General features: G+C 40.2%; 1 protein-coding gene and 1 long non-coding RNA gene across 6 annotated transcripts; one reads left to right on the top strand and one right to left on the bottom strand.

Annotated features, from left to right (window-relative positions):
• Positions 1-6,818: 6,818 nt before the first annotated feature.
• Positions 6,819-37,823, bottom strand: LOC121466651. 2 transcript variants are annotated; one of them, XR_005976786.1, is made up of 4 exons: positions 37,378-37,823; positions 34,364-34,425; positions 10,184-10,291; positions 6,819-7,109 (listed from the first exon to the last, which is right to left on the bottom strand). It is a non-coding gene; the product is annotated as an uncharacterized LOC121466651 (long non-coding RNA). The 2 variants fall into 2 exon arrangements; XR_005976787.1 differs by lacking the exons at positions 6,819-7,109; positions 10,184-10,291 and adding an exon at positions 31,365-31,439.
• Positions 37,824-38,046: 223 nt separating this feature from the next.
• Positions 38,047-108,708, top strand: Chd1 (chromodomain helicase DNA binding protein 1). Of its 4 annotated transcripts, none has more exons than XM_041680025.1 (36): positions 38,047-38,432; positions 40,099-40,300; positions 56,198-56,399; positions 57,309-57,416; positions 59,420-59,484; positions 61,812-61,961; positions 62,084-62,352; positions 63,196-63,421; positions 63,896-63,996; positions 64,341-64,519; positions 65,651-65,778; positions 66,828-67,044; positions 68,450-68,539; positions 70,085-70,275; positions 71,338-71,526; positions 73,816-73,978; positions 74,725-74,877; positions 78,339-78,410; positions 78,845-78,994; positions 80,525-80,673; positions 80,998-81,094; positions 81,184-81,279; positions 82,778-82,954; positions 85,647-85,807; positions 87,215-87,256; positions 87,981-88,111; positions 88,596-88,734; positions 88,902-89,052; positions 90,141-90,263; positions 91,202-91,330; positions 91,936-92,076; positions 96,347-96,525; positions 102,885-102,981; positions 104,026-104,077; positions 105,792-106,002; positions 107,210-108,708. In XM_041680025.1, the coding sequence occupies exons 2-36, from the start codon at positions 40,248-40,250 to the stop codon at positions 107,535-107,537; spliced, it is 5,109 nt and encodes a 1,702-aa protein (XP_041535959.1). In that variant the 5' UTR covers positions 38,047-38,432; positions 40,099-40,247; the 3' UTR covers positions 107,538-108,708. The 4 variants fall into 4 exon arrangements, with proteins under 4 accessions (XP_041535959.1, XP_041535962.1, XP_041535960.1 ...); XM_041680028.1 differs by having other exon boundaries at positions 57,345-57,416; XM_041680026.1 differs by having other exon boundaries at positions 38,047-38,215.
• The last annotated feature ends 21,708 nt before the right edge of the window (positions 108,709-130,416 follow it).

Raw genomic sequence — 130,416 nt, forward strand, 5'->3', positions numbered from 1 at the left:
AAGGTTGGACTTCTCATTCCTGTTCCGTGAGTTTGCTCCTTATAGTAAAGAAATATAATTGGAATCTGTTGGAGTTAGCTTGGGATTCTTTGACCCATGTCCTCACCCCAACACAAGTATTAGATATAAAACAATGCATCAGCCATGCTTGACGTAACAAAGAAAAGAGCAGCAGAGATGAACCGTGATAATATAGAAAGACTGCTCAACGTGTGGTTTGTTCAATGAAATACCCTTGAGAACTTTATGGAACAGGCTTCACATTTCTCCCAAGCCAGACACAAACTATAAAATGTGGAAAGCCATTTGCCTCCCATGTAGTTCATAAGCTATTGTGTTTGACTAGACTTTCTGTATATTGTATATTGCTCCTAACATACTAAAGGAAGTGTTACTCAGGGGTTACTCCTGTTATAAGAATTCTATTGAGACAAAGCGTTGTTAAAAAAAAATAGCAAGAATTGCCTCTACTAGGTGCTTGACTCCTGTCTTGCCATAAAATCTCTTCCTCTCCCCGGATCCTCTTTACTGTGCTACTATCTGCCAAGAGGGAGGTTTCACCAAAACCAATCAGAAGCAGGTACCATGCTTGCAGAACTCCAGAACAGCAAGATAAATCAATGTGTCATTACAAACTAACCATCATAAAGAATTTTTGCTATGGTAATTGTAAGCACTAATACACCCCTGCAAACTGTGTTCCAGGGAATTGTGGATTGAGTTTATAGTACATAAAGAGTGGAGATAATCTAGAACACCTTCTACCCAGGAACTGTTCTGGGATGCTGGATTCAGATGCGTTAACATCAAAATGGAAAACATGAGTGCAAGGGACTTAGTTGTACTTCACTAACGCCCTCCTAGGTGTTGGGTCCAAAGTGACCTCCAAAAAGGGCAGTGCTGGTGACATTTTACCAACAGAAGGACTTTGGCCTGGTAAACAGAGTTGTTATTGGGTAAACAGTGTCTGAAGTTGGTTTTCTGTTTACCGGGAGCCTCTCTTAATCTGGCCCAAGATCAACTACTTTGGACAAGGGCATCTAACTCGTGGTCAATCTAATCTGCACAGCCTGAGTTAGCTCAAAGACCCCTCTTCAATGACTATCACAGAAAATTCACTTCCTTTTCTACCATTTTTCTCTTCTCTGTGTTCTACATCCCCCCAGACATAGCCTCGGCAGTTTGTCCCCTATAAACCTTTCTTCTTATCCACTGCGCCATCACTCACACTAGGTGCCCCTTCTAACTGAACCTAACTTATCCACCGCGCCATCACTCACACTAGGTGCCCCTTCTAACTGAACCTAACTGCCGATTTTGACTCTCCTAATTACGGATCACTTTCTTCTGTGGGCTCCTGTCACCCAGAGTCCATGTCTCCTGCTATTTTCTCCTGCACTTACACACACTTGTCTCTCTTTGCTTACCTGGTGTCAACCCAGAGCTATCTGCTTTGTCTCCATCTTTCTCATTGGCTCCCTGAAGCCTGTTTCTCTGTCTCTCTAGGCTGCTGGAGCCACTTAACAAAAGTTGTGTTGTGTGTGTCAGGCAGCTTCTCTCCTGCTCCTGAGCACCCCATCAAATGGAAAGGGATGCATCTCCACTGTGATTCAGGGCATCTCTCTGACAAATCTCTTTCCCTTTGGGGACACCCTCAGGAACAGAAAAGGACGGAAGGGGTTCCCATGACAGTCAGAGATACCATCTTCTGGCAGCTGCCTTGAGACCATCAACAAAGAAAAGGGGTCACCAACAGACTCCACCACCTGGAGCTTGCTTCAGGGGTGATGCTGTCAACTTGAAGACTGTATCTGGAATAAACTACAGTCCAGAAATGGAGGGCACACTGGATCCTAAAGCAGGAAGACAACATGCTGCTGATCCTGATCTTGAGGAGGAAAGACACACGCCTTTAACCTGGGTTGCACACACCTTCCGCTGGTAGCCAATATGAGGACATGGAAGGAGGAAGGTTTTGTTCTTCACCTGCCTGCCCTCACGTTGTCAGCACACCCATTCCTTGACTGTCACTGGAATACTTCTTAGGGACTCCAGCGTAACAGAAGACCAGCTGAGACACCCAGCCTTGTGGGACTCTTGATTCTTGGACTTTTTGTTCACAGCCAGCCATTGTAGGATTAGTTGGGCTGCAGCCTGTAAGCCATTCCAACAAATTCCCTTCATAAGTTCTGTGTCCCTAGAGGACCCTGACTAGTGCAGGTGGCAACTCTGCTCACTGGACAAACTGTCCACAGTTATGGACAGGACTGAGAATTACTTCCTTTGCTAAAGCTTATCATTGGGTATTGAGGGCTGGCCCCACCATCCTAGGGCTACAGGCCCTGTCTTGCCTCTAAGGTCACCTGATTGCTCATTCCTTCATCAAATGTTTACTTGCCAGGGATACCATCATGGCAATATAACATTTTGTTCTTCTCTCTGTTCTCCCCAACTCTAGCTTCACTCCCCTGCCCTGAGACATAACCTTGGCAGTTTGATCCCCAGTGAATCTTTCTTTCTACCCATACAACAGTCTAGTTCCGTGGTTTACTGAGTTCTCTTTCATACCAGGCAGGCTGGGGCTGGATGTTTAATTTTTGTTGTGCTTTAAAAGAGTTCTTGTTGTTGCTTTTTGATTTTTTGGGTTTTTTGTTTGTTTGTTTCTTGGTTCTCTGAGACAGGGTTTCTCTGTGTCAGAGTTGCCCTGCTGCTCTGAAACTCAACAGAGATCCTCCTGATGGCCTTCTGAGTGCTGGGATTAAAGGCATACACTACCATACTATTTTTAAACAGTCTCACCGTATAACTCAGATTGGCCTTTAACTCATGTCAGTCTCCCTGTTTCGGCTTCTTAAGTATTAGAATTACAATTGTGAGACACCATGCCTAGCTAGGTTTTGTAATTTTGTTTTGTTTTGTTTTACTTCATTGTGATAACAGGACTAGGCAAAGGCCAACACATGGCACAGTACCATTGGCTGCAAACGCAATGTTGAATAGCGGTTATAACAAAAATAATCCCCTCTCTCTCTCTCTCTCTCTCTCTCTCTCTCCATATATATATATATATATATATATATATATATATATTTATATATATATGTATCTGCTGATAAGTAACCCTCCACTCCTGCCTCCCGCACCCCTTCAAAACCATTTTAGTCTTTGATTCTGTGCGTTTTACAGTTTAAATTATTTGCCATTTTATGATTTGCCTCCCTTGGCATAATGTCTTAATGACTCATTCATGTTGTTATAGTTTTGTAGAATTTCCTGATGTTTTGAAAGCTGAATAGTATTCACTGTTATGTGCATAGCACATCTGCTTTATACTGAAGACAGAGACTGCCTTTTTGTTTCCACCCAGACCCAAATAATCACACAGAAACTATATTAATTACAACACTGTTTGGCTGATGGCTCAGGTATATTCCTAACTAGCTCTTACATCTTGAATTAACCCATTTCTATTAATCTGTGTATTGCCACAAGGTTGTGGGTTACTAGTAAGGTTCTGGCTCATGTGCTGGGATTAAAGGCATGTGCTACCACACCTGACTATATTTCAAATTTTAAGGACTTTCTTTATTCTTTTTCTTTTCTCTCCCAGCATACTGTAAACTGATTGGGTTTTTCTTTCTTTTTTTCTTTACCTCTGAATCTGTCTTCACTGTATATCTCTACCTTTTTCTGACCATATGAGTCTTTAGTCTGCCAGATACTCTGGGTCTGTAGGCTGAATATGGATGCCCCAAAGTTATAGAAGAAGTTTGGGTGACTGTTCAGGTAGTGAGATGTCTCTGTAAATTCTAGAGTTTTGGAAGTTGCTTACAATGCACTTCCTATTTGCTTAGGTAGTATTATATCCTTCTGGGGTCTTTGAGGGAGTTGAAGACAGATAGCTATAGTTATAGTTTCCCTTAGTTATGCAACACATATACAGAAGGACATCCCAGGTCATTTCCCCTTTTCTGTCTAAATAAAAAGGAAGGTTTTAACTTTAACATAGTAAAATTACATATAACAAAACAGTTATCAAGCAAGAATTACAGTTACAACATTTAGTCCATTTGTTGTTGTTGTCATTGTTGCTGTTGGTTTTGTTATGTTTTGTTTTTTCGAAACAAGGTTTCTCTGTAGCTTTGGGGCATGTCTTGGGACTAGTTCTTGGAACCAGGATGGCCTAGAACTCACAGAGATCCGCCTGCCTCTGACTCCCGAGTGCTGGGATTAAAGGAATGTACCACCCCATTTAGTCTATTTGTATTAGGCAAAATTAAAGAAAACACTCTATCATCTATCCTATCTTTGTGAGTCTAAAGTGTGTTGCTTTTATTGGTTGATAAATAAAGCTGTTTTGGCCAGTGATTTAGCAGAGTAAAGCCAGGCAGGAAGTCCAAATGAAGATGCACAGAGAGAGAGAGTTGGCAGAGTCAAGGAGACGCCATGTAGCAACCAAAGAAAAAAGAGGTCTGAACATTATCAGCAAGCCATGAGCCTCTTGGTAAAATATAAATTATTAGAAATGGGTTAATTTATATTTAAAGCTAGCCATTAAGAGGCCTAAGCCATTGGTCAAACAATTATATTTAATATATTAGCCTCTGAGTGATTATTTCATAAGAGGCTGTAGGAACTAGCAAGTGGAGGTGGAACTGGTCCAGGAGGCTAGTGCGACAGAGAAAACTTCTAGCTACAACATGTCACCACTTGGATTCTATGTTTATTTGCTCAATATATTTATCAAGCATATATTATGTGCCAGGACCCTTTAAAAGACCTATTTATTTTTATTTTATACGTTTGAGTGTTTGCCTGCCTGTCATCAGTGTGCCTAAGAGAATATTGGATTCCCTGGAACAAGAGTTCCTGATATGATTGTGAGCTGTTCTGTGTGTGTGTGGGGGGGGGGGGGTAGAATGGAACTTCCTCTGAAAGACCAGGAAGTGCCCTTAACTGCTAAGTCAGCGCTCCAGCTAGATCCATGCCAGGACCTTTTAAAGATGCTGCTGCTGTCATTAGAGATCGCAAAAATCCTGCTTTTGTTGAGCTCAAGTTCTAGAAAGGAAAGGTAGACATTAAGTAAATGAATAAGCAGAGGAAACCCCTAGCCTGAGAGATGGCGCCCTACCACCTGGGATTTACTTTAAAACTACCCCAGAACAAAACCATGCCAGAGGTAGTAAGATAGGTCAGATGAGAGTGGGGGAATCTTACTGTTAGTGAACATGTGATACATCATTGTACCACTTTCCCCATAAGCTGGTTGGTGGGACGTCAGAGCAGAAGTGAGTAAGGGCATGTGTAGTGTGGCTGGGGAAGGCCTGCTAAGAGAAACACAGAACACAGACAGGGCCTACGGTTACTGACGTAATCAAATGTACCGTAACAGCAAGGTGCTTCCAATTGCTCTCCTATCTGTTTTGTGAGTGCCTCCCATTTAGAGAGGCATAGAAGAAAAATTGTTAATTTAATTTAGAAAAATCTAGAGTCTTGGCCTAATCTATTTGCTGTCTTCGAGGTGGCAGGTGAGACATTGTGTGGACACAAACCTTCTATCATCTGCGAGCAGTTGGTTTCGATGTAACTAGGGTATTGGACTGCTTTCTTGTAGCACATTTAATAAAACCTCAGAGACAGATATTGGGGTTCAACCTGAAGACCAGAAAAGCAAAGCAGCTAGCCACTGGCTCTTACCTCGACCTCAGTCTGAAAATGTTGATCCTGCCTCCAGGAATATCAGAATGAGGTTGAGAGCTGTCTCCTCTCATTTTATAATCCTCTCTAGTTCTGGGATTAAGGGCGTGCACCACTACTGCCTGGTTTCTATGACAAGCTAGTGTGGCTACTGGGATTAAAGGTGTTTGTTGTCACTGCCTGGTCTGTAAGGCTGGCCAGTGTGGCTGTTGTACTTTTCTGATCTTCAGGCAAGCTTTATTTATTAAATTACAAATGAAATGCCACTATGCTTTCTGGGATTCAGTACATTTTTATACCAAGCCTGCATTTGCTGTTTTTTGATTTATGTATTCATCTTCCTTGATATCTCCTCCTCCCATCACGTCCACACCCACAATTCATTGCTCCAGTCTTTTTTCTCTTGAGATACAGACTGTTCCAGGGCTGGTTACCAGTGACTTTTCTTGCATTTCCTTTTCTTCTTCCGTCATTATCAGGAGGAAAGATTCCATTGCCCCGGCCATCTTGCTGTCAGCTGGCGCATCTTGGGTCCCACGTCATTTGCTGTAGCTCACTTTGTGCTGAAGATTCATCGCGATGTAAACCTGTGAACACCCCATTTCGATCTGCTCCTCACAGTGTTTGGTGACTTTAGACTTTCCTCCCGGTTATGTCACTTCAGTTTTCAGCTTTTTATAATATCAATATACAGCTCCATTCTTCAGTGTGAGATGTTCCACTCTGACCAGTTCTACCCCGTACCAAGAATTTGAGCACTCCAATTCTTTGACAGTTTCTCTAAGCCCCACCCCCATCCTCCCATTTGCCTTAAACAGCAGAATTAGTTTCTTTTCTTTTTGCCTCATGAATTAATTCTCTTTTGAAAAGCTCAAGGGTTTTTTGTTTTGTTTTAATCACAGCTCAGTATATCGTGAATAGCACATTTAAAACAAATGATAAAAATATGTCAAAATAGGGTGGGAGGAGGGGAAGGGAAATGGGAGGCTGGGAGGAGGTGGAAACTTGTTTTTTGTTTATGTTTTTTTTTCTTCTTTTCGCAATAAAAAAAATATGTCAAAATACCTTTCAAACAGTGAAAGTCTTCTTGTGTGTGAAATTTCAGTTTCAGCTGTAACTTACCTATAGTGACTATTATGAATTTGTCTGAACAGGGTTTTTTGTGACTGACGTTGTAGTTTGAAAGCTCAGCGGCTAGCAGGCATAGCTTTTGATATGTTAAATGCAAGCAAAAAAAGAGCTTGGAGAAGCCTTTTCACTCTCTAGGTTTGCAAGACAATTATCTTCCTACAGAGGTCAAGAAAGTCAGCTTCCAGTCTCAGATAATCAGTGTCCTTTTGGTATAGCTTCTTTTGTGCAATAATCCTCTGCTGGCTTTTGTGCAATAAAGCTCAAACCTGAGGGTAGAAAGGCTGCAAACAGGAATTAAAGCTCTCAGTATAAATTGCAAAATATCCTATTAGCCATACCAATTCTGAGTCCCTGGTTCCATAGAGATTTGCAGTTGTTTAAGTAAAGAAAGAAGCCTTTCTTTTTTGGCCCCAGACTTTGCTAGGGAGAGTTAAGCAACCGATGGACAAGTCTGGGAAGAGACGCTGACAAGGACAGGAAGGCAGTATCTCTGTTAAAGTTTTTCTTTAGCAAACTAGGTCAGCCAGGTGGTTATGGGTAAACAATGTGGTTAGCACCCCCTTCCTTACATCTAGAGTTAAACAGACGTATCTCCACCAGCAGGACAGGAGTTTCCACAGACTCTTGAGTCCTTACTACCCAGAATTTCTTTAAAAATAAAACTAGCTAACCAAACAAACAAGCAAAGCTGTTATTTTTAAATATATAAGCAAATTTCTTTAAGAACTATCTATTTCCAGAATCAACAGCAACAAAATATCCTTTTGTTCCCTCGGTTATGTATTGGTATTAGGAAGAAGAAGCAGAAGAAAGAAAAGAATGTAGGAAACCTGAATAAAATAGAGGGTGGCAACTTTTAGATACATTCTGATAAGATGTTAAAAGAGTCATAGCTTGCTGTGTTGATGCAGGCTAGTCCCAGTGCTTTGGAGGCAGAGGCAGGAGGATAGTTGTGAATTTGATACCAGCCTGGTCACATATATTGAGTTCCTGAACAACCAGGACTACATAAAGAGATCCTGTCTCAAAGAGTAATAACAAACAATTGCCATGATAAAAAGGGGAAAAGAACAGTGATTCCCTTTGCGTGATTTTGACACACAATTGTTTTTAAAGGAGACGGAGATTATCTGGAGAGTGGTTTTGAGAGAATGTAATGAGTTTATCTTTAAACACAATAAATCTGATGTGCAGAAAATTCAAGTGGAAAGGTTAAAATAGTCTTCAAAAAATCTCATCCATACCTCAGAAAAAAAGGGTGGAGTCAAGGATTCAGAATCGATTTGTATAATGTGACAAAAGTGACTAAAAGATTCCTATAAAATTATGAATATGAGTTATGAATATGGGTGGGTGAAGGAAGGAGGCAGGAATCTGAGATTTAGGAGAAATACAAAGATCATAGTCTAAAATAGGGAGCTCATTTGTCGTCTTAATCTCTCATTTGTTCTTTCTTCCATAGTTGGACGGGCAGCATTGACCAACTCCTTTAGATTTCCTTCTCTGTCTCCACTGTTTCCATTTGCACATATGCATTCCATATGTAGATATGTTATAGGCTAACACCAAGGAAACACTGACATTCTGAGATCTGTGTCCAGGAGGCTGGTGCAAAAAAAGAGAACCTAGGCTCAGGAAACAACAAAAATATCTCTTTCCAAGCTTCTAGCTTTCACATTCCTTAAATTACAACTTTAGAGTGGGAAATACATTATATTATTTAATATGTTTAAATAATGCCAAGCGTAATTTTTGGGGGGCACAGGAAATTTCCAAGTTCATCAAAGTTTTTGCTAAAATAATTTTAACTGCAGATAGATGTTACTAAACTCTTCTGTAGGTAATGATCTTTAGAAATCTGTAAGCTTGTGACTATAGCACAAAGTAAGCCAGAATTTTATACTTTTTAGAAAATACTTTGCTAGGTTGTCTCAAACAGGCCTTGGAAAGACTTAAAGAGTAAAATATCAACATCGAGAAAAGAAGACAGCTCAGGTCAGAAGGTGTTAGAGAGCGGATAAAATGTAGTTTAATACTTTATATTATTTTTAAATTATGAGTAACTATTGAGGGGTAAATGATTATTTAAGGCCAAGTTCCTTCAGACATTTTTGATCCCACTATAAACTTTAAGATACTTTCTATTTCAAGGACACAGATTGAGAAGATGAGAATGCTAAGAGCCAAATATTTCAGAAAAGCAGCCTATGATTGCCTTCTCTGGTAAGTATATTGACAAAGATATTTAAAAAACCTAATTTATAATATTACCATAACACATATTTGTTTACTCCGAATAAAAGTATATTTAAACCAGGCAGTAGTGGCACATGCCTTTAATCCCAGCACTTGGGAGGCAGACACAGGAGGATCTCAATGAGTTCAAGGCCAGCCTGGTCTACAGAGTGAGTTCCAGAACAGCCAGGGCTGTTACACAGAGAAACCCTGTCTTGAAAAAACAAAAACAAAAAACAAAAATATATTCAAATACTGTACTCACTTAAGTTTGACCAAGCATTTAAGAATGTTTCGGTTAATGAGAAAACCTGGGGCTCTTATTGCATTAAGAAACTAACCAACAGAAAAAATAATATTAAGTATCGTGAATTCATGGTACTAAATATAAATATTTTACAAAACGTAGAAATACTTTAAAATGCTGAAAACACTTGGAAAAGCATTTATCTAGATTTTCAGTTTGCCTCTGAAAATCAGAGAGGAATTTTATTGTCTATTACATTAGTCAGAATTTTAAACTTTAAGAGCATATGGTATGAGGCCTAATAGCATAAATCCATAATCCCTGTTACTCAGAGGCTGAGGCAGGAGGATCACAAACTGAAGGTCAGTCCCAGCAATGAAGTAAAATTTTGTTTCAAAAAAGTTTGGGGAAGCAGTTCATTGGCTGTGTGTTTGCCTACTGTGTGTAAATTCTAGGGCGCACACACAGATATTCACACATACATACACACACACATACACTCACACACACTCATACACACACACACACACACACACACACACAACCCAAGAAACAAAACCAAAACACCAATGTATGCTATATAACCTTAATGTCTCCTGGTAAGGAGTAGTATTAACAGGTATCTGAGAAAATTTTTTTCTTTTTTAAAAATGCTTTTTGTTACTGTTACTGTGGTTGTTTTAGTCTATCAGAAATCAGAATTTTAAAATTGCAACATAAATTCTTTTCCATCCCAATATTCAACTGCTTGATTCATTCATTTATTTAATAACTTTTAAAAATTAAATCGCAATGTACATACAATAAATTCATTATTTTGAAGGGTGGTTTTAGCACATCCAGAAGGGGCAACTGCTAATGCCTACTACCTACCAGACTTTTGCTTGATATAATTCAGATTGTCAGCGTTTTCAAATGAAATCATGGATTGCTCGTTATTTACTCCAGACAGGCAAGACAAGATTGAGGTCATCCGTGTTCCTGGCCAGAGAAGAAACAATGTAACAATGGGAACAAAGGAAATATGTCTCCCAAGCTAAAGACAACGAGGAACAATGAATCAGGGGTTACTCCCTCCTCGGCACAGCCTTGCCTACTTGTGAATTTAGGCATCTATCTCTGGCATGGTTGGACAGGTAAGAGAATGCCTTTCTGTCAGCAGATAGAATCTGAGATCATCAGATTTTAGGGACTCAATCACCTGTGTCTTCCATCTTCACATTGCAGACCAGGGGGCCCAGAGAGACTCAATGATCAGCTCAAGATCAAATTCAGAGTAAAGCCTTCACATTCTTGCCTAATGTTTCTGCCTTACACTGGTGATTAAATTCAGAGTAAAGCCTTCACATTCTTACCTAATGTTTCTGCCTTACACTGGTGATTAAATTCTTCTTAGGACTCAGGATTCTTGTTTGTTTGTTTTAGTTTTTCCAGACAGGGTTTTTCTGTGTAGCCCTGGCTGTCCTGTAACTCTTTCTGTAGGCCAGGCTGGCCTCAAACTCAGAAATTCACCTAAGTCTACCACCTAAATTCTGGGATTAAAGATGTGCACCACCCTGCCTAGTAGGATTTAGGATTCTTGAATGAATTTACAAAGCTTCTATGATAATGGCTGAGTAGCTCATGGAAAAAATGCCTGCATTCCAATGTCTTGCAGTGTTCTCACCAGGAATCACAGGGAAGAGCTTTGTAAGATGTTGGGGAGCAAACCCTCTTTTAATGGCCTTACTCCCTTCCATAAGAATTCTTCTCTTTTGTTGTATGATAGAAGAGAAGAATTCTTATGGAAGGGAGTAAGGCCATTAAATGAGGGAGGGGGACTTGATCGGGGGAGGGGGAGGGAAATGGGAAGCGGTTGCGGGGACGAGGCAGAAATCCTTAATAAATAAATAAATTTAAATAAAAAAATAAAAATAAAAAAAAAGAATTCTTCTCTTATGATGTAATCACCTTTGTGTATGATCTGCATGTGTGGCTGTGTCTCAGCAAATGAATCTGGAACATCTTCATACCACAACAACATGGAGAGTCACGGGTTATATTCTATGGAATTATTCCATGCTTATATGTGTTCTGGTGGAGGCTTCACCCCTGCCCTTGGCATCCACATACCCAAAGAGTCTGGAATGTTCTGGTGGAAGTTCCACTCCAAGCCCCCTCCTCCATCTCTCTCCAAGCCCTACTGCATCTCAGAAAGCCCACCAAATGACGACCCCTCCTCCACAGATGCTCAAGATCACTCCCACAGGGTATTTTAACTGCCCCCCCCCCAAAAAAAAAACAGAGATGTGGTTTTCTGGTCTTCCTTTCTTGTCTCCTCTGGGGTGGTGGGAGGTGACGGGGGCGGGGCTAGAAAATTGGAAAATCATCCGGCAGCATTTTATTCATTAAACCTGGGCTTTTTCTAATTCTGTTTGATTTGGTCTGATTTGCATTGTTACGTCTGCAGAGAGGCTTATTGGGGTGCAGAAACTTTTCAGCAAAGTCTAAATCGTTTTCTGTCTTTTCCTTGTTAAAAAAAAATACCCTACATCAAACCACAGGGAACTCTAAAAAACAAAGACCATACTAGGCAAGAAGTAGTAGATCACAGTGCTTGCTCCTTCTTCTCAAGGGCTATCTCCAGGAGGAAACTCCCGTGTCACCTCCCTGACTTACTAAGGAATTCAGAGACAGCTGTCATCACTATACCTTCAACTTGTTGTCCCCCTGTTTCACTGTAGCTGTGGAGTCAAGTCAGGTGCAGAAAAGAAGAGGAAGAAAAGTTGTGCTGCTTGGTACAAGCCTCTATCCTACAATTTGGCTTATTATTTCCTAGGGAAACTGATGTTTAAAGAGTTCCCTAGTCTTGTTTGGCACTCAGAGTACCCAATAGTAAGTTAACAGCATATATAATTAGGTTGCAGGGGGTGGTGGGGGAAGACACTCACTAGATCAAATGCATTTCTTTGATAACTTCTGGAGCAATTTCGACCTTCTTGGGTCACTAACTAATCATCTTCTAGTGCTGCCCTAATACGGACTGGATGACTTAGAAAACTGAAATGTATCCCTCCTACTTCTAGAGGTTCTAAGTCCAATATCAAGGTGTCATTGCTGGGGACTCCCTTTGGGCTTTGCCCTTTGCACTAAATGGCTGCTGTCTTGAGTCATCCTGGGGCCTGCCCTCTGCGTCTGTGTCCAGATCTCAATTCTCAAAAGGCCAACTCTTCATATTGTATTAGGAGCTACCCTAATGACCTCATTTAAACTTAATTGCCCTTTCAAGGACTCTTATTCCACAGACAGTCACATTCTGAGGTACTGGGGATTAGGACTTCAGTACACACATCTGTGTAAGGGATCTAATACATATGCACTGTGAGGTGAAACAGGCCACTGTGTAAATGTTTACCAACCAGCTCTCCAAAGAGAAACAGGCCCAACTGTCAGCATTTGCTAATCTCTAGTAAATTTCTCCTACATGGCCAGTTTCAAACCACAGACATGATTCTGACCAACGCCAAGTGGGGAGTGGCAAGGAACCCAAACCCACCGCAGTAACTCCATCCTGGAGCTACAGTGGGTATAAACCGTGTCAACACAGACATGAAAGTCCTTAAAACAAATATCAATTGTTGGTAGACTTTTCTGTAAAGGACCAGGTAGTGTATGTTAACATATCTTCTTGATTCTGTGCTGGAGATTTAAAAAGCAAAGATAGCCGGGGTGGTGGTGCACGCCTTTTATCCCAGCACTCGGGAGGCAGAGACAGGTGGATCTATGTGAGTTTGAGGCCAGCCTGGTCTTGAGAGTGAGTTCCTTGATAGGCTCCAAAGCTACACAGGGAAACCCTGTCTCGAAAAACCAAAATAAATAAATAAATAAATAAATAAATAAATAAATGTAGCACAAATAATAAAAACTCAGAGACAGATAATGGGCTTCAATCCAAAAACCAAAAAGGCAAAGCAGCCAAGCCATTAGAGAAGTCTTACCTCTACCCAGGCTGGGCGCCTGCAGACTAAGCAGACTAAGCCCCCCCCCCCCCCATTTTATATTCCTAGTGCTGGGATTAAAGGTTCATGACTTCCTAGTACTGGGATTAAAAGTGTGAAGCACCGCCACCTGGATTTGTTTCTTCATTGATCTTGTGTAGTTTAGGGTGGCCTTGAACTCACAGAGATCCATCTGCCTCTGTTTCCTGAATCCTGGAATTAAAAGTGTGTACCACCACTGCCTGACCTCTAGTGGCTTAGCTTTGCCCTTCTGGTCTTTAGGCAAGCTTTATTTATTAAAACATAAATAAAATATCAGTATAAATAAATAAATAAGATTTTAAAAAAAGCCCAGAGGAAAGCAATCCATTTCTGAGACGTCTCCCTGCTGTAAGAAACATTAGTGTAAAATCTTGCTTGTTTGCCTTTCAAAGAAAAGGCCATAAATGAAAGTTCATACACTCCAAAAATTTCAGTTTACAAGTCTCTTTTTTAGTGACAAGCAGTTGGGGAGATCTAGCTTCCTAGTTGCGGCTTTAGCCACTTCCACGCGGCATGCGTCATTTCAAGTGCTTCTTCCTAGGTGCAGGGACCCTGTGGACCTTCTCACTCTGGAGGACAGTCGTGGATACGCGCAACTTCTATCTCCTTTTAAACTGAACTTGCCATTCAGGGACCGGCCAGACAACTCAATGGTAGAAGCTCTGGCCTTGCCTCCCTGAACACTGAGCCCAGTCCATGGAACCCACAGGAGAAGGAGACAAGTTCATAAAGTGTACACACATGCATACTCACACACACCCCACGTGCATATATGTAGACACACCTATAATAAATAATACACTTTAAGTTTTAAAAGAGCTTGCCATCCAGTTCCACTGAGTGCCATTAAGTTCCATGCCTCCACACGAAGCCAAAGCATACCATTCCGGTAGAACCCATCGTTTCCTTGGCAGCTGCCAATCAATGACAGCATGGCAGGCAGGGCCTATCATTCCCCACCCACCCACCCACACTGTAAGACAGTATTTTCTTCTGAAGTTTCACATTTGGTTGTTTGGGGTTTTGTCAGATCTGTACCACTGTGTGTGTGTGTGTGTGTGTGTGTGTGTGTGTGTGTGTGTTGTTTGTCTTTCCTTTCTAACAGTGTTTTGTTTCCTTACTTTTCCAACAGACTTCTTATGCTCCTACTTAATGTCATCATTCCCCACTGGAGTACAGCAAGCGGCCCTGTCAGGACAAAGAATAGGCCGAGAGGGTAGATTGTAAGAGCTGTGGTCTAAAAACTTGGTTCTTCTTAAAACTGAAAGCCAAATGCTAACTTCCAAGGTCACTGCTTTTGGAGGCAGGAGTCTTGTGAGTTAATTACCCCCATGATGAGGCTAGAAGAGTTAACTTCTTCCCCGTGTCCCAGGAGGACACGGCAGGAAGATACCAGTTACAAAGACAGAGTATCTTCATCAGACCCTGATTTACCACTGTCTTAGACTTTCCAGCCCAGAGCTACCCATTTTAGAAAGACAGATTGTCCCCTCCCCATCCTCCGCCCTCTTACACTTAACATAGACCACTTCTATAACCAGATGTGTGGAGAATTTTCCCCACACCAAGCAATTCTCTCGTGTATGCTACAGAGTAACCTATAATTAAATTCAATTCTGAGAGTACCTGCCTGAGTACTTACTGTGAGATTCTTTAAGGGGGAAGGGCTTAATTTCACAGGAACTTCTCTACTTCATGGTCAGTCATAAGCAGTACAAAGTCATTGACTTTTCTGACCCAGAGGACACTAGGCGTGATGGTCAGTTTTAAATAGGGATTTTTGAGTGGATTCAGAGATGCCCAGAGATCTGGAAAAGCATACTTGTGGTTTACGTGTGAAGGTGTTTCCAGGAGTTAGCATGCAGGTCTGAGAAGACAGAGTGAGGAAGACCATACTTGATGTGGGCGGATATTGCCCAACTGGTTGGGGGCCTAGTGAGATTAAATGGAAGGCTAGCTGTCCCCCATCAGCCAAGTTGTGAATATACTGACTTCCGGGCTCAGACACCAGAAGTCTATATTTTCTAGCCTAGAATTCCTGGGTTTACACCAGCGATCTTTACTTTTTCGGCTTTATACTACCAGCTTCACTATTTCTGGGTGTTTAGTCTCGGACTGGGCAACGTTACCAGTGTAAGACTTTAAGACAATCCTGAAGCCATTTTTGAGAATTCTGAAACCTCTCAGCCTCTGTGCCATAGTGCTTCCCCTCCTCCCCTGGGAACCAAGGACCTAACAGCTACACTCACACGTACTCAGTTCCTGAACAATTACCCATATACGTATGCTTTGGTTCGGTCCCCTGGGAAACTGGGTCAAAATGACCTCTTACCTCATCTGATCTGGCAACAGCTCTCCAGTCAATTATTGGTAATAGCCCTTTCAAATAAGCCAATCAGAATAGTCAAAGAACAACCCCCCTTGCTTCTGTGGCCCCTTTAAAAGTAGACTGTACCCGCTATTCGAGGTCCCTCGGCTTCCCGAATGCTGGGGGACCCTGTCATGACAGAATTAATAAAATCCTCATGCTTTTGCATTGGCTATGTTGTGTGAGATGGTCTCTGAGGGCGACTCCTTCTCGGTGTTTGGACGCTAGAGTCCAACATTTGGTTCCCTGACCGGGAATCGAGTCGCTCCCAGACACACTCTGGGCCCAGTTGGAGGTATAAAGAAACGAGCTCATTTTTATGTCTGTCTGTTTGTGTATTGTGTTTCTGTTTCTGTGTAATTGTGAATCAGTAACTTGAGAATTGTACTTGCGCAGGGTCTGTATTGAAATGGGGCTAAGGGAGGAGGCAGACGTGTCCTGAGATCCCTTGCCCTAGCCCTGAAAGACGTTTCATGGGCATTTATGGGAGGGAGGGGCAACCAGGTCGCCCTAATCTCCAGGGGAGATGTGACCCTCCATCTGTATTTTTGGATCTGTTGCCGCGCGGCTTCTGATTTTGAGTCTATGTCTGTCTTTTTGTCCTTGTGTATTTTCAGTTCTAGACCAGAGTGGTGGTGAGAGCACCAGCTTCTGGTTTTGAGTTTGTTGTTTGTCTCTTTGTATTTTTGTTTTTGTAAGTCGGTTTGTTTTTGTTAAAATCCACCTGCAGGAATTCAGAACCTGGCATCTGCCCCCTGGCCATCATCAGTTTCCCTGATTCCGAAAGCAGTCCCACTGCTGGAGGAGGTAATGGCTGCCCCTCCCCAAGCCCTTTGTCTTCTCTCTTTCTTGTACAGGAGCAAAAGAAACCCAGAATCCAGGCATTTCTGGTTCTTCCTGATATCCAGCCGAGCTTGACAGACTCCCCCCCCCCCCCCCGGAGGAAGCACTTCGTTCCTGAGGAGCCCCCTGATCGGGCCCTAGCCCTGAAAACTTCAGTACTCAGCATCTACGCTGGGACAGGGGAAGGATGAGAATGACTTCCCAAGCATTTCCCCTTCGCTCAGTAGCAGGCCAATTACAATACTGTCTTTTTCTGCTTCTAGTCTTTACTTACAACCCTTCCTTTTCTCGGGACCCTCAGGCCATGACCGGGCTTATAGAATCTGTTCTGGTTATTCATCATACCACTTAGGATGATTGCCAGCAGCTCTTACAGGTGCTCCTAACCACAGAGGAAAAAAGAATGTCCCAGGAGCTGACAGCAGGCCAACCCAATCACCGGACAAGATAGAGGATGGGCTTCAATACTCCAGCTGGGAGGGAGCAGCTCCGTCTTTATTGCCAGAGTCCAATTGGCGGGTCTAAAAAAAGGAGGGGGGGGTTGCAAAGCACCCCACCAATTTGCTAATTTGGCTAAGGTAAGAGCAATGTACAAAGGTCTGATAGTACTCCTACAGGATTTTTAGAAAGACTATTGGAGGGGTATGGGATATACACCCATTTTGATCCCATGGCAGCAGATCACCAAGCCAATGTAGTGATGTCTTTTATAGGCCAGTCAGCATCAGATATTCGTAGCAAGTTGCAGAGAATGGAGGGACTGCAGAGATGCTCCCTCCAGGACTTAGTAAAGAAAAAAAAAATTAGACAGATAGGGATGCAACAGAAGATGACAGCTGCAGAGACTGCGCACCTCAGACAGAGCAGCCCCTGAGTGGCCGAATGCGGACTTCAGTGAGGAGTGGCCCTACAGGGCTTTGGGCTCAAGACACTTCCCAAAGCAGCTGCTGAGCAGAAGCGGGTCGGCTACTGAAGCGATGCTCTGCCCACCTGAGAGGCCTACGCAGCAGCCACAGTGACAGTACTGAAATCCCCCGCTTGTTTACACTGTACACCCAGGTGCCCGATTCTGGGGTGTACAGGGGGAAAAAGGGGGAGGACTTCCCCCTCGCTATGTCTAAAGCATTTGACTGTGGACACAAGGACTGCTGATTATTCCTGAGTGTCCCACGCTTTTATTACAAAAAGACCTGTTGGAGACTTTGACTTCCCCTCCTGTTCTCCAGGGCTGTAAAGAATAGCAGGCTGCTCTCTGCCTTTGCCGTGCCCACCTCGCTGAGGAAGGCTTTGCAGCCACTGCCGGCTGAATCCTCCTCCCAGCTGCCTTGGTCACAGCCCAAGCCTGGGAACTCTGCTTACAGCCGGCCTGCCCTGGGCAGGCAGCGACTGACTGAAGCGAGGAGGGGCTGGGAGATGCCGGAGCCCAATTCCAAACAGCCTTCCTGAGCTGCTTGCAAGTTTCACAGAGAACAACTGCCCCCAGCTCCCAGACCACAACTGTGGAAAGCTTGGGGTTCAGCAATGCCCAAGCAGAGCAGGTTTTGGTGGCGCGTGCTGGTAAGATTTGCTAAAGAAGGCAGGGCAACAATGGTAAATGAGCTGAGCAGCTTACTTAAAGGGACATCGGCCGGATGGCAGAGAAGCTTTTTCTTACCAGGACTAAGAAGATCAAAAAAGAAATCTTAAGGTTTGGCCTGCCTAAGGTAATCGAGGTTGATGGTAAAACTGCCTTGTTGCCCTCCCCCCAAAAAAGTCAGGGCATAGGTAAGACTGGGGAAAATTACATTGTACATACAGACCCCAGAGTTCAGGACAGGTAAAAAGGATAAATAAAACCTGATTAGCCTTTGGAATCTGGCACTAGAGACTGGGTACAGCTCCTTCCCCTAGCCCTGTTCTGTGTACGAAACACCCCGTCTCAGCTTGGACTAACCCCCTATGAGATCCAATATAGGGGACCCCCCTCTTAGTTTCATAAGGCCCCTCATGATTCATTTGCTCACAAACCCCATCTGCAGGCGCGGTTGAAGGCTCTCCAGATCTCCGAACCCAGGCATATAGACCCCTGGCCACCCTGACACCTGGAAATCTCACATTCGTTCCAGAATTGACACCTGGGGTATATCCGGAGGGACATGAGAAAAGCTGCAGCACCCCACAGCCAGAACAGCAGCTGCCCGCTCATACCTACAATCCACGCCTCCTCAAGCCCTTGCTTTGATACCCCTGCCCTCACCCCTGATTTCTGCCAACTAGTGGCAGAGCTAGCCTCCTGGGATATCCGAGATACATATCCCCCACAGCTGCCCCTGGAGGAAATATTTGGACACAGGGGTTCAGACATCCCCCCTACTTGTCTCCCAGGGGCGAGAAGCGGGACTGTCTCCATGGGTGTCGGGAAGGACTTGGGACATAAAATGGTATTTATCTAACCAGAGCCTGCTGCTGTAGGCCAGACTAGACCCTCCCTAAAGGGGCCTTAGCTATCCCTGCTGCTGCCCGCTGGACTAAGCTACTCTCCCTGCTTCTCTGCTGGCACCTCCCAACACCAGCCCGGGGAACCCGGAAATCTCACACCCGTTCCAGGTTGGCGATTCTGTGTAAGTGCGGAGACACCAGTCCCAGAACCTTGAACCTCGCTGGAAGGGACCCTACACCTACTGCCCTCAAAGTGGACGGTATTGCAGCCTGGATCCATGCGTCTCATGTCAAGCCTGCACCTCCACAGGACCTTCCAAATGAAAACTTCAGTGTACCCAAAATCCTCTCAAGGAGGCCTGATTCTGCCAGGCTTGCTGATCTTTGCCCTGATGTTTATACCTCAGGACTTAACCTGGACCCTGACTAACTTTGAGACTGGGCAAGCCTTAAAGATAGCCACTGGAGTTCATCCCCTGAATACCTGGTTCCCCCAGCTAACTTTTGACCTGTGTTTAGCAAATTACTCTTGGGAGGATACTGAGCAAACCCCCAGAAACTTTTATCCTGTATGCAAATATTCTGAATGATATATTTGTCCGGGAGAAAAAGCAATATGGGGGGGCTTAAAGTATTTTATTGTGCTGCCTAAAAATGTAAAACCAATATCAATGTCTCCTGGTTGAGGGTTAACAAAAAGGACTTAGTCTCTTTCACCCGTACCACACCAGAAAAAAAAAAGAAATCTAAAATCACAATCACTTTCACTAAAAAAAAAAGAGCTAACCAGTTAACAGGCAATACTTGGGGTTTATAGTTATATGATCCAGAAAAAAAAAAGACATAGGGATTCTGTTCACCCTATGAGTTGTTGTAACACCTCCAATAACCATAGTACTAGGGTCCAACTTAGTATTGCCTGACCAGGGCCAGCTAGCCCCTGCTGAGGTAGCCTCCCCTTCCAGGGCCCTGGGCTCCACTCCTAGTCCTAAAAACCCTTCTACAACTCCTGCTTCACTGCTGGCAAGCTCTAATACAGGCCAGTGACTGTTTAATCTGATAGTGGGAGCCTTTTCTTTGCTAAATAGTACTGACCACAGCTTGACACAATCTTGTTGTCAGCAGGACCTCCCTATTATGAAAAAACAACACTGGTTTGTTAATCTCTGTGTACAGATCCAGGTGGTCCTCCAAATTTACTAATATCTCAAGATTGAGATATTTGACCAAATAAGAGGAGGGAATGTAAGACTTTAAGACAATCCTAAAGCCATTTTTGACAATTCTGAATCCTCTCAGCCTCTGTGCCATAGTGCTTCCCCTCCTCCCCTGGGAACCAAGGACCTAACAGTTACACTCGCTCGTACTCAGTTCCTGAACAATTACCCATATACGTATGCTTTGGTTCGGTCCCCTGGGAAACTGGGTCAAAATGACCTCTTACCTCATCTGATCTGGCAACAGCTCTCCAGTCAATTATTGGTAATAGCCCTTTCAAATAAGCCAATCAGAATAGTCAAAGAACAACCCCCCCTTGCTTCTGTGGCCCCTTTAAAAGTAGACTGTACCCGCTATTCGAGGTCCCTCGGCTTCCCGAATGCTGGGGGACCCTGTCATGACAGAATTAATAAAATCCTCATGCTTTTGCATTGGCTGTGTTGTGTGAGATGGTCTCTGAGGGCGACTCCTTCTCGGTGTTTGGACGCTAGAGTCCAACACCAGCAAGGCATTCCCAGTTCCCCACCTGCTGATAGCCTTCTGGGACTGCTTAACCTTCAATGAGTCTGAGTCTGAGTCCCTAATAGCTTCCATCTCCTAAATCGGAAACGTATCTTACTGATTTTGTCTCTTTGGAGAACCATGAGTACACCATTTGCTAGACTGGCCCACCAAACACAGGGAAACCTTATTTTTTTTTATTTATTATGAAGAATATATATATATATATATATATATATATATATATTTCAAAACAGGGTTTCTCTGTAGCTTTGGAGCCTGTTCTGGAACTAGCTCTTGTAGACCAGGCTGCCGTTGAACTCACAGAGATCCACCTCTACCTCCCGAGTACTAGGATTAAAGGCATGCACCACCACTGCCCAGCTAATTTTAAAAATATTTTAAAAATTGGCTATCTGGTGGTTTGAATGAGATATCCCCCACAATCTCCCGTATTTGAACACTTGGTCCCCAATGGTGGCACTATTTGGGTAGGTTAGGAAATGTGGCCCTGCCGGAGGAAGTGAGTCACTAGGGGCCAGCTCTGAGATTTCAAAAGACACAGGCCATTCTCAGTGTGCTTTCTGCTTCCTGCTTGTGGTTTAAGATGGGAGCTCTCAGTTCGCTGCTTCAAAAGCCATGCCTGCTTGCTGCCACACTTCCCTTTGTAATGCTGATGAACTCCTTTTTTTTAAAATTTATTTATTTCTTTATTTTTGGTTTTTCAAGACAGGATTTCTCTGTAGCTTTGGAACTTGTCCTGGAACTAGCTCTTGTAGACCAGGCTGGCCTCAAACTCACAGAGATCCACCTGCCTCTGCCTCCTGAGTGCTAGGATTAAAGGCGTGCGCCACCATCACCTGGCTTATTTTTTTTTAAAAAAACAAACTATCTTTTCATTTTACATACCCCATCCCAGTTCCTACTTCCTCCCCTCCTCCCATTCCTTCCATATACTCCACCCCCACCACACCTCCCATCTACTTTTCAGGGCGGATAAGGCACATTAATGGTGATGAACTCTTATGCCTCTGGAATGGTAAGCCCCAAACTCTTCCTTCGTCTCTAAGTGGCCTTGATTGTGGCTTCATCAGAACATTAGGAAAGTTACCGACACAGTAAGCAGGCAGACGGGGTTTTGTTATGACATTTCATACACACCATACCTATCCTGATACTTTGTTCTAGTTTCCTCCTCCTCCTCTGCCCTCCTTCATCCCTTCTGTTCTGGATTAGTGGTACCCTACATTCCCTTCCTTAGATAGCTCTCATTTCGCCTTTCCTGCCACATGCATCCTGTGAGCACAGATGAACGGTACAGGAAGAGAACTAAGATGAAGATGGAGGAGGGAGCAAGGAATTTCATCTCTGGGTGTCTGGGTGTGCTGCTGTCCCAGTTCTTCCAAATGCTCAGCAACGCTGAAGCTCTCCCAACTTTGTTGTCTGAGAGGTTTTCCGTTTTTCGAGACAGGGTTTCTCTGTGTAGCTTTGAAACCTGTCCTGGAACCAGCTCTTGTAGACCACGCTGGTGTTGAACTCACAGAGATCTGCCTGCCTCTGCCTCCCAAGTGCTGGGATTAAAGGGTGTGCCACCATTCCCCGGCAGTCCAAGAGTTTTTTAACCGAGCTAGACATCTAGTGCCCCTCCCTGTCCTTTAATCCTGTGGATCCTTGGTCTTTCTGAGGATATTTAAGGACCTACCCCAGGCCACTTCCCCAGCGTGAACTCAGAAATGAACTAAAGGGGGCTGTATGAGCTTATGTTTGCGCCTGTCCTCCAAGGGTTTATATGGAAGTTTCTCCTCCACTGTGAGGTCATCAGAGGGGACAAACAATTCAACTATGAGGCTTATAGGTGGGACCTTTGGGAAGTCATTAGAATTAGGTAAGGTCATAAGGTCATTTGAACAGAACCTCCATGACTAGAGTTTGGTGGCTTCATAAGAAAGACAAGCCTACCTTAGGGGACACAGGCACATTCCTTTTCTTTCATTCTCTGCTGCTTCAGGAAGAAGGCCATGATCAGATGTGGGTCCTGGGACCTCTATCACTGTGGGCTAAATTAACCTCCTTTCTTTGTAAGTTGTCTTGCTCCCAACGTTTTTTCTACATGAAGCTCAGACTAATGGAGGGGCTCCTTATGAATAGTCAGACCCCTTGGGCAGTCATACGAGTTCAAGGTTTCTGTGAAAGAAACCAGAGAGGAAGAATGCACACTTATTTCATATTATAGCACAAATCCCAAAGATTAAGATAGATGGAGTTTGGCAATTAGTTCAGAGCTGTCCCATTGCCAAGGACAACTCCAAGATAACTCCAATACATATGACATTGGAATCCCTGGCAGAATGTGGTCACACAATTACTAAAACTTTGATAGGAGAGGACATTGAATACCCTGAGACTGCAGTTACAGGTATATCTGATGTGAGTGCTGGGTCCTCTGTGAGAATTACCAGAGCTCTTTCCCACCGAGCTGCCTCTCGAACCCCTGCCCACCTACCTTTCAAACCAAAACATCATGCTTCTTCAACGATCAGACCTTTTTACTTAATCTACAATGAGTGGTCCCTTCTTCCTAGGCAGACCCTAGAACTTACTGCGCATTCTTTAAACTGGGACAAGATAGGTGAGCAGAAAAGCAGGGGCAAACGGACATCCCTGTGCAGACAGACTAGCTAGCAGTAGCTGTGCTTGCTATGAGCCCATGGGGGCCTCATCTCTGCGATTTCAGTGACCACTCTCAGTGGATACTTGGTCTTCTTTGGCGTTTTCTCTCTCCTTGTTCTCCATTATACTACAGAAACTTTGAGTGAACTATGAAATGTATCCACTGCTACCTCCCTTCTAAATATGTTTGTCTTGGCTTCGAGATAACTCTGTCTTTCTCTTATTAAAATTATCCCAGTTTCTAATCATATTTCCTTAGTTACCTTTTTACTCTTTCTCCTCTTCCCTCAAAAGAGAATGTCATTTCCAAGTAAGAAAAAACACTGTATCTGAACATTGTTTTCCTAATTTCTAGTCTGAATGCCAACACAAAGTGTAGGGAATCTCTGCCTCATCTCACTCCTCTATTCCAAACCCTTTCCTTCTTAGAAAGCTCACCAAGGGGTGGCTCCTCCCCTAGAACTGCTCAAGACTCTGCCTATGGAGTACTTAAGTTCCTGTCCCTGGAGGTGCCATGTGATTTCTCCCCTTCTGATTCCTCGAGATCATCTGGGAGTGTTTTTCTCATTAAACCTGTACTTTTAATTTGGCCTGATCTGACTTTTTGCATTGGTGGGGAAACCAATTACCAAGATTCAAAAATACTTATCAAAAATACCTGTCTCAAAAAGCCAAAAGACTATGTGTGTGTGTTATTTTAATTAATCAATTTCTTATTTGACAATCAGCACAGAACTTCTGTTTGCCTCTCAGAAGGTTCATTTTCTGTAATTGTTGTTTTTTAAATCTAGCCCAACAAGAACATAAACTGTGTCCACCTGGAATGGGGTAGTGTGCAAACAAGCTGCTGGAATCTTCTAAGGGCAGGAGCTCACTGAACTGCTTCTAACCAGTTATTAGACAATCTGGTCATGCTTGTGTGCTGGTTTGAATAAGAGTAGCCCAAATAGGCTCATATGTGTAAATCTTTGGTCTCCAGTTGATTGAACTTTCTGGGAAGGATTGGGAGGTGTGGCCTTAGAGGAGGAGTAGTATCATTGGGGGTGGGCATCGAGCTTTTAAAAGTCCATCCATTTCCAGTTAACTCTCTTTCTGCCTTGTTCTTCTGGATGAGAATGTAAGCTCTCATTTCCTGCTCCAGCATCATGCCTGTCTGGCTGCTGCCATGTTCCCTGTCACAATTGGAGTCCCAGTAAGTTTTTTCTTCTGTAAATTACCTTGGTCATGGTGTCTTACTACAGCAATAGAACAGCAACTAATATAGTTTGATTTGGATTCCCCCTGAGAACAGATATTACAGATCCTCATCTGGAAAAAAGTATCCACTTTTGTCTGGCAAAGAAACTTCTATATTGGAGGATGGATGGGATCCGCATGCGAAGATAACTGTGTTCTGCAGACTTTGGGCTCTTACGGCACACAAGCATCCTATTGTGGGGACTGCTGCCAGTTTTCTTTTAGGAAGATTTCTTTTGTGTTTAACTAATGCTCAAGACCATAGTGGATCGGGTTTCACCGTGAGTTTTTAGTTCTTCAGGACTTTTGTTTCTTAGCAACAGCTGGGCCTCTATCCCTCCACATTGTTCTCTGTTTCTCTGTTGCAGCCTCTAGTCAAATAAGAGAATAAGTGGGCATGTGTTGCAATAGGAGCGGCAGGGCTGTGTCCCCAGCACCCCGGCCACCTGGCTAGCTTATGCCCCGAAATAATTACACGGAAACTGTATTCTTTTAAACACTGCTTGGCCCATTAACTCTAGCCCTTACAGGCTAATTCTCATATCCCGATCAACTCATCTCTAATAATCTGTGTAGCATCAGTCTTACCGGGAAAGATTCAGCATGTCTGACCTGGCGGCTTGGTTCATCGTGTCTGCCCGGGAGAAGGGAGCATGGCCTCTCTCCAGAGAGCAGAGCTGTCGAGTCTGAGCTCACTTCCTCTTCCTCCCAGCATTCTGTTCTGTTTACTCCACCCACCTATGTTCTAACCAATAAAATGGGCCAAGGCAGTTTCTTTATTAGCCAATGACCTTCCTCCATCAGGCATGGCAGATTGACTGTTAGTGATATCTTTATACACAATGGTGCATTCTGGGCCTGGTGGCTATGGTGGTGAAGGAATCACCATATTTCTGTGAGGGGCAGTATAAGATGCTCAGGAGGGACCTGAGTAACTGGGGTGCCTTACATCGGCTGCACCTTTGAGACTCCTTTGCTACCTTAAGCACTCATCTGTAAAGGGCAATATTGAAAACACTGTGGCAAAAATTACTGTTACAATTTAGCATGCCCATTCTTATTTCTTGTCTGGCCTTACATGCTCAGACCACAGGTGATGGGCACAAAAGAGAGCTGATAACTGTCAAATGGGCCAAATTTGGCAACTTGCTCTATGTGATGGCTATTTTTGGCTGTCAACTTGACTACATGCGAAATCAAGTAATGCCCAAACATACACATACACAAGCATACATGTAAGGGATTTAAAAGAAAATCATTTGAGGTGGAAAGAACTACCTTAAATCTTTGGCCATACCTTCTGGTGGCAGCCTATATACAGGACAGGGAAGAGGGAAACTTCTGCTTTTTTTGCCTGCTTGCCCTCACTGTCTCTGGCAAGTTCATTCCTTCACTTGTATTAAAGCCTACTTCATTAGGACTTTGATATATACTGAAGAATAGCAGAGACATTCAGTCTTTTGACTGAGTAACTGTTGGATTCTTGAACAGACACAGGTCAGAACCTTGGTAGTAAGTCACAGCCACATGGCAATACACAGATTAATGGAGATGGGTTAGTTTAGGGTATAAGAGCAAGCTGGATATATGCTTAAGCTATTGGACAAACAGTATTGCAAATAATATGGTTTCTGTGTGATTATTTCATCGTCTGGGCAGCCAGAAACAAACAAGCAGGCTCCTACAACAAATCCTGATTAATACATCCTACTTCCACCTGGAAACCTTGTTTAGAATGTATCCCTTTTTTAGGTGCATTTTGAAACTTAGTATGTAGTAACTCAAACATTTGAAAGTTTTAAAAATATTTGGCTACTATATAATCTGAGCTCTAAGCCACTTGGGTTAAAAAATTGTTACTGCATAACACACTAAATTCTCACCTTATAATGAGACGTCTGTATATCCCTCCCCTTCTCTTGATTTGGCAAGTTACTTTCTCTGTGGTTTGTATCCCCATTTCCACTCACAGCCACTTAAGCTCAGGGCTTTGCTGTTGCAATCAGCAGAAAAGCACTTTTACTGAAGCCAAGATGTGAAATTCTATTATAAGGATGAGTTATGACAAACAGTTCAAAGATGAGAGCTGACTAACTTCTCAAAGGACGGAGATCAGGAACTGGGGCAACTATTAGATTGTGTTTGATATGTGTTGAATGAAAGCACAGACTTCAGTAAAAGTGCCTGGGTTTACTCAGCTACCACATGTCCTTTAAGCAAGTGCCTTATCTTCCTGACCTGCAAGGGAGAGGTGATTGCATCATCTCCATAGGCTGTCTGACTATGACATGGCCTGTGATGCTCTCCTCTTCCACACAGACTGTTGATGGAGTTTCTGTTCTTCCTGGTCCTGCAGCAGTTCAATCCCAAAGAAACACACAGAAACTATATTAATTACGAACTGTTTAGCCTATTATCAGGCTTATTATTAACTAGATCTTACAACTTAAATTAACCCATAATTCTTGTCTATGTTAGCCATGTGGCGTGGTACCTTTTATCAGTGAGGCATTCTCATCTTGCTTCTTCTGTGTCTGGGTGGTGACTGTAGACTGAGCCTTTCCTCTTCTAAGAATTCTCCTAGTCTGTTACCCTGCCTATACTTCCTGCCTGGTTACTGGCCAATCAGCATTTTATTAAACCAATAGAGCATACAAAAGCATTGTCCCTCAGCAACAGACCATGATTCTCCACATTCTACATGCTCTCACACAAGGAGGCCCTGGCCTAAGTTTATGTGTTTCTGGTTCAAACAATCAGCTGCCTGACAAACATTTCTCAGGCCAGATTTTATGTTTTCAAGACAACCCGTTTGATCCAGATAGGGCCAATAGTTCATCTAACAAGTTAGAGGTATTTGGTCTTCTAGTTCCTATGCTGTTGCTGAGGCTGAACTTCAAATGTGTGTAGATATTTCTTAGTGAGAAGGTATTAGTCAGGCTAAAATCCCCAAAGAAAAGTTTTCTATTAGTCCCAAGTCACTTATACCTCTTTTTATAATCACAAATAACTCCCCAAGTAATTGACTTGTTGGATGCCATTTAACGACAGAAGAAGGTGGTAGGCAAAGCTTGCCTCTAAATCCAATATTTCTTTTCTCTAAACAATGCTTTAGCTACATCTATTTCCTGCATGTATCCAAGCATGTAAGATGGAAGACTTGAAGTAGTTTAAAATTGGTATTATGTTTACTTTTAGTTTTTAAAATAAAGGAAATAGTCAGCTACACTTCAGAGAAGGCTTTTGACCAAAGCAACTTATAAAAGAAAAGCATTTAGTTGGGGGTTTGCTTACAGTTTCAGAGAGTTAATCCATGATCATCATGGTGGGAAGCATTGTGGCAGGCAGGCATGGAGATGAAACATTTGTGGAGGGAAAAAAGCAGCTGACTGACACATTGTAGGATCTCCAGAAATGCCCTTGTCTTCAAACTACTGTATATCAGTACATTAACTCCACGAGACTCATCCACTGTGACAACCACAGATGTTTCCAGATTTTTGCTACTCATCTCTCATGGGGACAAAAACTCGGTTTCAAACTGCTTTTTAGAACCCCTGTTAGGCTGAGCGGTGGTGGTGCATGCCTTCAATCCCAGCACTTTGGAGGCAGAAGTAGGCGGATCTCTGTGAATTCCTTGTCTACAAGAGCTAGTTTCAGGACAGGCTCCAAAGAGAAACCCTGTCTCGAAAGATCAGCAAAAACAAAAACAAAAACAAAACCCCCACTGTTTGTAAGTAATATCCTGGCCTCTCCCTACTGCATGTAAGCACTAAGTTTACTGGGGTCAGTGTAGTCATTATGAGGGTGACATCAGTGTTTCTCAAGACTACAGGCGCTTACACTCACCTTGGGGAGTTTTAAAAGCACGTACTTGTGAGACTCTACCTCAGAGAAATGGAAAGGTCTCTTTTGAGTAGGACTTGAGCAATTTATTGCAAAGATTTTCAGGTAGTTCTAATTTTTGCACAATTAACAAATATGCATGACATACTAGTCTTTCTGGAAGTATATGCATTAGTCGGGGACTAGAGAACTCACAGAAACACCCAGTAGTCAAGTGAGTACCTGTATTGGCTACTTGTTGGAGGAGAGAGCCTCTAGCTTGTTCCTGGCCACTTAGCCCTGAAATAACCACACAGAAACTGTATTAATTAAGTCACTGCTTGGCCCATTAGCTCTAACTTCTTATTGGCTAAGTTTTACATATTATTTTAATCCATTTTTATTAATCTGTGTATTGCCATGTGGCAGTGGCCTACTGACAAAGTTTTGGCATGCCTGACTCTGGTTACAGTTGTGGCTCCATGGCTTCTCTCTGACTCCACCGTTCTTTCTCCCAGCATTCAGCCTAGCTTTCCCTGTCTACCTAAGTTCTGCCTTGCTATAGGTCCAAAGCAATTTCTTTATTCATTAATGGTAATCACAGCATACAGAGGGGACTCTCATATCAGTTACTTGTCTATTACTTCAACCAAACACCAAAGCAACTTATAAAATAAAGTGTTTATCTCAGAGTCTATGATGGCACAGCAAAAAGCATGGCAGCAGTTGGCTGCAGCAGCCGTTGATAGTCAGGAAGCAGAAAGAAATGACTGGGAAAGGCATGGGCTTTAAAACTTAGGGGTCTACCCCCAGGGACACACCTCCTCCTAATGCTTCCCGAGCAGCCATCAACTGGGGACCAGGGATTCAAATGCCTGAGACTTATGGTGGGTATCTTCTTCAGATCCCCATGACACCCATTTCCTGTAGCCATAAACAATGTTAGTTGTTGTTCAGTTCCTTATTCTGAAAATACAGGAAACATATTTGCCTAAACCCACCTTAGAATTCATATATTTACTTTCTCTAGTGATTACTATGGTTTTGTCTTGGCAGCTAATTCTTATGTCCAGCTCTTCTCTCACATATTCAATCTTATCTCAAAAGATTATTCCCTGCCAGAATTAGGAATGGTTGTGCATACATGCGTGTGTTACCCCAGTACTCAGTAGGCTAAGGCAGGAGATCATGAGCTCGAGGCCAGCCTGGGTTATAGGGTGAAAGACAAAGTTAGTAAAGGAAGAAAGGAGGGCTGGAGAGAGGAGCTACCTGCATGGCAGCTCACAACTGTCCGTATAATTCAAGTTCCAGGGGATCTGACACTGTCATAAGATATACATGCAAGCAAAACACAAATACGCACACACACACACACACACACACACACACACACACACAGAGAGAGCGAAAGAGAGAGGGGGGAGAGAGGAGAGAGAGAGATGAGCAAGAGAGATGAGAGAGAGAGAGAGAGAGAGAGAGAGAGGAGAATTGGAGAGAGAACTCACTGATTAATACTTGCTACTCTTTAAAGGACCTGAGTTTGTTCCTTAGCATTCATGTCTGGTGCCTCACAACTTCCTGTAACTCAAGCTACAGGTCTGAAGTCCTGGGCTTTCAGGTCTTCAAGAGCATCTATATTCCCGTGCATATCCCCATACACATACAAACACATTAGACATAATTAAAAACTAAAACTAAAAATTTCTAAAAGAAAGCAAGGGAGACAGGGAGTATCCTCCTTTGATTTCTGTTGCTGTGGTAACATCCTGACAAGCAACTTAGGGGAGAAAGCTTTGATTTTACCTTACAATCCCAAATTACAACCCATTACTGCTGGCAAGCTGGAGCGGCAGGAATTTGAGTCATGACGTCACATGACTAGCCAGTGCAGAGAGAGAATGAATGCATGCTTCCATGCTCATTGGCTTTTGTGCTTGTTCTCAGCTGGGTCTCCACTCTTACATGGTTCAGGACCTGCTGATTTGGAAATGGTGCCACCCACAGTGGGCTGAGTCATCCCGAACATCAATTAACTTAAGACAGCCTTGTCTCCTATCCCATGACCATAGGCCAACCCAATGTAGACAGTCTCCCACTGAGGCTCTTTTCTAGGTTATCTCAAGTTGGAATTAACCATCACAGGGAGGGGGAGAAGGAGGGAATGGGAGAGTTATGTGCCAGGTATACCAGTTGTCTCAGACTCAGGATGTAGTAGCAGTCAGATGGCCTGTTTGATGCTATCAAGCTAAGGCTTCCTTGTAAGGCCATGTCTTATCTCCATCCTCCCACGCTCATGCGTATGTACACAAGTGGTTTTCTGTCTTTGGAACACCTTTAGTGTTTTATCAAAGCCAAAAGGTCAACATCCTCAAAGACACAAAAGATACATTCCGGGTTGAAGGAGTGGTTCAGTAGTTAAGACCACTCATTTACTGCTCTCACAGACACAGGTTCAGTTCCCAGCACCCATGTCAGGTAACTGCAGTTCCCAGGCTCACAACTGCAGCTCCTGAACGCCTACCACTTATGTGAGCACATGCAGACACGTACACATATTTAAAAATAACAAAAAAGACGTATTCCCTCCCAATTAAAAGTCAAATCCTGTGAGAAGTTTGGATTCATTTCATTTATTTATCATCCACCACACTCCGTTTCAATCTATTTTATGGCCATGTGGCGCAACAAAACAGCTTTTGTTATGGTAACTGATGACGATCACGTCACTCAATCCCAGGGACACTTTCAAGGTCTTGCTTCACAGACTTCACATTGGCATTTGACATTGCTTATTTACTGTTCCTTCCTTGAAGCACTTAGTCATTTGTTTTGTCTAGCATAACACCCAGGAGCTCCAGCATTTCTGCCTCCTCTTCCTCTACCTAGGACCTGAGCTATTCCAAAGTCAGTTTCGTGTATACTCAAGAGTTTAATCTTTCCCTGTACACTTACTGGTTTTCTGTTTTGGAAATGATGTAACCAGCTCTCTCAGACTCAGGCTGCTGTGGCCTCCCAGTAGTAATAGACTATCCTGTGAAATAGAGCTAAAATAAGTCCTTTCTGCCTGAAGGAGCTTGTTCCCAGGTTCGTGCTTCCATTTAGAAACTGCTTGGATGATTCAAGTGCAGCAGAAACTCAGTAAGTGCTAAACCAAATGATCCCCCAACCTCCCAATGTTCTTCAAATACATTAACACTCAAGTGGATGGATACCACTATCATTGAGCTGTAAATACAGAAGTAACCTCTTCCTCCTAATGCTCAGTCCAACCCCAGGAAGAGTATTCTACTGTTCCCCCAACTCACTCTCCACCTCTATTACACTATCCTGGTTCATTATGCCATTCTTTTGTTTCTTTTATCTGCAAAACTTCTAATTTGGGAGCATTTTATCTACTTTGGTACACCCTAATCTTTGTTTGGGATTTATATCTAGAGTACAATTTTCAATTTACCAATCCTGTTAAGTCACCATCAAGCTAAAATTCCTTTGATGATTTCCTATTTTCCTAGACAATCTGCTTAGTCTCTGGATAACCTTGCCTTTGTAGAGCCTCTCTCTCAGTTACTGTGTGGTCTCTCAGTACTATGTATTCTAGTCCTTGATAGTGAAGGCTAATCTTCACTGTCAGTTTGACTATGTTTAGAGTTATCAGGTAAACACACTTTTGCTTGTGTCTATAATACAGTTAGAAGGAAGACTTAACTCTGAATGTGGGCAGCATTAGTCCAGGACTAAGTAAAAACAAGAAAGCAAGCTAAGCATCAGTGTTTATCTCTCTCCTTTCTGACTGTAGAAACAATGTAACCAATTGCCTTATATGTCTGCCTCTATGTCTTCCCCACTGTGATGAACAGCAAATTGTAAACCAGAATAAACCTTTGCTTCTTGAAACTGTACTTGTTAGGTAATTTGTCATAGCAACTGTTTTAGTCACTGTTCTATTGCTGTGAAGAGACAGTAGGACCAAGGCAACTCGTATAAAAGAGCATTTAATTAGGGGCTTGTTTACAGTTTCAGAGGTTTAGTCCATTATTGTCACGGGGGGGGGGGGGGGGGGGGCGGGTATGATTGGTGCATTGTGGCATTCATGGTGCTGGAGCAGTAGCTGAGTAGATGAGAGTTATCTTGATCTACAAGGTGGGAGAGGAGCAGGAGTGGGAGGGGAGGGGAGAGGGAAGAAAGGAGGGAGGGAAGAATGGAGGGAGGGAAGTGAGGGAGGGACGGAGAGAGGGGGAGGGAGGGAGAAAGAGAGAGAGAGAGAGAGAGAGAGAGAGAGAGAGAGAGAGAGAGAGACTGAGCTTTTGAGCCTGGCATGGGCTTTTTGAAAGCACAGTTTCACCCCAGTGACACACTTCTTCCAGCAAGGCAACACCTCCTAATCCTTGTAATCCTTTTTAAACAGTTCCACTCCTTAGTGAGCAAGCATTCAAATATATGAGCCTAGGGAGGTCATTATTTAAATCACCACAGCAACAGAAAAGGAATTAATACATTTGAAGATGTGGTGCTGATTTAATCATCACTGAAACACTTCTTAAACATCCCTGAAGGATACTTTTTAAGTAATTAGTTCTTGTATTAAACCCTAAAAGTAGCAGGGCGGTGGTGGCACACGCCTTTAATCCCAGCACTCGGGATGCAGAGGCAGGTGGATCTCTGTGAGTTCGAGGCCAGCCTGGGCTACAAAGTGAACTCCAGGGCAGTCAGGACTGTCCCAGAGAGAAACCCTGTCTCGAACAAACAAACAAAAAACACCCTAAGTGTGTCTGGTTTTGCTCTATGACAATTCCCTATCCCTTAGTGGAATGTCTAAGATGAAGTAAGTATACAGAATGACTTAATATAATGCAGTATGGACATTCTTCATACTCACGGGTCTCACAATGTAGCACAGAAGCAGGGTGTGTTGGTTTGAATAAAAATGCTCATACAGGCTCACAGAGAGTGGCACTGTTGGGAGGTATGGCCTTGTTGGAGGAAGTTTGTTACTGGGAGGTGGGCTTTGAGTTTTCAGAAGCCGAAACCAGGCCCAGTGTCATTCTTTCTCCTGCTTGCTGGTCTGATGGTAGAACCATCTCTCTAGCACCATGTCTGCTTGCACGGCACCATGCTTTTCTCCATGACAATAATGTAATAAACCTCCACATTGTAAGCCAGCCCCATCAAATGTTTTCCTTTATAAGAGCTGCCGTGGTTGCCAGGGCGGTGGTAGCACGTCTTCAATCGCAGCATTTGGGAGGCCACGGCAGACAAATCTTTGTGAGTTCAAGGCCAACCTGGGCTTCACAAGATTAAACCCAAAACAGAAAACAGAGCTCATACTAAGATGATCCCAGCACTTGGGATCACACGGCTTTAATCCCAGCACTAGGTAGATGGAGACAGGAGTGATATGGCTGGCTGGAGAGTGAACTATAAACCAGGAAGACCCAGGAGCTCAGTGCCATCTAAGGATTCATTGAGATGGATGGAGTTTTGTAGAGACAGCAACAGTCTGAGGATTCTTAGGGACAGGATCAGCCCTTTGGTCTGAGCATTGCTAGTGGCTGGCTGCTCTGCTTCTCTGCTCTTTCAGCGTTAACACCTATATCTGTCTCTGGGTTTTTATTATTAAGAATAATTAGAATTCGTGTTACAGGAGGCTGTCTCCTACAGCCACCCATATCTAAAAAAGAAAAGGATTTATCAGCTAACAAAATGGCTCAACTAGTTAGGGCAGTTGTTGCCAAGTCTGATGACCCAAATTTGATCTCCAGGCCCCAAATGATGAAAGGAAGGAGTCGAATCTTTCAAGTTGTCCTCTGACCTATACATACATGTGTATATTGTATCATGTACATACACATACATGCACATACACAAAATAAATGTAAGAAAAACCTTTAAAAAAGAAAAGTTATTAGTCATAATCCCCAAGTATAATAACCATCATGTCTGAATGAAATCACTCACAGTGGACGAGGTAGAATACAGTGCCAGGCAACCGTTCTGCCCAATTCTGGAGACAGTAGCTCCTACAAAATTATGATTAGAAAAGTAGAAAAAAGACAATTACTATGCCTTAAAATTTCATAAGCCTATCAAAGAACTTTACAAATTTACACATGATATTTGGGAAATTCTTCTATTTGGCAAGGCACTCAAGTTGATATCATATGCTAAAACTGAAAACACCCTTTATCTAACCCATGTGATCTACACAATACAATAATTTAGTAACACAGATACTTGAGTATGTGTTGTTTACCTATGATCACCAAGTCTAATAATACCTTAGTAGGCACTGTGACTTATAGGGGATGCCTTTAGCCCAGAAAAAAAAAAATCAAGATTCAAAAAGTTGTTCCCACAGAATATGTATCAATTCCACATGACCATAAAATAAAAAAAAACTGGAATAATCTTAAGCTACTTTAATATTAAGTAGGGAAAAGAATATATTTATTCCTATAGTGACAACCACAAAATTAGAAGAGGAAAGAGCTACTGCTTTCGATCTGAGACATATTTTATCATCATGGAACTGTTTCTCTATTTAAGAATACTGTGTGGCTGGGTGATGGTGGCACACGCCTTTAATCCCAGAACTCGGGAGGCAGAGGCAGGCAGATCTCTGTGAGTTCGAGACCAGCCTGGTCTACAGAGCTAGTTCCAGGACAGGCTCCAAAGCCACAGAGAAACCCTGTCTCGAAAAATAAAAATAAAAATAATAAAAAAAAAGAATACTGTGTGTGTGTGTGTGGAGGGGGGTAGGATCATTTTCATGTCACTGTGTTTTTCAGATTCCTGACAAAGCAACTTATAGGAAGAAAGGTGTACTTTGGTTCATTGTTTTGAGGCCAGAGCCAAGATATAGTTTAAGCCACACCCCCAATGATTCACTTCTTCCACTGAGGCCCTACCACCACAGTTCCACAACATCCCAATAGTCCAGCAAAGTTTGAATCCATGCAAGGATGATGTAGGTGCTTCAATCCTTTAATTTCCTCTGGAAATGACCTCATAGACACACCCAGTTCTATATTTTACTATCTCTTAGATATTTCTCAATCTAATTGCATTGACAATAACAAATCACAGACATCTATTGGCAATCTTCATTAGCATCAGAAATAAAGATTCACAAAATAATGTGTTAGAATCTGTAAATGTCATACTCTCCCATGGTGTGGGAGGTCCTTCTGTCTATGTGTTACTTTTATTGGTTAATGAATAAAGAAACTGGCTTGGCCTATAGCAAGGTAGAAGGAAGGCAAAGTCAGAGAGAAGCCATGTAGCCACTGGAGACAGATGCTGGGAACTTTTGCAGGTAAGCCACAGCCATGTGGCGATACACAGATTAATAGAAATGGGTTAAATTAATATGTAAAAGTTACCCAATAAGAAATTAGAGCTAATGGGCCAAGCAGTGATTTAATTAATACAGTTTCTGTGTGATTATTTCAGGGCTGGGCAGTTGGGAAGGAACAAGTAGCCTCCTTACTATACTCCCAAAGGACTACAAAGTGTTTCGAATGGAACCTGAATAGTAGCAAAACAACCAAACCCAAACCCCTAATGGCTGATGCTAATTTTTTGGAATTTCTGCTATTTATATGTTTAGATAATCACTCTGAGGCTGTTGTTTGATAATAAGAGACGCAGTTGGGTTCAGTGCTTGAAGAGACCCCCCATCAAGCTTTAAGAATCTGAGTCACGTCCCTTGGAAAGTGAGAACCAACCCCTGCAAGCTGTCTCTGACCTCCACATGTGTGCAGTGGCATACAAGCAAACACTAATAAAAAAAAAACAACAACAAAATGTAAAGAGATTGTTTATTAAAAAAAAACCTGGGAATTTAATCATGCAGCTAACAGATACTGAAAACACATTGTTGCATTACACCTGGACCTTTAAGACCCAAACAGGCTAGATTCCTTTTTTTAAATATTTATTTATTTATTTATTTATTATGTATACAATATTCTATCTGCGTGTATGCCTGAAGGTCAGAGGAGGGCACCAGACCTCATTGCAGATGGTTGTGAATCACCATGTGGCTGCTGGGAATTGAACTCAGGACCTTTGGAAGAGTAGGCAATGCTCTTAACCTCTGAGCCATCTCTCCAGCCCCCCAGGCTAGATTCTTGCAATTTTTTATACATTATATTTCTCTATATTCTTAAATCATTCTAAGATATTACAGATCAATGAAGTATATTGGTTTTTCAAAACATAAAGCTTCAAAGTTAAAATTTTTATTAGAAATTTCCCAAATAAGCTTAAGAATTATTTGGAGAATATTATTGCAGTCCAACATTAAACCTCAAGCATTCCTGTGAAGCAAATCTAACTTCAAATAACAAAATAGGGCTGATCTTGGTAGCACACACCTTTAATCCAGCACTTGGGAGGCAGAGGCAGGCGAATCTCTGTGAGTTCGAGGTCAGTCTGGTCTACAAAGCAAGTACCAGAACAGCCAAAGACACACAGAGAAACCCTGTCTTGAAAAACAAAGCAGAACAAAATAACAAACTAGGAAGTTTTAAAAATTAGCCCCACATGGTGGGTACAACGGTAATCCCACCCAAACTAAGAACAGCCTGGATCGTGGCTGTAGATTTAGGCTGGTCTTGAACTCAGAGATGTGCTTATGTCTGCCTCCTAAGTGTTGGGATTAAAGGCATGTGCCTGTACCCCCCGCTAATTGTATAATGTCTTTTAAAAAAAGTTTTAAAATTTGCAGACCAGAAAAATGAAGTCAGAAAGAATTTTTCTTTAAAAACAAGTTAGCAAACAAACAAAAAATCCAAACACTTGAAAAAAAAAAAAACGGTCAGAGTGGTGGCACATGCCTGAAACCACAACACTTTGAAGGCGATAGGATTATCCCGAGGCCACCCTGGGCTACATAATAAGACGCTCTTTCAAAACCAAAAAGCGTAATAAAAACAAAATTAAAAACCATACACAGATTGCTACATCACCATGCTTGAAGAGATCCTGTTTCCAACACTCTGAGGCCCGCGGATACAGTAAATGACAGAAACTGTCAACTAAGGTGCAGCACCTTCGACCCAGACAGTTACCAACGCCCCTCCGGTGGCCTTTCTTGTTCCAGTTCGGCGCGACACCCTTCCACTCGCCCTCCAGGGAGGGCCCTGGCCAGGCAGTGTTGTAAAAGTTCTTTTTATGAACCAGGCATGGGCCGCCCACACACGAATCAAGTAGCGTCACGGGATGTCAACAGCCAGCAACTCTTATTTTTCTCTTTCACTAGCGCCCCGCCCGGGAAGAGATTTAGACGCAGGGCGCCCGGGCGAGCCACACAGCGGGAGGTGACAAGGTTGCCCAAGAGGGTTCCCAGGCTGCCCGGGTGACGCAGCAGCTCAGGCCGGACCCGGGGCGCACGGCTTGCGGTGACGGGAGCGCCCACCTCCGGGAGCCCCGCGCGACCGCGGAGGGCAGCGTGGGTCCCAGACCCGCATGCTGCGCCCCCGCCCGAGCGCAGCGGCTTCCCCGGAGGGGCGCGCGCCGCCGCCAGGCCCCGCCCCTTCCCGCCAGGCCCCGCCCCTCCAGGCCCCGCCCCGCGCTCGCGCGTCGGCGGAAAGGCCGGGCGTGCGCGCTGCCGCCGCCGCCGCAGCCGCGCGCCGGGAAGGGGGAGTGAGCCCAGGCGGTGACGTCGCTCGGGAGGCGGAGGCGACGGCGACCTCGGCGGCGCCGCGCGGCGGAGACGGTTGCGCTTGCTCGCGGTCTCGGCGTCATGGCGGCTGCCGGCGGCCGATAAGCGGCGGGGCGGGAGCACGGACGGAGGAGGCGCCCTCGGTACTTCCCGCTCGGCCTCGGCGCCCGGAGATGAACTGATCGTGGGACCCGCTCCGCCGCCACCTCCCGCGCGTCTCCGCCCGCGGCCTTCCCTCCCCCCCCCTTCGCCGTCGGCGGCGCGGGTCCCGCGGCCTGGGCGTCCAGGATCGCGGGCCCCGCGCGGGGCATCCTCCACCCGAGGCGCCGGCCCGCGCCACCCTCCTCCCCAAGCCGGCCGGTAAGAATGGGTCGGGGAGGCCGGGGAGGCCGTGAACCGGCGAGGCCCCCCGTGAGGCCCGGCGCGGCTCCGGGGGCGTGGGAGAGCGGCCCGGCGCATCCTCGGCGGGCCTTGGCGGCGCTGCCCGGCGCGCGGCGGGGACCAGCACGTGGGAGCGCGAGGGGGAGGGGGCGGCGGCCGGGCGAGCCCGGGAGGGCGCGCGGAGGGCTCCGGGGAGGCGGGAAGGAGGCCGCGGCGCCCGGCTGCGGGGAGAGAAGGTGCTGCGGCCCCGCGCGGCGCCGCCCGGCAAACTTAGCCGGATCCCGGCAATTGCCGGGAGGGAGGGAGGCTGCAGAGCCTAAGCGACTTTGGGGGGACTCTCATTGTTGAGCGTCCGGAGGGAGTCCGGGCACCCGGAGCAGAACTTAAGGCTGTCGCTGCTGAGGCGGAGAAAGGAGGTGAGGCTGGAAAGGAAGTCCAGCGGACGGGGAAAGCCATCTTGAGGGGCGAGAGGAAGGTGAAAGGGAAAGAGCCCAGGCGAGTGAACTTTTGAGCGCAGACTTTCCGGAGAGAAAGGAGGTGGAGGACTTGGACACGGTTTCGTAGTAAAGCTCTCTCACCGGGGCTGGTATTAATAGCTAACGTTAAGAACTGCTGCTGTCGAGTACTGTGGTTTTTAGATAACCTGTCCTCACGGAGGTGTGAGGAACTGCGCTCTGCAGGTTCGAAATCCTGATCCACCGGGTGCGGTGGCGGCCCCGACTGAGGTGGCAGCAGCTAGTTTGACCCCTCTGTCCTGTGGAGTGGAAATAATCAGAGTTAAGTCTCTGCCGGAGTCGGAGGACAACTCTGCCTTTCCGTGTGTGTCTTGGTACTTTCTGGCTTGGGGAAGGATCTGACGTCTCCTTCCCCCGCTTCTTCCTCTCCCTCCCCTGCCAGAGATCTCCTTTGTTTATTCGTGGTTCGCTTGTAGGTGACTCTAGTGCTGTGGTGAGATCCTGAGAGGTGGAAATAGTGTATCTTGGTGTCCCCCTGCCCCCAGTCGCGTGCCTCGAAAAGAAGATACAGTGTATATTCTTTGTATTACCCTTTTATGATTTTGAAGGCGTCTTAAGTATCACATTGGATAATTTTTTTTCTCATTTTACTCTGATTAAAAACCTCAATTTTGACGTTTGCATTTTTGCTAAGATCATGATAACTTTTACGACACTCTTTTCCATATGGGGATTTAAAAACTTTTCTTAGCTGGAATATGAAGTTCTTGATAATAGGAATTAGAGCTTCATTAACGTAACCTTTATCTTCACCTCGTTTATTTGGCGAAGTTACCAAATAAAACACCATGTTCCACTCTTTGCTTGTCTGTATATCTTACATGGAACCACTTTGTTTTAGTATCTGTATAAGTAGTGCTACACAGTAGCAATTAGCCTTGGGAAGTTTGTTGCCCAACAAATCTTTAAATTCCTTCTGTCAAAACAGCACTAGCAGTGGCAGGCAAAGTTCTAGCAAGCAATTAAGAATGTATTTAATAGATGGTCAGTTATTGCGAGTAAGAGGCTTCCTTACACACCTTCATTGCCACCTCTAGTTGAACGGCCTAGGCACATTTCTGTGAATTCTAAATCGGGTATATTTCTTTTCCTACAGCATATATTCTTAATTGCTGATATATTTTCCCCAGGTTACTCAGAGAGGAGTCCCAGGAAGCCTGTGAATGTTGAAGAAAATTCATCTTTGAAATTTTGATATTCGAGGAAGTTGACGTTTGTATTCATCTTTTATTAAAGTGGGAAGATTTGTGTTGAATTTTAAAACTACCTGATATTTACAATGAATGGACACAGTGATGAAGAAAGTGTTAGAAATGGCAGTGGAGAATCAAGGTAAGCAAGTACTTTACATCAGCTGGGTCCTTGAGGCCTGGAAATGTGTGCGTGTGTGTGAAAGAGAGGGGATGACAGCTGTACAAGACTTTGATCAGTCTAAATGTAGTGGAGGTTTATGTTGAGTTAATTGAAGCTGAAATAGTAAAGAAATATTAATTGATTTGACTGTTAAACTGTCCAAATAAAATCGGCAGGGTTTCTACACTTTTTCTGGAATTTCATGTTTTACACCTGTGTTATCCAGTGTAGTAGCTGTAGCCACACTATTTAGGTTACAAAATGTCCAAAATTCTGAGTCCCTCCAGACATTTCAAGTGTAAATGATGTATGCCATGTGTCCACTATATTGGACAGCATTAATAGGAAACATTTATTTTACTGCAGAAAACTTTTAGAATAAAAATTGATGTGAATTTAACCTTTTTTATTTGTATATTGGAGTTTTAGAGTTTGTAACTAAGACCATATTATTTCTTAGAAATAAAGTTTATAGAAATTAAATGTTAAGTCATTTTTATGTGTAAGACAATCTCTTTGTGTTCTCTCTTCTTTTTAATGGCAGGGTCTTATAACTCATTTGGCCTCAACAACATTTCCCATTCTTTTACCAAATGAAGCACTGGGATTATAGGCATATATCACACCTGGTCCAATTCCTTTAAATTCTTTTGACCCTCTACGTTTTTAGTAGTCTCCACATTACTGTCATATCCATATATTTATATATTCTTACTGTAGAACTCAGCACAGTAGATGCTGGAGTCTGACAGTACAGTTAATCCCAATTCTTTTAGTTACTCGATGTGAGCTGAGGTAAATTACTCTGTTCTGATTTTTGTTCTTGTGAAATGGAACTTACACTGATATTTACTAAAAATTAAAACTTATGTGAGATGCTGTATGTCAGCTTAACATGGTTTCTGGTACACTGGACATTAAGTATTTGCGTATTATCCGTCAGCATTGTGTTTTGTGTCATGCAGGACACTGAAGTGGTTATGGTGATAAATGTGCCGGACAAGAAACAGTAACAACATAGAGAATAAAATAAACAGTTATGGAAGAAACACTGTAGTTAAAACAAGTATAGATTTTTAAGTTAAAAACTTGTGTTGAACTGGGCAGTCGTGGCACACACCTTTAATCCCAGCACTCGGGAGGCAGAGACAGATCTCTGATTTCAAGACCAACCTGGTCTATAGGGTGATTTCTAGGGCAGTTAAGACTTCACAGAGAAACCCTGTTTTGAAAAACAAAACAAAACAAAACAGTTTAAAAAAGAAAAGAAAAAAAAAACTGGGTTGAGGGTGGGTGAGATGGTTGTGTAGACACTTGCTGCCAAGCTTGCTGACTTGAATTTGATCCCTGGGACCCACATAATGGGAAGAGAGAATGGTTCTCTCAGGTTGTCCTCTTCACATGCCATGGCTCTCTAATGCCCATATATAAATAAGTAAACATTTAAAACAAGCAAAACAAAATCAACCAAGCAAATGAAAAGGAAAACCAAAAAACAAAAACCCAAAACCTGAATTGATAACATCTTTGCATGAAATAGTTGTTTCAGAATTTTTCCAAATGTAACATGAGAAAGATTGGATGAATTCTATTAAAGTTGTAGGGACCAGTGTGGTGGCACACACCTTTGATCCCACCATTCAGGAGACAGAAGCCGATGACTCAGAGTTTAAGGTCTCCTGATCTTCACAGGAGTCACAGAAGAGTCAGGACTACATAGACCCTGCCTCAAGAAAACAAAGGTGGTCGTAAAGGTACACATGGTAGAGTTTATAGAATCAGTGGAATTGAAGTTAGATTAGAGGATTTGTGTGAGTGTGCGGCACGTGTGAGGGGGGAGAGACTTTTATTTTGAAATAGTTTGACTGTGTAGCCCTAGTTCACCTGATTCTTACTATGTAGACCAGGCTAGTTGTGAATTCACTGAGGTCTTTGGCTTCCCTAGTGCTGGTGTTAACGTGTATGTCAGATTAGAGGGTATTAATGGCTCAATTTTGAGTCCTAACTCTGTAGATACATTGTAGTAAGTGGATAGAAGAGTTACATTGTGGTCTCATTCATTAGTAGCAAAGAAATGGTTAATAAGTAGCTCTATGTGGAGTAAACATAGGAACCAGGCTACCCACATAATAGGAAGTCAGACTCTTGACTGCTTATCTGCTTGCTTAGTTGGGGATCACCTGCTGGAGCAGTTTCAATAGTTAGTTTATTCCAGGTGTTTGCTACCATATCTAAAGCTAGGAGAAATAATAAAGCCAATTTGATAGTACAGTGAAAAACAAACAAAAACACAAGAGCCTTTGAAATTATTTAGCTGTTTTCTTTCCAACTGGACCAAAGGCTGCACACCTATAATCCTAGGAAGGGAGGTGGAGACAAGAGGATTAGGTGTATGCAGTTATATTTTTTCACAACTTATACTCATTTTAAGTGATTGCAAAACGTATTTCTCTAGTTGTTGTGAGTCAGTAATTCTGCTATATAGACGTTGGCACTTCTGAGGAGCATCACTATTGAGGTATCTGACTTTACATGTGCTTTGGGGTTTACAAGAAATAGGAGGGGTTAGCTTTTCTTTCCCTTGCCTTCCTTATGCTGTTTTGTCTTTTATTTTCTCTGCACCCTTTGCTATTGATACTTACTACCCTTTCTCCAAATGCTTTCACTGTGATGCAGTACAAAGAAAAGGGATTGTGCTTCCATATATAATGAGGTAAACTCTACAGATAGGATTTTCTTGGAAAAAAGAACCAAAAGATATCATAAGTGAAAATAGTAATTTAGGTTCACCTTTGAAGTTAGTACACATATATATATAGTGAAACAAATTTATGTTTGCTAAGAAATGTAAAATGTGTTTTGCTACAGAATTTCATTTTTAAGTTAAGGAAGCTTCTGAAATGAGGTTGCCATTTGATATTTTGGGTTGGATTTAACTTTTTACAGAAAAAGAAATGTGGAGGCGAAGGGGTTGATTCCTCCTTACAGATCAGTCTCTAACTATTGATGAAAAGAAAGAATTCTCGAGAAGTAGTTCTTTTGGTTATGGTATAACTGATGGTTTTGACACCTTTTTGCTTAGATATGTGGGTTGTGACTGAGGGGGAGAGTGGACACAGGCTCCTACCCCTAATCAAGGAGCTATCTGTAATTGATATACCTCATGGCAAAGGAAAAAGGAGTTTTTGCCAATAGAATCTCACTTGGTGTATTAACTATATATATATATATTTTTTTTTTTCCTTTTTTTTTGGATTTTTTTTTTTTTTTTTTTTTGGTTTTTCGAGACAGGGTTTCTCGGTAGCTTTTTTGGTTCCTGTCCTGGAACTAGGTCTTGTAGACCAGGCTGGCCTTGAACTCACAGAGATTCGCCTGCCTCTGCCTCCGGAGTGCTGGGATTAAAGGCGAGCGCCACCACCGCCCAGCTATTAACTATATTTTTGAGTAGGCCTTATTACCAGGAGTAGTTACCAATACAAAGTTAACTCAGTGGTAGTTTTGTAGACTTTTATTTCATTTTGCTTTGTTTGGGCATTTTTTTCCCCTTATAGATCTTTTGCTTGTATATTATGACTTCTTTGTTTTTGTGGGACTTTTTGTGTGTTTCTTTTTAGAGGGGGAATGGAGCTGGGTGGGTGGGGAGGATCTGGGAGGAAGTGGGAAAGCTGTATCAGGATAGATTGCGTGAAGATAATATTTTCCATGGCATATACATTATGATTCTAGCACTTAGGAGGCAAAGGCAAATCTCACTATTCAAGAGTAGCCTGGTCTATACAGTGAGTGCCAGGCCAGACAGGGTTAAAAAAAGAAGTAAATAAAAGCAAAATGAGCATGTGTTTGAGTTTCTAGAACAGTCTTTGTTTTGTTAACTGCTGGCCGGGATGTACTTGTATGATAGTTTCATGTGACTGAAGCCACCCGTGCGCTCTGAGCAGAGTGCTGGGAGTTCCATCTGTGTGGACTTGGGTTGCCATCAGTTTCTTCAAGCCCTGCTTAAACATTTTAAAAGATTCCATTCACTCATTGTTTTGTAGCCTTGGACACGAAGTCCAAGGTCTCACATGTTAAATAAAATGTTCTAATCCCCTACCCCAAGCCACATCTGAACCTCACAGATTTTCATCCTAAGGTTGTTTTGAAGAATAATTTAGTCAGTTTAAGGCCAGACATTTGAAATATTTGATCATATTTTGCTTTTTTTTATGATAACTGAAAATTGTTTGTTAGGTTCAACTTTTAGTAAGTTTGTCACGTGGGTTACAAGATACTTCAGTCTCTAGAGCAGTGGTGTTTTCAACCTTCCAATGCTATGACCCTTTGACACAGTTCCTCATACTGTGATGACTCCCTGACCATAGAATTATTTTCCTTTCTGCTTCTATTATGAATTGTAATGTAAACATCTGGTATGTGACCCCTGTGAGATTGTTTGACCCCACAGGGGTCATGACTCAGAGGTTGAAGGCCACTGCTCTGAATATATATTATGTTCTTGAATAATTCTTGAAGATTGGGAGACGTTGGTAATGTGCTTTAATAGTCTCACCTAGTCTGGAGTTGTTAATGGAATTCAGTTGACTTGAATCTTAGAATGAAATCTTTTGTGTGTGTCTGTGCACACAGTGTCCAAGGCCACAGATAGAACCGAGAACCCTGTGTGTACTGGGCAAGTTTTCTATACTGAGCTAAAACAATGTAAAGTGCTCTTAACCACTGAACCATTTCTCCACCCCAGTGCACATGTTTTAAATATATGCATAAACTTCATTTACATAGAGGAGCCCTATGTAATGTACTAAACTTCCTTGTTTCATAGAAAATACTCTTAACTCTTTAGTAGTGGTAGGTAGAGAAACAGGATCAGTGGAATTCTGATGAATGAAAACCAACTTTCTTGGTAATTGCTCTGAACTCTGATCATCATCATATATATTTTCTTTTTAACTGATACAATGTATATAATATATATTATACCAATTTTCTTAATTGGCAGATACATATATATACACACACACACACAAACATACATCAAAAATTAAAAAGAAAACTTCCAGTTTACAAGTAGGATTTACCAAATTATAATTAATTTCTTTTGGTCCCATGTAGCTCAGTTGCAGAAAGCTTATATAGAATGCAGTCTGAGATTTGATTCCCAGCCCTAAGGAGAGATAGAGCCTTGAGAAGGCACAGAAGAGTCAACGCTGAAGTTTCCCCCTTTCTTCATTGTTGGAAGTCTAACCCAGGGCTTTATACAGTGTTCTGAGTTCGAGGCCAGCCTGGTCCACAGAGAAACTCTGTCTTGAAAAACAAAACAATAAAAACAAAAAATTGTGTTTTTATATTAAATTTGAATGTTTTTTTAAAAGGCATTGTAAAATTATGGTGTTTCTTGTTCTTTATTTTACACTCACTTTTTAAAAAGTCAGTTCAGAAAAATCAATTCAGGTTTCTGAGTTAATGATAACTGTGAAGTAATACTAAGAAGTACTTTCAGGGGTCTGGAGAGTTAGTTTAGTGGTTAAGAGCACTGGCTGCTTTTCCGGAGGACCCTGGTTCAATTCCTAGCACCCACATAGCATCTCACAACTATCTATAGCTCCAGTTCCAGGGGATCTGACACCCTAACACCTGTGTACATAAAATTAAATAAATTATGTATATATAAATAAATTATAAATATATATATATAAATAAATTATAAAAATATATATATATATATATATATACATATATATTAGAGAGGCACTTTCAGGAACATAAGAAACTAGGAAATGATAAAGCTAGAATGATCAGAAATCACTAGTTAAGAAAGCTGGCTGTGGGGCTGCAGAGATGGCTCAGAGGTTAAGAGCATTGCCTGCTCTTCCTAAGGTTCTGAGTTCAACTCCTAGCAACCACATGGTGGCTCACAACCATCTGTAATGAGGTCTGGTGCCCTCTTCTGGCTAGCAGGCATACACACAGACAGAATATTGTATACATAATAAATAAATAAAATATTTAAAAAAAAAAAGAAAGCTGGCTGTGACAATTTCTTGTTATGTCATTAGTTGCGAGAAAGAGTGACTCTTAAGTTCCTTTTCTTTTAATCCACATCTTCGTTGTGTTGTACTTTCTTTATCTTTATTTATTTTTTGTATCCTGTATGTGCTGCTGAAGCTAAGATGCCTCTTTGGAAAGCTCAGTATACTTTGCACTAGCAGCTTTAATTCAGCAATAGGCTGTTCTCTCTCTGAGTAGAATTAACCAAGCTACAATTTTCATAGAGTTCCTGAGGTTGTGGTAAATATAGCTTACTATAATTAGCATTGCAGTTTTTAACTGGTGAGTTTGAAGAGAATATGTGATTTTTGAGTGCAGTACTCTTCCGTGTAAAGGAGAGTTAGCCGCGGGCAGTGAAGCTAGGACCTGACCTCTGCTTCTGTGCTTAACCTGATCCTGACTGTTGTAGTTCTGTGTTTAAAAATAAATGTTTCCTTTGGAAAGAGATGGTTGAAAGATTATTTTTTCTTTAACTTTTTTATTTTTTTTTGGTGTATGTGACAAGGTGTTGTTGCCCAGGCTGGCTTTGAACTTGCTGTGTAACAAGGGTAGCCCAGAACTTTTGGGAGCTCTACCTCCCAGGTTGTACAGATTTGGGTGAGTGCTGGGATTATAGGTGTCTTACCATGCCTGGCAGGTTTGTTTGTTTGTTTTTAAATGGGAAAAATTTAAAATGTATAGAAAGAAATGTGAGAACTCAGCTGAGTTGTGATTCTTTTGCCTGTAGCCTGTTGGGTAAGCAGAATTGGGTTTCATCCTGTAATCTTCTTACTTTATCGGATTCCCTAAGTGATATTGTGTATGTGCTAAATTCAAGGGTGCATACATGTGTATGTATATAATGCCTAAAATACAGTGAACTTGTCTACCTAAAGTCTTTCAGTCACTCATCCCCTGCAGATTCTCTTTTCTTTTTATTGATGTTGTTACTTACATAGGTTCTATTTTCTGTGAATTTCTGAGAAACAGCGTCATGAACCTTGCCAGAAAGAGGCTAGGTAAATTTTATTTTGCTAGAAACAATTAGAGTGGCAAACAGTGTGATTGTTGACTTTTCTGACTTAACCTTACGATGTACACATAGGGTTTTTGTGTGTCAGAGGAAATTTTAAAACATAGTCCCACAAAACTTCTTTGCTGGGCTGGAGAGATGGCTCAGTGGTTAAGAGCATTGCCTGCTCTTCCAAAGGTCCTGAGTTCAATTCCCAGCAACCACATGGTGGCTCACAACCATCTCTACTGAGGTCTGGTGCCCTCTTCTGGCCTGCAGGCATATACACAGACAGAATATTGTATACATAATAAATAAACAAATAAATATTTTTTTTTAAAAAAAAACTTCTTTGCTATCCAGTGTTATAATTCCTGCTTTCTGGGTAAAAAAAAAAAATAAGAATTACAGTTACAATATATCTACTGTATCTTTCATCATAACTAAGGAAAACTATAATTATTTATTCTTCAACTCCATCAAAGACTCCAGAAGGATATATTACCTAAGCAACAAGAAATGAGCAATTTTCAAACTTTAGAAATGACAGAGACATCTCGCTGCCTGGACAGTCACCCAAAGTTCTTTTGTACCATTGGGGCATCCATCTTTGGCCTTCAGGCCCATAGTATCCAGCACACATTTCCATGAAGCAGGAAAATTCAAAGACAGTCAGTCATTTTCTGCTGTGTCCTGCAGAATGTCTCGCAGACTCCTTCATGAATCAGGAGCCCCGAAAGACCATCTCACCCTTAGGCAAGTTCAGCAGTCCTCTCTCTGCGGGTTCTTTATGTCCAGTTTATGCATCAGTCCAGGCAAGGGCAGTTTCTTGCCCAATGGCTAACCAACTCCATAAGGAGCCTCTTCGATGCCCATCTTCCTCCTGAAGTAGATTGGTGTTGGCCAGGAGCAGACGTGTCTCATTGTCATAAAAAGCCCTAAGTTATTAAAACATTAAATGCCATATTCTGTAGTCTTTGAAAGATATGAAGAATGCCTATTTAACTGAAATATATCTCTATATATCTAGAAAACATAACTAACATGACTACAAGCTTGACTATTGATGATTATCCATTAACAACCTAAATTTCTTAATTATACATTACATTTTAAAAATGAACTACACAATCACAATACCTTAATATCAGAAGTACATATACACATAACAAAATTGACCTTAAAATCCTTACCAATGCAAATTATTCATATCTATATCATCTGTCTGGTTGTATTCTGTTCTACAAGGTTCATTCTTGGTTCTTTTTTTTTGTTTGTTTATTTTTTTGTTTTTTCGAGACAGGGTTTCTCTGTAGCTTTGGTGCCCGTCCCGGAACTAGCTCTTGTAGACCAGGCTGGCCTCGAACTCCCAGAGATCCACCTGTCTCTGCCTCCCGAGTGTCGGTTCTTGTTTTTTTGAGATGAGCTTTCTCTGTGTTGCCTTGACTGTCCTGGAACTTACTGTAGGCCAGGCTGGGCTTGAACTCATAGAGATGCACCTATCTCTGCCTCCCACGTGCTGGGATTAAGGGCACACACTACCACTGCCTGGCTCTATGGGGTTCATTCTTACCCCACTCTTGGTCTCTTTGACATCCAACCATGGGAAACCTGGCTCAGGTTATCTATGCACTCATGTATATTAAACCTAAAATATGTGCAAAATAGGTTCAGAATGTAATATGCTATATGCTTGTATTTAGCTTTGCAGTATCCACTCAACCCACAATTTTCCAAAGTTACTTATTAGCTCATTCTCCCTTCAGTTATCAAATCTGTAATAAAGTTAGGCTATTTGGGACCCATCACACTTGTTAATTTTATTTTTAAAATTAACTTTTTATTTATTGTGTCTTTTACATCCTGCATCTCCATCTCATTCATTTCCCATCCCTTTATATCTGCCCTCTGCCCTTGCAGCCTTACCCCCAAAATAAAATAAAATAAAATGAAAAAAAAATAAGAAAGAAAAATCTCATCGTGGAAGCTGCAGTGTGATGCGGTGGGTCAAGAAGTAAACTCTTTTATCCATGTATCTTTACTTCCAAGTGTTGATTCAGAGTCACTGGTCTGGCTCGAGGCCTCTGGTTTCTGCTACCCTCTCAGTGCTGGGTCCTCATTGGGCCTCCTGTTGTCCTGTGTCATTGTGGAGACCCGCAGCTCTGGGTCTGAGTTTTGACAAATGCAAAGAAACAATTCCCCGTACCCTAGTTCTGTGCAGAACAGCTGACTTACGTCGAAAGTTTTCTTATGCATCTTAGATTTCCTGGGTCATAATTTTCATTTTAATAGGGTTTCAGAATAATTATATTCATATCAAGATTCATAATAAAGCTGTTACAACATGTTTTAAAATACTAAATGGACTTTAGAAAACAATTTAGAGGCAATGATGGAGTAGTTCGTTTGTATATGTAGTAGTTGAGCAGGTATTCATGGGCCATATAGTCGTGCAGGAGAGGTGACCCGAGAATGATGCGGTGAGCTATGTAGAAAATTTCCACTGAACTTTTTTTTAAATGTAAGATTGATGTATTTTGGAAAGAAAGAACAAGTAATAAATTTAGTAAAGAAATGAAGGTTTTTACAAAGATTATTTCTTCCCAGTAAAGAAGTGCTATTTTCTAATAAAGAAAATATATTGGACTTTTTAGTTTTGGAGTCTTTACCCTGAGATTTATCCCTTGTTACGCTGTTTTTTGTGTGACTTAGTTTGAATGAGGGAATGGGAAAAAAGGAAACTAGTCTAAACATTATGTTAATGTAAAGGCATTATGATTTAACCTGCCCAAAATATTGTGGGAGGCTGAAGTAGAGCAGTGACCTATATCTGGGGCAGTGTGGGTGGCTGCAGAAAAGATGGGATACTATTGTATAGTATTTGAAGAGGAAGCATTTGCAGAAACGGAAAAGTATAAAGATAAAAATAGGTACCCATCCTGCCCCCCCCCCCCTTCTGAGACTGGGTCTTAGAACTTGCTGTCTTGATAATTGCTTTGTAGACCACCAGGCTGGCTTCAGAGTCACTGAGGTCTGCTGTTTCTGCCTCCCAGAGAGCTCTTACTTTCCCTCTCTCTCTGTTACGTTTGTCCTGGTTTCCTGCTTCTCCCTGCTCTAGTTCATGTCTCAGGAATTTTAGCTGATTTGTTAGACATGCACAAAGTTTTTGTTCCTTGTAGAAACCCCTGCTCAGTAATTGTTAGTTGAGGAGGTAAACAAGTGAGATCAAATTAATAATTGTACAAAACCTTTTAAATGTCTGTGCATTCTACGAACTGCAGTGTATTAGAGACCACCCAAGCCCAGGGCCTCAAATACAAATCTTTTCACTGTCAGGAGGGTGTGTGCTACCCTTGGATGTTATGGGTTCCATTAGCATGGATACCTGCTCCTCCGTTTGTCCTGGCTGGTGGGACAGCTGAGAAGAAATTAGGGTGATGGTGCAGACCCTACATACATGACTTGTTTCTGCCATCTCCTGCATGCTGTAGTCTGTTCAGATGGCCACCACTAGCTAAAGACACAATGGATTCCTTTCTTGTCCTTTTCTTTTTCTTTTCTTTTGCATGGCATCGAGATTTAAGTAGTGCTAGAAGGCTGGAAGCAAGAACCAGAATTTAGCACACTCTTCTTCCTGTGGACTAGTAAACAGTTTCTTGATGTGTACAAGTATGGCTACTTATCAGGCATATGATTCTTTCTGTAATTCTTAGAATGATTACCCTTTACCATGTGTCTAATAGCATGCAGTGAACCTAAATATTAACCTTTTTTCTTTTGAAAGAAAAGAAACCTATAAGAACAACAACAAAAAACCCTTTTGTTTTTGATACTTAATCTTTTTCGATTCAGGGTCACCTGGTTTTGTGATCTCTCTCTGCAGCCTCTGAATTTTGAAACTGCATGGCTGCAGGAAAACCTTATTGCGAAGGCCAACAGTAGATAAATGACATATTAGTTGTTTAATAAAATTCAAATAAGAAACTATTGAATTAAGACTTTGACTGGTGGTCTAATACAGTGCTTAAATAGGAGCAGTGGCCACTCCTTTGCTGCTGTTGGGGACTCTTGCACACCCCTTTCCCACTCTCCTCTGCTGCTGTTGGGGACTCTTGCACGCCCCTTTCCCACTCTCCTCTGCTGCTCTTGGGGACTCTTGCACACCCCTTTCCCACTCTCCTCTGCTGCTGTTGGGGACTCTCGTCACGCCCCCTTCCCACTGTTACACTCACTGTGATGTTTCTTGGCATTTTAAATGAGGAGGCTGCTTGTTTGTTTCCAGCCACCTGGCAGCTCAGACCCTAAATAATCACACAGAAATATATTATTTTAAACACTGCTTGGTCCATTAGCTCTAGCTTCTTATTAACTGACATTTATATCTTAATTTAACCCATTTCTAGTAATCTGTCTATCACCAGGTGGCTGTGACTTACCTGGTAAAGTTCCCAGCGTCTGTCTCGGGAGCAGGGTGGGGCTGCTACATGGATTCTCTCTGACTCCACCTGCTTTCTCCCAGCATTCAGTTTAGTTTTCGCTGCCTAGCTAAGTTCTACCCTGCTATAGATCCAAAGTAGTCCTTTAATAATCAACAGTATTCACAGCATACAGAGGGAATCCCACATCCCCAGAGTTTCTTATGATCAGGTTTCTTTTTCTGTTTGTTGATGTGTTGGAAATCTAATAGCTGTTATTGTTATTCCCCAACACCAGGATTTTCTTCTCTCTGTGTGTAGCTTTGGCTGTCCTGAACTCACTCTGTAGACCAAGCTGGTGTGAATTCTGTCTGCCTCTCTGCCTCCACCAGTCAGTGCTAACGTTGAGGTAATTCATTATTTTTCATGTGCTAAAGATGAATTTTATATTCTTTATTTCAGAGGACTGATTTGAATGGAAAGTATCATTCTGCCATGGTGGACTGAACTCATGTGAATGTTGACTCTTGGTTACTCCCCTTAAATATGTGAAAATAAAATAGACCAATGTTGTATAACTGAACTTGAAATAACTTAGATGTGCTGGAAACACGGGGGAATGCAAAGCCAGAGCCAGAAGGAGAGTGCTCTGAGCAAACCTGGTAGCCTGTAGGATATTTGGAGGGTCACAGAGCTGTAGAACAGGACTGGGTTGGGTTTAGAACTGAGAATCTTACTGTACAAGAATTAAAGAAAATAATTTTCTCCTTAAAGAAACAGGAAGGATTGTCTCCTATGAAAAAGGTGTATGAAAACTTGTGTGTGCCTTCAAGATTTTGTGTTGTTATTGTTGTAGAGGTATAGTATTAGCAGTGCGTTAATTCATAAAATATCCCTTGTCTGGTAGGTAGGGTGCTTAAAAGTAGGACTGTATTTGCTAAGCCAGCACTGTCCTGGTATGTTCGTCGTGTGGGGAGTGCAGGGTGAAGTGCAGGCTGGAGCAGTAGCTTTCTAGGCAGAAGGGGAGACTGGCCAAGAGGTATGGAAAAAGGCATGCAGGTCAAGAGCTGAAGGAAGGTAGGTTTTTAAATTGCAAAGCAAAGAGAGAATAAGTTTAGATTCAGTGGGATAAATAGGACAACAAAGCTCGCATTTTAGACTTTTTAGCCAAGCAGTAAACATAAGCCTTTCACACCTTCAAGTGTGGGATGGATCCCAGGCACCCACAGTATAGAACTGGAGTGGAATGTCCATCTTGATGAAGGGTAGAATTTGAAAACCATTTTTGTCAGGCAATTCATAGATGCAGAATCATAAAATTTTACATATTGAATTCATGAGGATTTAATCAGGGAATATAGCCACACAGAACTCTTTGAAAAAGTTAATATTAAAATAAATTAAAATGATTTTAGTGTCTTTGTTAATAGAATTTTAATCTTTTTCTTAGTGCTCAAGCTGACAGCGTTGACTGTTTCAGTGTTCTAGGGGATGCTGGAAGAGAATTGGTCTTTGATGGGAATGTTGAGCATCTTACTCTTCTGCTCTGGCTACAAACTTTAATATTTTATTTATTTAAGATTTACTTTGACTTTTACTTCTGAAAAACCATACTACTTTTTACACAGTGAGATTTACTTTTTAATTGACATAAAATAATAAATCTTTTCTCACATTTTCATACATTGTTTTTGTTGACCACACCTTGCTTCTGCTACCACTCCTATAATACAATCCCCATTCTATTTTCATGTCACATGTACACTGTTACACTCTCTCCCCACTCCCACGATTGCTTTTGTAGCCCTGCTGTCTACTCCTATATCTACCCATGCACATTTGCACGTACAAAAATTAAAATATGTGGTATTTGTCCTTTTGTGTCTGTTATTTGACAGTATAATTTCCAGTTCCACCCATTTTCCTGCAGATATTATTCTGTATGTATGTTCCACATTGCCTTATTCATTTGTGAGTTAATTAATACTCATTAGACTACTTCCATTTCCTACATAGTGAGTATAGTGCATCAGTAATTGGATGTACAGGCACCTATAGATGAGAGCTGAGGAGTGGGTTAGCCACATTGAAGGAAAGTCATAAAATCCCAAATAGTGAGCCTCTTTTCATTGAGTCACCTGCACCGGGCAGCCTCCTGGGAAGAGCAGCCCCACATTTCTGTTGTCTTGGGTTCATACTTAGCTCCAGGGACTTTGTGCTGTGGTGTTTGTCTGTCTCTCTGTCTGTAATTTGGAAATAGGTTATGAGAATGTTGCCTCTTGCACATTAACTTAGTATACTCTTTCTAAGAATGAGGTGTTTTTTTGACCTAAACCCATGAGTCAGCATGCTCAGGACGTTTCCGTTTCTGTTCCCTTTTGGTCAGTAACCCCAGTTGTTAGTATGCAGTCTAAGGTCACATACAATGGACTGTGTGTCTCTTATCTCTTTTAGTCTGGAACAGCTGTTTGTTAAATTGTCTCTGAGTACTACATATCAGTCACTTAATATAGTATATATTTCGGTTTGTATTTGTTTGATGTGCACTTTTAATTAAGTTCAAGTTATACATCCTTCAAATGATAGTCTGTCTGCCCCTGTAGTGTAAAGTGTATCATTATCACTATGTTCTGTAGTTACCTTATTGTGCAGTTGGCCACCAGAATTCCTCCCCATCCTGGCACAGTCTTTATTCCACTGAAGAACAATTCAGTATGCTACTTTGGACTTTGATGCCAAAGTTCAATGCTTGTAAGCATGCGCCATGACTCGAGCAGGAAGAGGACTCCTGTTAGAGCCTCTGCTCTAAATTCCATCACCCGTCCACTGTTTTCATTATGGAGACAGTGTGTTAGGTCTCAAATTGTCACCAAGGATGTCACTCAACTTCTGATCTCCTACCTCCTCCACCTCCTTAGTATTTACAGGCAGGCTTCACTTGCCCAGTTTTATTACTGGCATCACACTCAGGGCTCTTATATGTTAGGGAAGCACATTTTATGCTGTGTGCTTTAGTGAAGATAAGCCCAAAGAGTAGCAATCTAAGTCCTTTCCTACTGTTTTTTTTTTTTTTCTGGTGAAGAATAAATTTAACAGTACTTTTTATTAAGCATTCTTAATTGCTTTACCAAACCTGACCATGCCTAGATATCAGCTATTATAAACATGTAAATGTAGCACAGGACGCTGCTTATCTGCTTACATAGCCACCTCAAGGTAAAGAAGTCTTTGGATGGTAAAAACTTTGTGCCATTTCAGACTCTCTGGTTCTGCCATATGGGTCAGTAAAGTTACTTGAATTGATGATTTTTCTTATCTGGTGAGTTAATAGAGGAATAAAATGGTCAGGAAAAAATTTTCTCTAATGGAATTGCTAAGTTTGTCTCAAGTAAGTGATATCTGGGGGTCTTGGAACTTTATGTTTTGGGGAGGGAAATAATGGTGGGAAGGGTGGGGAAGGAGAGAAGAGAGCAGTTCTGTGGGAGCATCACAACCGTGAGTCTGACTGGATGCAGAGCTCTGCTTTGTGTTTTTATGAAATAAAATTCTGCTACATTTTCCAAAGCAGCAGATATATTTGTTAATCTTTAGCATGCTTTTAATTTGTAGAATAAAAATCCTTTCTGGAAACTTATTATTCTATTTTACAAGTCTATTAGGTCCTTCTGGAGAAATAGTTTTAATATAGTCTGTCAATAAGTTGTGCCATCTGGTGGTATTTTTGAAAATTACAGAAGGCAGGAAGCAAGCGCCTTCTACCTCAGCCTCCCAAGTGCTAGAATTTCAGGTTTGCATTACACATTGACAGAAATAATCTTGAAAAGAAGTAAAAACCAGAAATGAGTTTATCTTCTAGCTACTGTAGTAAGCATTCCCAACACATTTATTAACTTCTTTATATAGTTCCTAACTTAAACTGTTAGGGCTAGTCTGTTTGTCGGTCTGTCTGTCTCTCTCTCTCTCTAGTCATTTATTTATTTGGCTAGCTAGCTTTTATGCATAGTGTTCTGACTACATGTATGCCAACAGGCCAAAAGAGGGCATCAGATCTCTTTGCAGATGGTTGTAAGCCACCATGTGATTGCTGGGAATTGAACTCAGGACCTCTGGAAGAATAGCCAGTGGTCTTAACTGCTGAGCCATCTCTCCAGGTACAGGGCTAGTCTCTTAAAGGGGCTTCGCACTATTACTTAAACATCTTGTCTTCCTAGTTTCTAGCCCAGGATCCTGTACTTGGTAGGCCTGGCACATTATATTTGAGGGAGATTATAATCTTACAGATATGTATGTCTGTTGCTCTAAATGGACATGCCCCTTTGCATTGGGCCACAGATAATTGGAGTATTAAACTGTATGTGTAGCTTTCTGCTGAGAACTTAAATTCCTGTTGAATTTTGCTTCAAGTCTTCTATTTTCAACTTGTAGCCAGTCGGAAGATGATTCTGGGTCAGCATCAGGCTCTGGATCCGGCTCAAGTTCTGGCAGCAGCAGTGGTGGAAGCAGCAGCCAATCTGGGAGCAGCGACTCTGATTCTGGTTCTGACTCAGGAAGTCAGTCAGAGTCTGAGTCAGATACATCCCAAGAGAACAAAGTCCAAGCAAAACCACCAAAAGTCGATGGAGCCGAGGTAATTCAGTGTAAAGTAGGGTTCTTTTATTACTTTGGAAAAACTTACGCAGTTGACATCACAAGTAGAGTTTTGAGGAAAAAATAGACAGATTTATTTTTCATGAATCAGAAGCTGTGGCCATATACCTTAACTAACTGGCTTAAAAGAGAAGCAGATGGCTATAAAATACCTACATACAAGAGTGAAGCCTTGTCTGCCTCTTTAAGACAGAAGTTAAATTTTGTAACTGGAAAGAGTCATGGACTGAGAGTGTAGCTCAATTGTACAACCCTTGCCTGACATGCAGAAAACTCTGGATTTGGTTTCTAGCACCACAGACACCAAGGGGTAGAAACTGAGTTCTTGGACAGAAGTTGCCTAGTCAGGCTTCCATAGTCTGCCCTCAGGGGAGGCCCCGACAGTTCCTGGTAGGCTAGGATGAGGTTGGAAACAAGTGGATGGATCACTAAACGTGCATGCTGGTGCTCAGTACCAGTCCTGAAGAGCTAAGATGCTTGGGCCGGAAATTTAAATCATGTGCAGCTTTGTGGATGGGGAGTCCCCAGTCTACCATCACCCCCAAAACTGCTCAGCGACGTGGTTTATATTTTGACTTTGGCTTTTCACCTTCATCTAACACAGGCGAATGTCGGTAACCACACAGTGATTGAGAGTAATAGAGCACATTACCACTTAGTTTTGGAAAATAGCATTTGGAGCACCAAGAGCATGATGATTACTATATACAGAATCAACATGCCATACATTTCTCGTATTCACTTGGAGCCCTGCATTTTCTTTCATTGTTTTGCAGGAACACTGCATTTATATAATGAGTGAAGAAAATAATTTAGTTTGGGGGTGTAAATGTTTGAACTATAGTTTTCACTACATTTCAGTTCTCCCTGGTTTGTGTTTCTGGTACAGTTTTGGAAATCTAACCCTAGTATTCTGGCTGTTCAGAGATCGGCAATGCTTAAGAAGCAGCTGCCGCAGCCGCCGCATCCAGCTTCATCTAACAGTGGATCAGAAGAGGTGAGTTCACTGCCAGCTGCTGCTGAGAAGTAGACACAGCCGCTCACTAAATACAGGTGCTGTGCATGAATAGGAGGGGCCTGTGTTTAGATACAGTGTCACAGATTGGAGCGTACAGACATCTTTTTCTTTTATACCAATATTTTTACTTTGAGAGATTAATCAGAAATAATTAATGGGACCTTTATGTGCATTTGCTCATCATAGCAAAACAAAATAGCTAGGTTTGGTGGTACCAGCTTGCTGTCCCAGCTCTCAAGAGGGTGAAGCAAGGTAGATTCTAAGTTAGGGTTCACTGGCATATGAGCTTGAGACCAACCTACCATAACTAGGAAAATACTCTTTCAGGTTAAAAACTAAATAAACAAAAGCTGAAATTTCAGGAAATATTAAGTACAGTGAATTGGCATGGTGGTGTGTATCTGTAATCTTAGAATTTGCGAGGCTGAAGCAAAAGGGTCATGACTTGGAGGCCTTTTAGCGTCCCATCCCCAATATTTTGTATCCATATGTACAGCCACGCGTATTTCGGTGCATAAAGACATACTAATTCTGTACAAAATATGAGCTTGGATTTGTTTTCGTTTACTTTCTAGTACTATGATAAACACTGACCACGAGCCGCTTGGGGAGAAAGGGTTTATTTCATCTTATACCTTACTGTCTGTCCTGAAGGGAAGTCAGGAGGGGAATCTGGAGGCAGGGACTGAAGCAGAGGCCATGGAGAATGCTGCTTACTGGGTTCTCTTTAGGTGATAGCACATGTTCCTAGGCTAGTCCTACCATATCAGTTACTCGCCTGTAGGCAATCTAAGGGAAGTGTTCTTTTCTGAATTGAGGTCTAGTTTGTGACCAGTGCACCTATGTACCCATTCACATGGTGTCTTGATCTGAAGAATTCCCAGTTGGTTTGTGTTGTTAGAATTTGTTAATATTTAGTCTATATACAATATAGTACTATGTACATATCCTACTGTGGATTACTTTACTTTCTGTCAGTGTATGTATTTGTATATCTGGTGTCAATACACTTCTTAAATTTTATTTATTTATTTAACAAGATTTTTCCCATTCCTAGGCCTTGTGCATGGGGTGGTACTCTATTGACTGTCACCACGTCCCTCCCTCTGACATTCAGTGAGTGCACACACTGTAGTAGACAAAGGGTCTTGGAATGCCTGTTGCTTCACATTCAAAACCTTTGTGTTGGGAACATTCTAAACCTTTTCTATTGGCTACTTTAAAATTACTGATTATCATGAACTGTAGCTATCCTGCTGTGCAGGACAGCATCAAATTCTACTTACACAGCTGCACCCTGTACCCATTAACCATCTTTTTCAGCCCTCCTTGGCCCCTCTTAGGCTCTGAAACCACTTATTTTCTGTTTTTACTTTTCTGAAAGCAGCTTTTTAGCTTCTGTATGTGAGAACCTTATTTCACTTCAGCTGATACGCTCTGTCTTCATCTATGTTGGCTGCAAATGACTGCATTTCCTTATTTTGTGTGACTAAATAGTATTTCATTGTGTGTACATACCAAATTTTTTCATTTGTTTATCAATGGTTACATTTTATTTCATATTGGCTACTGAGTAACCCCAAATTATTGAAATATTATGTTAAGATAATAGACTTTAAAAGAATAAACATATTTTTATGTATTGACAAGAATACTTGAATGTTTCTTCAAATACATTTAAGAAAAAAAATGAATTCAAGATTTTATTGACTAATCTGCAATAGTAGTGAATGATGTCTAGGGTACTAGGTTTGAATCTTTACAAAATAGCGATGTTATTTTACTTTCTCAATTTCACTGTCTTAATTTGTAATAAAGATGCTTTTAATTACTTTAAGCTAATAAAATAAAACAACATGGAACAAAAAGAAGGCTTTACAGGTATTAGCACAATGAATGTCTAACTAGCATAGCAAGTGAAACTCTGCTAAGTCGGTTAGATTAGAGTGTGAGTAACTGCCACTGCCCTTGTTTCTCTGTAGGATTCCTCTAGCAGCGAAGACTCTGATGGCTCCTCCAGTGAGGTCAAGAGGAAAAAACATAACGAGTATGTGACTTGGTTCAATTGGGAAATACTATGGTGTTGTATTTCTTCTTTGTAAATTTTCTTTCCAAAAGTAGTTTCTAAAATTCTTAGCTCATGGTATTTTTGAAGTTAATTTAGACTACCGCCTAAACATTTGCTTTCTGTAACCATTTGAGGTCTATTTTATACCAGTTCTTTTATTGTTGTAACCTATCCATCCCTATATATTTGTAGATTAAAGATCAACTTTAAGTGATCAAAATACTACTTTCCAAATATTTCTAAACTTGGGAGGAAAGCACGTAAGATTGTAGGATGATGGATTGATGTGGTTGTGGTGTGAATTATTACCCATACATTTCATCTACACTTGAATTCACTTCCTTCTGCAGCACCCACTTAGAAAGTTGTTATAACTGCCTTTTGCCTCAGTCCCGCAAGTTGTAAGATTACAGACATACACTACCATGCCAGTTCATCTTGTTTACTATTTCTCACAGTTTTTGAATGTTTATAATCTTAAGATTCATACTTAGTTTATGGAAATTCTGTTTTTGTGTCTTTGGATCTCCTGTGTTTCTCTCCTCTGTCTCTCATAGGCATGCCCATTACTAGGTGTATTTTGTATAATGTAGTTTGACTCTGTAAATCTTACTGTGTTGTGTTTTATCTTTGTTTTGATGTGTGCATTGTATCTGATTTCCCCGATCTGTTTTATGGATTTGTGTGATCAAACACGAGGCTGCACACATGCCGGAAGAGCATTGAGCTGCCCTGTGTTCGGGTTTTCAGTGAAAACTCTGATGTAGTCTCAACTCTGGTGCCTTCTCGCCTGCTTAAATCTTTTGTCGAGCTGTTCATTTTGCAATTAGCATGGATTTGAGCCCATAATAACAGTAATTTGGGCTGATGTGTGATCTTGATTGAGTATAAAATTTTTTTCCATGTGTCCTACATAAGGCTCCTTTTAGGATCCATGCTCTTAAAAAGACCCAAAGATCAAAATAATTGGCTTCTATGTTGCTTCATGGTCTGATTTTATGTGTGTCTGGTCATAGTCACAATTTATGTAGCGTATATCAAGCAGTGGAACAAAAACATTACTTGAATTAGGGTATAGTACAGGTTGTATATTGTTACCATATGCTTGTGGCCAGAGATGTTTGAGGTTTTAGAATTTAGCAAATTTAGTAGTATTTGCATATACTTTACCTCTTGGTTACCTGAAACCTAAACTTCAAACTCCTAAAATCTTAAATCTGAATCTTTTCAAAAGTTTCAAGATTTTAGATTTTCTTATTAAGGATGCCCAAGTATAAGAATCTAATATGTATCCTTCATCTGAGCTTTATATAATAATTGCAAAATATTACCAAGTAGTCCCAATATTTTTCTATGCATGTTGATTGAAAAGAAACTAGACTAAAATAAGAAAGATAAACGTTATTATTTATTAAAAATTGGTTTAGTTGTACTGTTGGGGTGGCTTAGTGTCTGTTTTATATTCTTCTATAATGAAGTTTTGTTTTCATAGAGGAAACATACTATTATCTAAAAATCAGTTACGGACTAAAAGATGTCTCAGCAATTAAGAGTCCTGGCTGCTTTTCCAGAGGACAATGGTTTAGTTCCCAATAACCACCCATGTGGTGGCGAGCAGCAGTCTGCAGTTCCAGACTCAGGAATCTGACGTGCCATTCTGGCCTCTGTGGTGCACAGACATACATGCAGACAGAACGCCCATGCACATAAGAGGATAGGATTTTTTATTCTTTTTTCAGCCCGTAAGTTGTTTGTTGTGTTTAAGTTCACTGCAGTGCAGGCTACTCTCCTGGAGAAGGGTCATCCCGTGTGTGGGTGCTCAAAGTCCTAACTCCCTCGTGTGCAGACAAAACAAAGCACTGCAGGTGTGGGCTCCACTGAGCCGCCCCGCGATGCACGTGGCGAATGCAGCACAGCGTGACTGGATGACCTAGACCTCACCGTGCTGAGCCACTGCTGCTGCACAGGAAGGATGTGCTTTTTAGAAATTACAGTCTCTGAAAAATCAAAATGAGCGGGGCTAGAATCCCTTTTGTTGTTTAAAGAACAGTATAGTATACAAACTTGTAACTGTTCATGTAGTATTCTTTCATTTGAGGTTTAAATGATGAGTAAACCTTCGTGGTGTTACAAGAGAAATCTTCACAAAGTACTTCTCATTGTTACTCTACTGGGATTTATTATTTTCCAGTGTGGCTCAAAGCAGTAGTTTTCTTTAGATTCAATGGAATAGAATTTAGTTTTGATCATGTTTGTATTTTAGTAATGTTATGATTAATACCTAAATAAAAATGTTTTATATACAGTGAAGATTGGCAGATGTCTGGCTCAGGATCCCCATCTCAATCTGGTTCAGATTCAGAATCTGAAGACGAGAGAGAGAAAAGCAGCTGTGATGAGACAGAATCTGATTATGAGCCAAAAAACAAAGTCAAAAGCAGGAAACCTCAGAGCAGGTAAAAATAGTAGCCTGTCATTTAGAGAAGGGCTTCCTCTTTTTGTTTTTGGTATAGTTTCTTAAAATTTTTTTATGCTAGTGTTTCTGTAAACACTTGCTTTTCCTCTTTCCTTTCTCCAGATCTAAGTCAAAAAATGGAAAAAAAATTCTTGGACAAAAAAAGAGACAGATTGATTCGTCTGAAGATGAGGATGATGAGGATTATGATAATGATAAACGAAGCTCTCGCCGCCAAGCCACGGTCAATGTGAGCTACAAGGAAGATGAAGACATGAAAACAGACTCTGATGACCTGCTGGAAGTCTGTGGAGAGGATGTTCCTCAACCTGAGGAGGAGGAGTTTGAAACAATAGAAAGGTTTATGGATTGCAGATTTGGGAGGAGAGGAGGTATGGTTGCAAAAAGGTTTGCTTATGCAAATATTTACCAAAGGACAGTATTTCCTAAAGACTTTCTTGTGTGGAAAGCAAAGAAAGTGAATTTTCATCTATTTTATTTATTTGCTTCAAGTATACAATACATTGCTTGGCCCATGTGTCTTTGAAAATGTCCCTATTACACAGTCTTTGTTAGGTAGTGGGAAGGTTTTTAACTTAATAGATTTATGTTTTTCTTACGTTTTAAATCATTTGTTTCTCTTTATATGCTTTCAACCTAAAGAAATTTTTTTTTTCGGACAGTCTCCCCGTCCCCCACTGTCTTGAATATATACGGGCTTCTTATTACTTAATGTAACTGGAAAGTAAAATAATTAAAATAGCAGTTTGCAAATATTACTTACTGTACGTTAATGGGTGCATTGTTGAGTATCTCACTCTATTTTGAAAAATTGGTTTTCCTTAATTAAAAAAAATTGCATTTATTTAGTATATGCGCATGTGTATGGGTCTGCGGTGCCCAGAGGACAACTTGTATGAGTTGGTTCCTTCTGTCATGTGAGTCCTGGGGGTAGAACATTGGTTATCAAGCTTGAGAGCAAGAGCTTCTGCCTGAGGAGCCCCTGCTTTCCCTATTTTTAAAGCTCAAGAGAACGAAGAATTGAGCTAGATAAATCTTCACTTCAAAATGTTGAGTCTCCTTTATTTCTGTGTGATATAATTTCCCATATTTTTTTTTATATTTTAATAGTTTGTTTACCTAATGAGTAGCTTTATACACACACTCTTGAAACTTCGTATTTGAAAGAAAATGACCCTGTAACAGAATTACATGGATTTTTCTTTTGCCTTTAGCTACTGGTGCTACTACAACCATTTATGCTGTTGAAGCAGATGGTGACCCCAATGCAGGATTTGAAAAAAACAAAGAGCCAGGAGACATACAGTATTTAATTAAATGGAAAGGATGGTCACACATTCACAACACTTGGGAGACAGAAGAAACCCTCAAGCAGCAGAATGTTAGAGGGATGAAAAAATTGGATAATTATAAGAAAAAAGATCAGGAAACAAAAAGATGGTAAAAAAATTTTTTTTAAAATAGTTGAAGATTACAATTAACTAAGCTTTTTGGTATTAAGAAATATGTAACTAAGAATAAAATGACAGCCTGAAATATTTTATAGTCTTTATTATTTTATCTCAGGGTGAATGTTTTAGGAATATTCAGGTTTGAATTTGTCTTTTATAAGAATCACACAGTTTTATACTACTACGAATTTGTAAATTTGAAAACTAGTGATGTTGGTCAGGGCGTAAGCTTAGTATTAGAGTGCTTACCTATAGTGTGCCAGGCCCTGAGTTCATCCCTAGCCTTGCCAAAGGGAAAGAAACTACTAATAAAGTCTTTTGTCCCTGTTTTTGTGTCCTCATTGTTTAGACTTGGTTTCCAGCATTAAAGGGCACAATGGGAACTTGTCTAAGAGTAACTGTCAGCAAGATGAAGTTGTTTAGAGGAAAATCTGAAGTCTGTTGTTGCTTTAACATTTTTCAGGCTGAAAAATGCTTCTCCCGAAGATGTGGAATATTATAATTGTCAGCAAGAACTTACAGATGATCTACACAAACAGTATCAGATAGTGGAGCGTATAATTGGTTAGTAGTTAAATAAATTTGATAAATGTTATCTGTGTTTTTGAGGTGGGATCTCATTATGTTGCCAATGATGGTCTCAATCTCAGAATTCTTGTACCTCAGCTTCTTGAGCAGCTGGGATTGCAAATGTATACTCCCAAACCTACCTTCAGACTTACCTGTGCTTGAAGTCATGTAAGCAAACATCAGAAGTTTACTGTTTACTCATAAAATGCAGTAGCTTGGTCTTACCAAAATAAAGTATTGCAATGTAGATGACTTAATTTTCATTTATGTAGCCTTTACTGAGTATGCCTCTCATGTAATTAAATATAAATACAATGAATACCTGATTCATCTCACAGCTCATTCCAATCAAAAATCAGCAGCTGGTCTTCCTGATTATTATTGCAAATGGCAGGGGCTTCCATACTCAGAGTGCAGCTGGGAGGATGGAGCTCTCATTTCCAAAAAGTTTCAGACGTGCATCGATGAATATTTTAGCAGGAATCAGTCAAAAACTACTCCTTTTAAAGATTGCAAAGTGAGTACTGACCTTTTTAGTGAATGTGAATGTGTGTGTTACAAGCCTATATGGAGATATTCCTTTTAGAGAAACCGAGATTCCTCAAGTGGCATTTGTTTAAAATATGGTAAATGGTGGTAAGGATGATGTTGTGGGGAGGCTGAGCAGAGATCATTCCCCTTGCCGTTGGAAGGGTATGTTTGGGTGCAAAGCAGCAAATCCTGCTCTGGGAAGCGAGCCTGGAGTTGCACATGCTCATGAGAAACTATCTAGGACTACCTTCCCGGGACTTTTGAAGCTTAAATAGTTTACATGAAAATTAGTCTTAGTTTAGTTTTAAGTTTACATACTACTTTATTACATTGGAGCAATGGTGATGCATGAATGTGACATTCCTTCCTTGGCCTGTGTATATATGGGAACTGAATTCCCTTAGTAATTTTTTTGTTCCTTAAAAAAAAAAAACAACAAAAAAAGGAAGGTGAAATATTTTACTTTGCATTCTTGCTGGAATCAGAGAGTTGCCATGTACAAATGAATTATCAGATACATACATATTTTTGTTCTGTTTGAGTACTGGCATTTCCAGGAGATGTGGAATATTATTGCCAGCAAGAATTTAGAGGTGAGCTGGGCAGTGGTGGCACACGCCTTTAATCCCAGCACTCAGGAGGCAGAGGCAGGCGGATCTCTGTGAGTTCGAGTCAGCCTGGTCTACAAGAGCTAGTTCCAGACAGGCTCCAAAGCTATAGAGAAACCCTGTCTCGAAAAACCAAAAAGAAAAAAAAAAAAGAAGTTAGAGGTGATGTACAGAAACGCTATCAGATAGTGGAGCGTATGATTGGTTAGTAGTAGATTTGATGAAACTGTTTTCTGATTTTTGAGCTGGATTCTGTTATCTTACCCATGTTCACTTGAGGATTCTCATGCCTCATGTTTTGTCTCATCTATTGAGTAGGAGGGTTATGGGTGTATACCATTGTGCTTGGCTTCCCAGGCATTTTGAATCATGGAACCTCTGAAATGAATGATTTGAAATAAATGTTAATGCTTATGATGAAAGATAGGCTAAATGGACATTTATCTTTTTTTGCATGATTTCTTATATTAAGTAATTCTACGTATTAATGATGTTTATTCTGATCAAAGGTATTGAAACAAAGACCAAGATTTGTAGCTCTGAAGAAGCAACCATCCTATATTGGAGGACATGAGGGTTTAGAATTGAGAGACTATCAGCTGAATGGTTTAAATTGGCTTGCTCACTCTTGGTGCAAGTAAGTATATTCTGAGTTATGTATTTACAATGAGAGAGTGAGACTTCCCCCTTCCATTTCTTTATAGGTTACCAGGTTCTTCCTTTAAAGGTTAACTCACTTGTCAGTGTTCTCCAATAACCACCTAGAGGCATCAGAGATTTCCACAGCCTGAAACACAGTAACAAAGCAGGTCAATGAATACATTGTTGATAAGTTACTTTCTTCCTTTAATTTCTCAATCTGTTTAAGGATGTCCTTTAGTTGTTTTTCCCCGTTGGTTTTGAGGCAGGGTCTCATGGTCCTAGCCAAGGATGATCCTCCTGTTTCATCTCAGGTGCTAGGTCTGGACTATAGGGGTTCATCACCTGGATGTACATATAGATTGTTTCTGCTTAGTATCCTATGCCTCCTTCACAAGGCACAGAAAACTGCAGTTGGTAAAGGCACAGGGAGCCAGTTCCCTTACTGATGTCGCATTGCACAGAGTTGGTAATGAGGAAGGACATGGGAGGTTTATTGGTGCACCAGAGAAACAGGAGGAGTAAGAATTATATGTTTTTATAAGTACATAATTTAGGGATGATTTCTGCTAATAAAGTCTGAGTTTAACTTATTTGAAATGTTTTTATTCAACTGGAAAATTTGTTTATGTTTTCACCTATGCCCTTCCTGGAGTATTTCTTCATACCCTAGTTTTTTCTAAGAACCACTCAGTTACTGACTCTCCCGTCTCCCGTTGCTCCTGTCTTGAGTCCACACCTTTTTAGGTTCATTTTAGCTTTTGTTCTTCCTCAGTCTTTTTACATCTAACATATCTGTGGTCTACTACTGGTAGAAGAATTGTAATATCGTCTTTTTAATGAGCTAAGAGTGTTAGTTATTCATTTTATGTTTCCTATAATGTTAGTGATACTTGTATTTATCATTGTATGTTGCTTATGGAGATGTTACATAAAATACTAGAGTTTCAGTGTATACACGTCATATAAACGGGAGCATATGGTATAACAGTTCTTTATTAATTTAGACCTTTGTGCATACATGGTTTTTTGTTTTTAATTTTGTAGAGGAAATAGTTGCATACTTGCTGATGAAATGGGACTTGGAAAGACAATACAGACGATCTCATTTTTGAACTATTTGTTTCATGAGCACCAACTGTATGGACCTTTTCTATTAGTTGTACCACTCTCCACTCTCACTTCCTGGCAAAGAGAGATTCAGACATGGGCGTCTCAGATGAATGCGGTGGTTTATTTAGGTGACATTAACAGCAGAAATATGGTAAGTTTTTTTCCTATAAGCTTAGAAGGATAGACATTTATCTTTGAGTATAAGTGTTTTATCTTTTTATGTTTGGTCTCCATAGTTTTAATTCTAACATGTAATTTGCTACAAACAAGTGCCTATCACATGGCTAATTGGTTATAATAAAAATGAAGTTGTGGGGCTGTGAGATGACAGGGGGTAAAGGTGATTGCCACCCAGCCTGACAGCACCCGCGGGGTTAGAGAGCGACTCCCTTAAATTGTCCTCTGGCCTCCACACATCCAGCTGTACAAGCACAATAAATAAATACAATGAATTTAAAAATCATTCCTGGTTCAGGTATAGTTATATATATATATAGTTGATATGTATTCTCTCTATCCACAAACACACACAAAACTGTTATCTTTTTGTGAGGTCCAAGCTGTCTTTGAACTCCCAGTTCTTTGTCGTAGCATCTCGTGCTCTAGCATTGTAGGCCTGTGCCACATGCACACATGGACATTTGTGAATATATACAAATTACAGTTTTTTCTTGTGAAAAATTTCAAATATTGATGAATAGTTTGCAGGCTGCATTGAACATCCTGTATGCCCATCTCAAGGTTTGCCATGGTAGCTGGTGCTGATCTTATTTCATCTTCCTTGCAATTATGTCATATTTCATCCAAAATGTTTCTTGTCTTTGGTTATTTTTGCTTTTTGACTCTTTTGGGAGCCTGCCACGCAGCTCCCAGATAAATCACACGTAGACTTTCTCTTACTCACAAATGTTCAATTTAGCTTGGCTTGTTAACTAGCCAACTTTTCTTAACTTATCCTGTCTATGTTTTGCCTCTGGACTTTTATCTTTCTCTTTTTCTGCATTCCTTTCTATACTTCTTACTCTGTGGCTGCTGTATAGCTGGGTGGCCGAACCTCCTCTTCATCCTGCTCTTTTATATTTTTCTTCCCAGATTTCTCTCTGCCTGCCAGCCCTGTCTTCCTTTCTCCTGTCTCACTATTGACTGTTCAGTTCTTTATTAGACCATCAGGTGTTTTAGACAGGCAGAGTAACAGAGCTTCACAGAGTTAAACAGATGCAACAGGAAAGATTGCAGCACATCTTTGCATCATTAAATGTTCCACAGCACAAACAAATGTAACACATATGAAAATAATATTCTGTAGTATTTACTAATTGTGAGTTGTTTCACCAAATGTGAGAACTTTAGTGAAGGGAATGTAATAAAATTAGATTTGCTCCATTTAATAAAAGATTTTAGTTCAGCATACCTAATGTTGGCTTTTATAAATAGTTACTTTTATTACATATATCTTTTTGTGTATATTTTAAATGACTTAATTCATTTTAGATATTAAGTAGAAATACAATTCACTTGGTGATTCTCTTATATTTGTCCTTAAAATTTCATAATAGATAAGAACTCATGAATGGATGCATCCCCAGACCAAACGATTAAAATTTAATATACTTTTAACAACCTATGAAATTTTATTGAAGGATAAGGTATGTATTACTTGTGTTAGTATTTTCTGTTTAGTGTCATTTTTCCTGTTTCATGTTTTGTGGTCAGAATGAAAGGTTATTTAAGTCTTAGAGCAGGTCTGGAAACTGTAACCTTGGGACTTTTATTTTTTAAATGACCCTTGAGCTGAGAATGAGTTTTACATTTTAAAAAGATTTTAAAGGAGTTCCTTAAAGGATTGTGTTGAAATGATGTGACAGCACATTGGTCTGCAAAGTCTAAAATAGCTCTCATCTCTTATTTTAGAGAAGGTTCACCAGTTCTTACTGCAGTTTATCCGTTATTGTCGGTTCATTCCTGTTCCTGTGCACAGAACATTGACCCCAGCAGCACAGGGGAGGCTATGTCTGTCTGTCTGTCTGTCAGCACACAAGTTCAGGCAGAGACTCGTGGTTGAAAGCATGGTGCTTTCAGGTCCATGTTCGGTTAGCATTCATAAACAGTACAGAATCAGCCGCTCAGGGGTGGGGCCCCCTTTGGTGTCCTGAGCACTGTTGTAGTAATAAGTCATCAAGATAAGCCAATACCCCATCTCATCCAAACAGTTCCTCAGCTGAGGCTTCATTTCTCGGTGATTCTAGACTGTATCCTGTTAACCAGGACATTGTCTAACAGTGGTAGTGAAACTTATATCAGATGCTTTATAGCTGTTGTCTCATTGAATTCTTGCATGTTTATATCTGCTGTTTCTACTTGATCGAAAAGTCAGTTCTCAAAGAACATCCTGAACTTGTCTATGTCACACAGCTATTGATAGCAGGATCAGGCTTGTCTCTCAAGTTTCAAGAGGCCTAAGTTTATGTATTAAAAACTTGCTGTTTACAGAAGTCATGTGATTAACGCTTGAAACATGACCGTTTGAAGTTGACATTCTTAGAGACCGTCTTTGAACTTGGGCTAAAAATCTTGTATAAACTTTTGCAATGGTAGTATAGGCTTCCTTCCCTTTTGCTCATTGTATAAGCTAATACAGATTAATATTCTCCATTTTCTATTGGTTAAATTAGTCTTATCTGGTAAAAAATTTTGTATGGTAAGATACTTGATTTGAGGATTACAGTTAAGTTTGTTTTTTTTTGTGTTCTTTAAGGTAGGAATTTTCTGTTTGGCCCTATCTGTCCTGGAAGTGACTCTGTAGATCAGACTGCCTTGAACTCAGAAATCTATCTGTTGAGTGCTGAGATCAAAGGCGTATGCTACCACACAGCAAAATATTTTTTATTTAAAAGTGATAGTTTCTAATTTTATTTATTCATTTACTTATTTTTGATTTTTTTTGAAACAGGGTTTATCTTTGTAATAGCCCTGTCTGTCCTGGAACTCTGTAGACCTGCCTGGCCTCTAACTCAGAGATCCTCCTGCCTCTGCCTCCCAAGTTATTGGATTAAAGGTGTATGGTACCACAGCCTGGTTTAGTTTCTAATTTTGATTCGCCTTGTTTAGCATGTTGAATTCAAATCAAATGAAAACGTTAAATTTGCATTCTTATTTCTCTAATTATTAACTATTCTTTTGTTCATTTTAAGGCATTCCTTGGTGGTCTAAATTGGGCATTTATAGGTGTTGATGAAGCACATCGATTAAAAAATGATGATTCCCTGCTGTATAAAACTTTAATTGATTTCAAATCTAATCATCGTCTTCTTATCACTGGAACTCCTCTACAAAACTCCCTGAAAGAGCTCTGGTCATTGCTACATTTCATTATGCCAGAAAAGTAAGACAACCTGGGAAAAACATAGATTTATATAATTAGATTCAGTTGGGAAATCATTTAGGGAATCAAGTTAGTGATTTAAATGACATTGGGTCCACATCATTAAAGCTGAAAAAAAATGGGGTGGAATAATTTTTGAATTTGTAATTTGAATTTTTAAATTCTTATTAGACATAAGCTGCTGTATATACATTAAAATTTTATGTGCATGAATTTTGCTGTATGTATGTGCACCATGTCCATACAGTGCCTGAGGAGGCCAGAAGAGGGGGTTGATTTCTCGGCAAGTACAGTTATAGAACTTGAATGAGCTGCCATGTGGAGTCTAGGAATGGACCCCAGTTCTCCTTCAGAGCCTCCACGTTCTCTGAACGATTGTGTCCTCTCTTTAGCCCAAAACATTTTAATTGATCTGGCACATGTGCAATATATGGCTTGCTTGGAAAACTAGAAAGCTATTGTTCTTTAATATTTAATAGTGTCAGTTTCAGTACCCGTAGAGTGTGTTAGTGATCTGACTTTACAAGTGACAACTAGGATAGAAAAGGCTAAATAATTGGTCACAGACACATTTCTTTTTCTCAGTAGGCCTTGAACTTTACATGGTATTTTTGAGAAATATTTTAGTGACAACTATTTGTATTCTTGAATATAATCCAAGAATAGTCACTATAACTTTATTCATATATATGTGTGTGTGTGTGTGTGATTTACAACTTACAAAAATATGTATTTAATCTTTTTGGTACAGTTCTGCACGATGAGCCTCATAGATCACACAGGCTAGGGAAGCAGTTTCATGAGCTACTATATCTTCCAGCCCTTGTTTAGAGGTAGGGACTCCCTAGGTTGCTCAGGTTAGCCTTGTATGCATTCTGTATCTTTGGTTGGATCATACATACTCATATATGCATATAGATACATATATACATGTACACTCACAAATATTTTTATATGTCAATGTATGTATAGGAGGGACTTTTTGGGTGGGAGACTTTCAGAGTTGATTCATTTTTGCTCTAACATTTGCTAATTTCAATAACTCTTCTTTAAATTTTTTAGGTTTTCTTCATGGGAAGATTTTGAAGAAGAACATGGTAAAGGCAGAGAATATGGTTATGCAAGCCTTCACAAGGAGCTTGAGCCATTTCTGTTACGCAGAGTTAAGAAAGATGTGGAAAAATCTCTTCCTGCCAAGGTTGAGCAAATTTTAAGGATGGAAATGAGTGCTTTACAGAAACAATATTACAAGTAAGCTGAGTCCAGACCTCCGTTCAGAACCAACTGCTGTGGGCCACACTTCAGCTTTAGAATAAGTGCATTCTGAGTCCAGACCTCCATTCAGAACCAACTGTTGTGGGCCACACCTTCAGCTTTAGAATAAGTGCATTTTGAGGCTACTTAGCAGGCAGCTTTAATGATGGGTCCAAGATTAAATCATTGTCTTCAAAGGTTTGTGTATGAGCTTTGTGTGCATGGATGTATGTGTATCATGTACATGCCTGGTGCCTAGAGGCCAGAATACTGCATAGGATCTGTTGGAACTTGAGTTACAGATATGGGTGAACTTCTGTGTGCGTTCTGAGAACTGAACTCAGGTCCTCTGCAAGGGTAGCAACTGCTCTTAACCACTGAACCATCTCTAGCCTCTGGGCCACATTCTTCACACATCATTGTGTGCTCTCCTAGGGTTCAATAGCCTCATGTGTTCTAGTAATTGTGGTAATTGACAGCGGTAAAGAAATGAGACAAAATTTTAAACCATTTTTCTTTAAAAAAAAAACATAAACAAGTCTTATTTTGTGTAAATTTTTTGTTAAATTTATTTAGTGACTTTTCAAAGAATAAAAACAAAAGTATGTCCTAACATCTATTGAAATATTTACAACTATTTGGAATCTTAAACAGTTAAATTGAAGGTGTTATGGCACATAATTAGACTTGGGAGGTTATCAGCGCAAGATTGAGATTGCAAGTTCATCCTGGTACTTAGTCCCAGGCAAGCCTGGGCTATCTATTGGGCATGACCTTCCTCGAAAAGTACTCCTAGTACCTGTGACTTAGTTTGAGCTTACTAGCACTTGGGTTTTTCTCTATCTCTAGTTCCTTGTTTTTTTCACACATGCTAGAGGTAGTTTTTAATCATATTTTCATGTACCTAATGATTTTCTAAAAATACTATTAATGGCCCACTTTAAATTTTTATAAGTTTTTTTTTTTTTTTTTGGTTTTTTTCGAGACAAGGTTTCTCTGTGGTTTTGGAGCCTGTCCTGGAACTAGCTCTGTAGACCAGGCTGGTCTCGAACTCACAGAGATCCGCCTGCCTCTGCCTCCCGAGTGCTGGGATTACAGGCGTGCGCCATCACCGCCCGGCTAAATTTTTATAAGTTTTTGATGTCAGTATGTGTTACCTCAAACTTTTTGTGGCAATTAGTGCTCCATTTGTAGGTCTCCCTTCACCCCTTTAAAATTACTTTGATAAGGAGAACAGTTTTCCGAGTAAGGTTTGCACAGTGTGGATTTATCCTAGTTTATATTTCTGGAATGTTTAAAAATATTCCCTTTATTTCCTGTAGATCGGGTGTTTGTTTAGATTTATTTATGGAGGGAATATTTTATAGTGGAAAAGGGTAATATTCTTCTTAAGTATTATTTGTGGTTGTGTTTGGAAAATTTAAAAATAAAAAGAATTTGAAAAAGTTAAAAGGAAAAAGATATAACCCCCATAATTCTCTCAGTACTGATTGTTTATTATAAACTTATGCATCTTCTGGGTACTTTTCTTGTTACTATGGTAATAAAATACGGTTGTAAATTGTGTATGTACTTCCTGCTGGGGTGTTGGTGTGGTGGTGCAGTTAGTCCTAACTGATGCCCAAATTAGCCTTGACCCTATCTGAAAGATTGCCACCAAGTTCTGTAAAAAGTTTTATAGTATCTTCTCCAAAAACACCGGAGAAATTGTAAATACGGTAAAATAAGTGTTGAGTCTTTAAGGCCTCTTACAGAATCAGGCACTGCACGGGGACAGGCAAATGTTGAGTAACCAACAGAAAAGGAAGGTAATAAATAAAGAATATTGGGGGCGCTTTAAGTCTCTATAAGCTAAGAAACTTCCTTTCCTTTGCCAGAAAAGAAGTTATTAATAATAGGTAGCTAGAGTAGGCTTTGGAGAGCATTGTATGCAGTTTGTGGAGTGGTTTTTTTTCTCTACATAACTACTGTTTAGAGAGGGCAGTATGACTAAAGCCAGGTAATCTGTGGAAAAGATGTAGCTCTAAAAACTTGTCAGATGGAATGAAATTGTAAGAGGATTGATAAGTGGACCACTGCTTCACAAAACTCAAGAAAAGCATTAATGTATCTATTTTACTTTGTAAAGCCTTCATGTTTTTGTTTTTGTATTTTAAAGTTCAGTCCATCTGTATCTCATTGTGAGCTTCAGAATGACGAAATTTTGATTTGGTGCTAGTGTTGTTTTTAAGCTTTCAGGATTTGTCCTGGTGATGCTGATCATTGTCTGTGGCTTTTGTTTTGAAGATGGATTTTAACTAGGAATTACAAAGCCCTCAGCAAAGGTTCCAAGGGCAGTACCTCAGGCTTTTTGAACATTATGATGGAGCTAAAGAAATGTTGTAACCATTGCTACCTCATTAAACCGCCAGATAATAATGAATTCTATAATAAACAGGAGGCCTTACAAGTAAGAACTTTTAATTATTACTTTCGGTAAAGCAGAATTCTAAGAATATATATTTCAGTTTAAATATGTATTTTAGTTTAAAATGACACAGTGATTTAACGTATTAGAAGCTCTCTTTTGCTGATGTTTATTTAAATAATTATCTTGGTTATTTTTATATTTATGAAAGCTTTTAAGATTGTAATTTGTAAGCATAGTGTTCCAAGCCAGAGGGTTGTAGTGATTTATCAGACACAAAGCCATTAGTGTGTCCTTGGTTGTGGTGGAGCTGATCTTAAGAGGGCTTGGCCTCTGTAGTTCCTCCCCACCCGTTACTGTTGGATGGCAGATCAGAACCGAGAAGACATTTGTAATTCACAGTAGCGCATTGAAGGGTGAGGAGCTTATAATTAAAAACATGTTTGCTTGATCTTTAAAGTATTTTTTAATTGCTGTTTTTTTTAACGGATGTTTGTTTTGGCTAAGACTTGGAGAAATAGTGTAAGTGGCAGCAAATAGAACGATGCAGCACCTTTTCCTGCTGAGGACAGAGTGGAGTGAGTGCCGCATGGCGGGGTGGCCTGGATTGCATAGTGGAGGAAAGCCGGGAAGTCCTAGGAAGTTTGAAAGCTAAAGTTTCTCTGCAGCAGTGTGAAAAACTTAAAATCTCAGTTGGAAATAATTGGAGCAACTGCAATATTAAGTGGAACATTGTGCTATTTATTTTTATCACATGTTGTAATAGTTTTAATTTATTGTTTCTTTAGCACTTAATCCGTAGTAGCGGAAAATTAATTCTTCTAGACAAGCTGTTAATTCGCCTAAGAGAAAGAGGCAACCGAGTGCTCATTTTTTCTCAGATGGTGCGGATGTTAGATATACTCGCAGAATATTTGAAGTATCGTCAATTCCCCTTTCAAGTAAGCATTTCATTGTCTTTAAGTTTCACCATGTTCTTCCGCTTATTTTGTAGAGTTACTTTTGAGATTATTTTGCATATAAATTATATTTTTCTTAAGCATATCTACTTAGAGAATTATATTTGTCATTGTTTTCTCTCTAAGAGTTTCAATTTTTCACTAATTTTAATTTTAATTCTGTTTTATATGTTATATATTGTTAAAAAGCTAGACTAAGACAGTATTTCTAGGCTAAGAGAGGTCTGAAGGGGAAGCTTTGTGAATTAAGATGACGTCAGAGGAAGGAGAGCAGGTTCCCATGACCTGTGTATTTGTGGTTAGCCTGATCCATAGTTTGCTGATATAAAGGATCATATCAAAGTAAGGGGGCCTCCTGTCTGTCTACTTAAGATGCATACTGGCATTCATTCGGAGGGATTAAAGCCTACGCTGAGGAGTGTTTTCCTATTAGAATCAGGTCATATTTTCAGTACTTTACACCTAGGGATTCATTTCTTTTTCATCCATTGTGTGTGTGCTCATGGGTGCTCCCATGGAGGTCAGAGGGCTCCAGGGTTGGACTCAGGTTCTCAGGCTTGCTTTGCAAACATCTGTACCTAAGTCAGATTATTGTCCCCCATTGAGTAGTACCAGGCACATAGGCGACCTTCAGTATACACAGCTAGTGAGTGGTGTGTATTTAATGTGGGCAGAATCATAATGAGACTAGTATGCAGATGTTACACATGTAGTTTACAAGTAGAAATGCTGCACCTGCTATGTGTTATGAAAGACAGTGATATTAGTACATAAAAACCCATAGTAATTTAAGGGCAGACAGCGGTACCGCCATTTGTAATCAAACAGCAGTTTTGTATCAAGTGGGAAAGGTACAGATTGATCTGAAAGCTCCAGTCCTCTGCCCAGACTGCCTCTCATTCCTAGATTGCTCCTCTCAGTTAAATATCTGTTTATTTAAGCCATGCCAAAATAAGTGATTCATGACCAGTCTAGGTTTTACTAATTTTTATTTTAATGGAAAAGAAACATAATTCTTTTTTCAGGCTTAGACCTCTTCATTAGAAATATAAAACAGTGAAATTCTCACAATCCTTGTATAACTCCCCGTGTAGTCATGGTTACATTGCTGGTGTCTCCCTCAAGTATTGGGCATGTGCAGCCATGCTTGTTTTATGTGCATGCCAGCTAAATACTCTACAGACTAGCTACATCTCCACTCTTTCTACTGTTTAGATAAGCCTTGCTCATGCTGGCTTTGAACAAGATCCTTCCACTTCAGCCTCCTAAGAGGCTCAAGCAGTCCCAGGTTTCTTTAAAAATCAGTGCTGGGTCCTAGAGAGTGCTCAGCAGTTGAGAGCACTTGCTGCTCTTGAAGGACCAGAGTTGGTCGCTAGCACACATGCCCGGGGATTCTTGACACTTGTAGCCCCCACTCTTTTAACATCTTCTGGCCTTCAGGAACACATAGAACAACACATAACAAAAAATAAAAATAATCTTTGAAAAATTATAACTTTAACATACACTATCTGTTTCTTTTCAAGAAAGTTAGTCTAGCAGCAAGAAAGTATCGAGGTCTGGGATCAGGAAGGGGGCTGTGCAGGGTTCACGGCCGAGAGGTGGGAAAGTAGAATCCGAGTGATCAGCAGCCTGTGGTAAAAGACGTAGCAGGTTTAAGGAAGTGGATGGTAAGCTGTCGGTGTGAGATGTGAGACACTCATTATCTTTATTACAGAGACTGTAAGAGTCCAGGAACTAAGATAGGGTTGAAAATCTGTTTTGGAAGAACCTGTTTTGCTGGGCATGTTATTGCACGCCTTCAATTCCAACACTGGCGAGGCAGAGGCAGTCGGATGTCTGGGTTTTAAGGCCAGCCAGGGATTCACTGACCTGTCTCAAAAACCAGCAAAGAAGCTAAACCTGTTTTACCTCTACTCTGTTTGAAACTTGAAACTCAACTAAGTCATAGCCTAGGTTTCAGTATGATTTTTGTCTTACAGGTATAGTCCAAAATAAAAAGTTTATCAAGCAACCAAAAATACACTTTATCCAAAAACAAAAAGTGTGTTTGCTGTTTGTGTCAGTGTCTACTAGAAAAGCGTACCACACAGAACCACACTCTGAGAAACTTCACACATTTTTGTATATATTTTATATTTTCCCACATTTTTGTCTTTACTGTTATAGATAGTGTCCTAAGTTTTTTTTCCTATTGTATCTTTAATTTATTTATTTATTAAAGATTTCTGTCTCTTCCCTGCCGCCGCCTCCCATTTCCCTCCCCCTCCCCCAATCAAGTCCCCCTCCCTCATCAGCCCAAAGAGCAGTCAGGGTTCCCTGCCCTGTGGGAAGTCCAATGACCACCCACCTCCATCCAGGTCTGGTAAGGTGAGCATCCAAACTGCCTAGGCTCCCACAAAGCCAGTACGTTTTTATTGTTAGTTTTGTTGCTGATTTGCAGAAATGTCATAGATACTTGGTTCTTCATCTTGCTTTTAAGCAGAATTGCTTTAGAGTTTCCACCCTCCCTCCTCACCCAGCTGAGGACTGAACCCAGGACCTGCTCTACCACTGAGCTATCTCCACCCCCAACTTTCCATTTCTTAAACAGTCATTATCTCTGAGTAATAATTTACACTTGTGCAATTTTTTCTGACAGTATTGAAATTATAATAGTCAAACAATGTAACATTGATTATGAATAAATTTTTGCATGTTAATTTTTCTTATTAAAAACTTCCTTTTTATAACTTATCAATGGAGAATTAGTGCTAAAAATAATTATTAAATGTTATCAGCTGGTAAAAATGTATATGTTGACATATACATGGGCATCAGATAGCATGTAGCTCAGATGATACAGTGCTTGCCTCAAATGTGAGGCTCTGGGTTTAATCTTCAGTGTTACAGAAACAAAAGAAAATGAATGGATTGGAGTAACAAGTTACTACAGTGTACATACAGCCGACGAGTACATATGTAACAGCCCCCTTCCCCATGCCAGCGATTGAACCAGAAGCCTCACATGCAGTTAGGCAAATGCTCTCTGCTATGATGTCACACCCCACGCTCAATAGTAGCTAATGTTTAGTACACATTTCATTGGCTGCTGTGCTGTTTTCTCATTGGCTCTACTTTACTACCAAAGAAACAGGTAAAGGGGGGGAAACAGAATCACTTGTCTGAGTTGAAGAAACCACTATATTGGAGGCTGCCTGACCGGATGGATTCCACCGTGCCTTCAGAGTGGAGCATTTATTGGAATTAGTCAGCTGGTGTTTGCTGAGCTCTCTCGTTCTGGGGTTTCTGGTTCAGAAGATCCGGGTTGGGCTCTGTAACCAACGATTTCTGTTCTCAGGTGGTTCTAATGTTGCTACCCAGTACCCACACTGGACTTACTGATTTTAGTTGTTTAACATTTGACTGTGGTTTGTGAATTATTTCAATTTGTTTTATCCTAGAGATTAGATGGATCAATAAAAGGGGAGCTGAGGAAACAAGCTCTAGATCATTTCAATGCCGACGGATCAGAGGTATGATAGCTCTTTAAATTATACGTTTGTTTTAGTCGTTGTGTGTCTTCTAACTAACTTTTTAGTTTGTATTATATGTGAAATCTGACCTGTCACTGGTATTTTAGTTCATTTACTTCAGTATAAATTAGCCTCCTATCATTAGCATGGGTTTATGATGGAATCTTGTAAAGATTTACACATTAGTTGCTATTATTGTTACTGTTGTTTACATTGTTGGAGAGTGAACCCAGGATCTTGTGCTGCTAGGAACAAAGCTCTGTCACTTGAGCTACAAACCAGTGTTAGTTAATTTTTAATGTTGACTTTCAATTTAATAGTGTCATTAATGTAAAACATTTTCAATTCAGAAATCAGTTGTAAAATTACTTTGAGTAATATACTGATATTGGTAACAGCTTAGATCTAACATGTATATTTAAAATTCCTTGTAGGATTTCTGCTTTTTGCTTTCTACAAGAGCTGGGGGGTTAGGCATTAACCTAGCCTCTGCTGACACTGTTGTTATATTTGATTCTGATTGGAATCCACAAAATGATCTTCAGGCTCAAGCAAGAGCTCATCGAATTGGGCAGAAGAAGCAGGTATTTTAATTTGTTATTTGACTGTTTTGAGTAGTTTTCTTCTTTTTAAAAGCTACTGTATTGAATTAACTAAGACAATGAGAAGATAATTGAGACCCAGTCATGCAGATTGGATGAGCAGCAGGGAACCCAGAGTCTGGCAGAACTGAGGGAACTTTGTGTGAGGCTCTGTTTAGATTGTAGCTAGAATGAATGGTACCTATTCAATAGAAAAATGCCATTTGTTGGCCTGCTTATTAACCTTTGATGGTTCAGGTAGTGGATACAAGGCTTGCTACATATGATCACCGGCCCCAGCTGAGGATCCATCCACTGCTATGCAGCCTTCGCTTTGTTTGAACTGAACAAGGTGGTTCTGAGTCTTTGGCCAGGAACAGTTTCTCCAAGCATCAGCCCTTGTCATTCTGGTTAGTTTGTTTATAGTGGAACTTCTTTTAGGGAGACCTATGTCATCTATGCACTCAAATATCTAATAAAACATAATTAAAGAAACTGTATAAAGACCACCTTGTTCAGAGGACCCTCGAAAGCAGAATTTCACCTTCAAGAACACAGCGATCAGTTTATAGCTGGGGGTGGAGTTTGATGAGACAACAGCAGATCAGGAAGGTCAAGTCACGGGACGATGCTTGTGTGTGAGTTAAGTGATGGGAAGCACCCTGACTTATCTATGGCAGTGCGGCTGGAAGGAGGTGTGACCTGGCCATCGCTGAACTGCTCCTCTGCTACCCAGACCACTCATCAGTACCACATGACCTCATTTTTCCCTCTAATGTTTTATGTAAAAGCACATTGTTTGGGATTATTATGAGTCAAGTGGCACCAGCCTGGATCCAATTCCCATTGTGCCCATTGTGTACATGGTTTTTTTTTTCTTTTTTTGGGGGGGATTTTCGAGACAGGGTTTCTCGGTAGCTTTTTTGGTTCCTGTCCTGGAACTAGGTCTTGTAGACCAGGCTGGCCTTGAACTCACAGAGATCTGCCTGCCTCTGCCTCCTGAGTGCTGGGATTAAAAGCGTGCGCCACCACCGCCCAGCTACATGGTTTGTTTTTAAAACTGTTTCTAAAGTGTGCTCTTAGGGCAATAAAGCAGAGCTAAGGGAAAAAAATGTAGGAAAGAAGGATACATTCAAATAGTTGTGTTTTTTTAATAATTTATTTTTATTGAATGAGCAGTCATTTTGCCTGCATATATGTCTATGTGAAAGTGTTGGATCCCTTGAAACTGGAGTTAGAGGCAGTTGTGAGCTGCCATGTGGTTGTTGGGAGTTGAACTCGGATCCTCTGGAAAATCAGCCAGCAGCCAGTGCTCTTAACTGTTGAGCCATCTCTCGCCCCTCAAATAGTTTTATAAATGGCAGGACTTTCTCTTTAGATGTGGCACATTGTTACAAAATTAAAAAACTTAGTTTTACATATGAGAATTTGAAAGTTAGTAGAGGATGAACTGATCTATGTACTGCCATTTGGGCTCTCAGGTCAGCAAAGATCCTCTTACATGCAGCTTGCTTCTCATGCTTGTCTTTGTAGGTGAATATATATCGTTTAGTAACAAAGGGATCAGTTGAAGAAGATATTCTTGAAAGGGCCAAAAAGAAAATGGTTTTGGATCATCTTGTGATTCAAAGAATGGACACGACCGGGAAGACGGTGCTGCACACAGGTTCTGCCCCGTCAAGGTCGGTACTCACCATAGAGAATCCCTCTGGGGCACCCTGAGCTCGTGTCTTCTGACTGATCACTGCGAGTGGATCACAGTGTCCTGTATGTAGTGTGGTTAATTTTTATGCTTTTAACACGTTAGACTGATTTGTGTTAGAAGCATACATACAAATACCTGGCTTTACTATTAGACACTGATCACCTAGAGGAATCTCTTAATTTCTGTGTCTCAAGTTTCTTAGTTTAAAATAAGGAAATTAAAACTCTGACCACACAGCTTCCTGAATATGCTTTGAAATGTTTCTGTTAAGATTGAGTTTTTGTTTTTTTCCTGTTTTCAGTTCTACCCCCTTTAATAAAGAGGAGTTATCCGCAATTTTAAAGTTTGGTGCTGAGGAGCTTTTTAAGGAGCCTGAAGGAGAAGAGCAAGAGCCCCAGGTTAGTAACAGTTACACTGGATACGTGTTGTCTGTTAGATACGGGAAAGGCTCAAGTGCATTTATGATAAAAATTTCCTTTTAATACAGGAAATGGATATAGATGAAATCTTGAAGAGAGCTGAAACGCATGAAAATGAGCCAGGCCCCCTGACTGTAGGGGATGAGCTCCTTTCCCAGTTCAAGGTAAGCCTGCCTTCCTCCTCCATGATCATATCTGTTTATTACTGCAGGTCAGGTCCCTCAGTGTACTTCACTCTGCCTCCTTCATAACTTCAATTTTTTTTGGGTAGATTACAACAAAAATTAATTTACAAATTATCAAAAATAAGAACTCTCCAGAAAGTCAGTCAGAGTAAGTAGCTGTTACATGTAAATGTCGCTGGCTTGCTGAGGGCTGACACAACATAAGTCACCTGACTTCAGGGGGAAGTTGAGCAGGGTTCAGGTTTTTCTTAAATTTTATTAGTAGTAGTATTTTTAAAAGCAGGTTTCTTGGCTCAAGCTCAAAACCAAAAAAGACAAACAGGTTCCTCTGTACCTTAGCCGTCTGTGTGGTTCTTAGGAATCAATTAGTTGTTCATTCACTCCATACTAATTGTAATGGTGAATACCAGGGACTTAAAATGACTCACTCAGTACTCTGGAGGATAGAGGATGGACTGGGGGTGGGGAAATAAAACAGAAAACAAAATGAAATAAAGATTTGGAAACCTGTCACTTGGGTCATGATCTAGCAGATTGTTTTTCCTGTAGCCCATTGCACCATTTGCCTTGATTAACTGCTTGTTGGGGAGAGGCAATAAAGGAAAAACCCACGACTTAGAGTAAATGTGAATTATTTATATGCCAGTGAGTTGGTATTCTTATATGACTAGCTGCCTTTTAAGGCTGCCTATTTTTTAAATTTATTTTTATTTATAAGTACTTATAGAGTACATGTTTGCCTAGAACTTTATGAACAGTAGGCATAAGTTTTTTTTTCTTCATTCAATTATGTTTGAGTTTTTATATAATTAGCCTTGAGTATTGGCTGAATATCTTCTTAAAACTTTAAATGTATTATCTTTACAGGTTAGTTTCTATCCATTCCTTTAGAAATGGGAAGGAAGCCAAGGTCTAGAAACCTAGTTATTTACGGAGGAATCTGTCAGCTACTCTTCACGTTCTGTTTTTATGAAAGGGGAGGAGCATTCTTTGGCACTTAGTAGTTGATAGAGTAGTCTAGGAATTCCTTCAGAAGGTCGTATAGCATCTTACTACAATACATTACCGTATTTGTGTTACTTTGTCTGCTACTCGTTTGTTGTCAGCCTTGTTCTGTTACTAATTACTAATAATACCATGTAGCAGCACAGAGAGCCAGTGCAGGAAGGAGGAATCAGAGAGGTCCGTTGGCTTGATCTGCTTTACTCTAATGAAGAAACAACTATGTAATTGGCGGTGCTAGCTAAATTTATAGTCATTGTCTTGAGATATTTAGGTTTTTGTTTGGTTGTTGAGATGGTGAGGAGGGATCTTGAGGTTAATGACTGTTGTACTTTTTTGGGGGAAACCAGCTGGGTTGACAGCCCCAGTTACAGCAGAGGCTGATGAAAAGAATAAATGTGACTAAATAAATGATTAAATAGGGTTAAATATTGTCTACTGTACTTACTCTGTTAAAATTCTGGAATTTTATCAGGTTGCCAACTTTTCAAATATGGATGAAGATGACATTGAATTGGAACCTGAGAGAAATTCAAAGAACTGGGAGGAAATCATTCCAGAAGATCAAAGAAGACGATTAGAAGAGGAAGAAAGACAGAAGGAACTTGAAGAAATTTATATGCTTCCAAGAATGAGAAACTGTGCAAAGCAGGTGACTGTGTGATTTTAGAATATTGTTATCATAACAGTATCTCATGATGCTTAGAGTAAATGTTCTTTTTGTTTGGTTATGAACAGTAACTTTATAATTTTTTCCTCTTAATTTCTTTGATAATTTGCCTAATAAAATGAGTTGGAAAGTGTTTCCTCCGATCTTGGAGTATTTTGTAGATCTGGGAATTTTTCTTACTTAATTGATGGATATTGTCATCTGTTATTTTATGTCTTTAGGGTATTTAGGGACACCTGCCCTTTATTCCTAATACTGGTAACTTTTTTTTAATTATTCTAGGTACAGCTTTATTTATTTTTCAAAGAACTAGGTTTTTTTTTTCACTAGTTTGTTTCTGTTACCATTTCTTTTGATTTAATTTGTTGTTTTTACTTTCTTATAAGATGTGAGTTTAGAAACTAAATTAAGATTATTCTTCACTTACCACTGTAGTAATATGAGCGGCGGGGCTGCGTCCCCAGCACCCCAGCTGCCCACATGGCTAGCTTATGCCCGAAATAACAACACACAAACTGTATTCATTTAAACACTGCTTGGCCCTTTAGCTCTAGCCCTTACAGGCTAATTCTGATATCCCGATCAACCCATCTCTAATAATCTGTGAGAACCGGTCTTACCGGGAAGATTCTAGCCTAGTCCATCCTGGGTCGGAGCTTCATGGCGTGTGTCTGCCCGGGAGCGGGGCATGGCATCTCTGAGGCGTCTGCTCCCGAGAGGAGAGCTGTCGAGTCTGAGCTCACTTCCTCTTCCTCCCAGCATTCTGTTCTGTTTACTCCTCCCATCTATCTTCTAACCAATGAGGGCCAAGCAGTTTCTTTTTATTTAACCAATGACCTTCCTCCATCATACCACATCTAGTATTGTAATTTTCTCTTACAACTTTTTTTTGAATCTTCCAAAGTTTATCATCTCTTGTTATAATTTTTTTGTTTGATACTACTGTATTATCTCTCACTTTGACTTCTTTGGTCCATAATTTAGTTGGGTTGTTTTTAACATCTTTAAGAAAATAAAAACACCCAGTACTAGATTTCTTGTTTCCTTTTGTTAGTGTATTGCACTTTAAGATTGCCTTGATTACTGAGTGTTTTGGCATCTTACTACAATTTGAATAAGTGAAAACCTTCTGTTCTTCGTTCTGTTTGTTGGGGGTCTCCTCCCATGCTCTCAGTGAGAGTGAAGAGTCTGTAAGCTTGGGAAAGTTGACTTTGCCTTTCTTAGGTTTTCCCACTATTCATTCATTTGCCTTGCTGGGCTTTACTACACACCCAGCACAGGTTTGGGGGTTTTACTGCAGCCCTTGATCACAGGTGTCCTGTGTTCTTGTGCTTGGTAATTCTCGCCTTCAGTAAACTGCAGCTGGCTTAGTCCTTGTACCTGCTCATAGTCCTTAATCTCTTCTTGGAAATACTTTGATTTAGATGTTGAAGCTGTTTTGTGATTTAGTTTTGGTGTATGTTTAAAAGTTAATAGCGTTATAAGTTAGGTTTTCAGTTTGGGTATATGCAGTATTCTACTAACTTACCCAACAGGCAGAAGTAAGGTTACTGTATATGGTGTGTCTTATTTGTGCTTACTTCTGCAGACGTCAACGTGACATTTTCAGTAGTGCACAGGAAATATAGCAAAGTGAGAGTTCTTCCGAAAGTTAAGATGAAATTAAAACAGTTGAGAATGTACTCACCTACGTAACCTTTAGCACACAAAGCTTTGGGAACCTCCAGAGACTTAGTTTATATTTTGGTGTATTCATTAAAAAAAAAATGTTATAAATAGGTACTCATGTGCCCTGTGTGACTTTTTTTTTTTTGAAAATATCTGATCATCTTATTTAGAAAAAGCAATGGAGGATGATATTTAGAAGGAAAATACTGAAGACTCTGTCTCCCCAGATATATGCCTAGCGATGTTACTGTAAAATGTATCAACACAGCATTTAAAATCACCCACATTCGACTAATTAGCTTGAGTTCATGCTAATTTGGAACTTGTTTTATCCCTTTACAACACACGTTTGAGTAGCTTCTCAGCACTCCATCCTGTGGGCTACTTGTCTACTTCCTCTTTAGTAAATGCCTGATTTCCTTCATTTTTCACTATATAAAGAATTTTATTGGACAATCACCTTCACATTTCTGAGGAAAAATGCCTAGATGTGATGTGTGTGGGTCAGCAGAGTGATGACTTCTGATGCATGTGATAGAATATTGCCAAGTTACCCTGTTGTTTCATAAGCGCAGACACAGACCTCTGCCCATGCTGTCAGTTTCATCACAGTGCAGATAAGGGTCCTGTTGCTTACTCAGTGTTTACCAAGTGAATACATTTAAAAGGAAATTGTATTTCATTGTTTTTCTTTTAAATATTATTGACCTCATACAGTTTTGTATTTATAACAATTAACTGATTGCCAATTAATAGCCATTATATTTTTATAGAAAGTTGGTTATTTTCTTGTTTTATTCTTAAGCCTCAAATACTAAGCTCATTAACCCTCATCAGTACATGTTATATCATTCTCTATTGATTATTAATTGCTTTTGGCTTTGGAATAGTTTCCATTTGTGGATTAATGTTTTGAAAGTTTTTATAGTAGTTCACTGTATTTGTCTTTGCCCATAAGATAAAGGCTTCTTACCCTGTATTTGGGGATATTCTTTATTGTTTCCAGATAAGTTTCAATGGAAGTGAAGGGAGGCGGAGCAGAAGCAGGCGGTACTCTGGCTCTGACAGTGACTCCATCTCGGAAAGGAAACGACCAAAGAAGCGCGGGAGACCACGCACCATCCCTCGGGAGAACATTAAAGGATTTAGTGATGCAGAAATTAGGCGGTAAGAGGACATGTCACCATCTTGTTAACTTGGTGGTTTTAGAACATAAAACTGAATATAAAAACTAGATTAAGAGGTTTTACAGGGTAGAATAGATATTTGCGGAGTTCTACTTTTAGATATGGATTATAACTTTGAAGAAAAGGTGTGACGTGTAATGTTTTCACGTTGTTTTTGTTACACCACTTGAATATTCAAATTGTTTCCTCTTACTGTGGTTCAGAGTGATCCCTTTGAATAATAAAATTGCATTGAGAGACAGAGAGAGAGAAAGAAAAGGAAAAAGCTATTGTCTGATTTAGGCAGGTGGAAATCAGACTGGCCATGGGGATTGATGTACCTCTGTTGAATACGCTGTGTGCACAGGTCTTCAAGGGGAGTGAAGACAGCTTAGCTTATGCAGCATCTGTAAAGTTGATAAAAGCTTGTTCATTTTTGTTTTGGAAGTTTGTTTCTTTCCAGTTATTTTTAACTCTTTTCCTTTAAATCATAGACCTGACAAAGTTCTTCCTCATTGTCCCTACAACAAAACTAAATGCATTGTTAGTTTTCATTAAGGGAAGTTTTGTGACCATCTGATTTGCTGGACTTTTCTGTCTTTAGTTGAAGAAGCATATCATCTACTTTCTGGATATTTTCCTTCATCTATCAACCACTTAAGTTGCTTTGTTGTGACGTAAATTTTTGTTTTCCACTGTTGGTATAATGCTCACCCGAATTAACCCTTTGAGTAAGCCTTGATCAGCTTTGGGAGTGTGATGAGGCACTGTGGATGGTCACTCTGGAGACACTCCACTTGTGGTAGCTTTGAAACTTTTTTGTCTTATGAAAATAATAAAGTAATTTCTAAAATAAAATTTAGCTTCTATTGTTTTATTTATATTGCTATCTTAGCCTCTTCTTGGGTGTTAAAGTGTTTTATTTCCTATAACTTAATGTCCTAACAATTTATAGCTTTTTTTTTCTTTTTTTAAATTAGGGAACAGTCCTTTAAGTTTGTTTGTTTGTTTGTTTTTCCACCAAAAAGTGTTTTGCTTTGGTTTGATTTGGTTTTTGTTATTTTGACACAGGGTCTCAGGCTTCCTTCCGCCTCCTAATGCTAGCATTGTAGAAGTGCACTACCATGCCTGACTCCATTCTTATTTCCATATGCAGTTTGAATACAGAGGGAGGGGTGTGTATGTCTGTGTCTGATCATTGTTTTGTTTTCTGCAGTGCTGGGAATCAAATCCAGGGCCTTTGTGCATTCTCATCAAGCTCTGTACCATTGAGCTACAGCCCAGTCCACATAAATATTTTATATATTTATATGTGTGTGTGTGTACATACACACACACATACACACACACAAACATATATAAACAGTTTTATAGAACACATTTGAACCAAACATTTATTTTCTGTTAGGTTTATCAAGAGCTATAAGAAATTTGGTGGCCCTCTGGAAAGGTAAACGCATTTACCATTTTCATTCGTTTATGAAATGTGTACTGTATTGTCATGTTTATTTATTTAGTTGCCATTCAGTTTAGCTACTGATTAAATCTGCTTTAATGAACATGTTTAGAAATTGGTAGGGACCAAGTTGCAGATTGATTACCGAATGTGTTTGTATGGATTTTGAGTCTCCAGAATTTTGTAGAAAGAATATAGATTTATTATAGAGGGACTAAGTTACAAATATATCCTGACTTCTTTGTCTTTTGTACTAAATTGAATACAGAGCAGCAAAGACTCAAATTAGTTTTTTCATCCTTTTCTCATAAAAATTCACAAAATAGAGATACATTCTATTTTATTTTGCGTTGGATTGCTTAAAAATGCGACAGTATTTGCCAGGCTAATCTTTATCAGTTCTATGGCAATACAAATCTCAGGACCTTTTCATGTATAATTCTATAATTCTCATGAGATTTTATCACTCCTTTTTCAGTCAGCTCTGAAGAGGGTTTTTAATGGTTCTATATAATCTACCTTTTGCTCCTGAATGTGTGATAAACGGATTCTCTGATAAGCTGTTCTAGTGTTCTGTCTTCTGTACTTGCTATATAAGCTAGAGTAGAAAGGGTAGACAATAGAATGATATTTGGATTTTGAAACAAAATAAGCGTAGTTTTTAAAATTGTGTCATTTCACTTAACATTTATCTGGAAATGGTGTTGTCTTACTACAGATTAGATGCGATTGCTCGAGATGCTGAACTGGTCGACAAGTCAGAAACAGATCTCAGAAGACTGGGAGAGCTGGTGCACAACGGCTGTGTCAAGGCTCTGAAGGACAGTTCTTCAGGGACAGAGCGAGCAGGTGAGGCCTTCAGTGAACCTGCAGTCTGAAGGCCGAGTCTGGACTTTATTTAGTGTCTGGGATTGCTATTGTGCTGTCTTCTGAATCCATCAGTGGATGGAGAGAATTTAAATATCCACCAGTGGCATTAGTTTGGAGTATGTACAGTTACTTTATTATACTCATTTTCTCATTCATCTACATAAGGAACAATATCTACGTAAGATTTAGTAATCTGATGTACTGGAGAAATCCTTGTGAAATTCTTGTCTAGGGGCCACTCGCTGGTGGTACCTCCCCCCCTGCTCTTAGTGACACAGTCACACCAGGACTTTCTGTGAATTCTTATCTTCTGGTCTAGTTAGTAGTATATATAGTGAATTTTAAGACTTTTTAGCAAAAAAAAAAATAGAATACATTTTAACATAAATAACAGAAGCTGTTTTGTAGAAGTACATAATTATGTATAGATATGTTTTTCTATACTCTTGTTTAAAAAAATAAGGTGGCAGACTTGGAAAAGTGAAGGGGCCAACATTCCGAATATCAGGAGTACAAGTGAACGCGAAGCTGGTCATTGCTCATGAAGACGAGCTGATACCTTTGCATAAATCCATTCCTTCAGACCCAGAGGAGAGGAAGCAGTAAGTCCCCCACACTATCAGATTCTGTTGCCCAGTAATTTTGTTATGAACATTTGCTACATTTTTGTATCATTGACTATTTTTGATAAAAAGTTTTAATTACTTAAATATTATAAAAATTTATATTACAGTTACTAACTTGCAGTAATTTCTTCCATTAATGTTAGGTACACAATCCCGTGCCATACAAAAGCAGCTCACTTTGATATAGACTGGGGCAGAGAAGATGATTCCAATTTGTTAATCGGTATCTATGAGTATGGCTATGGGAGCTGGGAAATGATTAAAATGGATCCTGACCTCAGTTTAACACACAAGGTACTTAAGTAGTTTTTTTTACTCTGTTGACTATTAATATTGGCTTCGTGTTATTCTAATTTTTTTGAAAATAAGTTTTAGAATAAGGAAATAAAGTTTCTAATGTGATTTCTACATTAGAGCTTGGTCCTAATAAAATAATTGATTTTAATATCTTAAAATATTTCTTTATTTCTGAAATATGTTTTTGTTATAAGACAGGTATATTTTCCTTCTCATTAAGTGGTTAAAATCTTTCTGTTATTAAAAGAAACAAAAAAGGAACGTTAAAGTCCTATAATAATGCCTTTCTTAAAAATTAATAATTTTAAGTACTGGCCTCACCATGTTAGATCTTTCATTCTTCTGGTTTCAGGCTAAATTGAGAGGTTTCTTTTTAGGTATACTTACATAGTATTTATTCTTAAGAGACAGACATGGCGGTGAACACTGGTAATCTTAGTGCTTAAAGATAAGAGAATTGCTACAAGTTTGAGGCCAGTGAAGGCTAAATTGTAAGGCTGGAAGAGTTGGCCAGGAATTGGTGGCGCACACCTATAATCCCAGCACTTGGAGACAGAGGCAGGCGGGTCTCTGAGTTCGAGGCCAGCCTGGTCTACAGAGTGAGTTCCAGGACAGCCAGGGCTACACAGAAAAACCCTGTCTGGAAAACAAGCAACAACCAAGAGAGAGGGAGTGAAGAATGAATTAAATCTCTGCATATGATACAGGTGTAAAATGTGTGTTCTGTAGCCATCTGCTAACAGTGCTGTTTGCAAGACTCAACTTGATATTCTTGTAGTCTCCTATACAACCTATTCTAACAATATTGTGAATGTTAAAAGCTTTAGTGTGTGAGCTATATACATTTTTATTAAATTGTAGTTTTTCTTTTTGTTTTTTCGAGAAAGGTCTCTCTGTTGCTCTGGAGCCTGTCCTGGAACTAGCTCTTGTTAGACCATGTTGCCCTCAAACTCACAGAGATCCGCCTGCCTCTGCCTCTTAAGTGCTGGGATTAAAGGCCTGAGCCACCACCACCCTAAATTGTAGGTTTTCACCAGTAAACTTTTCATATTATTTATGAAAGACAACCTGAAATGCTTTTTCAGATTCTTCCAGATGATCCTGATAAAAAACCACAAGCTAAACAGTTACAGACACGTGCAGACTACCTCATCAAGTTGCTCAGCCGAGACCTTGCAAAGAAAGAAGCGCAGAGACTTTGTGGTGCAGTAAGTGAGACCTGTGCACGCCTGAGGCCAGTTCACTCTTCTGTTCATTTGACCATGCTGGTTGTCATGGTTCCCGTGACACGGCTTGGTTCTTTAATTTAGTAGTTTTCTTTGGCTATGACAGTAGAGTGAATGCTCTTGGAGAGGCCAGGCTCAGATCTTATTTCAAAATATTTAAAGTTTATTGGACAGTGTCAAGTGTTGTCGGTGTTATGAGGCACTTCAACAAAGATTTTTAAAAGACTTGATAATTTATTTTTATTGTATGTGTATGAATATTTGTGTGTGTGTGTGTGTGTGTGTGTGTGTGTTGCCTGGTACATGTGGAGTACAGAGGAGAGCATCAGATTTCTGAAATCCTGAGATAATGCATGGTTGGAAACTCCCATATGGGTTCTGTCGGATATTGGGGTTCATTCAACCTTAAGAGCGGAAAAGCAAAGCAGCTAGCTAGCCACTGATTCTTACCTTGACCTCAGTCCGAAAATGGTGATCCTGCCTCCAGGAATCCTCAAAATGAGACTGAGCCTGAGAGTTGTCTCCTCCCATTTATAATCCTTTCTAGTTCTGGGATTATGGCAAACTAGTGTAGCTACTGGGATTAAAGGTGTTTCATTTCTCTCTGGTTTGTGAGGCTGAACAGTGTGGCTGTTTTATTCTCTGATCTTCAGGCAAGCTTTATTTATTAAAATACCAATGAAATGCTACTACATTTAGTTGTAGGTGATATCTGACAGGGAAAACTTCACTTCTCATTCTCTCTTTCAAAGAACAATTACTGTGGTTAGTAACTTTGACATTGACATATTTGCTGTAATAAGTTGTGTTTTCTCTATTGACTCTAAGCTTGGTGCAGCCCATCACCAACAAATGAGTGTTTGTGATATTTTTAAAATGGAAAATCAGTTACTTGATTAAATCTGAATAATTACTTTTAGGGAGGTTCAAAGAGGAGAAAAACAAGAACTAAAAAGAATAAAGCAATGAAGTCCATCAAAATGAAAGAAGAAATAAAGAGTGACTCTTCTCCCCTGCCATCAGAGAAGTCTGACGAAGACGACGGTAAAGTAGGTGACAGCCGCTGTCAGTGTGGAAGGGAAGCTGAGCTTTAGAGGGAATTGTGGTGGTTTATAATATTATAGATCATCAATGTGTGATAGAGACATGTCTGAGACAGATCAAACCCTTGCCAATTAAATGAGCCTTCTCTTTTAATTTTATTATGAACATGAATAAGATTGGCTTTCTTTAGAAGAAGGTAAATATTGCACATATCATTAGTAAAGGGTTTCTAAGTTAAAATTTTCAGAACCCATATACAAGATAAGAACATTAGTCCAAACCAGTTTCGGTAACTGTTCTGCAGGATTATGTGGGCATATAGTTGAGAGGAGGAATTGGTTTAAGCACTTTTTAATGCCTTCTTTAGAAGATAACATTACAAAGGAGACTTTATTCTTTGTTGTTTCGAAAATTAGCAAGGAAATTTTATTAACAAACCTAGCAGTAGTAAAAGTGCACCATGTTCAAGGGCTGAGAGAGATCTTCGGATGAAATTGGCAGATGACTGTTCACTGAAAATAAGTACTTGTAGAAGAAAACAGGAGAAGTTGTTGTAAAAGAGCTAATCATTTTGTCTTTATGGTTGAGTTTTTGTTTTCTCTTTTTCCAGTTGAATGAATCTAAGCCTGAAAGTAAAGACCGGTCTAAAAAGTCTGTGGTGTCAGATGCTCCGGTTCATATCACTGCAAGTGGAGAGCCAGTTCCCATAGCTGAGGAGTCTGAAGAGCTGGACCAGAAGACGTTCAGCATCGTAAGCTCCCGAGTGTCTAATTGCTACTGTTCAGCCTTCAAGAAAAACTGCAACAGAGGGGTTTAAAAAAAAAAAAAAACTCAGCTTTTATATTGAGGATTTTATACTTTAGTTTCTGATCCAGTGCTTACAGTGCTTGAGTGCCAGTGTGCAACGGTTGCTGTTACTAATTCAACCTTGGTGAAAATCAGTTAAAAACGATTGTTGTTACTAATTCAACCTTGGTGAAAATCAGTTAAAAAAATTACCATAGGGCTGGAGAGATGGCTCAGCGGTTAAGAGCACTGGCTGTTCTTCCAGAGGTCCTGAGTTCAATTCCCAGCAACCACATGGTGGCTCACAACCATCTGTAATGAGATCTGGTGCCCTCTTCTGGCCTGCAGATACACATGCAGACAGAACACTGTATACATATTAAATGAATAAATAAATCTTTAAAAAAATTACTATAGATAAGTAAAAACTTAAAAGTCCACTTATAAAGGAAATCAAGATGAAGGAACAGAGAAGCCACCATATTGATATAGGAAGGTGTGAAATTTACAAAGTTTAATCTAAGAGTAGAAAATGTGTTGTTCCAGGTTGCAAAGAAGTAACTATTATAAATACACACATAGTTTTACTTGTACGAATGCATACCTTGTTAAATCTTGTCAGAGATTTCTAGAACCTGGATGTTTTCTTAGTTGGAGCCATTAGTTTGTTAGACTTGAATTTAGTTGTAAGTCAGTTTTGTCAGTGTTGATCAACTGCAGTGCTTGAGAGGGGCTCCGCTTCAGAAACGGGGTTCACGGGGTCGTGGTTAATATCCGTGTCACCCCAGTGTCCAGCTCCTGCTTTTGTCCCTATTCTCGTGTATTTAGACTCAAAAGTATGAAAAATAAGAACTTACTCGTTATCTGATTCTGAGATGTGTTCTAATATAGGTTCCATCTTTTTTTCCCCACATTCTTTTAAACATAATGGTTTGTACTAGTTTCTGTGGGCTTCTATGTTCTTAAGCATATGTGATATGACTGGACTGTGTCTCTTCTTTGGGCTTATGAACTCTGGGATTCCTTTTCTTCTTTTTCAGGATAACCTTTTTGTTTATGACCTAGATCTGACTTCCTTGTCCATTCTCTTATTGATTGTTTTTAGCTGTTCTGCCTTGGAGGAGAGTGGCAGAAGTAGAAATCATGTGTGTGAAAACATTAAATTCCTCACTTAAATATAGGTGTATTAAAGAGGTCCATGATGGCCCCGGAATAGAGTGTTACAGAGGTTTGTGGGGATAAACTCATAGTAAGGGTGGAGCTCCACAGTCCTGCAGGTGCTGGAAGCTGGTACTGAGTTCTTGCACTTGTACTGCCATTGGCTGAAGGAGTTCCCCCCGCCCGTGAACTTCTGCCTTATTCCAGTGGTTCTCTGAGGAAGGGGAGACCACGCCTGACTTTTCTCATGTCCTCTCATCTTCTGAGTTTCCTGTCATTGCTAAAGTGGAAAGCTTCCTACTATGCCCAATGCCTGGATTTCTTCTTTGTTCTTTTGTACATCCTAGAGAAAAAGGATTCAGTGACTTTAAGTATATATTCTTGAGCCAAACTTTCTGAGCTTAACTCTACTTCATCACTAAGTCACAGCTGCCCACATCTTGGAATCCACACAGTACCCACAGTATTTACAAATGATGGGAAAGGTGAAGTCACACCATGTCACTTAAAAGTTCTTTCCATCTCTTTGAGGATTAAAATTCCTCTCAGACTTGTTAAAGGCTTGGTGTCTGGTTAATTCTCATCATATCCCACTTCTCTCACAAGTTCAGACATGCTAGCTTTTGTCTAAACCTGTTAAACGCTCTAAGTGTCTTCACAAGCATCACTTTTTTCTAAATTCTAATTGGGTGGAAGGTTCTGTGTTTTTTTCCCCTTGCTCTTAGTTGACATCACTGTTTCTTATCACCTCTTACTATAGAGTCTTGATTCCATAAAGTCATATCTATTTACTTCTCTATTTTTTAGATTTGTTATAACCCTAAGAAAACAATATATATGCTGCATACATGTTCTATCTTTTTTAATTTAAATTTTTATTTGTTGTATATAAGTATAATGTTGGTACTGATACCTGCAGCAGGGTATATAGAAGTCAGATGATAGCTTTTGAGACTTGGTTCTTCTGCTGTGCATTCTGGGAATAAAATTTAGGTTGCCAGTCTTGATCAAGTGCCCAGTGACTCATCTCTCAACCCTGTTGAAATACGGAGCGGCAGGCTGTGTCCCGCCACCCGGCTAACTTTACCCGAAATAATTACATGGAAACTGTATTCTTTTAAACACTGCCTGACCCATTAGTTTCAGTTTCTTATTGGCTAGCTTTTACATATTGATCTAACCCATTTCTATTAATCTGTGTAGCCCACGAGCTGGCTTACCAGAAATGATCTTAACCTGCGTCTGTCTGGAGAGGAAGAACCATGGCGACTCCCTGACTCAGCTTCTTTCTCCCAGCATTCCGTTCTGTTTACTCCGTCTACCTAAGGGTTGGCCTATCAAATGGGTCTAGGCAGTTTCTTTATTAATAAGAAATCACTCCCACATCACAACCCCACTTGTGTTTTGAAGCCTGGTCTCACCTGTTGCCCAGGTTGACTCTGAGCTCACGCTCCAGCTGTAGCCTGTGAAGTGCTGGGCTTACGGTTCTGAATCACCACACCTGCCTGACATAAAAATGTTCAGTAAACTGTGAGACCAGTAGTGGGCAGGGAGCAGTGGTGAATAAAAATAAAGTAGGAAAGAATTGGGGGTTCCCTCCCAGAGTCACAGACCCCCTTCTGGCCAGTGTGGTGGTCTTTTCAGATGCTTTGCTTTGTTTGTTTTTTTTTTTTTTTTTTTGAGAAAGTATGTCACACATGACAGCTCAGGCTGGCTGCAAATATAGCCAAGGACGATTTAGAACTTGTGATCCTCCTGCCTCTGCCTCCTAAGTTCTTAGAGTGTAGGCAGAGACCACCATACCCAGGTTTAGACTCTGCTGCTGCTCTAGCCCAATCCCTCATGCTTTCCAGTCCTACATTCTCCTGAGCTGCAGACCTTTCTTTATGAGTGAAGACTGTGTGCCTTACGTCTACCAGGCTGGCCTTGAACGTTTGTGAGCTCAGGATGCCTTCAGCGCCTGACTCTCCTACTCCCTGTTCTTGTGTGCAGGGCTGTAATTACGGCTTCATAGCATTCAGTTGAAAAACACGGTAATCCACAGATTTGATTTTAAATTATTCCTGATGAAGAATGGAGAACTGTCTACCAACTTCTGCCAATGGTAGTAAAACAGCGAAGTACTCAAGAACAGATCAACAGTAAATAGATCATTCATTCATAGTGGCCTTTCAGTTTTTAACCAGATAGCCCTGGATTAATTAAATTTATTGTCTGACAGTGACTTGTGTATATATTTGTAGAACTAAACCAATTTCCTTATCATCAACTTAAATTTGTTCTTAACAGTCATTTTCATAAATTTATCTAAGGCTCTTGGCTTTTATAGTGTTACTTGAGTAAAGTTGGATCAGAAAATTTGGATGTCATTTTATTATCGTGTAAGGTATTTATTAAGAAAAGTGGTTTCTGTTGACTGTCCGTATTTTCCAGCCTCCTAGAAATGTAGCAGAAGCCGTTTGTAGCCACAATATTCTGTCCTAAAGATTTTAAAGAATAGGTGATTTATACCAGTTGCTTAATTCATTTTAATACTTTTTTTTTGCTTGCTGTTTATTTTTGCTAGTTTATTTTTGTTTTTGCTAGTTTGCTAATGAGCTTATCATGTGGAGCTCCTTTTTATCACTTCCTGTCTACCACAATGTGTGCGTTCTGGTCACTAATCTGAAGACTACTTACCATGTGGAGCTCCTTTTTAACACTTCCCATCTACCACAGTATGTGCGTCCTGGTCACTAATCTGAAGACTACTTATCATGTGGAGCTCCTTTTTAATACTTCTGGTCTACCATAGTGTGTGCGTCTTGGCGTGGTCACTAATCTGAAGACTACTTAGAGTTGTACTCTAGTATTCAAAGTAGCCAAAGTTCTTAACAATCAAAAGCTTTGACTTCCACAAAAGCTAATGTCAGGTGATGATGGAAAGCACTCTTTGCCTGAAGTAAAGCCAAAGAGGGAAATACTGATGTGTAGAATGTTGGAGGTGATGAGGCAATGCTGTGTTCATTCATATGAATATCATGAATAGAGTTTACCTGAATTGGGCTTTTAATACATGTATTTCTGTTATTTTCAAGTGTAAAGAAAGAATGAGGCCAGTAAAAGCTGCTTTGAAACAGCTTGACAGGCCTGAGAAAGGCCTTTCAGAAAGAGAGCAACTGGAACACACTAGACAGTGTTTAATCAAGATCGGAGACCACATCACGGAATGTCTGAAGGAGTACTCCAGTCCTGAGCAGATCAAGCAGTGGAGAAAGTAAGTGCATCACCCTGAGGAGGGGCTGGAGTCATGAGTTTAAGTGTAACTGTGCTTTTGGTTTATTTTCCTACTTCCAACATGAGGTGAGAAGCGGTGCTTGCAGGAGGAAACGGAATGCTTTGTTTCCGTCTCTTGAGTATGTAGTTGTCAATGAAAGCCAGAAGAGAGCTTTCCATCTCCTTGATCTGGAATTGTAGGTGACTGGGAGCCCTCTGACATGGGTGCTGGGAAGGGAACCCAGTCCTTCTAGAAGAGTTACTATGTGTTCTTAACTCTGAGCCATCTTTGTAGCACCTGGTCTCAGTTTTTTCTTTTATGGTTTTTTTTTGTTTTGTTAATTTTGTTTCATAAGCTTCAGGTGGCATCTCTGACCTTAGAAAATAGTGAAAAGTAATGATTACTAGGTCTGGATGTGTTGAGTCAGTCTCCTAGACACGTTAGGAGAGAAAACGGGCGCAGCTGAGCGGCACTGGGCTGTTAACCTACTAACTTCCTCATCTGTGTTCACCTCAACTGCACTTCCCGTTCTTGTCCCTGTGTCTTCCTATGTTCATGGAGGACCAATTTGTAAAAGGAAGCTGGGAGGTTAAATCAAGCATTTATAGTCAAATAAAAAATAAGCAGTCACCTTTAGAGAAATGATTCACCTATGGGAATGATCACAGAGTTTGCCATAAAACTGTTCAGTCCACATTGGCTAACTGGTTTTGTAACCATATGCAGTAACAGCTCATTTTTGAACTGTTGTATACTTTGATTATATTACAGGCAATGAAAAACATCCCTGAAGTTCTGTATTCATAATGTCACAGTTTCTTTACTTGTGGATGAAATAGATAAAATGTATCTATTTTCTATAGGGATAGGGCTCATGACAACCATCTCTTCATGATGCCTGGTACTGCAGGGTGTACTGAATGCTGGATAATATGCCACTATTTTCCATATATACATACCTGTAGCAATGTTTACTTTATAAATTGGCCTCAGTACATGATGGATTTCCCTCCTCTTCTTTATTTCCACCCCGTTCTGTTTATTTTTCCCCCCTAGTGACAGTTTCTCTCTGTAGCCAAAGCTGAATTTGAATTTACTGTGTTACCTAGTCTGATTTCAAACTTCACTCTTCCTCCTTTTCCCTAGCGTGTTTTGGATCCTATGTGCACCACCACACCTGGCTCTTTTTCCTGTATAGAGCCCCTACCACACACTGGCTGTAACTTACTGTTTGAGGTATTGACTACAAAACTAGCATTTGTTTTCCTTTACACCTCCACAGAAACACATACATCTCACTGCAGCTCATCAATTTAATCCTGTGATTTTTTATTTATTAAATTGGAAACTTTGTCTTCTACTTAAAGTGTCTCTTTGATATTTCCAAATTATCAACATCATTACTCCTGCTTTGGGCGCCAGTAAAACATGAGCACAGGCAATCTGATGTCCAGACATCATGTATCTACAGCATGGATATGTTAGAGAAGTACTGACGGACAGTCCAGGTGGACTGACAGAGTCTTTGGGATAGGTTGTAGAGTAAGATTTCATCGTGCAATTGATGTGACTTGCGATTTAAAAATGTAGAAGTTGTCTATATCTAGAATTTTCAGTTAAGTATCTTCAGACTCTTGCTAACTAGAACTGCAGAAAAAAATACTGTAGGTTCTGGGAGACACTGCTGTACTGTATATATATATATATATATATATATATATATATATACACACACACACACACATATATATGTATATATATATACACATACTTTATTTTAGCACAAATAGATTGTTCCCTCAAGTTCTGGGAGACACTGCTGTTATATATATATACTTTTATTTTAGCATAAATAGATTTGTTCCCTCAAGTTTTTTTCCCCCTAATTTATGGTAGTCCCAAAAGCAATGATGATCAATCATGAATATTAGATTTTAGCAAGAATATTCTCACCAAACTCTCCATCTATCTGTGGTCATGATCTGAAGTTTATTTTGTTCTCAGTGGTTTCCAGATGTGTTTTAGGTTGTCGCCCTTGATAAAAAATTAGAAAAACAAAGACAATCAGAAAATTATTCTTAAAACTAATTTGCTATTTTAAAGAATTCCATTAATTCTTTTCAACTTTTTTAATGTACAGATTTGAAAGTCTGCCAATACTTTGTAAATCATGCCTTTTGGCAAGTATGGATTACCATTTGGCAAGATTACCAAGGGCTACTTTTAATTATACACTAGTTGTCAGGTTTTAAAACCTTATAATTAGTATTTAGATTTTCAGGTTTGCAGAGAGGCAAACCTTTACTTTCCTGCTTTCGAGACAGTGAGGAACATCTTGATGAAATGTCTTAGTGACAAGTACATGCAGATATTGTTCAGATTTTGTTACTAGGAGAAGAGAAGTCGTGTGTTGGGAGAGGAGTCACCAGGAGCAGGAAAAGGAGATTTTAAGCGTGTTAGGTTATTTTCCCTCGAAAGATTATGTTCTGACCTTGCTTTTTCTTCACCCATTTAGGCAAACATCCTTTAGTTTTCCCTCTGTTTAGTTCTTCTTCTTTTCTTTTTTTTAATTGAAAAAGTTTTTTTTTTTCATACAATATGTTCTGGTCAATTTTTCTTCCCTGAACTTCTTCCAGATTTTTCTACCCATTTAGCTCCATGCTCCCCCTTTCTCCTCCTCTTTAAAAAATAGACAGAAACAATCAAAAATATTAACAAATGGAAACTAAAATATACTAGCAATATATATATATATTTACTTATAGCAATGTATAGCCCAATAGACCGAAAAGTGCTCAAACAAAGCACTATGAGATAAAAAGGCTATGAAAATATCGTTTAGTTCATTTTCTGTTGGCCAGTTATACCCAGTGAGAATCCATGGGAGAAAACTAATCTTTCCTTGGCAAGCGGGTATGGATTGCACATTGGTTAAGGGTGACTGTCATGTCTAGTTCCCCCATCTGCCTTGAACGTGTGCAGGACCTGTGTGTGCTGCTCTAGTCTCTGAGTTTATATGAGTATCAGTCCTGTTAATCGAGTTGTCCATTTCTCTGACTCTTACAATCTTCCCACCTCCTCTTCTGCATCAATCCCTTAGCCCTGAGGGGAGGGGATGAAGACATCCCATTTAGGACAGAGTCCTGCTAGGTCTCTCATTCTTGGAACATTGTCTAGTTGTGTGTCTCTGTATTAACTTCCATCTACTGCAAGAGAAAGCTTCTTCGTTGGCTGAGTGAGGCTGATGTATGGGTACATCAGAGTGTTGCTAGGAGTCATTTTACTGCTGTGTACCGCTAGCAGAACAGTAGAACTCGTTTTCACCGGAGCCTGTGGGCTTCCCAGTCTCGGGTTCTGCCACCCAGGCAGTGTCAGGCATGGGTTCCATTTCATGTAGCAGGCCTTAAAATCAGTCACAGGGCAGTTGGTTACTACTATATTATTTGTGCCACTGTTGCCTCAGCATATCTGAGGCAGGCCACTGTTTCAAGGTTTGTAGCTGGGTTGATGATTTCCTTCCTTCTCTTGTGGCATGCAGAGTACCTTCCAGAACCATGAACACTAGTCAATAGGGGTGAAGGGTCTAGGCACCAGCTGTACTTCTGCATATTTGATGACATATTTGTCTTCAACAAAAGGGTATTAATGCTTGTTTGTTGAGTGTGACCAATAGTTTTGGCAATAGCCTAATGTGTTTCGGGGATTCTATGACGTAACCCATTCCTGGTACTGATGGTTTTACTTGGTGGTATAAGATGTCTAGTTACAGCATCTCTCTTCCGTGGTATAATAATCCCATTTAGATTCCTTTCATACATGAATATATTTTAGAGATCTTCCACAGTAGCAGGTTTCCATATGACCCTTCAGGTGACCTTAATGTTGTTGTCCTTCCCTCACTTAATCCTCTCTCCCTTATTTAGTTCTCCCTGCACTGTGTGGTTATACACATTTCCTTAAAGGTAAAAGGGGAAATAACCCCCCTCCCCCTCCCCACACACACACGGCTAGTAACCTAGAAAATGAAAAGACCTTTGCTCTAATTTTAGTGCTTTTTTGGAGAAAAGTTTTTCTTTTTTAAAAGCAAAAGTTGAGCCTAACAAGATAGCTCAGTGGATAAAGGTGCCTTCTGCCAGCCCTGATGACAGAATTCAATCCCCAGGAGGTATCCACATGGTAGGAGGAGAGAGCTACCACATATGCTCTGTACATACATGCCTGCGCACATAGAACATGGACAAAATAATAAAATACAGAAGAAAAGAAAGAATAGCTCATATTAAGACTTAATGTTGGGCAGGAGGTCCTGGGTTTCATAGCTAACACTGTTGAAACAGAAATTATTTGAGAAAAATAAAGCAGATGATAAAAGACCTGGCCTGTGGACACCTCAAGAATAGTTACTGAATTTCCAGAACGGAAGAAGGTGAGGACTGCACTCAGGAAATTGATAGTAAAGACCTGCGCCTTTTTGTAGGGCTAGACATGTTTCCACAGCAGTCATAGTTCCTTGCCTTCTTTATTACTCCATGGTTCTCTATTTTTGTACCATGTGTCTTAAAAACAACTAAAATGAAATACTAGGTTTTTGTTTGTTTGTTTTTGTGTTTTTCAAGACAGGGTTTATCTATGTAGCCCTGGCTGTCCTGGAACTCACTCTGTAGACCAGGTTGGCCTCACAGAGAACCGCCTGTCTCTGCCTCCCGAGTGCTGGGATTAAAGGCATGTGCCACCACCACCTGACTGGAATGCTAGCTTTTATTTAAAGGCCACTATATCCATTGAGGACCAAAAGGATAGAATATTTGCATTTTGTTTGTTTCCCATTTTCATATTTCTCACACACTTGCTGTTTATACAACAATACCTTTTAAGAACTCTGAAGTTAGGGCTGGGGGCATGTCTTCATGCATAAAGTGTTTGTATTCCAAGCTTGGGGGCCTGAGTTTGGATCCCCAAGACCCCAGAAAAGCCAGGTAGATGTGACAGCTCTCTGGAAATCCAGAGTTCACAGTCATGTATTGTGGAGGTCAGCCAGGTGAGGTGTGCCCTCATTTCAGTCTGTAAGGTATGATGTGATTGAAGAAGACAGTCTTGCGTCTATATGTACCACTGTACACAGGTACCCACATACATGTAGACATGGGCACACACTAGAATGTCTACAAACAGAAATGGGGGGTCTTTGTGGGGTTGAAGTAGGTATGATGGAGGAAGCCCTGTGTTTACCTTCCTTGCACAAGGGTTTATGAGTACTGATGGTTGTCCCTTTGCCACAATGAGATGTTTTTCTAAAACAAAATGTATTTTATAGAGGAATTTAATGATTAACCAAAAGGCAATTTGCTAATAAAACCCTACCTCTTGTTGTAACTGCAGAATGTGTATGTTAAAGCTAGTCTGTTATTGAAAAGCTAGGTGAATCTTCTGTTTCTGTAGCTTTTAGGTATCATTCAATTTGTTATTTCAACCAAGTTTGCTTTCAAATTACATTTTAAGGTAAATATGACTACTGTGTTTTTTTGTCTTATGACAACTAAGCTAACAGGTTGAATTTGGCAGAGCGTTTGATAATTGGAGCTGTGTTATATACAGTATGACTCGGCGTACACATGCACGCACCTGTTACACTAACGGCTGCCTTCGGGTGGAACAGGCCTAGACACTAGACACTTCATACTCCAGATTCCTCTGCCTTCTGTTACTCTTGCAGCCATTATATTACCATTAAAAATGAAAATTATTGTAATGTGTTATTTAGGATTAAGCTGTTACCTGCTACTGTTCTTATTCAGCTATGAATGCTGCTGATATTACACACATAATCTATATTACAAAATGAACCTTTGATACTTGCTTAGTTTTATATGTATTTATTACATTTTAGATTAGGATCAAACACTAGATTTCATTCCAAAGAAAAATGAAGGGATTTGAATGAGAAATAAAATATTCGTGTGATTGGAAACTCCTGTGTGCATGGAATTTTGAAAAGTAGACACGAAGATTAATTTCATTATTTTATTACTTAAAATTATTTTTTCTGTGTGTTTGCATATGCATGTGTGCCTGAGCATACCATAGCACATGTATGAAGATCAGAGAACTTCTGGAGAGACTTGGTTCTCTCTGCCATGGAGTTCCTGGGTTTGAACCCAGGTTGTCAGACCTGGTAGCTGGTACCTTTACCCGCTGAGTTATCTTATTGGTCTCTGATAATTGATTTCTTTAGTGTACACTTCGTTTTATAGAGGGAGGGCTATGGCTATCCTTAGTGTATAAAGAGAGTTATAGGAGGTTCTATGTTAAAACTAAATATTTTTTTACCAGATTAATTTGCCAATTTTTTTTCCTTCTAGAAACCTGTGGATTTTTGTATCTAAGTTTACTGAGTTTGATGCAAGAAAATTGCATAAACTGTATAAACATGCTATTAAAAAACGACAAGAATCTCAGGTAAGTGGTATATAATACTTTATTCCTTAAATTATGTTATTGAGGCCATATACCTTCTTTATTATCCAATAACAAATGGAGAAATCATTTAACAAATGTAGAAGTAATGAATAAATTAAATAAATAGCGCTTGAGCACTGTACCTGGCATAAACAAGATCCACAGCATTAGCTTAGATCAATAGGCAAGGAAACAGGATATTAAATTGGTCTTGTGAGATAGTGATTATGAAAGGAGCATACTATCTTTACAGAAGAGAAGCTGTGTGACATCTTAAATCATCTCAACCAGTGTGAAAACCTCAGCTTCTGTACAGAGAAGCAAGCATACCCTATCTGTGACGTCACCGACAGTGTGTAATGTGATTTAACTAGAAATTTTCAGACACACTGCATTGGAGGGTTGTTCAATAAAAGTATTGAACAATACTCATAAAAATTGTCAAGGTATAGAAGAAAAGATGGCTACAGAGAGGTGATGGCTTCTGGAGCAGAGGGTGCAGGAGAAATGAGAATCTGACGGGAACACAGTTGAGCTGGCAGTGTTGTGTCATGGTTGGCTCTTTCTGCTGTGTCACGTGGAGCAGCCTCAGCAGATGGGCTGTGCCCGTCGTCTTCAGCGTCTCTCTGAAATTATTTCAAAGTCAATTTTTAAAAACGTGAAGGGAATTGTTTTGTTTAAAGAAAATTATAGCCGGGCGGTGGTGGCGCACGCCTTTAATCCCAGCACTCGGGAGGCAGAGGCAGGCGGATCTTTGGGAGTTCGAGGCCAGCCTGGTCTACAAGAGCTAGTTCCAGGACAGGCTCCAAAGCTACAGAGAAACCCTGTCTCGAAAAACCAAAAAAAAAGAAAAAAAAAAAAAGAAAAGAAAAAGAAAATTGTAAATTTTATATTTATATATTCTATGTACGTATAGAATGTGAAAACCTTACAACATCAGAATTTTCTTAAGGATATCCAACCTAAACCCACTGTTATACACACTATCCTGTGAGAGTATTTAGGCTATTTGAAAGTGCCTGATATGTGTGTGTTCTATTTTAGCAAAACAGTGACCAGAACAGCAACGTTACTCCTCATGTGGTTAGAAATCCAGGTAAACGTTGAAGACTTTTCTTTTTCTTCTCCCTCCCTCTCCCTCTCCTTCTCCGTGTGTGTGTGTGTGTGTGTGTGTGTGTGTGTGTGTGTGCGCGTGTGTGCGCGCGCGTGTGTGCCTGTATGCTTGGTTTTATTTTATTTTAGTTTGTGTGAACTTACTTGTTGTGTCTGTGGTCTGTCTGAGTGTAAGCAGTGGGAGCACAGGCTACAGAGGGTTTGCATAGCCTTTCCTGCCAGTACCTTAGAGGGAGGCACTATGAGCCTGGACCCACAATTTTCAGCCTGCAGCCCAGCAAGCATTTGTAGTCCTCTTCTCTTTGCTTCCTGAGAACTTGGTCAGGCTTGTTATGTGGGTGCTAGGATCTGAACTAAGGGCCTCATAATCTTGCAGATCTTGCAGACATTTTTAGTTTGTAAGGTGTAGCTCCCCAGGGACCCCCTTTTGTTTATTAAGTCAAATTATTCTTTAAAGCTGTTATTATTGTTCAAAGTGCGTTTATATTGAGTAAATGCTGTAATTGTAATCCATTATATTATTTAAATTATTTTAAATACTGTTTCAGTTGTTCCTTCTAAAAACAAGCCTTTAAGCCAGTTTCTAGTAATTGTGGGCTATTGTTAAGAAAAGGAATGCTTATCCTGTGACTACAAAATAGAGTCTGAGACACATGTGCCTCGGTAGTTCTCAGTTGTGATTACATCACGTTCCCCCTCTTTCCTCCTTCGAATCTGCCCCCATGCTCTCCCGCTCTTAAGATGATAACCTTTTTTTCCTTGGCGTGTGTGTGCGTGAGCTCATGTTCTGTATTAATAGAACCTGCTGCTGTGTTTTTTCCTTGGTGTGTGTGTGTGTGTGTGCGTGAGCTCATGTTCTGTATTAATAGAACCTGCTGCTGTGTTTTTTCCTTGGTGTGTGTGTGTGTGCATGAGTTCGTGTTCTGTATTAATAGAACCTGCTGGTGTGTTTTTTCCTTGGTGTGTGTGTGCATGAGCTCATGTTCTGTATTAATAGAACTTGCTGCTGTGTTTTTTCCTTGGTGTGTGTGTGTGTGCGCATGAGTTCGTGTTCTGTATTAATAGAACCTGCTGGTGTGTTTTTTCCTTGGTGTGTGTGTGTGTGCGTGAGCTCATGTTCTGTATTAATAGAACCTGCTGCTGTGTTTTGGTTTTGTTTGTATATGGGTTTAGGACTGACCATTTTGCACTGGACAACTAATAAGGGGGCTCATCACTGGGGAGAAGCTAAAAAATCTCCTGAGCTTATTTGTCTAGGGGTGGGACCCCACAGAATTCTCTGTCCTTATTAATGTGTCCATTGATATTGCCGTTGTTCTGGGCCTATCTTCTGCAGTCATTTTTAGGAGAGACTTGTGTTAGCACAGACTTGATAGTATTCTGGCTTCTCTGTCTCCTTCTTCAATATTCCCTCAACCGCAGGTGCAGGAGCTCTGATACAGATGTGTCCACTGGGGCTGAGCTCCCCATAGTCCATCGATTCCTTCATATGTCCAGTTGGGGTTTTCTGTGAGGGTGGGAGCTACCCTTACTGCGAAACCCTTTAAAAGCTTTGGTTCTGTGTTTATAAACCATTTTAAAAATGCTTTAGCTACCTATATTTGAGAGTTGATTTTGTTTTGCCAGGAGTTAATATTTTAAGTATTTGTAAGACATTTTAAAATTTATTAATAAAGTTTCACTTATTTATTTAATAGATATGGAAAGGTTAAAAGAGAATACAAATCATGATGATAGCAGCAGGGACAGTTATTCTTCTGATAGACACTTATCTCAGTACCATGATCATCATAAAGACCGCCACCAGGGAGATTCTTATAAGAAGAGTGATTCCAGGAAAAGACCCTACTCCTCATTTAGCAATGGCAAAGACCATCGGGAATGGGATCACTACAAGCAAGACAGCAGGTAAACTGGAAAGCGACTTTGGAACTTTTTCTTCTACCCGTCATTCTCTTCTTAATTACATTTGGTACTTTTGGGATAGACCCATTTCATTTTCATGAGAGCACATCAAATACTACTTGCTTATAAATTTAAAAATTGATAGTACTTTTCATGTTAATATTTATAACCTTTTCTCTAAAATGGTTTTTGAAGTATTACATTGGTATCAGAATATGCAATGAGATCTAAAAGTTTTGTAATTTTAAGTAGTGTAGTTTGTTATGGTTGCATTTGCAGAGTGTTGGCAGAAGGACAGGCTTGGGGAGAATTTTGCATTGGATATTGAAATCCTCTGAGGCAAAATATAATTTAACTGCAAAATACACTTTATTCCTTTATTGTGTAAAAAGTCTTCTTAATAATTTGTGATCACTGCTAAAGTTTAAGTTCAGAAAACTGAAAGATAAACGTAAAGATGAGAAAAAAGTAAGAGGGGCCGAAGGTGCCACTCTGGAGCCCTTACTACTTAAGTACATTAACTGAAGAAGGGCTCTCCATTAGGGGCGTATGACAAGAAGAGAAGCCGTATCTGTAACTGCGTACGCCACTAATGTCACAAACTTCTGGAGGACATATTTGTCATAAGAATCTTTGGTCAGTAAGAGCATTTTATCTGAAAAGGCAGCTGTATGTTAGAGAGTTCTTATTGGGGTCAGTTTCTTGATATATGCATTACATAACTAATTGCGTAAGAAAATGTTTAAATGACATCATAGACTAAATGGAAAGTTTCAATATGAATTTCTTAGACTACATTCTTCTATTTTAAATTTTCCTCCTAGAGGTTTGTAAATGGCTTCAGTTTTGAGGGATTCTGCATAGCTGTGGTTATTTCAGTGCCTCAAATACTGAGGTACATTGATAGAAATGATTTGTGAGTAAAGTTAAAGCGCTGGCTCTGTGGTCTTGTGAACCAGCATTTTCTGGTGATTTCTAATGAGTGATTTGTTTCTAAGTAGGGTTTTCTAGTGATTGCTAAAGCTGCTTTAGAGGCAACTCTGTGGTGCAGACGAAAAGTTATTCTAAGCTACTTTTATAAGGTTTGATTAAACACTGAACTTCTATACAATTAAAATCTGTTTTAAGATATTTATAATTTTCTATACAGTTTTACTTGGGAACTTTAACTTACTAATTTGACTAAAAGGCTAAATTTCTCTTGCATTAGGTACTATAGTGACAGAGAGAAACACAGAAAACTGGATGACCACAGGAGTCGCGAGCACAGGTCAGGTGTGGAAGGAGGTGTGAAGGACAGGTGTCATTCGGACCATCGACTGCACTCGGACCACCGGTCAAGTTCTGAATACACACATCATAAATCTTCCAGGGATTATCGGTTTCTCTCCGATTGGCAAATGGACCACCGAGCTGCCAGCACCGGCCCTCGGTCACCTTTAGATCAGAGGTCTCCTTATGGCTCCAGGTCTCCGTTTGAACATTCAACTGAACATAAAAGTACACCTGAGCACACCTGGAGTAGCCGGAAAACATAACAGAAGCTGATAACTTGTCTATGTGGACTTTGGTTTTAGCCATAGATGATAAACCAACACAGTAATTGCCTTACATGACTTGAAAGATGCAACAGCTCTTCTATCAGTAGCAGTATTGTTACTTCTTCCCAGGACGCAAGGTCTATTATCCCAACAGAAGAGAAAATATTTTTATATTTAAGGATTATGCTGCACTGTACTGCAGATATGGCAGTACTTTTTTTTTTTTTTTAAAGAAATGGAAAATGTTTACTATAACAGGGACCTCAACACTGCCCTCCCGTGTAGGCTGAATAAACTGTTTTTATGTCAGTGGTTTCCAACTGACTCCATTTAAATTATGTTTGTATATGAACTTTACTCTGACCTGTGATCATGTTTCAGGAAGGAATGAAAGAGAGTTCTTTTCTTAATAAAGAAAAAACACTCAAGGACTTTGTTCACTTTCCAAAGCTACTTGTTTACATTGTTCACTGCGACCACCTTGCCGCTTCCATCACAAGCTTGAATATTTAAATCCTGTACTTATGTCTGTAATATAGCCGGGAATTTCCTGTTTGTGATTATTATTATGCCTTTTTACAGAAGATGGCTGTAAATTATTGTAAATGTATTAAATGAGCTCTCCTTCCTCGCCCTTCTCAGGCTTGTTTTCCCAGACTGTTCCTTTCCCTACCAACTCAGGCCTTCTTATTAAAAAAAAAAAAATCAGTGTAATAACACTTTTTAATGATTTGTCTTGATGGAATCATTGTTTAGAATGTAAAAACGGGGAAAGGGCCACTTCTTCCTTTCAGTCCTCTTTTTATATTGGATATTTTTATTAGATACGTGTTTACCCCTTCTTTTGGAAGTCAATATTATGTTTGTACTTTTACCAGAGAACTGTTGGGTAATACGCGAATCATAAACTTGATGCTCTGGGAACTTTTTCAGATGCATTTGGTTTAAAAGGGTAGGTGTATGAACACTTTCAGAATCCAAAATGGCCAAAAGTTACTGTAAATCTATGTGTTTTCCCTTCTCATGTATGGGCAATAATGTCAAATGTGCTATGCAGCCAGGTAACATTTTAGATGAATTTGATTAACTTTTTAATATAAACTGTTACAGTGCACACTGATTGTACATAAAAACCTTATATATGACAAATTAAATTTAAGAAAAAGGATATGTGGGCTCCTGTAGTTTTCTGCTCCACTCTTGTTCCCTCAAGCATTTTATCTTTGTTTCTTTTGTTTTGTGTTAAGTAACAGCTGCCAGGGCAAGAAAGGTATCTTGGTAAACCACTGAAAGTTGATTGTAGTACTACAACTATCTGTTTGGAAGACTCCGAATCTTTCTGTGAAGTCTGCTTTCTATAGCTGTTATTCTTCTACGGTGCCTTACTTATTCACAATTTTTTTTCTTATATTCAGTGGGAAATTTTAGTGTATGCTTTGTAATCATAGATTATTACTTCTGGACGTGTCTCCAATGATTAGCCGTTGGGGAAATCTAAAGTTGGTCTGTGGATTTATATTTTCATATTTTCCTTTTGTATAGCCAAGTCTAAAGTTTATACAAAACAACCTTTTTTAAAAGCAGTTATATCTTTGACATAAAGTTATCCTGAAGTCAAAGATAAGTTTTTATCTTTGATATGCGAGGTAGTGTGTTGGGGAACTTTGAAATGTCTAGTTATAATTAAAAACAAAAATTATGATAGAACTCAGTGCTGGCACACAGTTTTTAAAATTCTCACTTTCTCCACATTTAAGATAAATGATCATTTTATTCCTGAAGAACATTTCCCATAAATCCTGATATTAACAGCAATAGCTCAGGGTTAGCACTACATGCCCCTGTGGCTAGGTCATTTGCTTTAAAAGCCTGTTTGTTGTACAGATTTTGTAGAAAAATAATGCATTTTTGAAGTATGGGCTCTTAATTTCTTTATTTTTATTTTTTTTTTTTACCAGTTTGACACTTAATTGAGTAACTGAGTTAACTAGCTGAGTTGACTGCAAATCTAAAACTGTATGTAACATTTATTGAATCTGTTAATTATTTGTAAAAAGTCAGCAGTTACATAGTGAAGGAGCAAGCCATAAAGTGCTGAGATGCCATGGATGACGTCAGTCCGTAGCTATACCAGGGCATTGTAGAAATGCTTGTTTTTTTGTCTTTTACATGCTCACTGCTCTATTTTTATCCATTTGTTTAATTTTTTAAGTGGGAGATTATGCATAGCATTGTACCAATTAACTTTCCATTTTAATAATAAACAATAAAAGATTCTTATTAAAAGCAATGGCTTGTCTGCTTATAAAGAAAACCCTCTGTGTGTAGGGCATGAGTTAGTCTTCGGACTGGAGACTAGAGAGAGACCAGGCCAGCTGCAGTAAGTCTAGAGTACGTTTGTGATGTGTAAAATATAGCCTGTTAACCATGTGACAGTTTCAGTTACTATTTTTGCAACTCGAGTGAAAGGGTTGAGTGGACTTTGTGGTAAGATTATTCGAGACTATTTATCAGCTCTCTATGGTTTGGTTTCTGTTCTGTAACTTTCTGCACCTGCGAGCCACCGTGCGCACATCACAGGCCAGGCTTGACAAAACGGTTCCCACTGAAATGACATGGCTGTTGTTGGTTTTTTATTTTTTCAGTTTTATTCAATTATTTTTGAGATTATAATTACATCATTTCTCCTTTCCCTCCAATGTACCCCTCTTTCACGTTCATGGCCTCTTTTCCATTCATTGTTGTTATGTGAATTGTGTCTGCATAATGTTACTTGTATGCATACTTTCAGGGCTGCTGATTTGGTCCTGCACAGCCCAGCTGGTGTTCTTCCCTGGCACTGCTCAGCATTCCTTAGTTGCCTGTAATTCATTATGGGTGACTGAGGCCTCCACTTTGGCTATCTGTTGTCGGGCTTGTGTTTAGGCAGTTTTATCTGCTCTAAAATAACTTTTTGGCTAGAAAATTACCTTTGGGTCATGAGTAACTTGTAGCAGCTTTAAAGGGTTGGGGGTTGGGGCTTGGAAAAACTAATTTTGTTGAAACTTGTTTTTAAGGTTTACCAGCTTCATCTAAATATGAAAGTACCTGGGTTAAAATTTTTAGAAGTTCGCTGCTTAGCAGTTAATTTGGTTCATTACTTAGTAAACGAGTTTTAGATGTTTCTGAGTTGATATGTAAAACAACGCATATCTATACCAAACATTAAAATTCAATACAGCTATTTTTCCCCCTGTGGCATTGCATGTAAGGTTTGTGGAGCACAAGTGGACAGCACAGCAGCGGGAGTGTTGGAGATAACTTCCGAGTTAGAGGGCATCTGAAAGGGAGCGATTTCCAGATAACTTCCGAGTTAGAGGGCATCTGAAAGGGAGCGATTTCCATTGAAATTCTCTCGGGTACTTCACCCATAAAGGCCACTGCCCATCTTGTGCTGTGGCACAAAGGGACAGACAAACTGTCAAGTTAGATACTTTATGATCCACTCTACTTTAAAATGTGAGCCGTTTTACTTTTTGCCGACATAAAGTGAGGTAAAATAAAACTGGGAAGTGCAGGACTATAAGATATGCACGTTTTTAGCAGATACACAACTTTATGTGCTCATGGTCTGTATAAGGAAGTGAAGTGCACACAAACTGCCAAACTTTTAGTTTATACACACAGAACAAAACCAAGTAGCTGTTAGATTTTCCTGAATTTATTGCAGAAATGGTACTAACAAGTTGACCTTGAAATGTTTTCATGGCTGTTGAGCACTCCTTGTGAGGCAGCTTCCGAACGTGTTACTGTGTTGTTGAGGTCCCTGCTTTGCCCTGTTGGTTGTGTTTATTTCCTTATGCCAAGGGCACACTTCTTACTGCTGTTGGCATTGAGCACCCTAGTTTACAGATGTTAGTCCTGTGTCCTTTTTCAGAATGATTCTGATTCTTTGAATTTCATTGCTTCCGCATCTATTTTATAACCAGCTTACTAATTTCTGTTAGGAGCTTGTTGAGATTTTAGTGGAGATCTCATTGGAGAATAGACACAGAATATTGAGACCTCCATTATTTATCCTGTCTTCCATGGGTGTGCCACACAAATGTTTATATGTTGTTAGACATATAAAATTGTAATTTTTAGGATTTCATAAAATACTTGTTTTTGTGACTGTGACCTCTGACTTCGCTCCACATTAATTTCCCTTTCTTCCTTTTTGGGCCGGGGCAGTTAAGATGGGGCCGGGTCTTAATGTGTAGCCTTGGCTTGCTCGGAACTCACGTGTAGATCTGTCTCTTCCTGCCTCCTGAGTGCTGGGATTAAAGGCATGTGCCACTACTGTTCCAGATTATAGATTTCCATAGCCCTGCTTTAAAAAAAAAATCTTAACACCTTTTATTTTTTACTTATTAAATACTTTGCAGGCTTTCTTATGCTCCTAAGAGTAGATGTCTGCCTTATCCCTGGGTAGAATTAATTCCATGTTTAACTACTTTGTACAGTGTTAGCAATAGGGTTGGTTGTTTATACTCTCGTTATAATTTTTAAAAATGTGTTTTATTATTATTATTTGTACTAGGGGCCTCTTGAGTAACTGAGCTTGCAGAATGGATCTCTATTAGAATGATTCACAAGCCGTGGCACAGCCAATCCAGCAATGAATGGCTACGAACAGAAAGCCTGAGAATCCAGTGGTTGCTGGAGGCTGGATGTCTCAGCTGGTCTTCAGTATATTCCAGAAGCCTGAAGAATAAATAGGCTCTAATGCCAGGGAAGGAGTGGATTTACTGTGGAGGCTCTTGTCACCCCATGAAGGGGTGGCCCAGATTAGAGGTGGGTCTTCCCAGCTCAAAACCTGGATTAATGGTCTTCATACTTCATAGATCCGGTTTAGAAGTAGATATTCTTACTTCAAATTAAGTAAAAATCCCTCATAGGTGTGCCTTCTATTTGGGGGTTTTAGTTAATCCTGGATTTAGTCAATGATGGCTAAGAATAGCCGTCATGTTATTTTGGTTTTTCAATAGAGGGTTTCTCTGTGTAGCTCTGGCTATCCTGGAACTTGCTCTATAGACCAGGCTGCTCTCAAACTTAGAGATCCTCCTGCCTCTGCCTTCCCAGTGCTGGGATTAAAGGCGTGCACTACAACCCCCTGACAAAATCCCATATACTGATTTGTGAAGTATCTGCAGCTGTCAGATGACTTCGGAGTCATGGGATGCATGACCTTGCCACACTGTTTTCCTGTACCGTATGGATGATCTTACAACACTGGCTTTTTTTTTTTTTTCCCCTTCAGAGAAATGAGCTTTATGATGTCCTGGAATCTATCAGGGATGTTGAACCGTCTCAAACTGGTACCCAAATATACATTGTCTTTCCTGTGAACAGTTGCCTGCAGCACTGTGTGCATGCACATCCCTAGCTGCCTTATGAGCTCTTCCTGCCAGACTTTGAGTTCCAGCTCCTCTAAAGGGTTTTGTCACCCTTTGGAGTTCATTGCTTGGTGATCTCTGCTGTCGTTGGTAAAAAATAATTATGATTCTCTAGTTTTCTATCATTTTTCTTAGGACAAGAGGAGTATTCTAAGTTATCTGTGTTTTGAGAAGCAAAACATTAGTGAATTGTCCTTTTTTTGTTTTTGTTTTGTTTTTGGTCAGTTTTGTCCAGAAACTCTACATATAGTAAGATCATATAGTGCATTATAAATGTATGCGTGGTGAGCTCTGACTCACAATGCTCTCTCCTGCTGTAGAAATGATAGAGAATACTCCCACCTCTCTGAAAGTTTTCACTGTTCCCTGCTCTACTAATGCTCACATATAAGCTGTGATGCTGGAAACCACACACTGATCCGCCTTAAGGTACAATAGCTCACAGCTGTCTTTGACAGATTTGAAGTAGTTGAGATCATGCAGCAAACACTCATTGGTCCGCCTTTGTCCTACACAGCGTTATTGAGATTTCTGTGTCCCATGTGTCAAAGTTCATTGCTTCTATCTTTTTGTTTGTCTTTCATTTTATTTATTTATTTACTTATTTTTTCTAAAAAAATATTTCTTTATTATATATACATGCACCAGAAGAGGACACCAAATCTCATTATAGATGGTTGTGAGCAACCGTGTAGTTGTTGATGGAAATGAACCAGGACCTCCAGAAGAGCAGGCAGTGCTTTTAACCACTGAGCCATCTCTTCAGCCTGGCCTTTTGTTTTTAATTGTGGGAGGAGGTTTGCTGGCAGTGGAACACATTCTCACATAGCCCATGCTGGTGACTGACTCACTTTAATTCTGAGGAAAGCCTTGAACTCCCGATCCTCCTACTTGGACTAAATACAGGTGCTGCCATGCCCAAGTGGGTTTGTCCTCTGACTGCCCTGTGATGCTCCATTGTGGGTGCACTAGCAGCTCATCTTGAAGAAGCTGTTTCGTTTTTTAGCTACTAGGAAGAACATTTCCATGGGTTTTCCTTTAGCAGATTGTTTCATATATGTTTTTAGCCTGGTCAGGTGGGAAGAACACTAAATTTTTTGTTTTAATTTTGTTATTTATGAGTTCAAACACATATATAATGTATTCTCATTACTCCCCCCCCCACATTCTATTTATTTCTCATTTCTTTAAATCCCACCTCACTTTTACTAATCTCTTTCACAGATTCATGACTTTGGATTTTTTTTTTGTGTGTGTGTGTGTGTGTGTGTGATATCTTTAGTTTAACTTAAGCTGTCTATGTGACCATTGTATTGGAACTAGCTGTTGGAACTTTAAATAAGGAAAAAGATATACTGGGCATTTCTCATTTGTGTGTGTGTGTGTATGTGTTAAAAACACTCAACCCCCCTCTTCATACCTCCGGAAGCACATTACTGTAGTCACTGCGATGCAAGATCACACTAGAACTTGCTTTTACTCAGTGTAAATTTTACCTCATTCCCACTGGCCATCTGTTCACTGCCTCTTCTCCCCACAGCCACCACTCATTAACCCTTTAGATTCCACAAGTCAGATCCAGCGCTTGAATCCGCCTGTCTCAACACATGCCTCATTTCCATTAATGTCGTAAGTGATATTTCATTATTTTATGAGTGAATAGTGTCCCATCATTTTTATGTTCCACCCCATCAGCTGTCAATTTCGGAATTTCTATTTTGTGGTTTGTAAACAGAGGTTGCATGTTCATTTCCTGGCTGCCCAGACCCGAATAATTATAGTATAGTAATTACAGCATTGTTTGTCTGATGGTGCAGGCGTATTCCTAGCTAGGTCTTACATCTTAAATTAATGGCCTTTCTATCAATCAGTGTATCGCCACAAGGCTGTGGCTTACTGGTAAGGTTCTGGCATTTTTCTCCTTTGGCAGCTTACATGGCATCTGCCTGACTCTGCCTTCTTTCTCTCAGCATTCAGTTTAGTTTTCCCACCCCATCTTGGGCATCAAATGAAGCATGATTAATAAAAACTCTAGAGAGAAATTGGGATTCAACCTGAAGATTTGAAAAACAAAGCAGCTAGTCACTGGCTCTTACCTTGGCCTCAGTCTGAAATGATGATCCTGTCTCCAGGAATCTCAGAATGAGACTTTGTGTGAGAGCTGTTTCCTCCCGTCTTATAATCCTCTCTAGGGCTGGCATTAAAAGCATGTACCACTGTGATTAAAGGCTCGCACTGCCCGGTTTCTACGGCAACTAGTATGGCTACTGGGATTAAAGGCGTGTGTTACTATTACCTGGTCTGTAAGGCTGACCCGTGGAGCTATTTTACTCTCAGATCTTCAGGCTGTCTTTATTTATTAAAATATAGTTGAAATGCCACTCCAGTGAACTTGGGTGTGGCTACCTCTTTAACACAATTTTCTTTCCTTTTACTACAACCAAATGGTAGAATAACTGGGTCATGTGGCAGTTCCAATTTTTGGAGGAAATCTCATACTCTTTTTGCAAATGGCTGAGTCAATTTATACTTTTATCATTAATGTAATGTGTACCAATCTCTCCGTATCCTCTCCAGAGCTTTGGCACTAGCTATTCTGATTGAGGTGATACGATATCACATTGAGGTTTTGATTTGTGTTTCTCTCTAATGTGAACATTTTTTTTCTATATACTTATTGGTCACTTATGCCGGGCGATGGTGGCGCACGCCTTTAATCCCAGCACTCGGGAGGCAGAGGCAGGCGGATCTCTGTGAGTTCGAGACCAGCCTGGTCTACAGAGCGAGTTCCAGGACAGGCTCCAAAGCCACAAAGAAACCCTGTCTCGGAAAAAAAAAAACCAACAAAAAAAAACCCAACTTATTGGTCACTTATATGTTTTTGAAGATACATGTCTAATTGAATCCATTATGTGTTTTTAAATTAGGGTGTGTTTTTTTTTCCTGTTGAGTTCTGAGGTATTTTTCTGATGTTTTAATCTTGCAGTTCACTGTTTCTGGCCTTATATTTACTTAGTATACTTTGAGTTCATTTTTTTTGTACAGTGTGTAAGATAGGGACCTAGTTCCTTTTTTCTTCGCGTGGATACCCACTTCTAGCATCTTGTTTCTGATGCATATTCTATGCACACGTTTTAGAATTCAGTTGGTGTAGGTGTATGGACTTACTTTCAGGTAAATTTTGTCTCACTGGTCTGTATGTATGCCAGTACTGTTCTGTTTTGATTACTAGAGTTTGGTCATATGTTTTGAAGTCAAGTAGTGTAATAATACCACCAGCCATGTTCTTTCTTTTCCTTGGGATTGCTTCATGTAGTAGGGTTTTATGATTTCATTAAAAATCAATTAGGGGACTAGAGAGGTGGCTCAGTGGTTCAGAGCACGTACTGCTCCGACAGTGGACCCAGGTCTGGTTCCCAGCATCCACATGGCGGTACTGACCATCTTTAACTCTAGCTCTAGGGGGTCCAGTACACTCTTCTTGCCTCTGTGAGCACTAGGCATAAAATTGCTTTTTGCAGTTTGGTCAAGTGTCTCCTGCTTTCATTTTGGGCTTGACTTTCATATCATTTTCCCATCATGAATCAGTTTTTTTAAAATAAAGCCTTTACGTTTATTTACTTTATGTGTATGAGTGTTTTGCCTTCATATGTCTGCCTGTGTGCCGGTTGGCTGCTTGATACCTGTGTCGGCCAGAAGAGGGCACTGGAGTCCCTGGAACAGCATTAGACTGTTGTGAACTGTCATGTGAGTATTGAGAACCTAACTCAGATCCTCTGGAGGAGCAGCCAGTGATCCTAAGCACTGAGCCATCTCTCCAGCCCCCACATATGAGTTTTTAATAGAAAAAGTACAACTTGAGATTACTCCCCCATATGGATTCAGTTTTCCAAGAATCATTGTTGAAAATAGTGTTTTTTAAAAATTGGGTTATTTTAACATATATATATATCTGTTGACCACATAAGTGTGTCCTGGGACATAATGCCATACCTGTTGTGATGGTTATTCTTGGTTGTCAACTTGACTACATCTGGAATTAACTAAAATCCAAGCAGTTGGGTCTACCTGTGAAGGATTTTCTTAATTAAATCATTTGAAATGAGAAGACCCACTTTTAATACAGATCTTTTGAGGTGAGAAGATCCACCTTTAATCTGGGCCACACCTGGTGGCAGCCTACATAAAGGACGTGGAAGAAGGAAGCTTTGGTTCCTTGCCCACTTGCCCTTGCTCTTGCTGGCAAGTCCATTCCTTCACTGGCATTAGAGCCTGCTTTTATTTGGGATTCTGGCATATAATGAAGACCATCTGAGACATCCAGTCTCATGGGCTGAACAACTACTGGATTCTTGGACCTTCCATTGGAGGACAGCCATTGTTGGACTAGCTGGACCACAGCCCTTAAGTCATGCTAATAAATCTTAATAGTGAGCTTCTGGTTCTGAGAGAGGGTCTTTCTCAAATGAGTACAATGAAAAACAATCAGGGAGGATCCCCAATGCCCTCCTCTGGCCGCCAAATGTATCTGAGATTATGGGAATAAAGCCCTATTATAGTTTGCTTTCATTAGTACAGGTAAGTGATGAAGAATTACATTGTGTGAGTTATGAACCCACAGTGTATGAAGACACTAAAAGTGAATTAAACCAGTCAGTGCTACAAAGTCTCAAGATATCTCGAGCATACTGTAGTAGGAGCTGCAGGCTGTGTTCCTGCCGCCCCAGCTCCTGGTCGCCTGGCTAGCTTATGTCCCGAAATAACAACACACAAACTGTATTCATTTAAACACTGCTTGGCCCATTATATCTAGCCTTTTCTCAGCTAACTCTCGCACCTGGACTAACCAGCCCATTTCTAATAATGTGTGTAGCACCCCAAGGTGCGCTTACCAGGAAGATTGTAGCCTATGTCCATCCTGGGTCGGAGCTTCATCGTGTCTGCCCGGGAGAGGGGAGCATGGCATCTGTCTGAGGCGTCTTACCTCATTTCCTCTTCCTCCCAGCATTTTGTTCTGTTTACTCCACCCATCTATGTTCTAACCTATGAGGGTCAAGCAGTTTCTTTATTTTTTAACCAATGACCTTCCTCCATCAGCATACAGATAAAAAGATTATTCCTTTTAGGATCATCTACCTTATTACTGATTTCAGTCACATGATAAAACAAACTGTCACTGCTGAGCAGAGATCTCTTCAGTTCTTCTGAATAGACTTTTTGTTTTAGATTTTTTCATTTTTATAGCAAGCTTTCTTGTCAGACTATCTCTGGATTGTTAGCCTCCCAAATAATGACATGGAGACTTATTAATTATGAAAGCCTGACCTTTCACTTAGGTTTGCCCCTCACCAGCACTTATAACTTAAATTAATCTACTTCTATTAATCTACACTCTACAATGTGAATTTTACCTTTTCTCTGTATGCACATCAGACCTTCTCAGAATCTGCTGGCACCTCCGCCTTTCTTCTTCCCAGAGTTCTCTCTCTACCCGGAAATCCTGCCTATTCTCTCCTGCCTAGCTATTGGCCATTCAGCTCTTAAACCAATCACAGTGACATATCTTCACAGTGTAAAGAAATATACCACAACACATTTTTGTCTGTGCCCTAGTTACTTTTCTATTGTCATAAAGAGACACTATGGTGAAGGCAGTTATAGAAGAAAGACTTTATTTGGGGCTTACAGTTTCAGATGGTACATGATCATCACGTCAAGGAATATGGCAGCAAGCAAACAGGCAGGCATGGTGCTGGAGCAGTAGCTGAGAGCTTACGTATTTACTAACAGGCAGGAGACAGAGAGAAGAACACTGGGAATGGCATCTATAGAAACTTCACACAGTCTGTCTCCAGTGACACACCTCCTCCAACAAGGCCGTACCTTCTAATCCTTCCTAGATAGCTTCACAAACTAAAGGAAACATTATTCAAAGTATTCAATGAATTTCTTTTTTTTTTTTTTTTTGGTTTTTCGAGACAGGGTTTCTCTGTGGTTTTGGATATTCAAAGTATTCAAATATGAGCCTATGGAGCAGTTGTTATTTAAGCCACCACAATCTTCATGTATGTTTGTGTACCATGTGCAGGCACGGTGCCCATGTAGGTTAGAAGTCATTGGATCCCCTGAAACGGGTTATGGATGGCCGTGAGCCACCATGTGGGTGTTGGGAATTGTACCGAGGTCCTCTGCAAGAGCAACAAGTGCTCTTAACCCCCAAGTCCATCTCCCTAGCTCCTGAACAGAAATTCTTAATAATAGTCAAACTCTTACTTTTTTAAAGTCCCTTCTCTATAGTCACGAATTATTTTCCTGTATTATCGTCTTTATGCTAATTCATTTGAAATGAGTTAATGTTCATTTTTAAAGTTAGATTATAGTTTATTTCTTTGACAAGATTTATTTTTTTTTATTTGGCCTATGCAAAACTTATAAGACAGTGAACGCTTTTATTATAATGGGGTATTTGCCACATACTTGTGTCAAGGTTAGAGCAGTTAGGCAAATACAATACATCTAAGAAGATACCCTCCGCACACCATTCAGATTGTCCTTGAACAGACTAGACAAAACTGAAAGTTTTCTCATCACAATGGACCTGCACAGCTATCAGAGAAAGAGCAGATTCTGTAGGCTGTCTTGACCAGATGTCTCCCCATGGGAGCTGTCGATCCCTTGGTCTTCTTCAGAAGGGCATGGGAGCGAGCAGAGAGAGGCAGGAACAGCAGGTAGGATCGACCCAGGGTACATAGTGAGTTACTTCAGGGCTTGACTACATTATTTTCCTCCCTCATATTTTGTTTTCTAAAAGACCCCTTTGTTTTGGAGTTACTTTGAATGTTTGTTTTCGTTTTTTGTTCTTTAGCCATCAAGTCATTCCTAGAAGACCATTTTTACATAATGTATCTTTTATTTATTTTTTTTTAAAGTGATCAACTGTCCAAAATTACCAAGGTGTTCTGATACGGACAGAGACGGTTTCACTGGGTTTGCGACCAGAGAACTAACCGAAGACCCTAACAGGAAATTTCCAGCGAAGTGGAAAGGAAACGCCAGTGAACCCAGGTGCATATTCAGTGAGATAATACAAAGTGTGGTTACATCCACTTTGCCAGGAAGTCAGTCCCGTAGGCCGCAGAAGCAGGTCCACGGGTGTAGGGTGTGGAGGTCCCCGATTTGTGGACCCAGCTGCTCAAGACGCTGAGGTGCCTTCAAGGCAAGATCAAACAACCTGGACGTCACAGGACTCGAGGAAGGTCCTTTCTGTTTTTCCTTTTTGATGGGGGAGTTACTTTTTAAAAGCGGCAATACTTGCTGTATTTTACTGTTGAAATGATCCAGTAGAGAAAACAAGTCCTGTTGATCAGGACGGGGCAGATGCGTTCTTCACATGGTCCACTGAGTTGCAAACACTGAATTTCAAAATATTCTTTGTATCCAGAGTTTATAAAATTTTCTATTTATTTAGTGCAAATAAAAATTTGGCCAAAATACTATGTACTGGGTGTGTTGCTGACCATTTTAACCACTAGGGGGAGGTATGAGTCTATTTAGTAAATTAACTTCAGTTAACAACCTTGGAGTGGTGTTTTGCAAAACCATTTACTTCATTTAAGACATCCTAAAATTAAAATTCTCTCAAAGAGTTTACATTTAGTTATACAATTTTCAAAGTACAGACCTAATTATTTTACATCATAATAAAATAAAATTTCTGTTATGAATAAAATGTTGACATTTTAAAATAGTATCTTTTTCACATAGCAAAAGAAATCTATATATCATAATGATTTGATATCCAACACCAGCTCCTTAAACATTGTATGGCAATGTGCTGGGAATGGAGGACATTAGGAACATGACACCATTCTCTTTGCCCAGCCAAGCCTCATCCTTAGATTTAATGAAACAAACTTTTAATATTTATTTGTTTATTTATTATTGAAATAAAGGCACCAGACATGAACATGGTACATAGACATACATTCAAGGAATAAATAAAATAATGACAAGAATAATTTTAAAATAAATAATATTCTACAACTTTTCCTGTCCAAAATTTGCAGCATTTTTGACATTCCTTAGCTCTTTTCCTTCAATAATATTTTAATTTGGTTTTTGTTAGTTATAGACTCGCTGCTTTAGATGAAAAACAGAAACAAAAACTCCTCTCCCGTTGTCTATTACGCTGCTCTTTGATCCTCGAGATTTCTTGGGATAGTTTTTCAATTTTCCAGTGAGCCATTTGATTCCAAAATTAAATATTTTTAATTTACAGGTACTCCTTATTTGTTCTCAGAATTGGAATCCAGCTTCTTGGCCAGGAAATATATGTTATGTCAGCATTTTCCCAGGATTCTCTTAGGCTCAGGTATGGAATGATGGGCTTTGCACAGGAGTTTCGATGTAACCTTGCTGTGGAGGTTTAAGAGAAAATGCCCCCCAAAGGGAGCGGCACCACTGGGAGGTGTGGCCTTGTTGGAGGAAGTGTCACTGTGGGGTCGGGCATTGAGGCCTCTTGCTTAAGCTTCCCCCAGTGCGACTGTCAGTCCACTTCCTTTTGCCTGCAAGATGTAGCCCTCTCAGCTCCAGCGTCACACCTGTCTGTCCCCTGCCGCGCTCCCTGCCGTGATGATAATGGACTGGATCTCTGAAACTGTAAGCGAGCCACCCCAATTACATGTTTTCTTTAAAAGAGTTGAAGAGGTCACTTGTGCTAAGTTTTATTGTGATAATTGTCATGAGAACACCTTGTTTTCCAAAGTTTTACTGTCTGTAAGTATGTCAAAAATAAACCACTTAGGGTCAGACGCCAGAGGTTTGAATCTGCCTGGCTCACTAAAACACTGACTTGCCTTTCAAGGTTCCTTTCCCTTCCAGCAAGCAGTATAGCTCGCAGGGACCCTCACAATGGGGTTTTCCACTACAATCCAGGGCGTCTTAAAGTCTTCAAGAATCAGAAAAGCACTTTAGAATCACTCGGATTAGTGGAGGTGGTAGTTCCCATACAGAATCTGTTCGCTGTGTCGCTGCTTTGTTTGAATTGGTGTTCCCAAAGGGGACATCACTTTAAGACTCAGGAGGGAAGAGGCATTAACTAAGTCTCTCAAAGTAAACAGACTCACGTCTGAGGAAACTGTAGAGGTAGATTGACAAGGCTCTTCCCCAAGGTTACACAAGCTTTTACAACGCTAGAGACCTCGAGGAGTCTCGGACCAGTAGAGCTGTAGGGATGCAGCCGTTGTGAGTCCACACCAGTGTGCAGAGGGATTTTAGTGTGCTTCTGGGTAAGAAATTCCTCAGCTATACTACTATAAGGAACCCCAGTAAACTCACTGTCTGACTAAGTTAGATTTGGGTGGAATTGTTTGTTGTCAGTGCCTACCTGGGGTAAACAGATAGATGTCTGCTTTACTCTTTGCTTGCTTGTTTTCTAGACAGGGTTTCTATGTGTAACAGTCCTGGCTGTCCTGGAACTCACTTTGTAGACCAGGATGGCCTTGAACTCACAGAGATCCGCACGCCTCTGTCCTTGGGATTGCGGCATTAAAGGTACGCTCCACCACTATTTGGATCCTTTGCTTTTTTGCACACACACTTTCCTCCACATGTACCTGCTTGCTCTATTGTTTTCCCATTATGCCTGGAATAGCATGAAGTTCTTCCCAGAAGCCAAGATTATGCTGACCCCTTATGTTGGATGTCTAGCCTTCAGATCGACGAGCTACACCATCTACTTTTCTTTATAAATTACTCAGAGTCAGGAATTTTGTTATAACACCAGAAAACAGACCAAAACAATAGAATTGCTAATCTCTTACCATCTCAAATATAAATTCAGAATAGGTGGGAAGAATTAAACAAAAAGTATATGATAAAATGGAGTAGGCAAAAAATTGCCATGATTTCCTTCACGTTGGTGAAGTGGATCATCATCTTGGCTTTGAGTCTTATACAGAGAAAAAAAAATCAATATTTGATTCATAATGTCAACAATAGGTGACTAGTTCTTAATAGGAGAAAATGCATCCTCAGGTTCTAGTCTCTATTATTTCTATTTCTACTGATTTACACAGTTAATACAATGGGATTTACTGGGCTGTGGTCTCGTCCCCTTCTTCTGTCACGTCATGAACACCCCATTGAGAGAAAATGGGGCTGCAGTACACGTGTAGAGGGTGGGAATTATGTCAGTTATCTGTGTCTTTGTTGCTTGCCTTAGACTGACAGTAACTTTGAGAATGCCATTAGGAATAAACAGACAGTTAATCTATCGGGCCTCAGCTTATCTGATGGAGGAAGGTCATTGGTTAAAAAAATAAAGAAACTGCTTGGCTGGCCCTCATAGGTTAGAACACAGGTGGGTGGAGAAAACAGAACAGAATGCTGGGAGGAAGAGGAAGTGAGCTCAGACTCGACAGCTCTCCTCTCAGGAGCAGACGCCTCAGAAGAGACACCATGCCCCGCTCCCGGGCAGACACACGCGATGAAGCTCCAACCCAGGATGGACGTAGGCTAGAATCTTCCCGTAAGACCGGTGTACACAGTTTACTAGAGATGGGTTATTCGGGATATCAGAATTAGCCAGTAAGGGCTAGAGCTAAAGGGCCAAGCAGTGTTTAAAAGAATACAGTTTCCGTGTAATTATTTCGGGGCATAAGCTAGAGCTAGCCATGTGGGCGGCCAGGGTGCCGGGGACGCAGCCCGGCTGCTCTTATTACTACACTTATCTAAAATTAAATAAAGACAGAGGAAGACAGTGGACTGTGTAGTGCATAATAAGGAGTGAAATGATTTAACAGATGAGCAGCACTGGGGTGGGGGTGGAGTGAGCAGACCCCAGACCTTATTAGACAGCCAGACTACATGAATTGATGAGCTCCAGGTCCAGTGAGAGTCTCTGTCTCAAAAAGTATAAAGTGGAGAGTGACTGAGGAAGGTGTTAGTCTCTGGCCTGTGCATGTACAAATACTTGTGTGCATGCACACACTAGATGCATATATGCACATATGTACACACAAACCTTCATGAACACATGGCATCAAGAAAGAAAGCTACATGGCACCAGAGGAACAATACCTGAAGTTGTCCCCTGATCTATACATGGCAAGTGTATGTACTCACACACACATGTACACAATACATACATAAAGGAAAGGTTTCTTTGGTGGTTCAAATAACTCCATTATCAGATGCATTCTAAATAACTTGACAGATAATTACTCTTGAGACAAATGCAATGTTAATCTGCATTTTATGCAACATTGTGCTGTGTTGTATGTCAAAGGGAAAGCTTCCTTGCACAATGTCTCATGAGAGAGATTTCAGAAGTACTGCTAGGAAATTCATCTTGTTTTACATAATAGACCAGGTCTGTGAAAGCTGTAGATGAGGAAGGCCAGATTGTAGAAATGAGTCATTCAAAGACAGGATATGGAGGCATCGAAGACCCAGGGCTAGAATGCCCAGATCCCTATCTTAAACACCACATTCCTGCCTTCAGCAGGAGTATGAATTATAGACATTTCTTTTCATCATTTTCATATTCCATGGGTGGAGTAAAAATAGCACTTGCTTCTCTTTCATTTTCTCTGAAACTTGGCACATTGCCTCAAATTTTCATTTAGTGATTTTGTTGTTTAGTCTAAACATTTTCAAATGCCTGGGAATAGTTGGGAGTAGGTGTGGGTGAGGATAACAGAGATCATTATTTAGTTTAGGGTTGATATAGCTTAGTGACGTTGAGAAGGAGAATAAGAGTCTCAAGTGAGCAAATGCATAATCAGTAAAAAAAGAAAAGAAAAGATGCAACCCTGCAAGCACAAGATGCATTAGCTATATTTTTAGGAGCTAGGGAATTCAGTTCAATGGAAGACCATTTGCCTAATATGCATGATATCCTAGATTTGATCCCCAGTGCTTTTAAAACTTAGGCAGTTTGGTCCACATTCTCGCCATTGGATAGAGGCAGATCAAAGTGGAAAATTCTATTTTATTGGTAATTGTTTGCTAGTAGCCCAGATTGTTGATACATCAATGTTAACTTGATTGATAAAATGCAATGTTCAGAGCATAGACCTATCTTTTCTTCTGAGAAACAGATTGTTTATCTTTGGTTTTAAATTTTCTTTCCACACTTCTATTTCACTGCTTCCTATTAATTTTTCCCTCAAAGATCTTTGTGGAGCTGGGGGAGACTTCAGAGTAGGCAACTCTTGCACTGTCCAATTGGCTGCTCCAATTTATGTTCAGAATGACATAATCCTGATTATATATACGTTGTTTAAATTGAGGTCAGAAATACCCCAAAGAAGCAACTGTCTTTGTTGAACCACAGAAGCTGTTGGCCCATACACAGGGCACATTCATAATTGATTCCAGGGTCTTCCAATGACCCGGTCTCCAGTTACAATTTCTCTAATCATAGCAATCATTCAGGAAAGCATGGGAGTAGCTTGCCCATCTGGATAAAAAGTAACAAGACTTGCACTGGGGACAACAGCTATGGAAAGGGGTTGAACCTTTGCTTGCATGATAAGGATTATGGGATATGCTTTCTCCACTGAACCAAAAGATAAAGCAGGAGAAAATTCTTGTCAGAAAAATTTTGCAACTGAGAACTTCTAGCATGCCTGCTTGCTATGTGGAAACCCGTTACTGCCATCTAGGGTGTCTGAGTCCCTGCTTCACTAAATGTTCTTTCAACAAGACTAAAATACATAGGGATGCTTTAAGTATTAGGGAAATATTTTAACTCCAAGACCTCCTAGTGGGCTGTTTCCCAAAGTTAGATCATGTCAGTTATAAAATGCACTTATCCTCCTTTTTTTGAAAACAAGTTTAAAAATTATATTTATGTCTATCTTTTGTATACAAGTGTTTGCCTGCATGTATGTATGTGTGCCATGCGCATGCCTGGTGTCCATGGAGGACAGAGAGAGAGAGCTGAATCCTCTGGATCTGTGGTGCCAGATTGGGAGCCACCACGTGGATGCTGGAAATTGAACCCAAGGCTTCTCAAAGGTTTTTAAGTCATTGAACTGTCTCTCCAGTCACCTCATGCTTCTCTTTCGAATGTGGAGCAATGGGAATAAATTATTAAATATTTTAAGGTAGTTTTGTGGTGGTCTGAATGTAATTGACCCCCATAAGCTCAAGGCAGTGGCATTATTTGGAGGTGTAGCTTTGTTGGAGTAGGTATGGCCTTGTTGGAGGAAGTGTGTCACTATGGAGGTGGGCTTTGAGGTTTCCTATGCTCAAGATAACACCAAGTTTTTGACTCCACTTCTTGTTGCCTGCGATATGTAGGATTCTCAGTTACTTCTTTAGCACTATGTCTGCCTGCATACCACCATATTCCCCACATATTCCCTGCCATGATGATAAGAGATTGAACCTCCGAAGCTGCAAGGTGAGCCACCTCTTAAGCTCCTGAAAGAGATTAAATCCGGAGGGAAACAACTTTGCTTGATGAAGCCAGTCTAAATCTCTTAGCCTTCTATAGATGGCCTGCTGTAGAAAATCCTTCAGCCAGGAGCCTTTAAGTTACCCGCCCACTTGGGTGTGGCCTCTTACACTATAAATACCAAAGTAAAGCACTGGCCCGCTCTCTTTTTCGCTGCTGGATTTGGTTGCTGTTTTCCCGTTTGAGCAGAGGACTGTGATCTGTGAGTCTATCTCTAAATAAATAACCCTTTATTGTACTCAATTCTGAGCTAGTGTGGGAATTCTTTTTAGCATCTGTCTTCATCTGGCACCCTACGTGGATCCCAACTCCGCACCTACCAGAGGGACTGGTCCAAAAGGCCCAAACAACAGCTCAGAAGGTCTCCCACCCCTGCCCGCCTGGCTTGCTTTCACCTACTAAGTGGTTTTTGTAAAACCCCCGCCACAGTGGAGCTAAGTGCACAGTGTTCCCTGCCCTGTGGCCCTTGCACAGCTTCCGGTTTGTCCTCCCTGCTCGTGAGTTCTGGGCTCCTTGCTCCATGTATGGAGTTGATTTGGTTGCTTTTGGTTTGTCAAGCAAAGCATACTTGTCAGCTTTTGACCAGCACCAAGGCAGAAGGCTGAAGCCGCACAGGACTGTGGTGCCGCCACGGGTTGTGCTGCTACTCTGCAACGGCGACACCTGGTGGATGATAAAGATGATTACACCTAAAACAATTTACCAGATCTCATAACATGAGAACTATTTGATTTAATTAATAAAAGTTATATAATTGCAGACAACATTGGCATGCAAAATTTTAATAACCTTCTTGCTGATACTATGGATTGTGTTCTGCAAGGCTTATATCCATTTATTGGATATTGGGACTCAGTTTTTTCTTCATATTATAGCCTTAAGAAAATGGTTTGATAACAGATCCAAGAATGAGTTACTTTTAGAAATTATACCGTCTTTACAGACTAATAATGAACAGCTAGCTGACAGGATTAATACCATCGAAAATCAAAAGTTACCTGAAAAAAATTAATATTATTGAAAAGGGTAACATTAATTTGACAAACAAAATTAAATCCATGTCAAAGGGCACTGAGAAAGTACCTGAAAGAATTCATACTGTTGAATTTGACAATCAAAATCTGTTAAAAAGTTATGATAGGTTAGCAGATAGAGTATCTCTCCAGGAAGGCAGTCTGCATACTATTCAAATAATATCCAATGATGAGGTGTTATCTTTAAAGGAAAAACTTCAGACCCTGGAATCACATGTGCAGAATGAGGATCAGAGGCTAGATGCCTCAGTAAAATCACTAGAAATATATACAGGCCAGGAGATTCAGACTTGACAAAAGATAGTAGTAAGATTTGAAACAATTGAGGAAATTATTGGAGCTGATGAGCAGGGGATGAAAGCTCAAGGACAGGATTTTCCATCACCAGTAGCTGTCAGAGATGACTTACCCAGGGTTTTAGCTTCCTACCCTGTAATCTACTCTGACAAAGCATCAGGTTCTAAAGGCTCAAAAGGATCCAAAGAAGGTAGATGGATACCTATAGGAAGGAATGATCTAAAAGAAATTAGGCAAGCAGTAGTATCTTATGGCTTGCATTCCATATTTGTTAGGGAGATGGTAAAGACATGGGCTTCTAGCAATAAGGCTATCACACATGACTGGCTTCAACTAGTTTCAGAAGTCCTGGAAGATGGGCACCAACTGCTGTGGAAATGTTATGTGCGAAAAGAGGCAAAAATTTTAGAACAACAGGGAAAAGCAAAAGGACTTGAGACTTCTCAAGATCAAATTCTTGGCAAGGGCCCTATGCTGACCCACAGGCTCAAGCTTTTTACAATGAAAAAAATCTTGTCCCTATGCCACAAAGCAGCTTTAAATGCTTGGGACAGGATTCAAAAACTAGGAAAACAAATTGAATCATATACCAGGGTTAAACAGGGTCAAGGGGAACCCTTTAGTCACTTTTTTCAAAGATTAAAGCTGTAGGAGTAACAGACCCAGATGCTAGATGAGTACTTATTGAATCTCTGGCTTTTGAAATTGCCAACTTAGAATGCAGAAAGATACTTGGGCCTTTAAAGGTTAGGTCAGCACCTCTGGATGAATGGATCCTACATACAATGAACATTGAGACATTTGACTATAATACTGAATCTTGTGTAGGAGAAGCAATTTCTGAAGGTATGAGGAGACATCAAAATATCAAATGTTTTTAATTGTGGTAGAATAGGACATCTGAGAAGGGATTGTAGGTAAGGAATTCCTAGAAATAGTATCTCCTCTGGGAATGACAAAAATAAAAAGGCATCAACCTTCTGGATTATGTAGAAAGTTTGCAAAGGCCAATATTGGACCAATGAATGCAGATCAACAAAAGACAGACAAGGCAACTGGATATCATCGGGAAACTCCTTGAGGGGGCTCTTGCAGTCCCCCAAGTCAAAAGTGGCTTAGCCATTCCCAGTCACTGTGGAAGACATGCCTCACCAGAAAAATTAAAAAATCCTGAGCCTTCTGTAAAAAAACCACACTGTTCTGGATGGTGGAATAAACATGGAAGATGAATCAAAATTTACAATAGGAAATAGGAAATGTATATTCTGGCAGACTTCTATAAATGATCAAAGACTAAAGTGAAGAGTGCGTATAAATGGCATTGTAATTGTGGGTTTGATAGACATGGGTTCAGATGTGAGTATCCTTACTCCAGAATCTTGGCATCCAGATTGGCCTCTTCACGAGGCAGATGGTCAATTCCTAGGAACTGGAACCAAGTGAAACAAAGCACCAGATGGGTTGAATGCATAGGGCTAGAAGGACAGGAAGGCTGATGCTGTATGTGGCTAACATTGCAGTGAATTCATTGGGTCATGATCTGCTGCAGCAATGGAATACTCAGGTTAACATTTCTGCAGTCCCAGAAACTCATATTTTTGGAAAAGATATTATAAGTTACTATACACAAAGGTCACTAGCCACTCAGGCTGTATAAGAACACAAACCAACTAGCAAACCTTTAGAGAGATACCAGCAGCCCTATCTTTAAAATGGTTAACTGAGAAACAAATATGGGTTAAACAGTGGCCTTTAGGATAAAACCAACTGCAGGCTTTAGAACAGCTGGTACAGGAGCAACTAGATACTCACCATATTGAAGAATCAACCATCCCTTGGAATTCTCATGTATTTGTCTTCTTCATACCTATTTTGGTCTCTATTCTACCTTTCATTGAAGATATGTCTGGACAAATAATGTTTAAGTTTTCCACAATGAACAATAAATTTTCCTGCAGTAATTCTTGAAGTTTCCAGGAAGATGATGGGGCCCTATAACAACAACTCCTCCTGGTTGTTATGATGTCATGATGCTGGTAGTGCTACTTTAAGACCTGATTTGGGTACCAGCTGCTCTAGATGGTTCCAATTTGGTTAGCTGAAATGGTGCACCCTTTTACAACATTCTGGCAAGAACTCCAAATAGGAACCTCAGAAAAACCCTACTGAATACCCAGGGACTATTTGCAATTATACCAGACAGTAATCATGAAACTTGACCATTATTCTACTTTCACAGGATCCCATAGAAAGAACATCACCCGCATGACAGCTGGAAGTAATTCTAGAAGATGACATCCCCTCTCCCAACAAAGTTTGTCCTCAGGGTTAGGGGCATAATTAGGAGTTGATTATAATTGGTATAGGGTTGGGGGTAGGGGGGAATTATGTAGCTCAGGGATCTCTTTGAAAAAAAAAAGGGCAATTGCATGGGATAATAGGTAGATTAGTATGATCTTACACTAATAATAATAGTGAATAATAGCGTGAATACTTGTGAGCTATTATTTATAGGCAATTTACATTGGTATAGAGTCTTGTATATTGATACAAACTTAAATTATATTGAATATGTTCCTATTTTTGTCTACAATATTTGTATACCTAGGCAAAGTTATTTTGTCATATTATATGCATGCATGCTTCTACCTCTTTGCTTAAGA

The sequence above is a fragment of the Microtus oregoni genome, unplaced genomic scaffold (genome assembly GCF_018167655.1).
Source record: "Microtus oregoni isolate MIOR12 unplaced genomic scaffold, Mior012 000033F_ref0000390, whole genome shotgun sequence".
Lineage (NCBI taxonomy): Eukaryota > Metazoa > Chordata > Mammalia > Rodentia > Cricetidae > Microtus > Microtus oregoni.

Excerpts from the sequence above, each read along its gene's own strand:
- Chd1 (XM_041680025.1), top strand. The coding sequence starts at position 40,248 with ATGAATGGACACAGTGATGAAGAAAGTGTTAGAAATGGCAGTGGAGAA. Across the intron at positions 57,417-59,419 it reads CTAACAGTGGATCAGAAGAG|GATTCCTCTAGCAGCGAAGA; the intron begins GTGAGTTCACTG and ends GTTTCTCTGTAG. Across the intron at positions 87,257-87,980 it reads TTTGGTGGCCCTCTGGAAAG|ATTAGATGCGATTGCTCGAG; the intron begins GTAAACGCATTT and ends GTCTTACTACAG.